This window comes from Ornithorhynchus anatinus, chromosome 1, assembly GCF_004115215.2.
Source record: "Ornithorhynchus anatinus isolate Pmale09 chromosome 1, mOrnAna1.pri.v4, whole genome shotgun sequence".
In the NCBI taxonomy this organism is placed as follows: Eukaryota; Metazoa; Chordata; class Mammalia; order Monotremata; family Ornithorhynchidae; genus Ornithorhynchus; species Ornithorhynchus anatinus.
This window is the reverse complement of record NC_041728.1, coordinates 153,621,924-153,766,102: the sequence shown is the minus strand read 5'-3', so window position 1 is coordinate 153,766,102 and position 144,179 is coordinate 153,621,924. Positions and strand designations below refer to the sequence as shown.

General features: G+C 47.5%; 3 protein-coding genes across 3 annotated transcripts; 2 read left to right on the top strand and 1 right to left on the bottom strand.

Moving 5' to 3' along the window:
- The first annotated feature begins 7,912 nt into the window (after nucleotides 1-7,912).
- On the top strand, nucleotides 7,913-52,902 carry RARRES1 (retinoic acid receptor responder 1). The gene is made up of 6 exons (XM_029075643.2): nucleotides 7,913-8,218; nucleotides 29,073-29,135; nucleotides 32,246-32,426; nucleotides 42,615-42,751; nucleotides 52,080-52,142; nucleotides 52,227-52,902. Exons 1-6 carry the CDS (start codon nucleotides 7,964-7,966, stop codon nucleotides 52,371-52,373), a joined length of 846 nt encoding a protein of 281 aa, XP_028931476.1. The 5' UTR covers nucleotides 7,913-7,963; the 3' UTR covers nucleotides 52,374-52,902.
- Nucleotides 52,903-59,951: 7,049 nt separating this feature from the next.
- GFM1 (G elongation factor mitochondrial 1) lies at nucleotides 59,952-143,816 on the bottom strand. Its single transcript, XM_029061859.1, has 18 exons — nucleotides 143,723-143,816; nucleotides 137,512-137,664; nucleotides 136,106-136,238; nucleotides 132,839-133,043; nucleotides 124,549-124,665; nucleotides 122,317-122,467; nucleotides 116,169-116,323; nucleotides 115,540-115,624; nucleotides 114,751-114,888; nucleotides 112,693-112,794; nucleotides 96,911-96,967; nucleotides 93,743-93,880; nucleotides 92,382-92,464; nucleotides 72,286-72,448; nucleotides 69,238-69,382; nucleotides 63,398-63,558; nucleotides 61,412-61,465; nucleotides 59,952-60,341 (listed from the first exon to the last, which is right to left on the bottom strand). The coding sequence occupies exons 1-18, from the start codon at nucleotides 143,774-143,776 to the stop codon at nucleotides 60,210-60,212; spliced, it is 2,226 nt and encodes a 741-aa protein (XP_028917692.1). The 5' UTR covers nucleotides 143,777-143,816; the 3' UTR covers nucleotides 59,952-60,209.
- LXN (latexin) lies at nucleotides 78,663-92,342 on the top strand. Its single transcript, XM_029061860.1, has 6 exons — nucleotides 78,663-78,811; nucleotides 80,400-80,462; nucleotides 83,723-83,900; nucleotides 84,472-84,608; nucleotides 91,664-91,726; nucleotides 92,083-92,342. Exons 1-6 carry the CDS (start codon nucleotides 78,683-78,685, stop codon nucleotides 92,179-92,181), a joined length of 669 nt encoding a protein of 222 aa, XP_028917693.1. The 5' UTR covers nucleotides 78,663-78,682; the 3' UTR covers nucleotides 92,182-92,342.
- Nucleotides 143,817-144,179: the final 363 nt, after the last annotated feature.

The window sequence follows — 144,179 nt, the reverse complement described above, 5'->3', positions numbered from 1 at the left end:
AGAGGGGGAGGAGCAGAGGGAGATGGGGGGAATAGAGGGTTAAGCTGCCGAGAGGTGAAGGGGGGGCGGTAGAGGGAGTAGAGGGAGAAGGGGAGCTCAGTCTGGGAAGGCCTCTTGGAGGGGGTGAGTTTTAAGTAGGGTTTTGAAGAGGGGAAGAGAATCAGTTTGGCGGAGGTGAGGAGGGAGGGCGTTCCGGGACCGCGGGAGGACGCGGCCCCGGGTTCGACGGCGGGATAGGCGAGACCGGGGGACGGTGAGGAGGTGGTATCCACCCCAGCGCTTAGTAGAGTGTCTGGCACTTTGTAAGCGCTTAATAAATACCAAAATTCTTATCATTATTAATGAGAACTAGAACGAGTCAGAAAGAGAGGAGAGAGATACACAAAGGCAGCGGTGGGGCTGTGTGTGGTGGGGGTGGTGGTGAATTCTACACGGCAATTTTAAATTGTAAGTGTATTTCACTTTACATTTTTCTATGGCAACTGAACCACACTTATGACTAATTGCTCAACAAAGATCTCATCCAATAATTTCTAGATGCCACATTATTACCTATGTAACAGATAGTGGACAGGAATAGTACACTTCTGATTTAGCATAGCAATAACCATTTTACAGTCCTGTGATTTTTAGATTTTTCAGCTTCACTGAAGCGTAAAACTGGGTTGTCATTTTTCCTCTCCTTCTCATCAGACAACGCAATAGTAATAACAGAGCAACTGGTATTTTGTCAAGATCATTTTAGTGATAATGATATAGCAGCGGTGGTTTTCCGCACCTGAAAGGCTATACTCAATGAATACGGATCTTAGCATCTACGTATAGCGATAATGTAGCTTCAGGGCTGTGGTCTATAACTCATAATTAAAGGTTGCGGAACGGAGTGCCCCCCGGAAACCCTATGCACAACCAGAAATTCATCCTGGGAAACCCAGATAGATAGAATTCTGCTACCCAGGCACTGAACAGACAAGGAATGAGAATACAGAATAAAGAAGACCCGCACGTCTTTCGAGAGACTGCCTGAGAGGGTGTGGTGTCAGCATAGTATCAGGCTTCAGACCAAACTAAAGGTGTAATGAAAATAATAATAATGGTACTCGTTGAGCACTTACTATGTAGCAAGGACTGTTGTAAGCGCTGGGGTAGATAGAAGTTAATCGGGTCGGACACAGTCCCCGTCCCATATGAGGCTCACACTCTTAATCCCCATTCTACAGATGAGGGAACTGAGGGCCAGAGAAGCCAAGTGTCTTGCCCAAGGTCACACAGCGGACAAAGGATGGAGCCGGGCCTAGAACCCATGACTTTCTGACTCCCAGGCCCGTGCTGCATCCTGAGACCTGGTCCAGACACAGACACCACATCCAGCTCCTTGAGGAGGTCGCATACTCAATACCAAAAAACCAGATAAATCTGTTATATTGTACTCTCCCAAGCGCTTTGTACAGTGCATTGCACACAGTAAGATCTCAATAGGCACAGTTGATTGATTGATACTCCCTCCTACTTGGACTGTGAACCCCATGTGGGACAGTGTCTGGGTCCAGCCTATCTGGTGTCCACCCCTGCTCTTAAAACAGCGCTTGATACCCCATAAGAGCTTAGCAAATACCCTACGTGCTATTATAATAATAATAATAATAATAATGGCATTTGTTAAGCGCTTACTATGTGCAAAGCACTGTTCTAAGTGCTGGGGAGGATACAAGGTCTTCAGTCTGTCCCACGTGGGGCTCACAGTCTTCATCCCCATTTTACAGTTGAGGGAACTGAGGCCCAGAGAAGTGAGTGACTTGCCCAAAGTCACACAGCTGACAAGCGGCGGAGCTGGGATTTGAACCCATGACCTCTGAGTCCCTAGACCGTGCTCTTTCCACTGAGCCATGCTGCTTCTCTTATTGCTCTCTAAATAATAATAGTAATAATATTATTCTCTTAGTACTATTATCATCCTCACCACAGTGGGGTAGGCCAACCCCCTTCAGCCCGGTAAGCTATAGGATTCCCTGAGACTTGGAAGGCTTAAAGTCTTCCAGGATTTTTACCCCCTGGGGACTTGGGTTGGATCAAGAACGGCCCCAGTGGGCCAGGGACATTTTGGGTATTTCTTCGCAACATCCAATTCAGAAACCGCAAGCCGGGGGGCTGATCCTCCCCTAGCCCAAGGGACTAGAGTCGGTCCAGAATCCAATTTAGGTTCCCCTCTCTCCCCAGCTCCATTTCAGACCTGATCGGCACCCCCGAGGTGACCCCAGAACTGGTCCACCTTCACCTCACCCCTTCTTCGCCACTCCTCCATAATAATGATAATGTTGGTATTTGTTAAGCGCTTACTATGTGCAGAGCGCTGTTCTAAGCGCTGGGGTAGACACAGGGTAATCAGGTTGCCCCACGTGAGGCTCACAGTCTTCATCTCCATTTTACAGGTGAGGGAACTGAGGCCCGGAGAAGTGAAGTGACTTGCCCACAGTCACACAGCTGACAGGTGGCAGAGAGGGGATTCGAACCCATGACATCTGGCTCCCAAGCCACTCCTTCCACTGAGCCACTCTGCCCGCCCCCCCCCCCCCCCACTGCTCCATCCTCAGAGCCAGCCCAATCTGGGGCTGACCCTCCAAGACAACCGTGGGCTGAGTTACCTTTTCCCAAAGATCCCGGGGTCCCCCGCAGCTTCCCGTTTTAGATCTCGAGTGGCTTCCTGCTCTGGACCGGCGGAAATGCAACAAACCAGTTTCGGGCTGGGGGTAAGAGGTTCGTCTCCAAAGCTGCCCCGATTTCAATGGGTGCCAGTTGTGGAGGGGTCCATCAGGGAGCCTAAAATATACATCTCCCACCCCTAGAGTCAAGAAAAAAGATGTTTCTAAACCCTGGGAGTGCCTATTTAAAAGCACATCTAGTTGTGGCCCTCATAATTACTTTATATGCCTACATGTAATCTTTTTTAATAGTATTTCTAAGTGCTTATTATATGTCAGGCACGGCTCTCGGATAATAATAATAATGTTGGTATTTGTTAAGCGCTTACTACGTGCCGAGCACTGTTCTAAGCGCCAGGGTAATCAGGTTGTCCCACGTGCGGCTCACAGTCTTCATTCCCATTTTACAGATGAGGGAACTGAGGCGCAGAGAAGTGACTTGCCCACATTCACACAGCTGACAAGTGGCAGAGTGGGGATTCGAACCCATGACCTCTGACTCCCAAGCCCGGGCCCTTTCCCCTGAGCCACGCTGCTTCCCTCTACGGCCCCGCCCCACGTGGGGCTCACGGTTTAAATCGGAGGGAGGAGGATTTGATCCCTACGGTACCGATGAGGTAACAGGTACGGAGAAGTTCAGCGACTTGCCCAAGGTCACGCGGCAGACGAACGGTGAAGCCGGGATCAGAAGGCTTGAGAAAACTGTAGTTTAAACTCCACGAGAGCAAGAATCCCAACTCTGCCACTTGTCAGCTGTGTGACTGTGGGCAAGTCACTTCACTTCTCTGTGCCTCAGTGACCTCATCTGTAAAATGGGGATTAAATGTGAGCCTCGTGTGGGACAACCTGATTACCCTGTATCTCCCCCAGCGCTTAGGACAGTGCTCTGCACATAGCGCTTAACAAATACCATAATTATTATTATGCCTGACACTTTTCTTGGTGGCATCGAATCTGAAACGTATTTTGTGCCGGCCTTTAAACGCCTCAACTGTGAAGGACTGGTATGAAAATAAAAGAAACAGTTAATCCGCCGCTTACTTTTTTAAGTGACTTGAAACGTACCCGTGTAGATATTGTTCTTTGCGTGGCCCCCTTTTCTAGCTAAGCTCCTTGCCGGCAGGGAATGCTCTCTGTGTCCACCACCTCTGCCTATGGTACTCTCCCAAGAGCTTAGTACAGCGCTCTGCACACAGTAAGTGCGCAGTAAATACCACTGATTGGGAGGCAGAGGTCTTGGGTTCTAAATCCGACTCTGCCACTTGTCAGTCGTGTGACTCTGGGCAAGACACTTAATAATAATAATAATGTTGGTATTTGTTAAGCGCTTACTATGGGCAGAGCACTGTTCTAAGCTCTGGGGTAGATACAGGGTAATCAGGTCGTCCCACGTGAGGCTCACAGTTAATCCCCATTTTCCAGATGAGGGAACTGAGGTACAGAGAAGTGAAGTGACTCGCCCACAGTCACACAGCTGACAAGCGGCAGATCCGGGAGTCGAACCCATGACCTCTGACTCCGAAGCCCGGGCTCTTTCCTCTGAGCCACGCTGCTTCGCTCCGTGCCTCATTTACCTCATCTGGAAAAGGGGGGTTAAGACTGTGAGCCCCACCTGAGACAACCTGATCACCTGGTATCTCCCCGCAGTGCTCGGCACATAATAGGCGCGTAACAAATACCATCATCATCATGATCTGTGGCGATAGTTTATTTTTCAAATATCCTTGTTTACAATTTCAAAGGAGGTTCTTAAAAACGAGCTTCTTTTGGTTCAGAAATGGACTCTAAGCTCGTTGTGGGCAGGGCCTATGTCTGTTTATTGTGCTAGTGTACTTTCCCAAGCGCTCAGCGCGGCGTCCCACACACAGTAAGCGCTCAAGAAATACGATCGATCGAATGAAAGGATGAGCGTGATCGGTTTTCCTCTCCATCCCGGTTTGGGGGGGCTTGAGTCCCGGGGGGTAGGGGGTGAGGGGTGGGAAGGCCGGTGCTGTCCCAACGGGGCGGCTGGAGTCAAATGCATCGATGCATTCATTCGATCGCATTTATTGAGCGCTTACAGTGTGCAGAGCAGTGTACTAGGCGCTTGGAAAGTCCAGTTTGGCAACAGATAGGGACAATCCCTACCCAACGACGGGCTCACGAGCGAGGCCGGGTTCCCCAAGGGGGCGGGAAGGTCTTGCTCCTTTACCGTGCCCCGCTCTCGTTCACTCGACTGCGTGCGGAGCCCTGTAGTAAGCGCTCGAAGAGTAGAGTACCACGACGCCCACACCGAGCCTGCGGGCCACGCTCCCGGACGGGCCGGTCTCTGGCCGCCGCATCTCTCTCCCGGTCGATCGATGGTCTTTACGGAGGGGTTCCGGCGTGCGGAGCGCTGTGGTAAGCGTTTGGGAGAGAGTCGGAGGGGGACAGAGAGGAGAGAGAGAGAAGAGAGAGAGAGAGGAGGGGCTCCAAAGGGCCGTGTCCCCGTGCCCCGTGGAGCGGGCAGTCACTGCTCCGCTCACTCAGGCTCCCTAGGTACACCGCCCTGACACATCAAGGTGGTCTCTCTCACTCTCACTCACACAGCCCAGCGTGATGCTGGCCCCCCAACACACAGACACGTACACAAACACACACACACTTTCTCTCACACACACACACACACACATACACAGAGCCCAGGGCTTTGCTGCCACACACATTTTCCTCTCTCTCTCTCTCACACACACACACCCAAGGCTTTGCTGCCACACAGACTTTGCTCCCTCTCACACACACACAGAGCCCAGGGCGATGCTGCCCTGCCCCCCCACCGGCACACACACACACACAAACGTACATACACATTTTCTTTCACACGCACTTTCCTCTGTCTCTCCTACATACATAGGCAGGCACACATACACACAGGGTCCAGCACAATGCAGTCACATACAGAGCCCAGAGCAATGCTCTCTCTCTCTCACACACACACACACACACACACACACACACAGAGTGCCCAGGGCAATGCTTTCTCTCCCTCTCTTTCTCCTTGACACACGCAGACACATCGAGAGAGAGAGAGAGAGAGAGAGAGAGAGAGAGAGAGAGAGAGAGAGAGAGAGAGAGACTGGCAAGATGGTCCCTTCCTCCCTATGATTCCTTCTCTGGGATTCCCCACCTCCCCCGTGATCCTGCCTGGTCATCTCTCTCTGTCTCTCACACACACATACACACTTCTCACATATATACACACACACACACACACACACACAGAGCCCGGTGAGATGCTGTCACTGTCACACATGCACACACAGAGACACACTCACAGCCCAGCACGATGGCCTGCCTCCCTCTGTCCTCCTCCTCCTCTCCTTCCCTCTATCCCCCTCCTTCTGTCCTTGATTCTTATTTATTGCCATTGTTCTTGTCCGTCCGTCTCCCCCGATTAGACTGGAAGCCCGTCAAAGGGCAGGGACTGTCTCTGTTACCGATTTGTCCATTCCAAGCGCTTAGTCCAGTGCTCTGCATATAGTAAGTGCTCAATAAATACTATTGAATGAACATACACATAGTCCAGGGTGATGCTGTCACACTCTCTCACACACACACACACAAAGTCGGCATAATGGGGTGTCTCACATGCAAACAGCTGAGTGCCATGGCTTGTGTCTTTCACACACACACACACACCTGCAACGCAGAGCAATGGGGGGCGTCTCACACACACACCCCCCGAGTCCTGGTCAATGCCCCGTCCCCCCCATAGAGAAGCAGCGTAGCTCAGTGGAAAGAGCCCGGGCTTGGCAATCAGAGGCCGTGGGTTCTAATCCCGGCTCTGCCACTTCTCAGCTGTGTGACTTTGGACCGGTCACTTATAATAATGTTATCTGTTAAGCGCTTACTACGTGCCCAGCACTGTTCTAAGCGCTGGGGAGGAGGTACAAGGTCATCAGGCGGTCCCCTGAGGGGCTCGCAGTCTTCCTCCCCATTTTCCGGGCGAGGGCAGTGAGACGCAGAGAAGTGAAGTGACTTGCCCAAAGTCACACAGCTGACAAGCTGACAAGATTAGAACCCACGACTTCTGGCTCTCTAGCCCGGGCTCTTGCCATTTGAGCCACCCGGCTCTGGGCCTCAGTTCCCTCAGCTGGAAAATGGGGATGCAGACCGTGAGCCTCGCCGTGGGACATCCCGACGACCTTGGATCTCCCCCCAGGGCTGAGGACGGTGCTTGGCACAGAGTAAGTGCTTACAAACACCATCATCACCACCCCCTCCCACCCCCCAACCCGGGTTCGGGGCGCCTGGGATGGGGCGGGGGGGAGGAGGAGGCCAGAGAGGGAGGACAGAGGGAAGAAGGAGGAGGACAGAGGGAGAGGGAGAAAGGGAGGAGGACAGAGGGAGGGATGGGGGAGGAAAGAGGGAAGGAGGAGGACGGGGGAGAGGGAGAAGGGGAGAGGGGAGGAAAGGAGGGGGAGAAGGAAAGGAGGGGAGAGGGAGGAGGACAGTGGGAGAGGGAAGAGGATAGAGGGAAGGAGAGGAGGAAGAGGACAGAGGGAGAGGGAGAAGGGGAGAGGGAAGGAGAGGAGGAAGAGGACAGAGGGAAGGAGAGGACAGAAGGAGGGAGAGGAGGCCAGAGGGAGGGAGAGGAGGATACAAGGAGGGAGTGGAGGCTGGAGGGAGAGAGAGGAGGATAGAGGGAAGGAGAGGAAGCCAGAGGAAGGGAGAGGACAGAAGGAGGGAGAGGAGGAGGAGGAGGACAGAGGGAAGGAGAGGAGGCCAGAGGGAGGGAGAGGAGGCCAGAGGGAGGGAGAGGAGCAGGAGGCCAGAGGGAGGGAGAGGACAGAAGGAGGGAGAGGAGGCCAGAGGGAGGGAGAGGAGGATAGAAGGAGGGAGAGGAGGCCGGAGGGAGAGAGAGGAGGATAGAGGGAAGGAGAGGAAGCCAGAGGAAGGGAGAGGACAGAAGGAGGGAGAGGAGGAGGAGGAGGACAGAGGGAAGGAGAGGAGGCCAGAGGGAGGGAGAGGAGGCCAGAGGGAGGGAGAGGAGGACAGAAGGAGGGAGAGGCCAGAGGGAGGAGGAGGAGGAGGGCAGAGGGAGCGGGAGTAGGCGAAGAGGGAGGGCGGTGTGTCTGTGGGCGGGGGCGCGGGGGCGGAGGGCCGGGCCGAGCCGGGGAGGGAAAGAGGAGGGGAGGAGGAGGGGAGGAGGAGGGGCGGGGAGGGGCGGCCCGTCCTGCCCCCTATTTCTGTGGGCTCTGCGGGGGCCCCGCTGGCAGCTCCGGCCCGACCCGCCAGCCGAGCCCATGGCGGCCCGCTCTCCGCCGGACCCCAACGCCGCCCTCCCCCTCCCCCTCCTCCCCTTCCTCCTCTTCCTGCTCCTGCTCCTGCTCCCGCTCCCGCCGCCCGTGCTCAGCCGCTCCACCTTCGCGGGGGGCGCGGGGGTCGGGGGCGCGCGCGGCCGGGAGGCGGCGCGCGCCGCGCTGCACTACTTCAACGCCCGCGCCCGCTCCCCCGCCGCCCTGCGGGCGCTCGGGGAACTGCACAAAGCCTCGCTCTGGGTGAGTGCGCCTGCGCCGCGGGGCCGGGGGGGAGGGGGGGGAGGACCCGGGCGGGGGCACTGCGCAGGCGCGGCGGGCGCGGCCTGCTGGTCTACCTGGCTCCTCGCCTCGCCCGGCCACGGGGGCCGCCGAGACCTTCGCCTACCTTAATGATAATGATGATGATGCCATTTGTTAAGCGCCTACTCCGTGCCAAGCACCGTTCTAAGCGCTGGGCGGGTAATAATAATGTCGATGTTGGTATTTGTTACTAAGAATCGTAAAATTGGTAGCTGTTAAGCCCTTACTGGGTGCCGAGCGCCGTTCTAGGAGATGCAGGGTCAGCAGGTGGTCCCCCGTGGGGCTCACACACTTTCAATCCCCATTTTACAGATGGGGGAACTGAGGCACGGAGAGGTTAAGTGACTTGCCCGGGCTCTTCCCGCTGAGCCACGCTCTTCTCCAGGGGCCGGGCGCCGTTCTAAGCGCCGGGGAAGCGTGGGGAATCAGGTGGTCCCACGTGGGGCTCACGGTCTTCATCCCCATTTCACAGACGAGGGAACTGAGGCCCAGAGAAGCGAAGTGCCTCGCCCACGGTCACACAGCTGACAAGTGGCAGAGCCGGGATTCGAACTCAGGACCTCTGACTCCCAAGCCCGGGCTCTTTCCACCGAGCCGAACGCTTACTATGCACAGTGCACTGTTCTAAGCGCTGGGGGAGATACAGGGTCATCAGGTCGTCCCACGTGAGGCTCACGGTCTTCATCCCCGTTTTCCAGATGAGGTCACTGAGGCCCAGAGAAATGAAGTGACTTGCCCACAGTCTCACGGCTGGCGAGTGCCGGAGGCTGGATTCGAACCCACGACCGCTGACTCCCAAGTCCGGGCCCTTGCCATTGAGCCTCGGTCATTCATTCAATTGAGCGCTTACTATGTGCAGAGCACTGGACTGAGCGCTTGGAACGGACAGTTGGGCAACAGAGAGAGACCCTCCCTACCCATTGAGGGCTCGCAGTCTATTCGGGGGAGACACGCGGACAAAAACAATAGCGATAAATAGAATCGAGGGGATGGACATCTCATTAACAAAATTAATAGGGTAATAAAGATATATACGAATGAGCAGAGGAGCCCGGTGCTGAGGGGAGGGGAAGGAGCAGAGGGAAAGGGGGGAAAAGGGGTTTAGCAGAGGGGAGGTGAAGGGGCTTGTCCCCCATGGGACTCACATTCTTAACCCTCATTTTATAGGTGAGGTCACTGAGGCCCAGTGACGAGACTTGCCCAAGGTCACCCAGCCGATAGGTGACGGCGGGGGGATTCGAACCCATGACCTCTGACTCCCGAGCCCAGGCTCTTGCCGTTGAGCCATGCTGCTTCTCTACCCGACACCCCGTTTTTCCTCCCGAAGGACAATAACGACGGCATCTGTTATGTGCTTACTTTGTGCCAAGCGCTGCTCTAAGCGCTGGGGGAGATCCAAGATCATCAGGTTGTCCCGCGTGGGGCTCACAGTCTTCATCCCCATTTTACAGATGAGGTCACTGAGGCACGGAGAAGCGAAGTGACTGGCCCAAAGTCACACGCCTGACAAGGGGCCGAGCCGGGATTTGAAGAGGGGAACCGGCCCAGCGCGCCGGGGACCCGGGGAAGCGGTTTCCAAAAGTGGGGAAACTGAGGAAGCCGGGGACACCGGCCGTCCCGGGACGAGCCGGGACAAGAGTTAGATGAGCTCTACCGTACGGGTTGTCTGTTGCTGGACTGTGAGCTCGTTGTGGGCGGGGAATGGCATTGTAGTGTTGCATTGTACTTTCCCAACCGCTTGATAATAATAATAGTGATAATGATTGTCTTCGTTAAGCACTTACTATGTGCTAAGCGCCTGGGGGGGGAGATACATAGACATCGGGTTGTCCCACGTGCAGCTCACAGTCTTCATCCCCATTTGACAGAAGAGGGAACTGAGGCACAGAGAAATGAAGCGACTCGCCTAAGGTCACACGGCGGGACAGGTGACGGAGCTGGGATTCGAACCCATGACCGGACTCCCAGGCCGGCGCTCCATCTCCTAGGTCGTGCTCTGCAAGCAGTAAGCGCTTAATACGGTGCTGTGCACACAGTAAGCGCTTCATATGATCCACCGAATGAAGGAAAGTCAGGCCGTTTGGGGGGCCGCTCACCCACCCAACACATCACTTGATCTTTTACCTGCACGAACGGGAGTCTGCGGCCAACACGGGAACCCTCGCGGGTTAAACGGGGGGAGTTCCGCACCCCCTTGACAACCTCCCAGCACGGCATAGTGGCTAGAATATTCATTCTTTCATTCAGTAGTATTTATCGAGCGCTTACTATGTGCAGAGCACCGTACTAAGCGCTTGGAATGGACAAATCGGTAACAGATAGAGACGGTCCCTGCCCTTTGACGGGCTTACGGTCTCATCGGGGGAGACGGACAGACAAGAACAATGGCAATAAATAGGATCAAGGGGAAGAACTTCTCATTAAAACAATAGCAAATAAATAGAATCAAAGTGATGTACATCTCATTAACAAAATAGGGTGATGAAGATATATAAAGTTGAGCGGACGAGTACAGTGCTGAGGAGATGGGACGGGAGAGGGGGAGGAGCAGAGGGAATGGGGGAAGAAGAGGGTTTAGCTGTGGAGAGGTGAAGGGGGGGGGGGTAGAGGGAGCAGAGGGGAGAAGGGGGGAGCTCAGTCTGGGAAGGCCTCTTGGAGGAGGTGAGTTTTAAGTAGGGTTTTGAAGAGGGGAAGAGAAGTAGTTTGGCGGAGGTGAAGAGGGAGGGCGTTCCAGGACCGCGGGAGGACGTGACCCGGGGGTCGACGGTGGGATGGGCGAGACCGAGGGACGGTGAGGAGGTGGGCAGCAGAGGAGCGGAGCGTGCGGGGTGGGCAGTGGAAAGAGAGAAGGGAGGAGAGGTAGGAGGGGGCAAGGGGATGGAGACCCTTGAAGCCTAGAGTGAGGAGTTTTTGTTTCGTGCGGAGGTCGATAGGCAACCGCTGGAGGTTTTTAAGAAGGGGAGTGACAGGCCCAGAGCGTTTCTGCAGGACGATGAGCCGGGCAGCGGAGTGAAGAATAGACCGGAGCGGGGCCAGAGAGGAGGAAGGGAGATCAGAGAGAAGGCTGACGCAGTAGTCCAGCTGGGATATAACGAGAGCCCGTAGTGGTAAGGTAGCCGTTTGGGTGGAGAGGAAAGGGCGGATCTTGTCGATATTGTAGAGGTGAGACCAGCAGGTCTCGGTGGCGGATTAGATGTGTGGGGTGAAGGAGAGAGCCGAGTCGAAGATGATACCGAGGTTGCGGGCCCGAGAGACGGGAAGGATGGTCGTAGCATCCACGGTGATAGGGAAGTCAGAGAGAGGACAGGGCTTGGGAGGGAAGATGAGGAGCTCAGTTTCGGATACAGGCCTGGGAGTCAGAAGGTCATGGGTTCTAATGCCGGCTCCGCCACTTGTCTGCTCCGTGACCTCGGGCAAGTCACTTCACTTCTCTGGGCCTCGGTTACCTAACCTGTGAAATGGGGATGGAGACTGTGAGCCCCCACTTGGGACGGGGGACTGTGTCCGACCCGATTTGCTCATATCCATCCCCGTGCTTAGTACAGAGCTTGGCGCACAGTAAGCGCTTAAGTTCCGTAATCATTATCATTATTACTATTATAAATGGTGGTATTTGTTAAGCGCTTACTATGTGCCAAGCACTGTTCTAAGAGCTGGGGGATACAAGGTGATCAGGTTGTCCCACGTGGGGCTCACAGTTTTAATCCCCATTTTACAGATGAGGTATCTGAAGCAGAGAGAAGTTAAGTGACTTACCCAAAGTCACACAGCTGGCAAGTGGCGGAGCCGGGATTCGAATCCATGAACTCTGACTCCCAAGCCCGGGCTCTTTCCACTCTACCACGCTGCTTCTCTACTATTTATCCCCGCAGGGACGGAGCCCTGTTTTCCTCTAGAACTTTAAGACTGGTTAGTGATAGGCAAAATAGTAGGGAAGATACATGGAACAATGTGTAATTTTTCTTCCTTTAATTCACTGACAGAGTAGAGGACAGGATGAGGAGAGAAGGTAAGGATACATCTGCGCTGACCTTGTAAATAACTTGAATTGGTTGTATGTCTGTTTCCGTTCCTCTGGTGAAATAAAATCAAGCTTGAAAGTGGACAGATGCAGAATAGGACAACAGAGGGGACGGAAAGCCATGGAGAATAAAATAGGTACACCACACCAAAACAGAAAGAAAAGATGGGATAAGACCACAAAATAAGTACAAGATGAAAGAATGCTGGAAGGGGAAGCGGGACTTACAAAAGTTCCCAGAAATTAATTACGCAGTAGGGACAATCATAAAAAAAAAAAAAAGGATACAGCCTGAAAGATTTGGCTTCGGAAGAAGTGTATCTCACACTGTTCCAGGCGCCCAGATATAACCGTAAAACCCAGCGACCATCTGGCTCGGTTTTAAATGCTCTTTCCTGATGTTTTCAGCCGTTAAGAAATTGGTAGCCAAGGGACCAAGTTCAAAATTCCAGAAGTGAATTATCGGCCCGAATCGACAGCTGGTGGTTAATAACAAGTGGTAGTTTGAAGAGGAGTTAACTCCTGCTTTGTGTGACTGTGGGCAAGTCACTTCACTTCTCTGTGCCTCAGTTACCTCATCTGTAAAATGGGGGTGAAGACTGTGAGCCTCACGTGGGACAACCCGATGACCCTGTATCTACCCCAGTGCTTAGAACAGTGCTTGGCACATAGTAAGCGCTTAACGAATACCAACATTATTATTATTATTATTATTATTATCATTAATCTTAAAAAAGGAGTAGGGAGAACTTAGGAAAGGAGCGGGAGTGAATATTTCAAAAAACAGGGAGCTCCAACTGTCCAAAGGTCCCCAGGCTTTTCATCAACACACTTCTTTCCAACGTAGGACGGAAACCCTTAGGGCATTCAAGAATACTTCAGTCTTAAAAATAAATAAAATCATTATGGTATCTGTTAAGCGCTTACTACATGCCAGGCACTGCACCAAGCACTGGGGTGGATAGAAGCAATCAGGTTGGGCACAGTCCCTGTCCCATATGGGACTCACAGTCTCCATTCCCATTTTACAGATGAAGTAACTGGGGCCCAGAAAAGTGAAGTAAGCCCTTGGGAGAGTTCATTCATTCATTCAATAGTATTTATTGAGCCCTTACTATGTGCAGAGCACCGTACTAAGCGCTTGGAATGTACAAATCAGCAACAGATAGAGACAGTCCCTGCCCTTTGACGGGCTTACGGTCTAATCGGGGGAGACGGACAGACAAGAACAATGGCAATAAATAGGATCAAGGGGAAGAACTTCTCATTAAAACAATGGCAAATAAATAGAATCAGGGTGATGTACATCTCATTAAACAAAATAAACAAAATAAATAGGGTGATGAAGATATATGCAGTCGAGCAGATGAGTACAGTGCTGAGGGGGTGGGATGGGAGAGGGGGAGGAGCAGAGGGAAAGGGGGGAGAAGAGGGTTTAGCTGCGGAAGGGTGAAGGGGGAGGGTAGAGGGAGCAGAGGGCAAAAAAGGGGGGGAGCTCAGTCTGGGAAGGCCTCTTGGAGGAGGTGAGCTTTAAGTAGGGATTTGAAGAGGGGAAGAGAATTAGATTGTCTGAGGTGAGGAGGGAGGGCGTTCCAGGACCGTGGGAGGACGCGGCCCAGGGGTCGACGGCGGGATAGGCGAGAACGAGGGACGGTGAGGAGGTGGGCGGCAGAGGAGAGGAGCGTGCGGGGTGGGCGGTAGAAGGAGAGAAGGGAGGAGAGGTAGGAGGGGGCAAGGTGATGGAGAGCCTTGAAGCCTAGAGTGAGGAGTTTTTGTTTGGAGCGGAGGTCGATAGGCAACCACTGGAGGTGTTTAAGAAGGGGAGTGACATGCCCAGAACATTTTTGCAGGAAGATGAGCCGGGCAGCGGAGTGAAGAATAGACTGGAGCGGGGCGAGAGAGGAGGAAGGGAGATCAGAGAGAAGGCTGACACAATAGTCTAGCCGGGATATTACGAGAGCCTGCAACAGTAAGATAGCCATTTGGGTGGAGAGGAAAGGGCGGATCTTGGCGATATTGTAAAGGTGAGACCGGCAGGTCTCTGTAACGGATCGGATGTGTGGGGTGAACGAGAGAGACGAGTCAAAGATGACACCGAGGTTGCGGGCCCGAGAGACGGGAGGGATGGTCGTACCATCCACGGTGATAGGGAAGTCTGGGAGAGGACCGGGCTTGGGAGGGAAGATGAGGAGCTCAATCTTGTTGATGTTGATGTTGTTCATTACACTGTACTGAGCGCTTGGGAGAGTACAATATAACAATAAGCAGACCCCACCGCCCCCGACCCGGCATTCCCGTGGCTACTGTCCCGATAGCCAAGAGAGAATGGGTAGACTCTGGGGAGCAGGGTCCCTGGGATTCAACTGAAAGCTGGTGATCGCATTGTTCTGCTCTCTTGCTGTAAGAACTTGGAAAATCAAAGTCTACACACAGAACTGTGTGTCCTTAGCACTAGAAACGAACAATCTTAATAGCCAGAGGAGCGTTTCCTTAGAAACTGAAGATCTCATTTGCCTCTGGCTTCACTCTGAGGAACAAAAATAAAATCAAGTGATCACAAGACAAGTAAAAACGCCAAGTTGAGCACGGAAGAATCGGGTAAGAAGGGGCGGTGTTTGAGAGGAGTGACCTTCAGATGATGAAGTGTGTAAAATCAGAAGGCTTAGCCACATCACGGTTTTGGTGTTTTGGAAGGTATTTTCTGAATGCCTTAGCTGCTCTGTCATTCAGGCGGGGCTCATTCCAGCACCCCTTCCGTCCTCTTTATGAGAGGGGAACGCGTCCGCTAATTCTTTGCACTGGACTCTCTCGACCACTCAGTTCGGTGCTGTGTAGAAGCAAGCGCTCAATAGATACGATTGATTGGCACTACGATCTTCCCTCCACGGCACCGTGAGTCACGAGATGCTGCCGTTTCATTTGGCTGCAATCACGCCGTTCTCCTTTTGTTCGGCAGGCAGAAGACCGTGTCCATCACAAGCGGGCGTCTGGTACATTCAGTTCAGACTAGCTGTTTTCTGTCGGCCCAACCCACTTGGTCCATAACCGGGCAGGGATACGGGCTCAGACTTTGAGCTCTCCCGCTAGTCTGTCGGCCGTCGCTACCCCTGAACGAATCCACCTCGATCTTTGTGGAAGCTTTTCTTTTTCTCTTCACGTTTCGTTACTGATGGGCTGACGACGGCGGCGAGGCGCTTTCCTCTGGAAGGCAGGCAGTCGCATCAGACCGTGCTCACACCTCTCGTCAGATTTGGAAAGTCTGATGCTTGTGATTATCTGGTTCTCGATCCGGTTGTGGTTCCAGGTCACGGAGAACCTCTCCCAAAGGGGATGTGATTCCACACGGCCCTTCATCGTGTGATCTCGTTTCACGGTTGTTGTTTTCTAATGTTATTTGTTAAGCATTTACTATACGTCAAGCAGCGTTCTGAGCGTGGCGTCGATACAGGTTAATCGGGCCGGACGTGGTCCTCGTCCCGCATGGGACTCACGGTCTAAGTAGGAGGGAGAACAGGTGTTGGACCCCCATTTTGCAGTTTGGGAAACTGAGGCACAGAGAAATGAAGTGACTTGACCAAGATCAACAGCGGACAAGTGGCAGAGCCGGGATTAGAACCCATGTCCTCTGTCTCCCAGGCCTGTGCTTTAAATATTAGGCCACGCTGCTGCCTATCGAAATGAAATTAGAATAATGAAATTAGATCATTAGATAATGCAGGCCACTTTTTTGGGTACCGGTACAGTGAAGACAAAAAAAAAAAGTTGGTATTTGTTAAGCCCTTACTATGTGCAGAGCACTGTTCTAAGCGTTGGGGTAGATACAGGGTAATCAGGTTGTCCCATGTGAGGCTCACAATCTTAACCCCCATTTTCCAGATGAGGTAACTGAGGCACAGAGAAGTGAAGTGACTTGCCCACAGTCACACAGCTGACAAGTGGCAGAGCTGGGATTCGCACTCATGACCTCTGACTCCCAAGCCCGGGCTTTTGCCACTGAGCCGCGCTGCTTCTCTGAGGCAAGACGTCCTTTGTCCTCAAGATGCTTATAGTCTACAATTTACAATCAAATTTCATTTCTTCCATCACCTCTCTACTTCTGCTGCTCCATATTATGTCCATAACCTTATACTCTGTTGCTTCCACTCTCCGGAATTGATTTTAATGCCCGTCTTCCAGCCTAGATTGTAAGCAGGAGGGAAGAAGTAGAGGTATAAATAATAAAAATGATTGTGGTATTTAAGCACTTACTGTGTGCCAAGCACTGCGCTATTAGCTGAGGTAAATATGATCAGATCAGTCTAATAATAATAATGATGGTATTGGTTAAGCACTATGTGCAAAGCACTGTTCTGAGTGCTAGGGGGATACAAGGTGATCAGGTTGTCCCAAGTGGGGCTCACAGTCTTCATCCCCATTTTACAGATGAGGCTCAGAGAAGTGAAGTGACTTGCCCAAAGTCACACAGCTGACAAGTGGTGGAGTCAGAATTAGAACCCATGACCTCTGACTCCCAAGCCCGTGCTCTTTCCACCGAGCCACACTGCTTCTCTAGTCTATCAATGGTAAGCTTGTGGGCAGAGAATGTGTCTGTTACAGTGTTAGGGCGTACTCTCCCTAGCGCTTAGTACAGTGTCCCGCACACGGTAAGCATTCGATAAATACACTTGACTGACTGGCTTACTTCAAGTGTGCGGAGCACTTGAAATACGTGCACGGGAGAGTACAAAACAATAAAGTTGGTAGACGCGATTCCGGACCGAAAGGAATTTACCACTAGAATAAAAATTTCAGTGAGGGGAAGGAGCGGAATAGCGGGATAGGTACGTAAGTGCTGAGGGGCTGAAAATGACAACAAAATACTTCGGAGGCACGAGACCCGAAGGCCTCGGCAACCCAGAAAGGAAGGGAGAACAAGGTTGGAGATGAGAGCAGATGAGACGCAGTCCCTGTCCCACCTTGGGGCTCAGGGTCTGCGCTGGAGAGAGAACAGGTTTGGGATCCCCATTTTACAGATGAGGGAGCGGAGGCACCGAGGAGTTAAGAGGCTTCCCCAGGATCCCACAGTGGACGAGTGGCAGAGCTGGGATTCGAACCCAGGTCTCCTGACTCCCAGCCCTGCGCTCTTTCCACTGGACCGTGAAGCTTCTCACTGAAAGTGGTAAAAACACACCCGAGGAAGCAGCGTGGCTTAGTTGGAAGGATACGGACCTCGGCGTCGGAGGGTCTGGGTTCTGATCCCTGCTCCGCCATTGGTCTGCTGTGTGACTTTGGGGAAGTCACTTCACTTCTCTGTGCCTCGCTTATCTCATCTGTAACATGGGGATTAAGACCGTGAGCCTCAGGTGGGACACGGATTGTGTCCAAACAGATTGGGTCGTGTCTACCCCGGCCCTTAGCACAGTGCCCGGCGCACAGGAACTGCTTAACAAATACCACAGAAAATTATATTAGACAATTAGTTTTTGATATTATATGCGTGACGCTACCCCTCATAGCGGTCAATTTAATTGGATGCTACTGAAAAATCTAGAAGATCGACATTATAAGCAATGTGATCCAGTGGCTTCTGATTATGATGTGTTGATTCAATAGTACAAAACCTCCCGATTTACACCTAATAAATTAGTAGGGCTTCGTTACCAGTTGATTCTATCAAACTGTATAATCACTGAATAATTTCCTTTATGCTTTGACTATTTTACACTTAGGAAGAACCTTGTGCTGGGAAATATTGGGGGAGAAAAAGGATCTGCCTCTGGCTAATGACAAACCCTGAGGATAATGAAACTTCAAAAAGGAAGGATGTTAAGTTTCCTAATCTGTTCTGCAGATGGGGAATTTGGGCTTATTGAGGAAAAATTAAAGTAATGCTGTATCTGTGAGTTATTAAATGAAGGAATGCTCTGGATTCTTTGCCAAACACTCTTTCAAGGAAGCCAGTACCCCACTTGGATTTAACATTTCTTTAGATTGTCGAAAATGTTATTCTTTTGATTTCATGGATTCAAATGTAATGGTTTTAGATTTGCCCTAAAGCACTCTGACTGACTGCCGTCGTGTTGCAAGTCACAGAAGCATTCAGTTCTGTATCATTTAATCATAATGATAATAATAATCACGGTACTTGTTAAGCACGAACTATGTGCCAAGCACTTTTCTAAACACAGGGAGAGATACAAGTTAATCAGGTTGGACACAGTTCCTGTCCCACATGGGGCTCACACTCTTAATCCCCCTTTTACAGATGAGATAACTGAGGCCCGGAGAAGTAAAATGACATGCCCCGGGTCACACAGCAGACTTGCGGGGGAGCCGGGATTAGAACCCAGGTCCTTCTGACTCCCAGGCCTGATCTCTATCCACTAATCCACCCTGCTTTTCTAGCGGGTGTACTTCTCTCTACCGGCTACCAGCTCCTGGGCGGCTTGAGCTGAGACTGGAGTCATTCACACTACGACAAGGAAGAAAACGTTCTTGGAAATGGGGTGGTGAGAGGATAGCAGAGAGGAGAATCCCTGATTGGAATTAATTTGGGCCATCCCAAAAGGGTAACGATGGTCGTTATACAACTGGTGGTTGAGAGCCATACGATTTCTCTCTGCCTTCCTTACTGTAGGAAGGTAATTGGCCCTCTCCTGATCAGTAAATCTGTAATCAAGCAAGTCTGTCTCGTCTTGAATCTGTATAATTTTTAAATCAAAAGCTCTCAGCTCCGCGGGGGTAATGTACTATACTTTCCAGCCTTTTCTGCCCACAGCACTTATGGACATATCCGTAATTTATTTATCTATTTTAATGCCCGTCTCCCCCTCTAGATAAGTTCCCTGGGGTCAGAGTACGTGTCACCCAACTCTGTTACACGGTACTCTCCTAATAATAATAATAATAATAATGTTGGTATTTGTTAAGCACTTACTAGGTGCCGAGCACTGTTCTAAGCGCTGGGGTAGATACAGGGGAATCAGGTCCCACGCGGGGCTCACAGTCTTAATCCCCATTTTCCAGATGGGGTAACTGAGGCATAGAGAAGTTAAGTGACTTGCCCAAAGTCACACAGCTGACAAGCGGTGGATCCGGGATTCGAGCCCATGACCTCTGACTCCTAAGCCCGGGCTCTTTCCACTGAGCCACGCTGCTTCTCTAAGCACTTAGTACAGTCCTCTGCACACAGTAAGTGCTCAATAAATACAATCGATTGATTGGTTGGTTGGAAAGGCAGACGATGAAGAAAAGAAATTAGATCAAGGACTTAGTACAGTTCAATAAAGGGCAGCGTGGCCTGAGAAGGTACTCCGAGAAGCAGCGAAGCCTAGTGAACAGAGCATGCGCTTGGGAGTCACAGGGTCCCGGTTTCTAATCCTCGCTCTGCCACTTGTCTGCTGTGTGACCTTGGGCACGTCACTTTAAGTTCTCTGTGCCTCTTTTACCTGATCTGTAAAATGGGGATGAAGCCTGCGAGGTCCTTGTGGGCCACGGACTGTTTCCAACCTGATTAGCTTGTACCTACACAAGTACTTAGTACTTGCCTGGCACATAGCAAATGCTGAACAGATACCATAAAATCAAGAAATACCAATGCCACTCCTGGGAATTCAGTAAGTGGCAGAGCAGCTGTAGGGGGAAAAGGCAAGAGAAAACAGTGGTGACTTTCGTTCCCCGTATTATAGTCACCGCCGTGGCTGCCGGCTCTATTATCACCGCCTCCCGTCGCTACTGCTCTGGCACGCCGAGGTTATCAGATGAGTGTTCACGCAACTCGATGAGGTATATGTATTTCCTGTTCACTGGCCTCTGCCATAGTTTCTTAAACCCATTCAGTTCGCATATGGTGCCCATCTGTCTTGACAACCCAGAAGTTTTGGGCTTTTCTGTAGTCCAGTTTCAGTGGGTCAAAAACATGTTTTTAAAAAGTGATTGTGTGTGCTTTCGACAAGTAGTTTTAATCCCTACCTTAAAACAATGTGGTGTAGTGGATAGAGCACGGGCCCGGGAGTCAGGAGGTTGTGGGTTCTAATCCCGGCTCCACCACTGGGTTGCTGTGTGAGCTTGGGCAAGTCACTTCACTTCTCTGTGCCTCAGTTATCTCATCTGAAAAATGGGGATCAAGACTATGAGCCCTACGTGGGACAGGGACTGTGTCCAACCCGATTTGTTTGTATCCACCCCAGAACTTAGTACAGTGCCTGGCACATAGTAAGCACCTAACAAAAACCTTAATAATTATTATTATCATACTTATTGTTATTAAAGCTGATGGACTCTGAGAATTATTTATCAAAATCTTTAATTTTTGAAACACTACTCTGTGAGAGAAGTTTTTTTAAAAAAAGCCGTGGTAAAGGCGTGATCCTAAAAGAATATTTTGGTCATGTTGACTCTGAAACCCATAAACTTAAAAAAGCACAAATTGTTATCTGCAGAACCCTGTGATTGAAAATCCTTATCTAAGAGAACTTTACAAACTCATAATGACCTGTGACCCATAAGACAAGAAAGGGGCCTTTGGGAAATATGGGGGCAGCTTGTTTTCATAAACTAAAACAAAAAAGAACAAAATAATAAGCATATTTTTGATCAACACAACTCAGCTTGAAGTATGTGTAATTTACAAAGGGGCATAAAATAAACCCATGAATTGGAACTGTTACGGAGGATACCTTCCAAATATGACAGACTGTGGCAGAGTTCTAATCTCTCGTTTATGCTCCAGTAATTGTGGGGAACCATTCCTCTCTCACTGGGTTCATTTTAACTTGATCGAGAGGACCAAGACTTACTAGTTTCTGTCCCTCTTAGCCCTTAAAAAACAGGGAAATAAGTTTGAAATTCCTAATAAGTTTGAAATTCCTTTCCTCTTACTACAAAGAGATCCGAATCGAAACTAAAGATCTATTTTTAATGTAGTTGGTTTCTTTCCCCTAGCTACTTTCCAAGTCCCCTTTTTAAGTGGGGACAAATGGAACAGAAATGGAGACTTTCAGATGGTTTCAGATCCTTCAGTTGTAGGGATCTGGGTACTGAATAAATGAATATGCTACAGTTTCCAAGGGTGTTGGTATTTATTAAGCGCTTACTATGTGCCGAGCACTGTTCTAAGCGCTGGGGTAGATACAGGGTAATCAGGTTGTCCCACGTGGGGCTCATAGTCTTGATCCCCATTTGACAGATGAGGTAACTGAGGCACAGAGAAGTGAAGTGACTTGCCCACAGTCACACAGCTGACAGGTGGCAGAGCGGGGATTCGAACTCATGACCTCTGACTCCCAAGCCCAGGCTCTTTCCACTGAGCCACGCCGCTTCTTTCAAGGGTGTGTTATCATAAAGAAATCGAACGAAATTCTCCCGGAACATGAAAGTGCTGTCTACTCTTGCATCGAGGACTGTAGTCGAGCTTATTCAAAACAAGATTTCGGTAGGATCCCCAGTCGAAGCTTTTGGGCTGAGGCCATAAGCCCTACCCTCCTACCAACGGAGACCTAACTCGACGCTTCATATTTTACTCTAAAGCTTCTAGGCTCCTGTTCTTCATCCCCTTTCCATGCTGGATACCACTGTTTCCCTTTATAAATAGTAGTAACAGTGTGAAGAGAAGCAGCGTGGCTTAGCGAAAAGACCCTGGGAGCCAGAGGTCCTGCTTTCTAATCCAGGCTCTGCCTTTTGTCGGCTGCGAAAGCTTGGGCAAGTCACTTCACATCTCGCTTGTTTCCTCATCTGTAAAATGGGGATCCAATACCCGTTCTCCCTCCTATTTAGACTCTGAGCCCCAGGGTGGCCGGGGATTGTCTATGATCGGACTCTTCTCTATCAATCCTAGTGCTTAGTACAGAGCATAGGACATAGTCAGTGCTTAATACATACGACAGTTGTTATTATTGCTATTAGTAGAAGTAATGATATTTATAACTTGTTGTGGTCAAAGAATGTGTCTGTTACACTGTGTTGTACTCTCCCAAGAGCTTAGTACAGTGCTCTGCACACAGTAAGTGCTCAATAAATACGATTGATTATCGAGCAGCCACTGCCCTATTTAAGTGCTTAGGAAAGTATAAACACGAGATATGTCCCCTGCCTACAAGAAGCTAACAGTCTAATAATAATAATGATATTGTTGGTATTTGTTGAGCGCTTACTATGTGCAGAGCACTGTTCTAAGCGCTGGGGTAGACACAGTGTCATCAGGTTGTCCCACGTGGGGCTCACAGTCTTAATCCCCATTTTACAGATCAGGCAACTGAGGCACAGAGAAGTTAAGTGACTTGCCCACAGTCACACAGCTGCCAAGTGGCAGAGCTGGGATTCGAACTCATGACCCCTGACTCCAAAGCCCGTGCTCTTTCCACTGAGCCACGGAGGAGAAGCATAGAGGAGTCAGAATCAATCCATCAGACATATTTACTGAGTGCTTACTACGTGTGGAGCACTGTTCTAAGCGCTTGAGAGAATACAACTAAATCGAGACCCATTCCCTGCCCACAATGAGCTTACAGTCTAGAGAGGGAAAGGGAGACAGACCTCAATGTGAATAAATAATAATAATGTTGGTATTAAGCGCTTACTGTGTGCAGAGCACTGTTCTAAGTGCTGGGGTAGATACAAGGTAATCAGATTGTCCCATGTGAGGCTCACAGTCTTAATCCCCATTTTACAGATGAGGGAACTGAGGCGCCGAGAAGTTAAGTGACTTGCCCATAGTCACACAGCTGACAAGTGGCAGAGCAGGGATAAATAAGTGTTTTATAATATGTAATTTAAAGACGTATACATAAGCGATGCCGAATTGTACATTCCAAGCGCTTAGTTCAGTGCTCTGCACATAGTAAACGCTCAATAAATACCAGTGAATGAATGAATGAGTGCTGTGGGATTGTGGGTGGGGCAAATATCAAACATCCAAAGGGCGCAGATGACCCGGGCGGGAGGGCGGCGAGCCAGGGAAAAGAGGACTTAACTGGGGAAGGCCTCTTGGAGGAGATGTGCCCTTAGTCATATTGTGAAGGTGGAGAGAGCGGTGGTCTGGTGTACAGGGAGGGGGAGGAAGTTCCAGGCTAGGGAGAGGATGCGGGAAAGGGGTCGGCAGCGAGATAGACGAGATCGGGGCCCAGTGAGTGAGCCGGCGCCAGAGGAGCGGAGTGTGTGGGCTGGACCGTAATAGGAGGTCACTGAGGTGAAGTAAGATAGGGATAGCTGATGGAGTGCTTTCAAGCCAATGGGGAAGAGTTTCTGTCTGAGGCGGAGGTGGATGGACACCACTGGAGGTTCTTGAGGACTGGGGAGACATGGACTAAAATTTTGCTCTTGATAATTCATAGCGCAGCGGCCGTTTCCCCCTCCTGTCCCCGGTCTGCCCCGTCTCCCTTCCCGTGCCGGGCCGGAGAAGAGGAGGTGGGGCTACAAGTGGGAACAGAGGAGTGGGGAGGGGGGGTTTAATTCCGTTACCGATCTGTACATTCCAAGCGCTTAGTACAGTGCTCTGCACATAGTAAGTGCTCAGTAAATACTATTGAATGAATGAACGAGGGACGCCGCCACACACGGTGGGATCCCAGGGAGATGGAACTTCTCGGCCTCGGTTACCTCATCTGTAAATTGGGAATTAAGACTGTGAGCCCCCTGTGGGATCTGGACTGTGTCCAATCTGATTATCTTGTATCTACCTCAGTACGTAGTTCATTCATTCATCCGATAGTATTTATTGAGCGCTTACTATGTGCAGAGCACTGTACTAAGCTCTTGGAGTATACAATTCGGCAACAGATAGAGACAATCCCTAGCCCAATAACGGGCTCACGGTCTAAACGGGGGAGACAGCAAAGCAAAACAAAACAAGCAGTCTTGCACAGACATCATCAAGATAAATAAAATCGTAGAGATATACACATCATTAACAAAATAAATAGGGTAATAAATAATATATACAAATATGCACAGTGCTGAAGGGAGGGGAAGGGGAAGAGTAGAGGGCGGGACGGGGGGAACGGGGAGGGGAGGAGGAGCAGAGGGAAATGGGGGCTCAGTCTGGGAAGGCCTCCCGGAGGAGGTGAGCTCTCAGTAGGGCTTTGAAGAGGGGAAGAGAGTTAGTTTGGCGGAGGTGAGGAGGGAGGGCGTTCCGGGACAGCGGGAGGACGTGGGCCGGGGGTCGACGGCGGGACAGGCGTGAACTGGGGGCTGTGAGGAGGTGAGCGGCCGAGGAGCGGAGTGTATGGGGTGGGCAGTAGAAAGAGAGTGCCTGGTACATATTAAGCACTTAACAAATGCCATTTAAAAAAAAAAAATCAAAGCTATCCCTGTCTCTGCTAGGAATGCCCTCTCAGAGCATCTACTTGTTGCAATGCACTGCAGCAAAAATAAAATGACCCATTTCCTGCCCACAAAAAATTTACCCTCTCATGGGGGAGACAAATATAAACATATTTACAACTCAAGTGGTCAAAATAAATAACTGGGTACATATATGTATACACAGGGAAGCAGCGTGACCTAGTGGAAAGAGCACAAGCCTGGGAATCGAGGGAGCTGGCTTCTATTTCCTGCTCCGCCACGTGTTGGCTGTGTGAACTGGGACAAGCCACCTAACTTCTCTGGGCCTCCCTTCCCTCATCTGTGAAATGGGGATTAAATCCTATTCCTTCCTACTTAGACAGCGAACCCCATGTGGGACAGGCACTGCGCTCAAATTGATTAGCTTCTATCCCGGTGTTTAGAACAGGGCTTGGCACATAGAAGTGCTTAACAAGTACCATAATTATATATGCATATATATATATACATATATATGTAATTGAGTGTAAAATATGTATTGTGTGGGTATATTCATATTTATATCTATGTAGATATAGATAGATATATGTACCTAAGTTCTGAGGAGAGTGTAAATAAGCTCAAAAGTCCTAAGGGAAAGCTTTCTAGCTGTACTTTCAGGTGGCATTTGGAGGGGCTGGGGACTAAAGCAACAGCTGGCCGTGGTTTGCGTGCGAGCAGAAGTGCCACGTGTGAGCGATAGTGTCATGTGTGACCAATACTGCCCTATACGTGTCGCCGCTGTCGCTCGCCAAGGCTTGAGCTCGTGGTGGGCAGGAACGTGTCTGTTTCTTGTTATATTGTATTCTCCCAAACGTTTAGTCCACTGGATGCTCACTGGATGCGATTGAATGAATGAATGAAAGGCTTCCCCGTGGCAAATGGACAGAAGGCTAGGGGTGGGGCCAATGGATCCGGGCCCACGGTGCACCTCCGCGTTTTACAAATCGTGGGTGCTCAAACCTGCAGGGTGCCTTTCGTTGAATGGAGAATCGATGGTGCCCGTGTACAGAGTTCTGAAGAAGGGGAAGATAAATACATCAGTGGTAGAGGTGGCTGTTGAGTTGTGACTCGGCGGGTTGGGAAGGTTTTGAACATGAGGAGAGGCGGCGTCTATCGGATTGAGTTACAGGGAGCAAAGTTCCAGGCCAGGGGAAATTAGTGGAAATACCCAGTCTCAGTAGAGGTGCCCTTTACCCCTCTACCTCTTTCCCTATAATTCTCTCCCTTACTCATTTTCCCAAACCGCTCTCTTTCCTTATAATAATAATAATAATGTTGGTATTTGCTTAGCGCTTACTATGTGCCGAGCACTGTTCTAAGCACTGGGGTAGATACAGGGTAATCAGGTTGTCCCACGTAGGGCTCACGGTCTTCATCCCCATTTTTACAGACGAGGGAACTGTGGCACAGAGTAGTTAAGTGACTTGCCCAAGGTCACGCAGCTGACAAGCGGTGGAGCCGGAATTAGAAGCCATGACCTCTGAGTCCCAAGCCCCGGCTCTTTCCACTAAGCCACACTCCTTATCGTCTCCCTTGTCTCTCTCTCTCTGCCCCAGTACCCTGACCCCCCATTTCTCTAGGTCTTTCTTACGCACCCCTGGTGACTCCTTCTCTGCCACTTGTTTTTCCTCTTTTCAATTACCTCTTATTCTTTGTTCCTCACTTTTGCTTGCGGTATTGTGTTACAGATTCTCCCGCCGTTCTTTTCTCATCTCTCTCCGTGTCATCCCGCCTCCGCCATGTCAGTCCCTCCTTTCCGCTTGGTTTTCTCTGCTTCTGCTGCTAGCCAGGCCGCTCTTGCTTCCAGAGTCCCACGGGCCTCTCTCTCAGGGGACAAGTGGCCATAGGTTGGTGGGTAGAAGTGAGGGGGGCCAAGACAATCATGGCTCCCTGACCTTCCATCCCCACCCCCAACCAAGGATAAGTAGACAAGGGTGAAAGACAATTATTCTCTTCACGGTCCGTCACCGGTGGAAGAGGCAGCGACGGCTAGAACAGAGGGGGCCGCGGGAAGGAGAGAGAGGGAACCAAGTCAACGATGACTTGTTGATCTTAGGGCTTAAGGAGGGAGCCCGAGGTCATTCATTCATTAATTCATTCAATAGTATTTATTGAGCACTTACTATGTGCAGAGCACTGTACTAAGCACTTGGAATGTACAAATCGGTAACAGATAGAGACAGTCCCTGCCTTTTGACGGGCTTACAGTCTAATCGGGGGAGACCGACAGACAAGAACAATGGCAATAAATAGAATCGAGGGGAAGAACATCTCATTAAAACAATAGCAAATAAATAGAATCAGGGTGATGTTCATCTCATTAACAAAATAAATAGGTCAGAGATGAATGCCGGGGAAGGAGCTTGGGAGGGGGACAAGGAGTCAGCCTGGCCCCAAGAAGGGATCTGGAGAAGTGAGGCACATTTTTTATGGTATTTTTTAAGTTCTTACTATGTGCCAGGAGCTGTACTAAGCTCTGGGGTAGATACAAGCTAACCAGGTTGGGCACAGCCCACGCCCCATATGAATGTCACAGTCTCAATTCCCATTTTACAGATGAGATAACTGAGGCACAGAGAAGTCAAATAACTCGCCCGAGGCAGACAAGTGGTGGTGGTGCTGGGGTGAGAGCCTAGGTCCTTTAACTCCTAGGCTCGTGCTCTTTCTGCTAAGACCACGCTGCTTCACATTAGAGAAGCAGCGTGGCTCAGTGGAAAGAACCTGGGCTTGGGAGTCAGAGGTCATGGGTTCGAATCCCGGCTCTGCCACTTAATAATGTTGGTATTTGTTAAGCGCTTACTATGTGCAGAGCACTGTTCTAAGCACTGGGGTAGATATAGGATCATCAGGTTATCCCACGTGAGGCTCACAATCTTAATGCCCATTTTACAGATGAGGTAACTGAGGCAGCTGTGTGACTATGGGCCAGTCACTTAACTTCTCTGTGCCTCAGTTATCTCATCTGTAAAATGAGGATTGACTGTGAGCCTCACGTGGGACAACCTGGTTAGCCTGTATCTACCCCAGCGCTTAGAACGGTGCTCTGCACATAGTAAGCGCTTAACAAGTGCCAACATTATTATTATCCTATCTGTTCCCGGGAGGAAGAATGAAGATGTCAAAAGGCTCAAATCAGGTGTGCCCGGTTTAGGCCGGCGGGGTGGAGGAAGAAAGAGAGCGGCACCATTTGGGTAGGAGCCATCTAGAACTCCCTCTCTGCCCCATCCCCTGCCTCAAAACCACTTGGGTTGGAGAAGGAGGCGTGTCGAAGGCAAAATAATTTTTCCCCAGGACAAGTGTCCTACAACTTTTTCGGTTCCAGCCTATTCTGGTTTAATAATAAAAATAATGATTGTGGTATTTTTTTAAGTGCTTACTATGTGCCGAGCACTGTACCAACCACCGGAGTAGATTACCAAAAAATCAGGTCCATGTCAGTTCTTGTCCCAGACGGGGCTCACAGAGTCCAAGTGGGAGAGAGCACGGGTATTGAATCACCATTTTGCAGATGAGAAAACTGAGGTCCTGAAAAATTAAATGACTTACCCAAGATCATTCATTCATTCAATTGTATTCACTGAGCGCTTATAGTGTGCAGAGCACTGTACTAAGCGCTTGGAAAGTACAATTCGGCAACAGATAGAGACAGTGCCTACCCAACAATGGGCTCACAGTCTAAAAGAAGAGTTTTAGAAGTCTTTGAGAAGCAGCGTGGCTCAGTGGAAAGAGCCTGGGCTTCGGAGTCAGGGGTCATGGGTTCGACTCCCGGCTCTGCCACTTAGCTGTGTGACTGTGGGCAAGTCACTTCACTTCTCTGTGCCTCAGTTACCTCATCTGTAAAATGGGGATTAACTGTGAGCCTCACGTAGGACAACCTGATTACCCTGTGTCTCCCCCAGTGCTTAGAACAGTGCTCTGCACATAGTAAGCGCTTAACAAATGTGAACATTATTATTATTATTATTATTATTATTAAAAGTGGGGAAGCAGGCAAGCAGCATAGCTGGGATTAGATCCCCTGGCTTATGGGTTCATTCCAAAAATTGAGATCTTTTATAGAGTAGAGCATGTTTTTATAAGTAAATAAATGAGAAGGACCATGGTCTAGTGGGTAGAGCACGGGCCTGGGAGTCAGAAGAACCTGAGTTCTAATCCCGCCTATGCCCCTTGTCTGCTGTGTGACCTTGGGCAAGTCACTTAACTTCTCTGTGCCTCAGTGACCTCATCTGTAAAATGAGGATTCAGACCGTGAGCCCCATGTGGGACGTAGGCTGGGTCTAATCTGATTAGCTTGTATCTACCCCAGTACTTAGTAGAGTGCCTGGCACATAGTAAGCACTTAACAAATACAAAAAAAGTTCCCTTCGTGAATATGAACTTTGATCAATAACATGAGAAGGTCAAACTAGAAAAGCAAGCATGGTCTCCGGGGTGGCAATTTCCACTGTACTAAAACCTCATTTCTAATTTCAGGTTAATCCAGAAAAGGGACAGAGGATTGATGTAGTGTTTACCACAAGTAAATATGCCTCAGAGGTAAGTTACATTCTCTAATCATCTATGTCATTTTCTATCAAGAGCATTATTTTCTTTTTAGAAAATCCTACATGAAGTCCCCAAATAAGGTACTGATTTTAACAACAGCGTCCACAGATGCACAGACCTACTCATTTACACTCAAGTGCTCTGTTAAAAAAAAAAAAAAAAGGATTTCATGGAATCATCGTCTTGTAAGAAAACAAGAGATCGCTTGTCTCTTCGCTCTCTTTTAGAATTTCCGAGCCGGAGATCTTTTCAGTCAAGAACTGATGACTGATTTATGTAACCCTTTCTAAGCCACAAAATTTCTGTTGGGCTAGCTGATAATCATGCCGCAGTATAGCAGAGATTAATGAGGCTTCAACATCGGTGGCACCGACCAGAGAAGGGCCCGACTTTCCAACTGGGGCAACTTTGTGGACCCAGCCAAGTGCAGGGCAGATAAGACAGAGAAAGCACACGCAGGAAGAAGAGGTGGAAAGCACTTCTGACTTTGCCTGCAGCCAGAGCTGTAGGTGGAAGTAAGGGAAGATAAATCAGGAATTGTTTGCGCTAATCAAGCAATCGAAGGTATTTATTGAGCACTTACGGTGTGCAGAGCGCTTGGGAGAGTACTAATTCTGTTGTATCGTAATCTCCCAAGCGGTTAGTACAGTGCTCTGCACATAGTAAACGCTCAATAATTAGCATCGATTGATTACAATCCAACAGAATTAGCAGACACATCCCCTGCTCATAACGAGCTAAGGCAGTCCCGTGTGCAGCATTATGTCACACGGATGATTCTGTGACTCTCCACAGTATTTTCGGTGGCAAAGCTCTGCACTTATGAAAGACTCAATATGACTCAATTAACCTTTCGGTAAAGTGCACACGGGTCCCGGGAAGCAAGTCCACACACGAGAACCTCTTCTTGCACATTCATGTGAACGGGAATTCTGCATGTTCTCAGGGTTGAGGAAAATAGAGGGGTTTTGTGGCTGTGCATGCTCAATGCCCCAGGTAAAGACTAGATAAAGGGGAAAATTTCATTCAGGTGAAAGGTATTAACGGAACGTTTATTTCCTCTGAATCACTCCTAAAGTTGTCCTAGACACGGCACTTCACTGCAGTCAAGCCGGGAAGGAACAGAAGTCAGAGAGAGTGGGAAAGATAGGGAAGGAAGGAAGCAAAATGGAAGAGGTGTGGGTCTCCTTTTTTCCCTTTAGCATTAATTTATTTTTTTAGTGTGTGCCAGGCACCATTCTAAGCTCTGGGGTGGATACAAGCTAATCAAGTTGGCCGCAGTTCATGTCCCACATGGGACTCACAGTCTTCATCCCCATTTTGCAGATGAGGTAACTGAGATACAGAAGTTAAGGGACTTGTCCAAGGTCACACAACAGACAAGTGGAGGAGCCGGCATCAGAACCCAGGTCCTACTGCCTCCCAGGCCCATCCTCTATCCACTGGGCCCTGCTGCTTCTCACTAGCAGTTTTTCCTTTTAGTTACTAGCCAGACTGACTCACACAGAGGTCAGATGTGGAAGTCATATGCCATAGTTGCAAGTCAGAGGGCTTGTGATTTGTTTTTTAAACTGGGATAATTCTCAATTGCTGAAAAAGGCCAAAACAGAGACTTCAAGCTCCTTGTGGGCAAGGAACACGTCTACCAACTCTACCATAGGGGACTCTCCCCAGCAGTCAGTACAGTGCTCTGCACGCAGCGAAGTGCTTAATAAATACCATTAACTGATTGATTGAAAGGATAAAAATGACTCATTTAATGGGTAGGATTAATCCAACCCTGTTTGATAGCCAGCACTGCATCCCTTTTAATTGAGATGTATTCAAGATGGGCCCGTCATTCAATTCAGGATTCCTGAAGCTGCTGGAGTTTAAGGAATTTATTGTTCCTTACCAAGTATGATAATTCCCAGACATGGGTCTGCTGTGCCAAATCAGTTGTCCCCTGGTTGGTTAGTTGGCTGTGGTATTTATTAAGCATTTACTTTGGGCCAACCGCTGAGCTAAGTCGTAGCGGGATATAAGAAAATCAAAGCGGACGCAGGTCGTAATTTTAGAAACTTCCAGATACTATAAATGAAGAGTCTTCAGACAATTCATATTCTGGAGAGTTTACACCGCCTTATAGATAAAATTGGAAAAATACAGTTTGTTTCCTTAGTAAAGACTTGGCTCAAGAATAATAATAATTATGGTATTTATTAAGCGCTTATTATGTGCCAAGCACTCTACTAAGCACTGGGGTGGATACAAGCAAATTGGATTGGACACAGTCCCTGTCCCACGTGGGGCTCAGTCTCAATCCCCATTTTACAGATGAGATAACTGAGGGACAGAGAAGTGAGGTGACTTGCCCAAGGTCACACAGCAGATATGTGACTAAACCGATGCAATAAAAGACAGGAGGGTAGAAGTGGAAAAATAATCATAATTGTTTTACTTAAATGCTTACTTTGTGCCAAGTAATAATAATAATAATAGTGGCATTTGTTAAGCACTTACTGTGTGAAAAGCACTCTTCTAAGCGCTGGGGGTAATCCAGTTGGACACAGTCCCTGTTCCACATGGGGCTCACGGTCTTCATCCCCATTTTACAATTGAGGGAACTGAGGCTCAGCGAAGTGAACTGACTTGCCCAAGGTCACGCAGCAGACATGTAGCAGAGGCAGGATCAGAACCAGTGCTCTGCTCGTAGTAAGCGCTCAATAAATACTATTGAATGAATGAATGACTCCCAAGCCCATGCTCTTTCCACTAGGCCACGAAGTACTGTGCTAAGAGCTGGGGCAGAAACTTGGGGCCCCACGTGGAGCTTGCAGTCAACGGGGCAGAGAGAACAGATGTTCGATCTCCGTTTTACCTATAAGGGAGCAGAGGCACAGAAAGGTTAAATGACTTGTCCAAGGTCACACAGCAGGCAGACTGTCCCAAAACCTGACCAGCTGAGACTATGGCATTGACATACACGGTGCAGCCACCTTGGACTGAAGAGGAATGCACTCGCACAGTGAAAGGGGAGTAAGAGAGTTGAAATATGCCCATCATATTTCTAGGGAAAGTGTCTTAGGTCTACGACTTTGATCACAATTCTTTGTTCGTAGGAAAATGAATACGCGGGGACCTGTTTCGCTACAGTAGTCTTCAGCAATAACAAACCCAGACCTTCTGTCAACATCACTTGCACGCACGTCACAGGAGAGGATGAGAGAGACCTGGAGGCTGTCCAGATCTACAAGCAACTGAAGCAACTGGCCAAACCTACCAAGGGAACCAAAATACCTGGTATGCGCAAGTCGACGGTAAACTATCTCTCTCTCTCTTAAATCTGAAAAAAGGATAACATTCTTCGGTAAGAGAGATGATAATTTTGGAGGAAGAAAATTGGCTCAAAGTCCACGCTCAAAACTGAACTCTTTATCTTCCCAACCTTACCCTGTCCTCACCCTACTTTTGCATCACTTTTGCATCAGAGAAGCAGCGTGGCTCAGTGGAAAGAGCCCGGGCTTGGGAGTCAGAGGTCATGGGTTTGAATTCCGGCTCTGCCACTTGTCAGCTGTGTGACTGTGGGCAAGTCCCTTCACTTCTCTGTGCCTCAGTTCCCTCATCTGTCTAATGGGGATGAAGACTGTGAGCCTCACGTGGGACAACCTGATTACCCTGAATCTCCCCCAGCGCTTAGAACAGTGCTCTGCACATAGTAAGCGCTTAACAAATACCATCATCATTATTATAATTATGTGGTGGAGCCAGGATTAGAACCCAGATCCTTCTGGCTCCCAGGCCCGTGCTGTATCCCCAGATCCTGTGCCATACTGCTTAGCTTCCCCAGGTGGGGTCTGATTGGTGAGAAAACCTGCCTGTTGAATCCCCTAAGTCAAGTGATGCAATCTCCTCAGATTCTGAATGTGGAAAGGAGAGTACAGTGAGTACTCGTGGCTCAGTGGAAAGAGCATGGGCTTGGGAGCCAGAGGTCATGGGTTCGAATCCAGGCTCTGCCACTTGCCAGCTGTGTGACTGTGGGCAAGTCACTTAACTTCTCTGGGTCTCAGTTCTCTCATCTGTAAAATGGGGATTAACTGTGAGCCTCACGTGGGACAACCTGATGACCCCGTATCTCCCCCAGCCCTTAGAACAGTGCTCTGCACATAGTAAGTGCTTAACAAATACCAACATTATTCTTTCGCTTGTCAGCAGATGCTCTGTCTCCCAGGTCTCCTGACTACCAGTCCCGTTCTCGCTCCTTAGCAAGAGCAAAAACTCTGGGAAAAGGAATATAATAATAATAATAATATTAACTGTGGTATTTGTTAAGCTCTTACTGTGTGCCAGGCACTGTACTAAGCACTGGGGTGGATACAAGCAAATCGGGTTGGACACAGTCCCTGTCCCATGTGGGGCTCCCGGTCTCAATCCCCATTTTACAGATGGGGGAACTGAGGCCCAGAGAAGCGAAGTAACTCACCCAAGGTCACCCAGCAGACGAGCGGTGGATGTGAGATTGGAACCCGTGACCTTTTGATGCCCAGGGCCCTGCTCTATTCACTCAGTCATAAATAATAATTAATACTAGATGTGCTATTTGTTAAAGCACTTACTATCTGCCCAGTCAGATTGGACACAGTCCTAGTTCTTTCACATGGGGCTTAAAGTCTCAGAGAGAGGGAAAATAGGCATTTAGTCCTCCATTTGGATTTGCACCCTTATTCACCCCTCCCTCAGCCGTACAGCACTTCTGCATATAGCTCTAATTTATTTATTGTATGTCCGTCTCCTTCCCTAAACTGTAATCTACCTGTGGGCAGGGAACGTGGACTCTCCTAAGTGCTGAGTTCAACACTCTGCACACAGTCAGCTCTCAATAAACACTACTGATTGGTTAAGCCCCATTTTTGTAAATGAGGAAACTAAGACATAGAGAAGTTAGGTGGCTTGCCCAAGGTCACGTAGCAGGGATTAGAACCCCCCCCCCCAGGCCCATCCTTTTCCCACTAGGCCATGCTCTTTCCCAGTATGCTCCTCACAACATTCCTGTAAGTTAGGGGGAAACATGTGATATTCCATTTTATAGATAAGGAAGCAGGACCTAGTGGGAAGGTTATAGCCCTGGAAGCCAAAAGACCTGAGTTCTAGTCCCAACTGAGCTCTTGGCCTTGTGTGAGACCTTGGGTACGTGATAACCTCGCTGTGCCTATTTATCCATCTGTAAAATGGGGATGATGCTGGTTCTCCCTATCAATCAATGGCATTTATTGAGTGCTGACTGTGTGCAGAGCACTGTACTAAGGTCTTGAGAGAGTACAGTGCAACAGAGAAGCAGCGTGGCCAAGTGGACAGAGCGAAAGACCTGGGCTCCGGTCCCATTTCTGCCACTTATCTGCTGTGTGACCTTGGGTAAGTCACTTCACTTCTCTGTGCCTCATCTCTAGAATGGGGATTCAGACTGTGAGTTCCATGTAGAACATGGCCTGGGTTCAACCTGATTAACTTGTAGCTACCCCAGCGCTTAGAACAACCCCTGGCACATAGTAAGCACTTTACAAACACCGTAGAGAAGCAGCAGGGCCTAGTGGCTAGAGCATAGGCCCGGGAGTCAGAAGGTCATGGATTCTAATTCCGGCTCAGCCACGTGTCGCTATGTGAGCTTAGGCAAGTCACAACTTCGCTGCGGCTCAGTTCCCTCATCTGCGAAATGGGGAATAAGACTGTGAGCCCCATGTGGGACAGGGACTTTGTCCAACCTGATGACCTTGTATCTACCCCGGTGCTTCGAACGGTGCCTGGCACAGAGTAAGCGCTTAACAAATGCCATAATAATAATAATATATTTTTTAAAAAAAGCAAAAACAAAACCCGGGGGTTCTAATCCCCACCGCGTGACCTTGGGTAAGTCACCTAACTTCTCCGTGCCTTAATTTCCTCACCTACAAAATGGGGTTTAATCAATCCCATTTATTGAGAGCTTAATGTAAGCAGAGCACTGTACTCAGCATTTGGGAGAGTCCAATATAGCAAATTTGGTAGACACGTTCCCTGCCCACAAGTACCTTACAGGGGTGGTACAATCCCTGCCCAGAAGGAGTTTACAGTCTATAGAGGGAGACAGGCATGAAAATCGATTAGGAATAAGGGAAATAGTAGAGAATGAGATTATCTTGTGGGCGGGGAACGCATCTGTTATAATGTGTGCTACTCTCCCAAGCACTTAGTACAGTGCCTTGCACACAGCAAGCGCTCAGTAAATACAACTGATTGATTCACATAAGTACTGTGGAGCTGGATGAGTATCAGAGTGCTTAAGGGGTAGATACCCAGGTTCATAGTTGATGGGGAGGGTGGTTAGAGAAAATACAGGCTTTAGCCTGGGAAGGTCTCTCGAATCTGTGATTTTAGGAGGGTACTGAAGGTGGAGAGTGTGGTGGAAGAAAGTGAGGGGGAGGGAGATGGGGGGAAAAGTGACGCGGGAAGTCGATAAAGTCTTGGGGGAGAACGTGGGCAAGGGGTCGGTGGTGGGATAGTCAAGACCGATTTACAGAAAATAGATCGAATGTGTAGGCTGAGTGGTTGTAGGAAATCAGCAAATTTATGGAAGGGAGAGCTGATCGAGTGCCTTAAAGCTGAGTCTCTGATCGATGTGGCGGTGGACGGGCAACCTTCGGAAGGTTTTGAGGAGGGGGGGTGATATGGTCCGAGTGGTTTTTTAGAAAAATGATCCGGGCAGCAGAGTGTAGTACGAATTGGAGAAGGGAGAGAAAGGAGGCAGGGAGTTCGGCGAGGAGACTGCTGCAATAGTCAAAACAGGAAATGATGAGTGCTTGGATCAGAGTGCTAGCAGTTTGGATGGAGAGGGGAGGGGAAATTCTAGAGCTGGAGTGAAGGTAGAACTGAGGATTTGCGGACAGATCGAATGTGAGGGTTGAACGAGAGAGATGAGTCGATGATAATGCTAAGGTTATGGGCTTGTGAGACGGGGAGGATGGCGGTCCTATCTACAGAAATAGGAAAAGATATGCGGAGACAAGGTTCGGATGAGAAGATGAGTCCTGTTTTGGACGTTTTAAGGTTGAGCTGTGGGCAGGACATCCCAATAGAGAGGTTCTGAAGGCAGGAGGGAGGGTATGTGGGACTGCAGAGAAGGAGAGAGATGTCAGGGCTGGAGAGGTCAATTTGGGAATCATCTGCAATGAAATAGCAGTTGGAACCTTGAGAGAGAGGGAGTGGGTGTAACTGGAGAATAGAAGGGGACCTAGAACTGAGCCTTGAGGGACACCCAGATTTAGAGGATGATGGGAGGCAGAGGAGGAGCCGCGAGAAGGAACAATCAGAGAGATAGGAGGAGAATCAGGAGAGGAGAGTGTCAGCAAAAGTAAGGTTAGATAACCTTTCTGAGAGTTTATACATAGATACATACATATATATGCATACACAATAATAATAGTGATGTTTGTTAAGCGCTTACTATGTGCTAGGCACTGTACTAAATGTTGGGGTGAATTAGGTTGGACACATGCCCTGTCACACATGGGGCTCACAGTCTTAAATCCCATTTTCCAGATGAGGTAACTGAGGCACTAGGATGTGAAGTGACTTGCCCAAGGTCACACAGCAGACAGGTGGCAGGGCTGGGATTAGAATCCAGATCCTTCTGACTCGCAGGCTCTTGCTCTATCCACTATCCCATGCTGTTTCTCATTCATTCATACATACACACATAAATTTCCACTATATATTTATGTGTATGTGTGTTTGTGTACACACATACACGGAGCCTTCCCTACCCACTGAAGACTTCAAAGCACTGTTAACATAATGTCTATTTGTAATGCAATGGCTTTTTTTGATTCTCTTCAGCCTATCCTGCCTTTAGCAGTATATTGAATACTGCTAAAGCAAAGATCTAATCCATTTACAATACTGATGAGCACTTTTTATGTCCAAAAGCTGCAGTAGGGCATCATCATTATGATCGCTTAACATTTATTGCATCCCTAAAGGATGCATTAGATACTAATTTAGCGTGACAATCCAGTTTTTTTTAATTTTCAAAAATCATATTAAAATTATTCATAGAAGGGGCAATTTCCAAACACACAAATTTTTGAGTTCTGCTTCCAGGGCAGATGAAATAGATCTTTCACGGTCTTGTTATGGTTTTCAGAATCTCTTCTTTCAACCACAACAAGTAGAAATTAAGGATAAAAGAGGATAGCAAAACCCACATTCTTCTCCTAAGCCAAGTCTTTATTCTAAACATTGACTTTATACTACTCCTTTGACTGAGACATTCATCTTGATACATAAATCTATTTACCCATGAAGGATTCATAATATTCAGTTCTGCCAGAAGACATGTTTTCACTCGATTGGGTCTCATTCCCAGGAAATTCTGGGAAACAATACCTCTAAGAATAATAGTTCTTGGGGAGCAGCCGCTGGAAGGAGGAGCTATTTCTCTTCAAGTGTCCCTCGACGTCCATTCTGCCTCCCCTGGGGGCCTGAATGTTTCCACCACCGGGCTTGCTTTACTAAACGAATTTGAAATATGAAGGTAGCACAATAGGACCTGAAGCTAGCTCTCCCTCAACATAAAAGCCTCCCCGCTTCCCAACACCCCAACCTACTTTACCTTCCAAACTGTGTACCCTCTAATTCTTGGGTAAAGTTTTCTCTTCAATCATCAGTACTTGAAAAAAGGAGAGAATATTCTCTGATGGCCTGTGTTTTGCTTGCTTACATGAAGACTATTGAGAATAGTGAGTTATGTTCAGTCTTTAATCAGCCCATTGTTACCCATCAGATTATCTTCAGCATTACTAATTTCCCCTCCAGGGCCTTGAAGCTTACTCTTATTTATATGTGACCACAGCAGCAGTACAAAACAAAGGAGATGAAGGTTGGTTTGCTGGAAAAGTGTAGTGAATGAAAGAAGAGAGAGAAAATAAATGATGAGAAAGTTGCAGGAAACAAACGTTAGGGTTTTTTCCCCTTAATGTATGCACGTTAGGATGTTGCTGAAAATGTCGTTTGCTTTACATATTCTCAGACCCTACCTCCTAAGCTTTCCTGGCATATCAGTGAACATGTGATAAATTTAGTTTTAAACCATTTGATTAATACCCTGTTGGGAAGATGCGTGACTCTGAAATATACTTTCTCTGGGCATCTGTCTTTGTATTGGTGATCATGACTTTGCAGTTATTATTTACCTAATGCATATGGGAAAAAAATCCTTAGAATTTTAGCCCCTCACCCTTTCCTCAAATGTGGAGATTATTCTGAGTAGATTTAGACATAATTGCATGAGCCTCAGTTTAAAAATATGGCTATTTGTCTAAAGGAAGATACATATGAAGGACCATGGAAAATCAGCTAATAATGACCGAATCAACCAATCAATCATTCATTCAGATTTATGGAGCACTTACTGTGTGCCGAGCACTACGCTAAGCCTTGGGCGAGTACAACAGAGTTGGTAGACATGTCCCCTGTCCACAAAGAATTTACAGGCTAGAGGGGAGGAACTATTAAAACAATAATGTTGGTATTTGTTAAGCGCTTACTATGTGCAGAGCACTGTTCTAAGCGCTGGGGTAGATACAGGGTAATCAGGTTGCCCCACACGAGGCTCACAGTCTTAATCCCCATTTTACAGATGAGGTAACTGAGGCACAGAGTAGTGAAGTGACTTGCCCACAGTCACACAGTTATGAATACTTTGTCTTTCTGAGAACTTTTTCAGGAAAAACTCACCTGAAGTAATTTCATCATGTCACGGCAGTTGTGAACAGCTGTTGGTCCAGTGGAAAGAGCTTGGCTCTGGGTACCAGGAAACCTAGGATCCAGTCCTGGCTCGGCCTGTTGGGGCTAAGCCACGGGGAGTGAAGGTTTCTGACTTTTATTCAATTCAGTTTCAATTCAGTCACACTTATTGAGTGCTCACTGTGTGCAGAGCACTATACAACAAAAAACAGACACATTCCCTGCCCAAAAGGAGCTTACGGTCTGTCTCCCTCCCACTAGACATGAATACAAATAAATAAAATGACAGATACGTACATAAGTGCAGTGGGGGTGGGAGGGGGGGAAGAACAAAGGGAGCGGGTTAGGGTGACGCAGAAGGGAGTGGGAGATGAGGAGAGGTGAGGTTGAGTCTGGGAAAGGCCTCTTGGAGGAGAACTTAGAACAAACTAGAGCCTCTTGATGGGTGAACAGCCCAGCGGGAATCAAAAACGATTAGACTGTAAGCCCGTCAAACGGCAGGGACTGTCTCTATCTGTTGCCGACTTGTTCATCCCAAGCGCTTAGTACAGTGCTCTGCACATAGTAAGCGCTCAATAAATACTATTGAAATACTATTGAATGAATAACCTGGGCAGCAGAGACCGCGGTGGCTACCAAGGCAATTAGCCTGCTGGGCTATAGCGTTACGGCCGGAGCATCGGCCCTGTGCCGAGATCACGGCAGCAGTGACTAGGTCCTGCGGATAAGAAACCTTTGCCAACGCTTGGCAGTGGGTGGCATCTCTGCTCGCCTTCTCCTTCCCTCAGGAAAGGTTCTCCATCCCCAAATCTCAGCACGGAGGCTCAGCCATCATTCCCCGGGAGATTATCATCCCTGTTTGAAACCTGAAAACTCAAAATCCTATTTTAAAAAGTGTACTTTTTATGCTACTGATGAATTTATGAAAATGAACCAATTTTTATGTGATTTGCCCCTTATCACTCAAGCAGCTCCCCCCATCCTATGCCGATCTTGGGAGTCAGAAGGTCATGGGTTCTAATCCCAGCTCCGCCACTTGTCTGCTGTGTGGTCTCGGGCAAGTCACTTTACTTCTCAGTGCCTCAGTTACCTCACCTGTAAAATGGGGATTCAGACTCTGAGCCCCATGTGGGTCAGGGACTGTGTCCATCCTGATTTGCTTGTATTCCCTCCAGCGCTTAGAACTGTGCCTGGGACATAATAAGTGCTTAAATACAATTATTATTATTAGAGTTTTTTAATAAACATTGCTCCTCTGTTGCCAAGCTACTCACTTTATTTCGATCTCGTCCGCCTCGCTGCCGACCTCTGGCCTACGTCTTCCCTCTGGCCTGAAACTCCCTCCTCCTTCATTTCTGACAGACCTCCACTCTCCCCACCTTCAAAGCCCTCCTAAAATCAGATGTCCTCCAAGAAGAAATTTTTTATGGCATTTGTTAAGCGCTTATTATGTATCAACCGCTGTTCTAAGCACTGGTTAGCTCTGAGGAAATTAGGTTGGACAGTTCCTAAGTAGGTAGGAGAACGGGATAACTGAGGCACAGAGAAGTTAAGTGACTTGTCCAAGGTCACACAACAAGCTGTTGGCAGATCCGGGATTAGAACCCAGATCCTCTAACTCCCAGGCCTGTACCCTTTCCACGAGGCCATGCTGCTCCTTGACTAACCCATTTCTCCCCCTACCCCTTCTCCCTTCTGCATCACCTTTGCACAAATACCCCTGAAGTACTTTGATGTCACCCCACCCTCAGAATATAAACAGAATATAAATAGCAGGGATCCTGTCTACCAACTCTATTATGTTGTATTTTCCCAAACACTTAGTAGAGCACTCTCTCTGTAATAATAATAATGTTGGTATTTGTTAAGCGCTTACTACGTGCAGAGCACTGTTCTAAGCGCTGGGGTAGACACAGGGGAATCAGGTGGTCCCACGTGGGGCTCACAGTCTTAATCCCCATTTGACAGATGAGGTAACTGAGGCACAGAGAAGTGAAGTGACTTGCCCACAGTCACACAGCTGACAAGTGGCAGAGCGGGGATTCGAACCCATGACCCCTGACTCCCAAGCCCGGGCTCTTTCCACTGAGCCACGTTTGCGCTCCGTGACTACCGGTAATTGATTGCTACGATTGGAAAGAACTGTCGTCAATCGTAGGTGTAGTTTGTTACTTTTGGGACTTCAGCATTGTGAACAGAAGGAAAAAGTGAAGACTAGACTGTAAGTTCGTTGGGGGCAAGAAACGTTTCTGCCAACTCGGTGTATTGTACTCTCCCAAGCACTCAGTACAGTGCTCTGCACATAGTAAGCGGTCAATAAGTAGGATTGAAAAATGGACACTCAACTATATTCATCTAAAGTTTCCACGTCTTAAATTTACTCGACGCTAAGATGGTAATTTAGGTATTATTTAGCTAATGGTTTTTATTATTTAGTTTAGGGAAGCAGCGTGGCTCAGTGGAAAGAGGTGCTTGGGCTTGGGAGTCAGAGGTGATGGGTTCGAATCCTGGATCTGTCACTTGTCAGCTGTGTGACTGTGGGCAAGTCACTTCACTTCTCTGTGCCTCAGTTCCCTCATCTGTAAAATGGGGATTAAGACTGTGAGCCCCACGTGGGACAACCTGATTATCTTGTATCTCCCCCAGTGCTTAGGATAACAATAATAATAATAATGTTGGTATTTGTTAAGCTCTTACTATGTGCAGAGCACTGTTCTAAGCGCTGGGGTAGATACAGGGTCATCAGATAGTCCCATGCGGGTTCACAGTCTTAATCCCCATTTTACAGATGAGGTCACTGAGGCACAGAGAAGTTCAGTGACTTGCCCTCAGTCACACAGCTGAGCAGTGGCAGAGCTGGGATTCGAACCCGTGACCTCTGATTCCCAAGACCAGGCTCTTTCCACTGAGCCACGCTGCTAGCGCTCTGCACATAGTAAGTGCTTAGCAAATACCAAATACCAACATTATTATTTTCACTTGGAATATACAAAGCACCGTAACTTTGTAAATTGCTTGAAGTGATTTTGTTCTACACAGCTAAGTGAAGGTAGCCAGTTTTACTCTTGATGTGGAAATACAGACCCAGGAGACCTTGTGTTTGGTCCCATGGTGAAGGATAACAGTTGCCTGCAGCGTAACCTTGGGCAACTCACTTTTTTTTTCCAAAATGGTATTTGTTAAGCAATTACTATGTGCCAGGCACCGTACTAAGTCCTGAGGTAGCTATGAGATAAGCAGATTGGCCACAGTTCACGTCCCATCTGGGGCAGATGATCTTAATCCCCATTTTCCAGATGAGGTGACTGAGGCACAGAGAAGTTAAGTGACTAGCCCAAGGTCATAGAGCAGAGAAGCGGTGGAGCCGGGATTAGAATCCAGGTCCTTCTGACTCCCGGGCCCGTGCTCTAGCCACTAGGCCACGCTGCTCCTCACAGCTTCTCGGTGCCTGTTTCCTCATCTGGAAAATGGGGATTTTCTGTTCTGTTTTCCATCCTGCCTGTTTTCTCTCCTACTTAGACTATGAACCCCACGTGGTAGAGGGGCTGTGTCCAATCTGATTATCTTGTTTTTTCCCCCCAGCCCTTAGGACGATGCTTGGCCCATAGTTAAGTCCTTAATAAACACCACAATTATTATCAAGTCCCAAGTGTATCCTGAACGCTTGCGGTCTCTCAGTTGCAGTATCATAATTTTGCTTTTCTCTCCTCTTAGATAACTATGGATTTATGGAACCTTCTCTGAAGCCCATGTGGTACTTGGCAGTTCTTGGTGGCTCTTATGTGATGTGGCATAAGACATCGCTGTCCCTATATTATTATATGTTGCAGCTCACAGACGTGACGCAGTGGGTAAGAGAAACCAAACACTAATCTCTTTTAAGGTAAAATGTATAAAATGTGGATGGATGAAAAGGTTGGATGTATGAGCAAATGGCAGTTAACCGATCAGTGGAATGTATTGATAATCCACTTAATAATAACAGTAATAACAAGTAATAAGAATAATGTTGGTATTTGTTAGTGCTTACTATGTGCACAGCACTGTTCTAAACGCTGGGGGAGATACAAGATAATAAGGTTGTCCCATGTGAGGCTCACAGTCTTCATCCTCATTTTACAGATGAGGTAATTGAGGCCCAGAGAAGCGAAGTGACTTGCCCACAGTCACACAGCTGACAAGTGGCAGAGCCTAGATTCGAACTCATGACCTCTGACTCCCAAGCCCGTGCTCTTTCCTCTCAGCCACGCTGCTTCTATGGTATTTAAGTGCTTACTATGTGTCAAGCACTGTTCTAAGCACTGGGGTAGATACAAGGTCGTCCCACGTGGGACTCACAGTCTTAATCCCCGTTTTACAGATGGAGTAATAATAATAATGATAACGATGCTATTTGTAAAGCGCTTACTATGTGCCAAGCATCGTTCTAAGCGCTGGGATAGATACAGGGTGATCAGGTTGTCCCTCGTGGGGTTCACAGTTTTAATCCCCATTTTACAGATGAAGTAACTGAGGCACAGAGAAGTGAAGTGACTTGCCCGAGGTCCCATAGCGGACAAGTGGCGGAGGCGGGATTAGAACCCACGGCCTCTGACTCCCAAGCCCCTGCTCTTGCCACTAGGTCATGCTGCTTCCCTTTGTGCTGGGCACTGTACTAAGCACTTGGAAGAATATAATACAAACAACATATTGGTTCTCTGCCCTCAAGGAGTATAAAACTGAACAGGGGAGAACGACCGTGGCTCAGTGGGAAGAGCCCGGGCTTGGGAGTCAGAGGTCGTGGGTTCTAATCCCGTTTCCGCCACTTGTCTGCTGCGGGACCTTGGGCAAGTCACCTAACTTCTCTGTTACCTCATCTGCAAAAATTGGGGATTAAAAAATGTGAGCCCCACGTGGGACAATCTGATTATCCTGTATTTACCCCAGCGCTTAGAACGGTGCTCTGCACAAAGTAAGCGCTTAAATGCCATAATTTATTATTTACAGCTAATGAAGGAAAACCAATGAAAGGACAAGTATTTACTAAAGAGGGGTAAAAACAGTCTTGGGGAAGCAGCATGGCTTAATGGGAAGAAAACGAACCTAGGAGTCAGAGGACCTGGGATCTAATCTAATCTAGGGCAGGGGGTGAGCTGGGAGCTGCCAGGGGCAGCCAGGACCCACCCTTGGACTTCGCCCTCCCCTCACCACACGTGTGACTGTGAGCCCCTTATTGGGCAGGGATCGTCTCTATCTGTTGCCGAATTGTAATAATAATGATAATAATAATAACGTTGGTATTTGTTAAGCGCTTACTATATGCAGAGCACTGTTCTAAGTGCTGGGGGAGATACAGGCTCATCACGTTGTCCCCCGTGGGGCTCACAGTCTTCATCCCCATTTGACAGATGAGGTAACTGAGGCACAGAGACGTTAAGTGACTTGCCCACAGTCACCCAGCTGACGAGTGGCAGAGCCGGGATTCGAACCCATGACCTCTGACTCCCAAGCCCGGGTTCTTTCCACTGAGCCCCGCCAAGCGCTCAGTACAGTGCCGTGCACATAGTAAGCACTCAAAATGCTTACTGAATGAATGAATGAATGTGACATTTTGTGATGGGCGGGGAATGTGTCTTCCTTTCTGTTGTACTCTCCCAGTACAATGCGCTGCACACGATAAGCACGCAATAAATATGGCCGAATCACTGAATAATCCTGGCTCTGCCGCTTGTCCGCTGTGTGACCTCGAGCTAGTCACTTCATTTCTCTGTGCCTCGTTACCTCATCTGGAAAATGGGGATTAAGACTGTGGGCCCCAAGTGGGGCATGGTCCGTGTCCAATCTGATTAGCTCGTGTCTTACCCCAACGCTTAGCACAGTACCTGACGCACAGGTACTTAACAAATACCATTTTTTTAAAAAAGCAACACACGTTACCCCAGGACAAAACACCTAGACAAATAATTAAATTGTACTTGTAAATACAACAAATATATAAAAACATCAAAACGTGTGCAGACCTTCTCTATAATCGCTGGCTAGCTAGAATCTCACGAATTTCAGCTATTGAAATCCAACTAACAGCTCATTTGGGGACAATAAAATAGAACTCACTGTGCGGCTTAAAAGAAACAACGTGATCTAGTTGAAAGAGCCTGGACCTTGGAGTCAGAGATCCTGGATTCTGATTTGAGTTCTGCCACCCGTCTGCTGTGTGACCTTGGGCAAGTCACTTAACTTTTCTGTGCCTCAGTCACCTCTTCGGGAAAATGGGGATTCCCTCTTAATAATCGCGGTATTTTTTAAGCACTTACCACGGACCAGGCACTGTACTAAAGCGTAGCGGCGTGGCTCAGTGGAAAGAGCCCCGGCTTGGGAGTCAGAGGTCATGGGTTCGAATCCCCCGCTCTGCCACTTGTCAGCTGGGTGACTGTGGGCAAGTCACTTCACTTCTCTGTGCCTCAGTTCCCTCATCTGTAAAATGGGGATGAAGACTGTGAGCCTCACGTGGGACAACCTGATGACCGTGTATCTACCCCGGCGCTTAGAACGGTGCTCTGCACATAGTAAGGGCTTAACAAATACTAATATTATTATTATTACTAAGCGCTGGGGTGGGGTGGGGTGGGGTGAGAAGCAGCGTGGCTCAGTGGAAAGAGCACGGGCTTTGGAGTCAGGGCTCATGAGTTCGAATCCCAGCTCTGCCACTTGTCGGCTGTGTGACTGTGGGCAAGTCACTTAACTTCTCTGTGCCTCAGTTCCCTCATCTGTAAAATGGGGATTAAGACTGTGAGCCCCACGTGGGACAATCTGATTCCCCTATGTCTACCCCAGCGCTTAGAACAGTGCTCGGCACATAGTAAGCGCTTAACAAATACCAACATTGTTATTATTATACAAAGCAAATCGGGTTGGACACAGTCCCTGTCCTACGTGGGACTCACAGTCTCAATCCCTATTTTACAGATGAGGTGACTGAGGCACAGAGAAGTAAGGTGACTTGTCCAAATTTACCCAGCAGACACGTAACGTAGTAGGGATTAGAACCCATGACCTTCTGACTCCCAGGCCCGGGCTCTATCCACTAGACCATGCTTTATTCTCTTAGACCGCGAGCCCCACGCGGGCTGATCATCTACGCCAGTTCTTAGTTCAGTGCTTGCTTAATTGAATGAAATGAAAAACAAAAGGTCAGTGAAAGGCACACATTTCTCAACACGGGGGGCCCCTCTCTCCTGTGCTTGGGCGTGTTCTCCTTCATCATTAAATATTCTTTAAATGCTTGTGCACAGCTGTCAGGTTTCACGCTATGCCATAAGACCAGCGGGCAGCTGAGCCTCCCAAAGGTCTCTTGCCAAAGAGCCGGAGCAACGTGGCACAACAGAGTGGTTTTCCATCTGCCCTACATGGCTTATCGGATAAAGCCCGGGCCTGGGAGTCAGAAGGTCATGGGTTCTAATCCTGGCTCCGCCACTTGTCTGCTGGGTGACCTTATGCAAATCACTTCACTTCTCTGGGCCTCAGTTCCCTCACCTGGAAAACGGGGATTAAGACTGTGAGTCCTGTGTGGGACAGGCACTGTGCCCAACCCAATTATCTTGTATTCATTCATTCAATAGTATTTATTGAGCGCTTACTATGTGCAGAGCACTGGACTAAGCGCTTGGAATGGACAAATCGGTAACAGAGACAGTCCCTGCCCTTTGTTACAGTCTCATCGGGGGAGACAGACAGACAAAAACAGTAGCAATAAATAACTACCCCAGCACTTAGAACAGTGCCTGGCACAAAGTAAGCGCTTAACAAATGCCATTGTTATTATTATTATATGCTATTCTCAAGTTACTTATATGAATTCTTGCCCAAGAAAACAAGATGTTTGTTGATAATGATAACTTTACTATCTGTTAAGCACTTAGTACGTGCTAAGCACTGTACTAAGTGCTGGGGTAGATACAAGATAATTGAGCCCACGTCTAAGTAGGAGGGCGAAAAGGTATTAAATCCCCAATTTGCAGATGAGAGAACTGAGGCTCAGAGAGGTTTAAGTGACTTGCCTAAAGTCACACAGCAAGTAAGTGGCGGAGCAAGAATTAAAACCCAGGTCCTTTGTCCCCCGAGTCCCATGATCCTTTTTTTTAAGCACTTACTATGTGCCAGGCACTGTAGTAAGCGCTGGGGTAGATGCAAGATAATTGGGTTGGACAAAGTCCGTGTCCCGCATGATGCTCACGGTATTAATCATTAATCCCCATTTTACGAGTGAAGTAACTGAGGCACAGAAAGGTAAGGTGACTTGCCCGGGGTCGCACAGCAGACAAGTGGTGGAGCTGGGCTTGAAACCCAGGTCGTTCTGACTTGCAGGCGCGGGCTCAGTCCATCGGGCCACACTGCTATCTTTCCACGAGGATACGCTGCTTCACAGCCACCTCCGAACAGAGGGGCTGGTGTTCAGCAGATATGATCCCCAAATAAATGTTCTGTGGTTGCTACCGGTAATAACACATTGAGGAGAGGTACAGTGCAGAAGAAGCAGCGTGGCTCAGTGGAAAGAGCCCGGGCTTGGGAGTCAGAGGTCATGGGTTCTAATCCCGATCCGGCACTTGTCAGCTGGGTGACCGTGGGCAAGTCACTTAACTTCTCCGTGCCCCAGTTCCCTCATCTGTAAAATGGGGATGAAGACTGTGAGCCCTACGTGGGACAACCTGATTATCTTGTATCTATCCCAGAGCTTAGAACAGTGCTTGGCACATAGCGCTTAACAAATACCAACATTTATTTTTTATTTAAGGAAGCTTACCAAATATAGTTAAAAACAATTATTTTCATGTCAATCCCTTAAAATAATCGGTTATCCAAGCAGGGGTTAGTTTGTCTGACTCTACCCACCCTCCTCCTTTACAATGAAGATAGCTGTACTCTCCACCATTCCCACCTCTGCATTTCTGACTGGTTTTGAAGACTTTCCAACCTTCCTACTCTCATTCCCTTCTACTCTGATCCTCTGAGATTTCAATCTCTACATTAATAATCCTTTCAAACCTCCCAGTACCTAGCGCGTGGAAACCCATCATCAGTGCTTATGCTTCCACTTTCATTTAACGATGAGGGCTCGGAAGAATTCTACTGGCATTGATCGACCAGTGGTATTTTTTGAGCTCTTACCCTGGGCCGAGCACTGTACTAAGCACTTGGGAGAGTACAGCCGAGTTGTTCCCCGTCCGCAAGGTGCTTACGGTCTAGAGAGGGACGTTACAGTCCAGAGGGGCTTCCGCTAATCCCAAAATAGGGTCGGGGCAGTCCGATCTGGGATGACTCAAAACGGTCCGCTGTCCAACCTCTCTCAGTTATATGAGTTTGGGATTCGTTTTGAATATTAATTTGGGTGGCTAAGCTATAATTAAAATAAAAACACTTTTAAATTCCTGCCTTTCGAGGGTTCTCCGAGTGGGAAGGGACCCAGATTGGCAGGTTCTGAGTGGGAAGGAACACCGCTGATTTGAACGGTGAGGAAGCTTCACACAGGGAGATGGGGAAATGATTGAAGTTAGAAAAGTTGAGTAAGGCTAAAGTTGAGTAACTTAGAAAAGTAAGGCTATCTTGGTGGGAGCAAAGAGTATAAACTGGGGTGCACCAGAGGAAAGGTTATAAAGGTCAGCGTGGAGAAGCTTGAAGCTAGAGGTCTAGGATTTGTTGACTGTGGAAATGGGAGCCGTTGGAGCTGTCGACCTCTGGCCCACGTCCTCCCGCTGTCCCGGAACGCCCTCCCTCCTCACCTCCGCCAAACTAACTCTCTTCCCCTCTTCAAAGCCCTACTGAGAGCTCACCTCCTCCGGGAGGCCTTCCCAGACTGAGCTTCCCCTTTTCCCTCTACTCCCTCTCTGCTCCCCCTCCATTCCCTCCCTCTTCACCTCCCCTCAGCTAAGCCCCCTTTCCCTCTGCTCCTCCTCCCTCCCTTCCCCTCCCCTCAGCACTGTGCTCATTTGGATAGATTTTTTTATTACCCCATTTATTTTGTTAATGAGGTGTACATCCCCTTGATTCTATTGATCGTGATTATGTTGTCTTGTTTTTGTCCGTCTCCCCCGATTAGACTGTAAGCCCGTCACTGGGCAGGGATGGTCTCTGTCTGTTGCCGTATTGTACATTCCAAGTGCTTAGTACAGTGCTCTGCACATAGTAAGCGCTCAATATATACTATTGAATGAATGAATGAATGAGGTTCTTCAGGTCCAAGTTCTTGAATGTAAGATAGAATGAAGAGAGGAAAGGAGAGGCGAGGAGGCCAGTGTAGTGATCCATCTGGCAGGTGAAGAGGCCACGGACTAAATGCCACCCCACTAGACTGTAAGCTCCCCCACAAGGCAGGCAACACAGAGTGAGTGCTCAATCAATACAATCGACTGAGAAAGGGGAGAATCCTGGAACTATAACGAAGGAAAAAAAAAACCACTGTGTCTTGCCCAAGGCCACTCAGCTGGCAGGTGGTAGAGCCAGGATTAGAACGCAGGTCCTCTGACTCCCCGGCCCACGCTCTGAATTTTGATTTAAAAATTTTATGATGAGATCTATACCTGACCTCCCTCCTACTTAAACTGAGCTCCACGTGGGACACCAGTGCTTTGAACAGTGCTGGACACATTAGTCAGCGCTTAAAACAAATACCATAATTATTATCATTATACCAGGCCTTAGTGTTCTCAGGACCTCCACCAACGATTAAGCTGGTGGGGCGCTACAGATTAGTATGAACACTCTACCTGTTGCTCTGAGTCTCACTGCTCTGTTTTGAAGTTCCCAAGTTCCCAAATTTCCAAATTTCAGTTCTCAAACTCTGGTGGGTTAATACAAGAACACTGAGATGAGAGGTAATGGATGGTCGATTTTTAATAATAATGATAATAATAATGCTTATGGTATTTAAGTGTTTACGATATGTTTAGCACCGTTCTAAGCGCAGGGGTAGATACAGGGTAATCAGATTGTCCCACATGGGGCTCACATTTTTTAATCCCCATTTTTACAGATGAGATTACTGAGGCACAGAGGAGTTGCCCAAGGTCACACAGCAGACAAGGGGCAGAGCCGGGATTAGAACCCACGACCTCTGACCCCCAAGCCCGGGCTCTTTCCACTGAGCCACGCTGCTTCTCTACACGTTGCTTATGTAGGGTCTAATGGACCCTACGTTCGACTATATGGTGTATAGTGCCTGGCACACAGTAAACGCTTAACAAATGCCATAAAAAAAACAAGAGAGCAATGTTTAGGAACAATGAATGTATTTTCTAGGAAGTCTGATGGGAAGAGCACACATCTTCCACAGTCTTCACTGGGAACTCGCAAGAGAAAAAACCTGGAAGCCAGGTCTTGCTAGGAAAAAAACAGTCCATGTTGGATGGTCTTTATAATGAATCCATGATAGCTCAGTTTCCATCATCGGAACGAATGAATGCTATGCCATTTCTGCTAGGGATCATCTCCTCTTCCTAGTGATGGGGGAGGAAAAAGAAGAAACTAAAATCTATTCTGCCTCGGGGTGTCCACAAAATGATTCGATCCCGCAGTTGCTGATCAGGGTGAGAGAAGGCAGCGAGGGGCCGAGAAGTCTCCAGAAAAGGGTGACAGCGGGACAAGGAAGAGGGCCCGGGATGAGGGAATTGACTCCCGCGACAGAAAATAGAAATGTTGCTGCGATCAGGTGTGTGGGTGCCAAGGTGAATCGCCGTGGCTCAGTGGAAAGAGCCCGGGCTTGGGAGTCGGAGGTCATGGGTTTGAATCCCCCCTCTGCCACTTCTCAGCTGTGTGACTGTGGGCGAGTCACTTCACTGGGCCTCAGTTCCCTCATCTGTAAAATGGGGATTAATATTGTGAGCCCCATGTGGGACAACCTGATGACCCTGTATCTCCCCCAGCGCTTAGAACAGTGCTCTGCACATAGTAAGCGCTTAACAAATACCAACATTATTATTATTAGTATTACAAATAGCCCGGGCTCGAAGCCCATGCAGAAAAACCTGGACCAAATGGGATGTACGTCAGGTTTAGGGAAAGGTTTTGGAATGCAGAAGTACCTTCCCTGCAGATCCTAAAATTCTTTGCCTCACCATCACCCAACCTGCCACGCTAGGGGAGAGCGAGTTTGGTTGGGAGAGGGAAGAGATGGCACCAAAGCCCACGGTCTTGGGTTAACAGGCTGAGGGAAAGAAGGGAATATTCAGCTGGATGTGTACCTGGGACCTTGGGGGTGGAGAAAAATGGGAGAGGCAGGACTGTGGCTGCTGACAACCAAAGAGACAGCAGAGAATAACAACGGTAATAACTGTGATATTTGTTAAGCTCTTACTCTGTGCCAGGTACCGTTCTAAGCGCTGGTTGGATTCAAGCAAATCGGGTCGGACACAGTCCCTGTCCCACACGGGGCTCACAATCTTAATCCCCATTTTACAGATGAGGTAACTGAGGCACAGAGAAGTGAAATGACTTGCCCAAGGTCACACAGCAGGCACGTGGCGGAGCCGAGAGTAGAACCCAGATCCTTCTGAATCCCAGGCCCGTGCTCCATCCGCTAGACCATCCTGTCAGGGCCCAGAAAACACAAAATACAATCAATCAGTGGTATTCATTGAGCACTTACTGCATGCGGTAAGTTACACTAACTGCTGGGGAGAGTACAGTGCTTTTGATAGACACAGTCCCTGCCCTCCAAGACTTCACAACCTAGAATGTTTATTGTTTGTGATTCGTCACAGTGGGGGAAACAGCCAAATCTACGGCATTCAATCTCTCTGAAGGGAACTTTCCCGAGGAAGGAGCGACACCAAAGCCAAGAATACTAACTCCAACGCTGATTTCCTAGGTTGACGATTACCCAAGTTCCTTCTCTTTCCCGAGTCTTGCCTTTTGGACATTTCAGTGGTCACTTGAAAGTCCAAGCGACCCGAGTTTCAAATGACTGACTGAACTTAGGTGATTGGGTTGTCCAGAGATTTCAATTATCCATGTATTTTCATTCCCATCGATAATAGTAAACCATACCTCCACCGACACCTTTCAAATCAATGCCTGAAACAAATGTCTCATCCTAGGTGTAAACACGAGCACCCTCACGAACCATAATAGTTATCGAATTAATTGAAGCTGAAGAGGAAATTAAGTCACTCACGAACCAAATTACTAATTCCTTTTTCCTCCTGCCAGATAACCAACGATGATGCGATTCAGTTCGGCTACACCGCCTTATTTCATGAATTCTCAACACAGGTGAGAGACGGGCATTACTTCAATCTTTTCACCAGAAGTCACTGTAAATAGAAGAATGACTTTACACATCTCTCTCTTTTCTAGGAAATTATCCCCTGTCAGATAAATCTGATCTGGTACCCTGGCAAAATCCTAAAAGTGAAATACCACTGTCAACACGAAACCCAGCTAGAGTCGTCCGGAAACGAAGGGTCGGCGATGGGAACCGACGAAGTCTTTAGCAATTTCTGAAAAGACAAATACCGGTCTTCATTTCTTTCGAATTCCAGATATAGCGACTCTTCTTAATAGCTTACATCGGTATCACGATAATTCAGCTAGACTTAATCAAGACCTAGCGATTCGAGGGTGGGAAGCTGGCAACTCACCGACTGAGGAGACGCTCGGAAAGAGAAAAACCATTTGCTACCTGTAGTCGCGGGGGCCCGATTCCAGGAAGTCACTGGTGTACTGACCACTGGAACCGCGTGGCCACCTGTAAATTCGGGCTGCTGGGTTAGAGTCCTAAAATGCTAAGCACAAAGTCGAAGCAGATCAGCTGCATATCTTGTTCTATATTTGTATCCAGCGCTTTCAAGTTAGAGCTATTTTATCTCACTAGATTGCTTTTACCCGAGGTTTCCTCATTTGTGAATAAAGCTAATATATTTGGATAAAAGAAAATCTATAGAGACGTTACAAAGGTTTTTTTTCACTTTGAATACCGGCTGTCGTTTTTAACCTGATAAATGCAGTAAAATATGATTATATTTCTGATCCATGTTGAGGGTTTGTTTCGAATTTTGCGAACGTATGCAAAATTTGGTGACATCTGTGTTTGGTGATGGCATATCACATTCCAACTATTGGGTACACATTAAAACTCACCATTTAAAGACATTTGCGGGACGGTTTATGGACTGAAATACTACCAGCTGGCAAGACTTCTCAATTATCTATTTTCCAGTTAAATTTAATGTTGGTATTTGTTAAGCGCTTACTATGTGCAGAGCACTGTTCTAAGCGCTGGGGGATACAAGGTGATCAGGTTGGATACAAGGTGATCAGGTTGTCCCACGGGGGGCTCACAGTTTTCATCCCCATTTTACAGATGAGGTCACTGAGGCACAGAGAAGTTAAGTGACTCGCCCAAAGTCACACAGCCGGCAAGCGGCGGAGCCGGGATTCGAACCCATGAACTCTCGATAGTACTGAGCACTTACCCTATGCAGAACGCTTTACTAAGTGTTTAGGCGAGGACAACAGAAATAGAAAACATGATCCTTGCCCTCCAGAAGCTTACAGTCTAGTGGGGAGACAAACACTAAAATATATTTCGGATAGGAGGAAGCAGCAGAGTTTAAAGATATATATGTAAATCCTGCATTAGGGAGACAGGAGAGAGAAGCAGCGTGGCTCAGTGGAAAGCGCACGGGTTTGGGAGTCAGAGGTCATGGGTTCTAACTCCCCCGATTAGACCGTAAGCCCGTCAAACGGCAGGGACTGTCTCTATCTGTTGCCGACTTGTTCATCCCAAGCGCTTAGTACAGTGCTCTGCACATAGTAAGCGCTCAATAAATACTATTGAATAAATACTATTGAATAATCCCGACTCCTCCACTTAGCTGTGTGACTTTGGCCAAGTCACTTAACTTCTCTGGGCCTCAGTTACCTCATCTGGAAAATGGGGGTTAAGACTGTGAGCCCCAGGTGGGACAACCTGATGACCTTTGTATCTACCCAGTGCTTAGAACAGTGATTGGCACATAGTAAGCGCTTAACAAATACCAAAATTATCAGTTATGTGCTTAAAGGGTGAGGACTCAAATGTATAGGTGATAAAGGAGAAGGGGAGAAGGGGAAATAGGGTGGAGAGATGAGAGATTAGCAGGCGCCCCTGAGTTTTAATCCCTGCTCCGCCACTTGTCTGCTGAGTGACCTTGGGCAAGTCACTTAACTTCTGTGCCCCAGCTACCTCATCTGTGAAGTGAGGATTAGTCCTGTGAGCCCCATGCGGGACACTGTCCCTGTCCATAAGCAGCCGAGTAAAAGGATACGTCCTTAAGTATCGTGGAGAAGGGGTGAGTATCAAAGTGCTTCCCGGAATGGGCACATGCGTAGAAACAGACGGGAAACCCGAGACGTGAGAACAGCTTGATCTAGCGGAGAGAGCACAGGCCCGGGAGTCAGAAGGACCTGGGTTCTAAGCCCGGCTCCGCCGTCTGTGTGTTGTGACCTTGGGCAAGTCGCTTCCCTTCTCTGTACCTCGGCTGTCTCATCTGTACAATGGGGATTAAAACCGTGAGCCCCAAGTAGGACCCGGACTGGTTTCAGTCCGGTAAACTCGTATCTCCCCCGGTGCTTAGTACGGTTCCCGGCACGTAGTGAGCACTTAACAAAGATCATAAAAAATACCACGCTTCCTGGAGGTGATGCGATTTCAGAAGAGCTTTAAAGACGGGGGCGAGCAGAGGTCTGCCGGATGTGAAGGGTGAAGAGGGAGGGTGCGAGCACGAGGTCACTGGCCATTAAGCATTAGGAAAATCCATTTCTGGGGAACAGCACTCACAGGACACTTACAGGAAAGGGTCACACGGCTTCAGAAGCAAAGGAAACGAGGCACGGAAATGAAGCGCCGCAGAGAACACCCCAACTCTCCTCCCAGAAGGGGCACCGTCTGAGGAAAATATCCACTTCCGCCAAGTATCCACTACATTACCTCAGCCAGGAGCTATTAGGGTTCATCAGTCTAAAGTAACAAGCCAACAAAAACACTTTTGTGTTTAGCTGCCGATGAAAAAAACTCAGCAACTGGGATAAAGCGTGTGGAAAATTCTCAAGACATGGCTTCTTCCATCAACTGTGTAATAAAAATGCTCAAGATTTAAAATATGAATGTTGGCATCTGTAAAGCGCTTACTATGTGCAGAGCACTGTTCTGAGCGCTGGGGGAGATACTGGGTAATCGGGTTGTCCCACGTGAGGCTCGCAATCTTCATCCCCATTTTCCAGATGAGGGAACTGAGGCCCAGAGAAGTTAAGTGACTTGACCGCAGTCACACAGCTGACAAGTGGCAGAGCAGGGATTCGAACCTGTGACCTCCGACTCCCAAGCCCGGGCTCATTCCACTGAGCCACGCTGCTTCTCTGTAAAGTGCTTCTCTTCTTAAATGCGCAAAGCCCTCTCAAATATTTAGTTTCAGATTTTTATGTGTTTCTTTGCACGCTCGCACAATTAGCGATTCCATTCTCTCAAACTCGAACTATATATAGTCACTGTTTCATTTTCAATCATTTCCTTCATTTGGACTACTCTTGTCTATGCCCTGCTATTTTCAAGATTACCACAAAATATGAGCCTGCCATTACGTAATTTTTTTAAAAACCCACAAAAAACAGAAGTTTCATTGTTCCTTAAATCCCTTTGTGACCTATTTTTTCTCCCTTTCCTCTTCCTGGGGATTTTTGATACCCTTTCTTTTCCTCAGTCTCATCGATTATCCTTTATTGAAACCGTCTTCCTGAAATACACCCTGATACGGTTGCCTCGAATCACAGTCCGATGGCATTAACATAATGGCATTAGCTTAATGATAATAGTATTTGTTAAGTGCTTACTAGGTGCCAAGCACTGTTCTAAGCGCTGGGGTAGATACAAGGTAATGAGGTTGTCCCATGTGGAGCTCCCAGTCTTTATCCCCATTTTACAGATGAGGTAACTGAGGCACAGAAGTGAAGCGGCTTGCCCAAGGTCACGCAGCAGACGAGTGGCGGAGCTGGGGTTAGAACCCACGTCCTCTGACTGCCAAGCCCGGGCTCTTTCCACTGAGCCACGCTGCTTCGACGCTTCGAACTCCATATATCCCACCCGTACATCATCTTACCTACCTGGCCAACTCCACTGCAGAGCTGAAGGCCTCTCTGCTCTGCACATCAACCTTGTCTCGCCTTACGCTGTCGCGTCGTCTCCGACCCGGAGCGACGGCACGGACGCATCTCCCCGAGAACGCCCCGCCTCCATCTGCCATCCTTCCGGTAGTGGATCCGGAGACTTTTCTTGGTAAAAATCCCCAAGTGGTTTACCGTTGCCTCCTTCCGCGCAGTCAACTTGAGTCTCCGCGGCACATCCATCAGTCGTATTCATTCAGCACTTACTATAATAATAATAATAATGTTGGTATTTGTTAAGCGCTTACTATGTGCAGAGCACTGTTCTAAGCGCTGGGGTAGATATAGGGTCATCAGGTCGTCCCACGTGAGGCTCACAGTTAATCCCCATTTTACAGATGAGGTAACTGAGGCACAGAGAAGTGAAGTGACTTGCCCACAGTCACACAGCTGACAAGTGGCAGAGCCGGGAGTCGAACCCATGACCTCTGACTCCGAAGCCCAGGCTCTTTCCACTGAGCCACGCTGCTTCTCTGTGTGCCCAGCAGTTTACTAAGTTCTTGGGAGATTATGATACAGCCGAGCAGGTAGCCACGTTCCCTGCCCACAAGGAGCAAAAATTCACAGACCCGTGATCGTGTCACTGTAGGAGAAGGGATTTGAGATTCCTGTGACCGGGTCTGAGTTTATTCATTCTCGGTGTCAAGTTATAGGAAGCAAAGAGGATCAGGTTACAGATGAATAGATGGAAACACTTTCCTGCTGACTGATCAACACGTAACCCTACGGAGATTTTTTTTTTTTTTTTGGCTGTACGGTGTGTGAACCCACCGGGATGAAGGATGCCAGGTAACTTTTGAAAAATTCAGTTTTTATTCATTCAAGGAAGAAGATGGGTTCCAAACACACAAAAGATTGGGAATTAATTTGAAATCAATTAACAAAAGTCAAAGCGAAAGGGTGGCACAATAAGGATGGGTGGAAATGAATACAATAAACTTCCTCAATCGAATTAAAAACTAAAATTAATTGATCAACACGTAACCCTACGGAGATTTTTTTGGGGGGGTTGTATGGTGTGTGAACCCACCGGGATGAAGGATGCCAGGTAACTTCTGAAAAATTCAGTTTTATTTAAAAGATTATCCAAGGAAGAAGATGGGTTCCAAACACAAAAAACATTGGGAATTAATTTGAAATCAATTTTAAAAAGTCAAAACAAAAGGGTGGCACAATAAGGAAGGGTGGAAATGAATACAATAAACTTCCTCAATCGAATTAAAAACTAAAATTAATTGATCAACACGTAACCCTACGGAGATTTTTTTGGGGGGTTGTATGGTGTGTGAACCCACCGGGATGAAGGATGCCAGGTAACTTCTGAAAAATTCAGTTTTTATTCATTCAAGGAAGAAGATGGGTTCCAAACACACAAAACATTGGGAATTAATTTGAAATCGATTAACCAAAGTCAAAACGAAAGGGTGGCGCAATAAGGATGGGTGGAAAGGAATACACTAAACCTCCTCAATCGAATTAAAAACTAAAATTACCTTTTATTGAACATTCATGCCCAAGAGTGTGGCTCAGATTTCACTAAACAAGCAGCCTTTAAATGATTTTGTATATCTCATTGTCTTTTAAAGAGGGAGGCCCTTTAAGAGTCTCCTCCGGGCTTCTGTTCACTCTGAACAGTTGTCTCGGCCTCCTACGCTAGGTGAATGCTTACAATTATTATTTAAAACAATAATAGCCTTCTTTCCGAGCTGGAGTTACCCTAAAGACTCAGCCAGGTTTTTTTAGTATTTCAAAATCTGCAGACCAAGGAAAAACCACTGGATGGAGTGGGAAATAGCAGCTTCCCCTAAAATAGCTCCCATTCTAGCAATATATTATTCAGAATCACAATAAATTAAGAAATACTCTGCCTATAATAGTTGAACTCTTTCTGCACTGACGCTCTTCTTAGATGTGTCCAACTTTCAGGACGTTGCTCAAAACTTAAGCCTTGGTTATTGAGATAGCCAGTACGAATGGCAATAAAGATCTTTCTTGGCCAAGAGTCAGTCGAAAGTCTGACGTCGTGACGACCTGTGGAATTCTAAACAAACGCGGGATGATTTACCTAATGAGGATTTTATTCAACACAGCAAAAGACAGCTCGCGGCCTAAGTGAGGGGAAATGTTTCTGGTTCTGGACAAAGGGTCGGCAGCACTATAAGCCTCTGACAGCCTTAAAGCACGTTGAGGTTCACCCCACCTGTTTCCTGTAACCTCAAAACTCTCCCGTTCAACTGTTTCTTCAGATGGTTGAAACCTTGCCTATTTTGACAGTTCCTCCCTACAAGAGGAAGTCAAAAATAAAGGATTTCCCGGTAGTGGACACATCACGTTGAGGAGAAATCCTACCGAAACTCAAAATTAGATTTTGCCGAACTGACACTACGGCAAGATCACGCCCGCAAGTAAGATCGACGATAGTCCCTTTCCAGACCCACAAGAATAAATGGGTTTTGGTTTTTGTTTTGTTTTTTATAAAATCTGCTAACTTCCTTCCCTCTTCTGTTCCCTACTCCCCAAGTAAGTCTGAAGCAATATGTAGGAATCCAGCTACAAGAAAATTCTGTTTCTGAAGCGAATTCTTTGAAGAATTCTCTCAAACATTTAGCCAAGAGGTTACTCAGAACTCCGAAAACACAAATTGACGTGAGACTAGGGAGATGATATGCCAGCTGGTAGTTGACTTACTTTTAATAAATGAAAAGGGAAATCAAGTTCTCTCCTACATTCGCTGCAATCCAGGACAATATGCCAGAATTGTGTCGGCGACAATAGATTTGCTTCAAAAGTGAATCCCTTCATCTTTGCTTTCCCAACGGCCTTACATAAAATACTCTGCCAAAGTAACAGTCACGGTGGGACAAGAGTGGAAAAATAAGCCCTCAGTTTTTTATCTTTCTCTCTCTCATACACAGACACATACACATTCAAAACTGCTTTAAAGGATTCATCTATAATTGAGTTATCTTAGCTAGGGTTTTATCCCTTCTGAATGATGTGGTGGCTGCCTGCCAAATTTGGAATTTAAAATGTTTGGGCAAGACACCAGGCACCCGTTTCGTCCTCTACAAAGGCCCAACCTAATTGCTCATTTCCAATCCTAGAAGCACACTGTTACTAGTGAACTGCGGGAGCCACAAATTAAAAATTATTTCCTTCAAAATCAAGAGGAATTTAGCAAGTGGAGAAAGCAGCATGGCCCAGTGGAAAGAGCTTGGGCCTGGAAGTCAGAGGACCGGGGATCTACTTAATCCCCGGCTTTGCCGCTTGCCTGCTGTGTGGCTTTGGGCAAATTATTGAACTTCTCTGTGACTCGGTTTCCTCACCTGGAAATGGGGATTAATCCCCATCCTGCCTCCTATGGGACTGTGTCTGACTTGATTATAATAATGTTGGTATTTGTTAAGCGCTTACTATGTGCAGAGCACTGTTCTAAGCGCTGGGATAGATACACGGTAATCAGGTTGTCCCACGTGAGGCTCACAGTTAATTCCCATTTTACAGATGAGGGAACTGAGGCCCAGACAAGTTAAGTGACTTGCCCACAGTCACACAGCTGACAAGCGGCAGAGCCGAGATTCGAACTCATGACCTCTGACTCCCAAGCCCGGGCTCTTTCCACTGAGCCACGCTGCTTCTTCTATCTACCCTGGGTGCTTAGTTTGGTGCTTAGCACATAGTAAGCGCCTAGTAAATACCACAATTGTAACTCATTCTCTGCCTCGATGCCACTAATTAGCAATTGGAGAATTTAAAAAATATGTATTTGCTGGGTGAAACCAAAGAGGCATGACATGATTCCTTTCCCCTAGGGGATTTACACACAAATAACACATCTCAAGCACCAGGATCCTTAAGATTCAATAATAGCATTTTCTCCTCTTTACACTGCAAATACAAAACAGCACTATCTCGTTTTAATAGACATTTGGAAATAAACATCAAAAACCAAACAGGCATTTCTCTACTCTTGGTACTTTCCTGAATATAAAGGCCACATATCTTTAAACAACATCAACAACAAAAAACAAAACAAAAAAAACCCTAAATGGTCTGAGTTCATCACACTGGAATCCATCAAGGCATCTGAATTTGGAAAGGATCGTGAAGAGGTCAGTGCTTAGTTCAAGATGAGGAAAATCAGTTCTTGGCTTTTCCCTTTTTTGCTGGAAGTTGACCAGTGGCTTCTAGGTATTTATTGATTAGGTCTTCTTGTGTGGCAGGTAAACACTGCTGATATCTACTGTATTCCATTGTATATTCGCCCTTTCCCTAATGGGGAGAGGAGAAAAGTATCAGCGTGTGTTACAATGAGCGGACTGAGTATTGCAAAGACAAAATGTCTTTCATTAACTCTTAATTAAAAAAAAAAAAGCAAGCCACACATGATCGGCATCCCTGGGTTTCACCGGTGATGAACGGCAGGATTTCTGAGCATCTGCTGTGTGCAGCCTCTGTAGAATTTACAAATCACGTAGACAAAATGGTACCGACTTTGAGGAAGAAGGGAGAAATACAAAAGCATAAACACATGCAACCAGACTTTTTTTTTTTTAAAGGAAGGCAGTGACAAAGAATTGCCGTCACAAGTGTCCACTCCATGTGGACGATGGGAATGATTTCCCCCAGTTCTTTCGAGCAGGACTCTTGATCTCCGCTCATTCTACATCTCGTCCAAGACCTGGGAGTTTCCGATCAGAGCCGAAAACAACTCGAATGGGACCTTCTGGACTATAAGCTCTTTGAAGCCCGTCCCCCCTGCCCCTGATCCAAGGTCCTATTTTCCCGCTAAAACACCTGTTTGCACTCTCACTCACAATGAAAACTTGGCTCCTCTGATTCCTGTGTCTTTAGAAAAGGTAAGGTGGAGGGAGGAAGCTTTTTAAAGATTTGCCATGGCTCCCACCAAAACCAAACAGCTACTCGAGGCCCCGAGGTTCATGCCTTCAGGATCAGCCGGGAGGAATGTCTCCCCGCAACCTCAGCCTCACAAGCAGTCTTGAACCTGCAGACTGACAGTTTTCACCACCAACTCCAAAATGAGACTCACGAGTGTTCAGTGGGAAGAGGGAACAAAGGAGGTGAGTTGGAAGTTGGTGGGGTAAAATGGGTGACCAAAATCAAGTGAAATTAGTCTGGAGAGACATCTTGGAGGTGAGCTTACCTGAGTCATTTTGTGGGGGGGTGGGGGGAGACATGTTTTTCCCTTTTTGGGGGAAGGGATAATGGAACGACGCTTCACAATTACTCAGATACTGGGAAAGAAAAGATAGAAGCACTCTTGGGCTGCAGCAGAAAGCAGAAAGCAAAATATAGTGAGGGCAAGTTAACAGGAAGCTCACCTCTGTGCACGATCTAAGTTCAGTAGAATATCCAAACATGTCGTTCAGTGGAACCTGAAAAATCCAAGTAGAATACACATCTCAGTCACTTCAGGTCCCTTTGGAGGGGAAGGATTTCTGCTTTTAAGAGTTGAAACGGACTGAGGCCAAAAAAGCATCATAGTAATAACAGGAAGTGATATCAGTTAAGCAAGTACTATTCGCCAAGCGGTGAACGAGGCATTGCAGTAGATAGATAAAAGATAATCTGGTCCCACAAGGGACTCACCATCTAAGGACGAGGGAAGACAGGTCCTCACCTCCGCCAAACTAACTCTCTTCCCCTCTTCAAAGCCCTACTGAGAGCTCATCTCCTCCAAGAGGTCTTCCCAGACTGAGTTACTCCTTTCCCCTCTGCTCCCCCTCTGCCCTCTGCTCCTCCCCCTCCCCCTTTCACCTCCCCTCAGCACTGTGCTCATTTGGATATATTTTTATTACACTTTTTATTTTATTAATGAGGTGAACATCTCCTTGATTCTATTTATCAAGATTATGTTGTCTTGTTTTTGTCCGTCTGTCTCCCCCGACTAGACTGTGAGCCCGTCACTGGGCAGGGACTGTCTCTATCTGTTGCCAAATTGTACATTCCAAGCGCTCGGTCCAGTGCTCTGCACTTAGTAAGCGCTCAATAAATACTATTGAATGAATAAATGAATTGAATCTACACTTTGCAGATGAGGTAACTGAAGCATAGAGAAGTTAAGTGACTTGTCCAAGGTCACACAGCAGACAAGTGGTGGAGGCCAGGATTAGAGCCCAGGTCCTCGGACTCCTAGGCCCGTGCTCTTTTCACTAGACTATGCTGCATCCTAAAATTTTCGAGTCTTCCCCCTACAGACATTTAGTTTCGAGTGACCTACTCAATGGTAAACCACGCGGCTCTCAGTTCTCCAGTGCCCCGACCGGTCGTGCCTCATTGTTGTGCCTGGCTCTCAAGTGGTTTCCAATTCACAAAAAGCAGAAAAGAGATCAGCCTAGTTTGAAATCCTCAAACAACTACTGATGGCATCTGCCTTCTGGGAGATTGAGTCTTCCCGCTCCTCATGAGAGAAGTGTCGCCTCCCCGAGAGGTTTGAACATGAGAGGTACGAGCGAGAGAAAGACGCGCAATGAAAAAAGTGAGAGAACATTTTCTTCCCTCAATACTGAATCAACTGACAAGGTGAAAACCGCAGTGGCGAAACTGGCGGTTGATGCAGCCAGAATTTAAGGAAGCTTGGATGGAATTTCACTCCTCTGGTCCCTCTGCTTTGGATGGCTGAGAAGGGCCAAGTACTTTCCCCTGTACGACAGCCAGCCTATTTTTACCCATCCCCTACCCCTATAACCTCTTTTTTTTTTTAAGAGAAGCAGCGTGGCTCAGTGGAATAATAATGTTGGTATTTGTTAAGTGCTTACTATGTGCAGAGCACTGTTCTAAGCGCTGGGGTAGACACAGAGGAATCAGGTTGTCCCACGTGGGGCTCACAGTCTTAATCCCCATTTTACAGATGAGGGAACTGAGGCACAGAGAAGTGAAGTGACTTGCCCACAGTCACACAGCTGACAAGTGGCAGAGCTGGGATTCGAACTCATGAGCCCTGACTCCAAAGCCCGTGCTCTTTCCACTGCGCCACGCTGCTTCTCCAAAGCAGAAAGAGGAAAGAGGAAAGTGGAAAGAGCCCGGGCTTGGAAGTCAGAGGTCGTGGGTTCTAATCCCAGCTCCGCCGCTTGCCAGCTGTGGGACTTTGGGCAAGGCAGTTACCTCATCTGTAAAATGGGGATTAAAACCGTGAGTCCCACGTGAGATCACCTTGTATCCCCCCAGCGCTTAGATCAGTGCTTTGCACATAGTAAGCGCTTGACAAATACCACCGATATATATAATAACCAAATCGATTAAATAGCTGGGAAATGTCGCTCTTCTCCAGTGATTAAGAAAATCTTCCGAATCGTCAATGCACTTACATCCGCATACAGTGTAAAATAGTCGTCAGCTCCATCTTGTCCTGTGATTACTCCGTGGCGACGGTTGATTCCAGCAATCACTGCTCCTTGAAATTCAATCGGGGCCACGATTTCCACGGACATGACAGGCTCCAGGATACAGAGTGACGTACTTGCCAAAGCTAGGGAGATATGAAACCAAGCTGAGGTATTTACCAAAACCATACCTGTTGTGGATCCTGCCCAAACACCAGAATATCATGAAGGATACAACGGCTGGGTCCGGGTCGATTAAGTAAAACGGAAGGTCGAACGCCCTTTCCTCTCCACCCAGGCGGCTACCTTACTGTTACAGGCTCTTGTTATATCCTGGCTAGACTACTGTGTCAGCCTTCTCTCTGACCTCCCTTCCTCCTCTCTCTCCCCGCTCCAGTCTATTCTTCACTCCGCTGCCCGGCTCATCTTCCTGCAGAAAAGATCTGGGCCTGTCACTCCCCTTCTTAAACAACTCCAGTGGTTGCCTATCGACCTCCGCTCCAAACAAAAACTCCTCACTCTAGGCTTCGAGGCTGTCCATCACCTCGCCGCTTCCTACCTCTCCTCCCTTCTCTCTTTCTACCGACCACCCCACACGCTCCGCTCCTCCGCCGCCCACCTCCTCGCCGTCCCTCGGTCTCGCCCATCCCGCCGTCGACCCCCGGGCCACGTCCTCCCGCGGTCCCGGAACGCCCTCCCTCCTCACCTCCGCCAAACTGATTCTCTTTCCCTCTTCAAAACCCTACTTAAAACTCACCTCCTCCAAGAGGCCTTCCCAGATTGAGCTCCCCTTCTCCCTCTACTCCCTCTACCGCCCCCCCTTCACCTCTCCGCAGCTAAACCCTCTTTTTCCCCTTTTCCCTCTGCTCCTCCACCTCTCCCTTCCCATCCCCACAGCACTGTACTCGTCCGCTCGACTGTATATATTTTCGTTACCCTATTTATTTTGTTAATGAATTGTACATCACCTCGATTCTATTTAGTTGCCATTGTTTTTACGAGATGTTCTTCCCCTCGACTCTATTTATTGCCATTGTTCTCGTCTGTCCGTCTCCCCCGATTACACCGTAAGCCCGTCAAACGGCAGGGACTGTCTCTATCTGTTGCCGACTTGTTCATCTCAAGCGCTTAGTACAGTGCTCTGCACATAGTAAGCGCTCAATAAATACTATTGAATGAATGAATTAATTAATAATCATCTAGTTGATTTGCTCCGGGTAGACAATTTAATTGGGTGCTGATTTGACTGCCAAACGTCCCGTTCCCCCACCCGCTCGCAAAAAAAACCAACCCCAAAACATACAAAATAAATTTAAATGAAAATGTGGAAAGAGGCCTTGCTGGGAACAGGGCACCTTATCAACAAAGCAAACTAAAAATCTGTCCAGCTGAATTCTTCTGGGGGCATATGTTTTAGTCAAAACTGACGCCGTCTCATTCCCATTTCTTTTTCATTTAAGCACATTCAGTCCTCATATAATGTGGGAGTTAGGGAAGACACAGGTGGTAGTGCTCACCATGTTTGATGTCGTAGGTTAGCACGCGACTGTTTCTTTCAACGTGCTGTATACGAAAAATAGACTCGTGTCATTGGAAGAACGTTAACCTAATTCTTTAACAGCCTTCTAGCCAAAGCCCATGAGGAAAACACGCACTGTGAATCGAGTGCATGTGTTGCATCTAGCATATCTGGCAAATAATTATTGAGGGAAATTTTCAAAATTCTAAGTATTAGGCTCCTGAGAGATCCCTTGTGTAGTCATCACACAGATATCTGTCTACCCCTCTGGGCTGTGAGCTCACTGTGGGCAGGAATATGTCTTTTGCTATACTGTCCTCTCCCAAGCGCTTAAGTACAGTGTTTTGCACACAGTAAGCACCCAATAAACACGACCGAATGAATGAATGCAGCTGGGGAAGTGACATGACATTACATTACATGACATGTTCATTACAGCAGAGCGTTACCACATCGGGATGACTTGTCTAGGACTAAAACCATCCTGCTTTGTCGATATGATCCTCTGTTGTTTCAAGGAAAGTGAGAGCCCTGTCTTTTCATCAAAGTTTGGTTAGAGTTCTTCAAATCATCTTTCCTTTAAATGACTACTCGATTTTCTATTTTTCACTGAATTGAATCTCGAAGAGAAAAGCCTGAGCTCAAAACCACTTTTCAGGGGTAATGAGACAGGATAGCCCATTTAATCCATGACCCAAAGTATCTGAAGTTGTTTGTTTCGAATGGGCTCGCTTAGAATGAGAGGGCCCTGTCTTCTAGTTTTGATAAAAATAGAAACATATTGAAAAGTGGCATAATTGAAACATAACTGAACTGAGGGATCTAAAACTCTTTAAGGGGTTAGCGGGGGGAAAAAAGGATACTGAGTAAGGCTCTCCATTAAGTGGCAAGATTTTTTTTTTACCTCAAACCACGTCTTTCAGAAATTGAGGGGGAAAAGCAAGCCAAGCAGACTACTAAACCTTGCCTCAACTTCCTGCTTCCAAGGAACAAGCAAAGACTTGCAGAGTCACTCGTTTACAACTCGGAGCTCCTTTTTCAGAACCAATTATGATCCCGCTCAACCCCGAGTATCTAAATAATTAAGAATCCTTATTCGATTCCAAGGTATTTTGGTGGGGGCATTTAAGGACCTGACTTGGAACTGGAAACTAGCCAGAAATCCAAAGTCTGGCCTAATACCTACCCCACCCAGGACCAGGCTATCAACCAATCGGTGGTACGTATTGAGTGCTTAGTGTGTGTAGAGCACTGTACTAAGTACTCGGGAGAGAACGCTATCTTGGTAGCCCCGTTCCCTGCCCTTAATAGCCTGCAGGACTAGTTGGAATGGTTAACACCTCACTTTTCTTTTCGATGACGTTACTTACGAGGTGTAGCCCAACTGCAGCTGGCCGGGAGAAGCTAAGGTACCACAGGCTAGATATATATTTCTACACTGAAAGCTCTTTCTAGCTTATGAGCTTGTTGAGGGCAGGGAACGTGTCTACCAACTCTATTCTAGTTTAGTCTCTCAAGCGCTCGGTACAGTGCTCCGTACACAGTAAGCATTCGATGAATACGACCGATAGGTCGATTGGCCGCCACCGTAGGCCAGGATGACACTGTCTCTGCTTTCAAGGGCCCAAGGAGAAGAGCGGTGTGCTACATGTGCTTAGTAGAGTGATCTGCGCACAGTAAGCGTTCAATAAATACGACTGTGATTGATTGTCCCTGCCTTCACGGGCCCACGGAGAAGAGCGGGTTGGTGCCTGGCCCGACTTCCTGTCCCGGATACCTCACCGCCGACACTCGCCATTCCAGTCAAAGGAATTTTTCTTTTCACATGCAGCTCTCGGCTACATTTTGTTTGGGGCTTGTAGCTCTTAGGTCCATGTGGCTTGGGCACCCTTTTTTTTTTTTTGGATGGTATTTTTTAAGCGCTTACTATGTGCCAAGCACTGTTCTAAGCACTGGGGGGGGGGGATAAGAGGTAATGAGATTGTTCCACGTGGGGCTCACAGTCTTACTTCCCATTTTACCGATGAGGGAACTGAGGCCCAGAGCAGTGAAGTGACTTGCCCAAAGTCACACAGCTGACAAGTGGTGGAGCCTGGATTAGAACCCATGACCTCTGACTCCCAAGCCCGGGCTCTTTCCACTGAGCAACGCTGCTTCTTAAATACTATTGTACTGGGCCTGAGAATCTAAGCGGGAGGAGCTGGAGGCCTCATAGTAGCACAGGGCCAACTCTGGACCGCGAGAGACAGAGGCCGTTGCTCCAGAGCAGGCCATCCAGGAGGCAGCTCAAGTTTGAAAGCGCTCAACCTCTCTCCACCCGAGGGGGAAGCGGCCCCTGGGTTAACCGGGACCCGAGAAGGGGACGTGTTGGCTCTGGAGCAGAGGTGTCGGGGGGAAGAAGGCTGACACGGACTCCTCTATGACAACAGAGCATCCCCCGCTGCGTGCCCAGCATGAAGAAATGGCGCCGTGCAGAGCGGGAAGGGGTGGCCAATTCTTCCCTGCACCGGGTTGGCCAAATGCCTGAAACCAGCTACGGGTCGGGAGAAGTTCCAGGGGGACTATGGCAGTTTCTCACCAAAGCTCACTCTGCCTGGAACCGCGAAAACACTGACTCCTCCAGGCAGTGTTCAGTTTCCACATTTTACCACGGTTTTTATTTCATTTTCTTATTTATGCATTTTACTTTAAATTGTTGATTGGGTTACCTACTCAGTGTACCACGTGTTTGCCTTCCTCATTTCAGGCGTGAGGCCCTTCGGAACCAGGAACCATCAACATCATCACCCCCAATTGTTTATTTGTTGACTGTTTATTTATTAATACTAAGCACTTGAGATCAAGTCATTGTATTTTTCAATCAAATCGATCCTATTTTTTGAGTGCTTACGGTGTGCAGAGCACTTTATTAAGTGCTTAGGAGAGAACGATACAACTGAGTGGGTAGACACCATCCTTGCCCAACACGTGCTCACAGTCCAGAGAAGCGTAAAATAGAACAACGGGTAGACATATTCCCTGCCCACAGCCAGTTTACAGAGGGGGAGATGGACATTAATGCAAATAATTTATAAATCGCGTCTTGATTTGGTTTGCGTGAAAGCATCCCACCCCTTGGCAGAGTACTTCATACACTGTGGGCATTTAATAAATGCAATAAAAAGCAATTGGAATAATCGAGATGTGGGGTGATAGCATCTGTGACTGGAGTGTTTAACTAGGATATAAGTGGTTAGAAAACAGAGGGAGTCAGTAGGGAAAGGGAGGAGGTGTCACCTTGCCCATCAATAATCTCCGCATAGGCTTAAAACCAGAGAAAACCGAAGCCAACGGTAAGAAGGGTATGAGTTTAAGGGGAAAGGGAGAGAAGAAAAGCCAAGACGCAGCAGAAGTTTCATATGAAGAGAATGGGTCGTTGGACTGGCCGAGATCGACGTCACTTCGATCTCCAGAATGGGATGGTTCCTAGATTAGGTAGGAGGTGAGTTCCATTAGGAATGTGGGAAGAGTGACGGTTTGGCCTTCTGAAAGGGAGGATGAGATGGCTCCATTTCTCAGACCAGAAAATGAGCTGCAAGAAGAGATGCTGGTCCAAAAATCTCCCGAACCCCAGCACGCTGCACTTTCCACTAGATTCAGTATCGACACCTCAAGGCCGAAGAGTCAGCCCGAATGACCATCCCCTGGGCCGCATATAGAGGCCCGTGGTGCCTCCAGCTGACCACGGCAAAGGTTGAATACCTCCCATCTTCCTGACGAGCCTCTGCCATCCTGCTCGCTACAGGGGTTGTGCCAATATCAGGAGCCAATGAAGGTGAACCCGGGGACCCTTCTTTTCATTCCCGAGTCCCACTCTTCTTTAGAGTGAAAATTTCCAGACGTTTCACGTGCTAAAGAGATCCCAAGCTCTGCAGCAGATGCAGCTGCCTACTCTGCTTGGGGCTTCCTGCTTCCTTTCAAAAGGAAATGTGGCAGCATCCTGGAGTCCTAAACACTACGAGTTTTGTAACAATACGGTCCAGGGCAGAAGGAAACAGAGGAGCCCGTGAACATCCCCAGTGTCACATAGTCACGAAGGAACTCAGTGAACAATTGTGGACTTTCGGCCATTTAAATAAGGCTCTCCCGAGTAGCCAGGGTTGGGCCAAAGTCTGTTTTCCTTAAAAAAGCTTGAGGAAATTCTCGATTCTTGGTATCGGGCCCTTGATACTCACTGTGTGGGTGGTGGATTACCTATGATTTGGAAAAATGAGTTAAAAAAAAGAGCATCAGATAACTTCGAGACCAGTAAAGCTGAATGGTTTACCTTGTTTAACTGCTCCTTCCCCCGCTCTGATGAAAGAGATTTCATTGGAATCCACCATGTGATGGGCTCCATCTTGCAGGACGAATCGAACGCCAGATATCTTATGACCCGAGAGAGGACCCTTCTCACACGCACCCAGAAAACCCTGAAAAAAAAATGGAAGCCCCCCAAGTTAGGACTTCGCAAACGCTCGGGTTAGAAACGCGAGCTTAATTTCTTACAGAGTTCAACCGTCAACTTCTTGAACCTTGATGTCGCTGCCTGTGTTTTACAAAATGATGAAACCGAGGCAGAGAGCAATCAAAGGACTTACTGAAAGCCAAAGTAGAAATCTCTCGCCCAAGAAGCGTTGGAATTAAGAAGTTCCCGAATGAGTGATCTGTTCCCCAAGGGTTAACCACATCTTTGTAACTACACACGCAGTTAAGCACAAGCTTCCAGCATGTTTAAATGTTAACCCGATGGTTCTGTGTGGCGATTAGTCTTCTCTTGTAGAGTTTAAAATTCAAGTGGCAAATAATTCACAAAGGAAGAAAACTTTCTTATAATCAAGAAAAACTGGTACGTGGCAGAGGAGATTGATATATATATGGCAGTGGAAATTGATATTGATATATATACATGTATAAATATAGATATCTGTATATGCCTATATATATATACATGCACACACATACACATATAATAATAATAATAATAATAATGTTGGTATTTGTTAAGAGCTTACAATGTGCTGAGCACTGTTCTAAGTGCTGGGAGACATACAGGGTAATCAGATTGTCCCACTTGAGGCTCACAGTCTTAATCCCCATTTTACAGATGAGGGAACTGAGGCATAGAGAAGGGACTTTCCCAAAGTTACACAGCTGACAGGTTCATTCATTCATTCAATAGTATTTATTGAGCGCTTACTATATGCAGAGCACTGTACTAAGCGCTTGGAATGTACAAGTCGGCAACATATAGAGACAGTCCCTGCCCTTTGACGGGCTTACAGTCTAATTGGGGGAGACGGGCAGACAAGAAAAATGGCAATAAATAGAGTCAAGGGGAAGAACATCTCATAAAAACAATGGCAAATAAATAGAATCAGGGTAATGTACACCTCATTAAACAAAATTAACAAAATAAATAGCGTGATGAAGATATACAGAGTTGAGCAGACGAGTACAGTGCTGAGGAGGTGGGGCGGGAGGGGGGAGGAGGAGAGGGAAAGGGGGGAGAAGAGGGCTTAGCTGCGGAGAGGTGAAGGGGGGCGTAGAGAGAACATAGGGAAAAAGGGGGGGAGCTCAGTCTGGGTGGCAAAGCCGGGATTAGAACCCATGACCTCTGACTCCTAAACCCGTGGTCTTTCCACTGAGCCACACTGTGCCCCCTCTTAATTTTGGACCACATGTAAATCCACCAACTCTCTTATCCAAACTTCTTCATTTCAGTCCAGTCAAAGAACATACCTCAGATTCCTGAAGAAGTACTTTTAAACAGGCCCTACTATTCATTCATTCGATCATATTTATTGAGCGCTTACTGTGCACACAGCACTGAACTAAGCGCTTGGAAAGTACGGTTTGGCAACAGATAAGACAATCCCTACCCAACAACAGGCTCACAGTCTAGAAGGGGGACACAGACAACAAAACAAGTAGACAGGCATCAAAACCATCAAAACAGATAAACAGAATTATAGATATTAGAGATTAGAGAAGCAGCGTGGCTCAGTGGAAAGAGCACGGGCTGGGGATTCAGAGGCCATGGATTCAAATCCCGCCTCCGCCGCTTATCAGCTGGGTGACTTTGGGCAAGTCACTTAACTTCTCTGTGCCTCAGTTACCTCATCTTGAAAATGAGCATTAAGACTGTGAGCCCCACGTGGGACAACCTGATCACCTTGTATCCTCCCCAGGGCTTAGAACAGTGCTTTGCATATAGTAAGCATTAACAAATGCCATTATTATTATTATTATTATTATTATTATACATACATATCATTAATAAAAAAGAGTCATAAATATGTACAAATATACACATGTGCTGTGGTGAGGGGAAGGGGGTAGAGCAGAGGGAGGGAGTCGGGGTTGATGGGGAGGGGAGGAGGAGCAGAGGAAAAGGGGGAGCTCAGTCTGGGAAGGCCTGCTGAAGGAGGTGAGCTCTCGGTAGGGCTTTGAAGAGGGGAAGAGAGTTAGTCTGGCGGAGGTGAGGGGGGAGGGCATTTCAGGACAGCGGGAGGACGTGGCCCGGGGTCGACGGCGGGACAGGCGGGAACGAGGGACGGTGAGGAGGTGGGCGGCGGAGGAGCGGAGGAGCGGAGCGTACGGGGTGGGCGGTAGAAAGAGAGAAGGGAGGAGAGGTAGGAGGGGGCAAGGGGATGGAGAGCCTTGAAGCCAAGCGCGAGAAGTCTTTGCTTGATGCGAAGGTTGATAGGCAACCCCTGGAGATTTTTGAGGAGGGGAGTAACACGCCCAGAGCATTTCTGTAGAAACACCATGCACAAACACTGTACTACACTGTACTACTCCATGCACATCTATCAAACTCTACAGCGTGTAGGTAAAACTAGATTCTTACTGAGGTAAGAATAAATGCCTCACATTATCCACTTGTAGATTAGTGGCTGAATGCACAGGCATCACTTCTCTATGACTGTATTAAAACTACCTGAACTAGCTCGGGGTCTAAATATTAGAAACCGCATAACTAGAAGCTACTTATGACCATGAAATACCACGAGTCACGTCGATTAGACTGTGAGCCCACCATTGGGCAGGGATGTCTCTATCTGTTGCCGAACCGTACATTCCAAGCGCTGAGCAGTGTTCCGCACATAGTAAGCGCTCAATAAATACTACTGAATGAATGAATGAACGCCACGCTAACGTAAAAAGTGTTTACCCTTTTCAAAACCTAAGCGAACTTTCAAAATCGGATTGAAGTCCTTAAATGACCCGAGAAAATGTCACAGAGAGAATTAAGCGATCTTTCGGTGACGGTAAAGGAAGAGGACAACTGCTCAACTGTTGTAATAAAGCAAAATTCAAGTAAATACTTCACCTTTTCTATTGCAGGCACAAACTGCTTTGGAATATTTGTCCCAAAAGTCTTGTCCACAAACTCCAGCTGAGTGTAGTTCTCAGGTTCCAGAGGTTCTAACATCCCTATTACTTTCCCAAACTGGCCAGCGCCACCAGATTGTCTCTTATGTGTAAAATCAAACCTAGGCAGAGTTTAGGGGAAGAAAAAGGGAAAGAATAAACATCAAAGAATTAGCACGTCACCAAATTAAACTGCAATTTGAGACACACAATTTGGCTTGTTCCGCCCAAGAGATTTAAGTCATGGGTTCGAATCCCGACTCTGCCACGTGTCAGCTGTGTGACTGTGGGCAAGTCACTTAACCTCTCAGTGCCTCAGTTACCTCATCTGTAAAATGGGGATTAAGACTGTGAGCCTCACGTGGGACAATCTGATTACCCTGTATCTACCCCAGTGCTTAGAACAGTGTTCTGCACATAGTAAGCGCTTAACAAATACCAACATTACTATTATTATTATTATTTAAGAAGCAGCAGCAGCGTGGCTTAGTGGAAAGAGCCCGGGCTTGGGAGTCGTTGGTCATGGGTTCTAATCCCGCAGCTATGTGACCTGGGGCAAGTCACTTAATTTCCCCGTGCCTCAGTGAGCTCATCTGTAAAACGGGGATGAAGACGTCGAGCCCCACGCGGGACAACCCTGATGATCCCGTATCTACCCCAGCGCTTAGAACAGTGCTTGGCACCCCGTAAGCACTTAACAAATACCAACATTATTATTTAATTGCTTTATATCATTAGTTCAGAAAACTAATCACAGTAATAATAATCGTGGAATTTGTTTAAGCGCTTACTCTGTGCCAGGCACTGCATTAGGGGTGGGGGTGGTTACACGCAAACTGGGTTGGACACAGTCCCTGTCCCACATGGGGCTCGTAGCCTCAAACCCCATTTTCCAGAGGAAGGAACTGAGGCACAGAAGTGAAGCGACCTGCCCAAGGCCGCACCGCAGACAAGAGACGGAGCAGGGATTAGAACCCATGACCTTCTGACTCCCCGGCTCCACCCACCGGGCCACGCAGCTTCCATATCACCGAGTGCAACGTACACAGTAGGTGCTTAATAAACACCATTGATTGATTCCTTTTCTTTTCTTCTCCGACAAAAACAGAAGTTCTAGTTGTTAAATTTCAATCTGGTCTGGCGTCTTGTTTACCTACCTGAGGTTCCAAACCCCAAAGTAATTTTATTATATTGCTAACTCTACTCTTCAAGCCCAAGCAGGAATGGGAGCTTTAAGCAGAAAATCTTAACCACCGTGAAAAGGCGGGGCCTCCTTCCCTTCCCCACCCAAAAATTACCGCACACGTAGGGGAGGAAAACGCTGAGTTGTCAATTACTCTACAGCCGCCACTGAGAAAAAGTGTGATCAAATTTTCCCGAAAGCCTAGTCTAAGGTAAAATGCGAATATTTCCCAATTCTCCTCGTCACTACTGACATTCCAACACCTCTGCATCATTTAAGGACTAAGCACTTGGGTACACAACTCCACGGACATTAGGTTCCCCCACCTCTAATTTATTTTACAGTCTGCCCCCTTTATCCCCCCCAAGATTGTGCAGGGATCTTGTCTACTAACTCTCTTCTACTCTCCCACCCACTTACTACGTCTGCATGAAGTAAGTGCTCGATAGATGCTATTAAGTGTGGAAATATTGTGGCCTAGTGGAAAGAGCACAGGCCTGGGAGTCAGGGGAACTGGGTTATAATCCTGGTTCTCTTACTGTTTTTTTTAACGGTGTCTGTTAAGTGCTTATTATGTGCCAGCATTGTACTAAGCATTCATTCATTCATTCAATAGTATTTATTGCGCGCTTACTATGTGCACAGCACTGTACTAAGCGCTTGGGATGAACAAGTCGGCAACAGATAGAGACAGTCCCTGCCGTTTGACGGGCTTACGGTCTAATCGGGGGAGAGCACTGGGGTAGATATAAGCTAATCATGTTGGACCCGCTCCATGTCTCGTATGGGCTCACAGTCTTAACCCCCATTGTATAGAGGGAGTAACCGAGGCACAGAGAAGTCAAGTGGCTTACTCAAGGTCACGTAGCAGACACGGTATTTGTGAAGCACTTGTTCATTAATTCAGTTGTATTTATTGAGCGCTTACTGTGGGCAGAGCCCTGTTAAGCGCTTGGAAAGTACAATAGATGCAATAAGGAGAGAGAATCCTGTCCTCAATGGGCTCACAATCTAGAGGGGAGGGAGACAGACATCAAAACAAGTAAATAGGTATCAATATAAACAAATAGAATTATATATATATATTTAAAATATAACAAATAGAATTATATATATATAATTATATATATATATGTGTTGTGGGGTGGGGGGATGGGGGAAGAGCAAAGGGAGCAAGTGGTGATGCCTCGGAAGGGACGGGAAGCCGAGGAAAAGCAGAGCTTACTATGTGCCAAGCACTGTTTTAAGCACTGGGGAAGATATGGGTTAGTGAGGTTGGCCACGGTGCCTGTCCCATATAGGGCTCACAGTCTTAATCCCCACTTTTACAGATGAGGTAACTGAGGCCCAAAGAAGTGAAGTGACTTGCCTGAGGTCACACAGCAGACATGTGGCAGAACTGGTATTAGAACCCAGGTCCTCTGACTCCCAGGCCCAGGCTCTGTCCGCTGGCCCACGCTGCTTCCCACTTGCCCGATGTGTGACCTTGGGCAGGTCACCTAACTTCTCTACGCTTCAGTTTGCTCAAATTTATTGATCACTTACTATGTGTAGAAAACTGTTCTAAGCACATGGGAGAGTACAATATAACAGAGTTGGTAAACATGTCCCTGCCCACAACACGCTTAGAGTCTAGAGGGGGAATTTTGCCATCACCTGCAAAAGAGGGATTCAATATCTCCTCTCCCTACTATTTAAACTGTACATTCCAAGCGCTTAGTACAGTGCTCTGCACATACTAAGCGCTCAATAAATACTACTGAATGAACGAATAAATTCGTGAGCCCATCTGGGACCTAATTATCTTGTATCTTCCACCCTGGTGCTTAGTACAGTTCTTGGCACAGAGTAAGAACTTAACAAATACGACGATTATTAATTAAAATCTCAAGTCAAAAATCGTAAACGTGAGTCCTCCCCAAAGGATGTCTTTTGCCCCCTCTTCTCACGAACGAACGGCAACAAGAATCGACGCGACGCTAGTTTTAAATAAATCCGAGACTTTTCATAATCCAAAATCCTACTCGATCCATTCTCACGGAAAACCTTTAACTCATCTCGGAAAGACGCCCTATCAACGAAACATATGTTCTGATATATTCACTACTCCGTTTGGTTCCACTTCAAGGGGTGTTAACTAGGATTCATTGAAGATTCATTCTTTATTCTCGGCAAAATGCCCGGATTCCCCACTCATCGGGATTTGTGGTGCCTCTCCCTTACTTAGACACTGTACAAAAGAATAGGAATTCAAACTTCACTCCCACGTTAAATTGGCTTGACATTCGTGCAAGTCACTCAACGGTTAACCCAACATCAGGGAATTAAAACTCAAGCAAGAGAGCTGCAAAAAAACCCCTGAAGAGTGAGTTTCGATGCATTCCCGGAGAACGAACGCTCCTTGTGCGCAGGGATCACGACTCCCGACTGTGAACTGAGGCCCCGAGAAATGAAGTGACTTGCCCTGCAGACAAGTGCGGAGCCGGCATTAGCACCCAGGTCCTTTTGACTCCCAGGCCCGTGCTCTATCCACTAGGCCACGCTGCTTCTCCTGTTGCAATCTGGATTCTCACCCCAGATCTGCCGCTTTGACTTTAGGCAAGTTGCTCAACTACCCCGTGCCTCAGTTTCTTCGCCTATAAAATGGGGACTTGATGCCTGTTCGGCCTCCTTAGATGAAGTGCTTCATATGGGACAGAGACTGTATCCACATGAATAATTTGGATCTCCCCCAGTGCTTAGGATGCTGCTTGACACAGTAAGCGCTCAGCAAAGACAATAACAATTGTAAATTGAAAAATCCAAGCCAGACCCTAATACCCTCATGAAGAGTCATCAGCTGCCCCATCTAGTGTAGAATGAAGCTCGAAAGACTAAATAATAATAGTAATAATTAATAATGATGGAATTTGTTAAGCGCTTACTACGTGCCAAGCACCGTTCTAAGCACTGGGGTAAATGCAAGGACATCAGGTTTTCACGGGTGGGGCTCACAGTCTTAATCCTCATTTTACAGATGATGTAATTGAGGTACAGAGAAGGGAAGTGACTGACTTGCCCAAGGTCACACAGCAGACAGGTGGCGGAGGCAGGATTAGAACCCACGACCTCTGACTGCCAAGCCCGGGCTCTTGCCACTAGGCCCCGCTGACTAAAACTTGAAATACTTTTGAGGTCATCTTCAGGTCTGATCTGGAAGGGACCTGAGCGAAGGGGAAATCAACGCTCGCTTCCAGCAGGAGATTTTACGCTCCTTTTGAGAGCGGCTTCAAAAACAAACCCAGCTCACTCTCTTCCCCTCTTCAAAGCCCTACTGAGAGCTCCCCTCCTCCAGGAGGCCTTCCCAGACTGAGCCCTCCCTTTCTCTCTGCTCCTCCTCCCCTCCCCATTGATCTGAGGCCCTCCCTCTGCTCTACCTCCTTTCCCTTGGGGGATAATGCACATCATCATCTATCTATACAAGAGCTATCTATACAAGAGGTAAGTGCACATCATTAATAAAATAGAGTAACAAATATGTACAGATATATATGTATGGTTCCATTTATCTATTTTGATGCTATTGATGCCTGTCTACTTGTTTTGTTGTCTGTCTCCGTCTTCTAGACTGTGAGCCCGCTGTTGGGCAGGGATCGTCTCTATCTGTTGCCAGATTGTACTTTCCTAGAGCTCGGTCCAGTGCTCTGCACGCAGTGAGCGTTCAATAAATACGACCGAATGAACGAACCCCAAACGAAACCCTGAACCAAAGGCGAGGAAAGGCGGTGTGTCAACGAGGGGCACCGGGTGCCCTTTCCCCGGGGTCCGCAGGAGGTGCGGAGGAGGTCCACGGGGCCACGGGTCCGTCGGCTCCCCTCGGGGGTCTGGGCTGTGACCGGCGAGGACTGGACAGGACGGGACAGGAGAGGGTCCGGAGGCGGCTGGGCGTCGCGGCTCCAGACCCGGCCCAAGCTCGCGCCGTCGTCCCCCCCCCCCCAGATCAGGGCAGGCCAGGCAGGGCAGACGGGGCAGGGCTGAGTGGGGCACTGCCCCCCGCCCCCCATTGAAAAGGAAAGCGAGGGAGGAAGGAAGGAAGGAAGGAAGGAAGGAAGGAAGGAAGGAAGGAAGGAAGGAAGGAAGGAAGGAAGGAAGGAAGGAAGGAAGGAAGGAAGGAAGGAAGGAAGGAAGGGAATGTACAAAGCAAAGCAACCCCCCACCACACCCCCGAGCCCGCTGGCAAGGAGGGCCGGAGACACGGGCCGGGAACGGAGGGGGGACGGGGAGTAGAGACAGACACAGAGGGAGAAGGAGGGGGGGAGAGAAGAGAGGGAGGAGAGAGAGAAGAGGGGGAGAGAGAAGGACGGGGGGAGGGGGAGAGCTAGGGAGAGAAGAGAGGGAGAGACAGGGAGAGAGGACAAGAGTGGGAGAAGAGAGAGGGAGAAGAAAGAGGAAGAGAGGGAGCGAAGAGAAGGAGAGAGGGACAGAGAAAGGGAGAGAAAGAAGAGGGAGGAGGACAGGGAGTGGGAGAGGCGAGACGAGGGGGAGAGGGAGAGAGAGACAGTGAGAGAGAGGGAGAGAGAAGAGAGAGGGAGAGAAGAGGGGTGAGAGACAGGGAGAAGGAAGAGAAGAGGGGGAGGGAGGGAGAGAGGAAGAAAAGAGAGGGAGGGAGAGAGAGGGAGAGGGGAGGGACGGAGAGAAGAGAGGGAAGGAGAGAGGGAAAAAAGAGAAGGAGGGAGGGAGAGAAAGAAGAGAGGGAGGGAGAGAGGAAGAGAAGGGAGGGAGGGAGAAAAGAGAGGGAGGGAGGGAGGGAGAGAGGGAGGAAGAGGAGAAAGGGAGGGAGGGAGGAGAGAGAGACAGAGAGGGAGGGAGGGAGCAGAGGGAGGGAGCAGAGGGAGGGAGCAGAGGGAGGGAGCAGAGGGAGGGAGCGGGGGGGGGGCGCGGGGGCGGGGCGGGGCGTGTGTGGATGTTGCGGGGCGGCCCCGCCCGGTTCGGGGCGCAGAGTGGCGGGGCCGGGGCAGGGGCGGGGTCCGGCGGGGCGGCTGCAGACACTGGGCCTTGGGGCTGCGGCAGCTTCCCCGACGGGAGCAGGGAGCAGGGAGCCGCCCCCTCCGCCTCCTTTCCCGCAGCGGCCACCGCCCGGCCCCGGCCCCACGCTGCCCGCCCGCCCGCCCGCCCGTCCGCCCGCCCGGCGACCATGGACATCCCCCCGACCCACTTCCCCGCTTCCAGGGCGGCCTCGGTGGCGGAGAACTGCATCAACTATCAGCAGGGCACCCCCCACAAGCTGTTCGCCCTGCGGGCCGTCACCAGGGCCGCCATGGAGGTGAGTCGAGTGGGCGCCCGCCCCGCCCTGCCTCCCCCTCTCCCGGCCCTCCGCATTCCCGCCCGTTTACCCACCTCTCTCTCACTGGGCGCGAAACGCCGGGGCAGGGCCAGCCGCCCACCGGGACCATCCCACCCAGCGCTCCGAACAGTGCCCCGCACACACTGAGCGCTTAACAGATACCACCGTGATCATCATCATCATCCCCGGCCCCTCGTGGGCCCAGGGGATGGCACGGATCCGGTCCGGGAATTTCCAAAGGCATTTCCAGAACCTTGGGGCAGAACACACGAAAGAAAACAACAAAACCCTTGTGCGAAACACACGGAGGAAAAAAAAACCTCAGGACAAAACCCAGAGGATTTTTTCTCTCTCCCCCTAAAAGCGGAGCGGAGGGCTCACGTCGGTTCATTTGGACGACCGATTTCCTTCGTGCGGTAGTATCTATTGAGCCCTTACTGTGTGCAGAGCACTGGACTAAGCCGACATCTCCACCTAAAGGCTGGGGGGATTGAGACGGCGTAGGCTCCCGACCTCTCCCCTACGTCGAAAAGGTGGGAGCCGTTCGAAAGATCCGCCCCGCATCCACCGGGCCCAGATTTCCGGGCCGAGAAAGGGTCCGCCGGTCGGACGGTTTCCACGGCCGGAACGGGTCTTCCCACCCAAAGCCCTTTCGTTTTCAAAGTGCTCACGGTCGGTTGGCCCCGGTGAACCTTTGGACTCCTCCCCGGGGCGCCGCGCGAGGCCCAGAAGGTAGAACCGGACCGGGGGGAAAGGGGATGGAGGCGGAGGATTCTCCAATGGGGGGGAAGAGACATTCCTTGAAAATGTTCGCCGGCCTGACGACCACCATCCTGAGGTTTAAAGAGCGCCTTGCGGGGACTCCAGATGCGAGCTACGGGCTCTAATTCCAATTGGGAACAACTCATATCAAGGGTGAAGGGACCTTTTGGTAAATACTGCCCCTCGACTTGGAAGGGTCCCTTATTTACTCTCTGACGTGGTTGTAACGCAGATGCCAAGAACAGGTTTGAGTCGCCAAGGACCCCGGGCTGGCAAGAAGTAGATATTCTTTTCAAAACTGGCCCGTGTTATGCAATATCAGTTTATCGGGGGAGTGCTTGGGACCATCTGTCACAACTGCAAGGACTCTGTCAGAAAAAATAAACAGACGTAACAAAAATGTTCGGTTAAAAAAAAATCCTCAGGCGGCTCCGCTCCCTAGAGTATACATACCACGGCCCGCTCTCCTCTGGAGCGAGGACTCGGTCTGCCGGCGATCTGTACCGCGGTGGAGTGGAATCCGTTTTTTCCCCCGATCGCTCGGTTCGGCCTCCGTAACGTACTCGAAAGATTCGGGGTCACAAAAACGTCGCTCTCGTAACGAAACCAAGAGTTACCCAGACGGGGGCCTGGTTCCGAGATTCTGTATCTTACCGCTTTGATCCACTCTGCCGGAGTAGCGCTGGCTAACACGGTAGTCGCTCTGAACCATTACGAGCGCCCCAGATGTAACTTAAAGATGCATCCGATGTACATTGTTCTAAGAATATTCTCCCCCTCCCCCCCCATTGTTTGTATACTTTAGGACATTCCAGGAACTGGACATAAATATCATCTTAAATTTTCTGTGGAAGAAATCATCCAGAAAGTAAGTGCCACTTGTTTATTCATGCGAAGGAGCTTTTATTTCGGGGACATGCGATCTTGCCTGATCATTACAGTATCGGAGGAGATTTTTAAAAACCAACATGGTTTTCTGTCCCCACAACTAAAGACTTGCCCTGTGGGAGAAGCTCAAAATAACTACTTCTCCTTTGTCTGTTCAAAGGCCTGTCTACTGAATGGCTCGGGAGACCAAACTTCAGTTCAAATTGCAACTGAAAGAAAATTTCCTTTATAAGGCCAATGTGTCATATGCCCAGGGATACCCCAGACTTGTAACAAATCAACTGACCACACTTACTCTACTGAAGGCACTTTCTGAAGCGATTTGTTACTTCATTAGAACCACAGTACCTTTTCAAGCCTCCCTTTCTATGCTGCCTGATGACGTCAATAATCAAGACGTCAAGAGGGTCATCCCTCACTCGGACCGAAATACCCATCACATACATCCTGAAGTTAAGATCAGTGGACTCTTAAGAGTTTTCAAATTCGGATAGCGTGCCTTCGGCGAAATGTACTTTTTCAAGATAGAAGTGACAGGTTGTGCTAAGGATCAACAGTCTATTAGAATTAAGGAGTTAGGCCTTTAACCTGAGACGCCTGTTGCCGCCGATGGAATACGCTCTCTTACTCGTCTTCGTCAGAAAATTGTAAATAGACAAGGGAACCTTTCTCTCTTACTTTTTAAAAGACAGGGAAACGGAGAGGTTACCACCAATGCAGAGAAGTTGGCTTACCGTTATTATATTGGCACTGGTTATGCACCGTGTGCCAAGCACTGTTCTAAGAGCTGGGGTAGGTTCAAGTAAACCGGGCCGGACAGTCCCTGTTGCACATGGGGCTCACGGTCTAATCAGGTGGGAGAACAGGTACCGAACCCCCATTTTACGATAGAGGAAACCGGCACAGAGGAGGTAAGTGAGTTGCCCACGGTCGCACAGCAGACGAGCGGCAGAGCCGAGATCGGGACCGAGAATCTCTGGCTCCCAGGCCTGTGTTCTTTCCGCTAGGCCACACTGCCTCCCTACCACCAAAGCCACCTAAGGACACTGAATGAGCTCGCTCCTTCCTCACTGTCCGCTCTCTTCCGCTCTAACCCGGTTCGCGCTATTTATGCTTTTCAAGCAAACTGTGCGCCTCATTCGCCTCTCCTACCATTGACCACTAGCTCATGCAATTCCCTTTGCCTAGGACATCAGTCCACTTTGTGCCTGACCGATCACACCTCTCCCCATCTTCAGAGCCCTTCGGAAATCACATCTTCACCAGGAGGCCTTTCCAGACGAATCTCCCATCGTGTCACTTGACTTCCCACTGCCGCATCGGCCCTTCCAGGCCATCTGAGCAGTTAAAAAGTATTCACAGGTCCTTCGTGACACTTAGGTACATACTGGGTACTCTCCTGTGTACTCCTCCTCTTTCTGACTTATTTTGGTGCGTCTCCCCGACTAGATGGTGAACTCCTTGAGGTCAGGGATCAAGTCTGCTAAGTCTGTCACGCTACGAGAAAAACAGCAAAGGGCTTCTAAAACACACAGATACTCCGGTTTGGTATTCCCGTCCAACACCTCTCGGCTGCGTTCGACACTGTCGACCGCCCCCTTTCACCTGGAAAACCTTGGCTTCACTGACACTGTCCTCTCCCGGCTCTCCTCTATCACTCGGACCGCTCCTTCTCAGTCTCTTTCACAGGTTTCTCTTCTGCCTCCCACCCTCTAACTAGTGGGAGTCCCTCGAGGCTCATTTCTGGGTCCCCTTCTATTCTCCATTCATTCAATAGTATTTATTGAGCGCTTACTCTGTGCAGAGCACTGTACTAAGCGCTTGGAATGTACAATTTGCCAACAGATAGAGACAATCCCTGCCCAATGATGGGCTTACAGTCTCCATTATTATTATAATTTTGGTATTTGTTAAGCACTTACTATGTGCGGAGCACTGTTCTAAGCGCTGGGGTGGATACAGAGTAATCAGATTGTCCCACGTGAGGCTCACAGTCTTAATCCCCATTTTACAGATGAGGTAACTGAGACATAGAGAAGCGACTTGCCCACAATCACACAACTGACAAGTGGCAGATCTGGGATTCGAACCCATGACCTCTGACTCCCAAGCCCGGGCTCTTTCCACTGAGCCATGCTGCTTCCCTACTTACCCTATCCCACCTTGACTATTGAGGTCTCTGCATTACCACCCTGCCTCCTGTCTCTGTTGCCCAGATCACCTTTCTAAAAAATAAAAACGTTCAGTCCATATCTCCCCACTCAAGAACGTCCAAAAGCTGCTCAGGAACCCCAGCATCAAACAAAAACTCTTTTACCTTTAGCTTTAAAGCACTGAATCAGCTCCGCCCCTTCCTATCTTACCTCTCAGATCTTCTACATCCCAGCCCGCACGCTTCTCTCCCCCAACACCATCCTACTCACTGTGCCTCGGTTCCTTCTCTTCCGCCGCCAACATCTTCCCTCTGGCTTGGAACTCCCTTTCCCCTTTCATGTACGACACCCACCACGCCCCGCACCTCCGAAACCTTATTAAAAATCACATCTCCTCCAAGAGGCCTTCCCTGACTAAGCCCGCATTTCCTCTTCTCTCTAACCTTTCCCCGCACACTTGGATCTGTACCTTTAAACTATTTAGTATTTCACCCCAGGCTCAGCCTCACAGCGCTTAGGTACGGAGCCATAATTTATTTTCATGTCTGCCTCCGTCTGCCTCCCTCTCTAGACTATAAATTCTCGGTGGGCTGGGAACATGTCTGCCAATTCTGCTGTATTGTACTCTCCTAAGCATTCGATACAGGGCTGCACACAAGGTGAGCACTCAATAAATACCACTGATTGATCCGTCGATTCATTGATTTATTCATTCAATAGTATTTATTGAGCGCTTACTATCTGCACAGCACTGTACTAAGCGCTTGGAATGTACAATTCGGCAACAGAGAAAATCCCTGCCCTTTGACGGGCTTACAGCCGATTGATTGTGGAATTCAGAAATCTGAATTCTAAACCCACCTCAGCCACTGACCTGCTGCGAGACCTCAGGCAATCACTTAATCTCTCCGGGGTGGGATCCTCTCCATCTCCAAATACCAACCGTCTCTCCCTACTTCACAGAGTTGTTGCTAAAGTAACTACACTATACAAATTCCAGCCTTTTTTACCTTTTACCAAAAATGACATAAAGAAAGTATTCTACGTACTTCAATTTTTTAAGCAATCCTTCTCCTGTTTGAAACAGCAAATTACCGTGAACTGCACAGCTGAGGTACTGTACCCTCCCAAAGGGCAGAACACTGCACCAGAGGTTGATTTCACATTTGAAGGAGAAATTGGGAAGAACCCAGATGAAGCAGATAACAAATTTTATGAAAAACTTAAGACTATGAAGGAACCACTGGAAGCGCAAAATATTCCAGGTAAAAAAAAAAAAATGTGGGCAAGTGTGAAATTATGAAAACTGTTCCCCAACCTTTAAATGTTAATCACAAAATTGTCATTATTTCAATTTATAAGACATGGTTTCCCTGTAGGAAAAAAACCGTAGCTTTTTTACAAGTGTTTGAAAGGTAAAAAGGAATGTAATTTCTGTATTTCTATTAATGTCCGTCTCCCCCTCTAGACTGTAAGCTTATCGTGGGCAGGGAATGTGTCTGTTTATTGTTAAACTGTACTGTCCCAAGCGCTCAATACAGTGCTCTGCACAGAGTAGGTGCTCAATAAATACGAATGAATGAATAAACGAATGATTGTAGGATGGGTACCACAGACTTTTGATTAGAGGCCATACCTTCTATTGAATTTTTTTTTCCTGTATGGGAAACTATGTCTCACAGAACAGGGCACTGAGATTCTACGGGTAACAGCATCATGTTTTAAAAGATTTTGGAAAACGTGGCTTTTAATTTAGACTTTGATATTTGATGTAGCAATCAAGTGAAATGGCAACAAATGTGTTTTTTTCCTTTTTCCCTCATCCAACTCCACCAGACAAGTTTGGCAATGTATCTCCAGAAATGGAACCAGTTCGACACCTCGCCTGGGTTGCCTGTGGTTACATAATATGGCAGAATTCGACCGAGGACACATGGTACAAATTGACGGGCATTCAAAGTGTCAAGCAGGTGGTAAGTAGCATGCGAATGCAAAATGCTGTGATGTGCAAGATAACTAATTGGAGGATTTTGTCTAATAATGAGGAATCAACCGTGCCAGTGAAGGCTGGGGAATCTGCAGCAGATTTAGAGAGGCCCACGGTAAGAGAGGGGAGGCTACACGGTAGTCCAAGAAAAAAAACGAGGGCAAGCTTGGCCACGAGGCTCCTGCTCCCCAGAACCCAAATCTTTTTCAACTTTCCTATCACTGCTTCTTTAATTACCCCAGGCTGACACTCTTCCAAGCCCTCCTGCAAGGTTTGGTCCTCAACCTGCTCCTGCTTCCTCCCCAAGCTTCTCTAAGCCAGCTCTCTCCCAATTTGCATGACAATTTTTCTTCAGAAGCAACCTGATGCATTTTGCAAGAAGTTATTGTAGCCAGCGAGTGCCGAATCGAAATGGTAAACGTAGACTTCAGATACGTTCTGAGAGCTCATAAAATGGTGGTCCACAATGCCATTTCACCATTCCGATTGTTGTTGTGATATAAAAGCTCCCACATCCTCAACAGGATCGGGCAAACGTTCAGAGTTATTTTACCCAGAAGCATTTTAGACTCTAGATGGGAATAGGAGTGGTTCTGGACTTCTACTCAAGGCGCAATTTAAGAATTTAACATACTCAAGCAGCCTGGCCTAGTGGATGGAGCATTGGCCTGGGAGTCAAAAGGATCTGGGTTCTAATTCCAGGTCTGCCACTTATCTGGTATGTGACTTGGGCAAGTCACTTCAACTGTCTGTGCCTCTGTTATCTCATCGGTAAAATGGGGCTTAAGAGGGACAGGGACTGTATCCAACCTGATTAGCATGTACAACCTAGCGGTTAATACATATAATAAGCACTTAACAAATGCTATTAAAATATACATATATATATATATACACACACACACATATATATATTTGCACATGTGTGTGTGTGTATATCTGACCCACATTGGAAGTCTAAAGAAACTTGTTTAAAGTTCAAGCAAAATTTTGAGGCAAGCAGAAGTTCATGTAAAATTAACATTGCCCTTTATTTAAATTTTTCCTCAATCTGTTCTTTGGCTTTTTCATCCTCATTTCAACAGCCCTTGAAGTCTTCCTTTAAATCCTAGGATGACGGGGCTAGAAGGGATCTTTAATGGTGATCTGGTCCAGCCCCTGCCACGAGATCTAAACAACTGTTGGCTATCTGCCACGTCTCTCACAGAAGCCTGTTTCAATATTAGCACCCGAACAGTTAAGAATTTTATTTCCAACTCAACTTGTTATTGCTGCAATTAAAAACTCATTTCCTCTGGTTTGATCATCTGTGGACAGGGGAACAACTGGTCATTATTTTCTCCATAAAAACCCTTCATCTACTTGAAGACTGTGACTAAGTCAACCATAAGAATAATATTCTTAACTGAGCGCCTCTGAGAGCACAGCCCTTTTTAGGCACTTGGGATAGATAACTGGAGGAGTCTAAGACTCAATGCCTGCCCTTGAGGAGCTTACAGTTTAATAGCCAGCTTTATTCTCTAATGGACCTTTTCCCCCCCGGGCTCGATACCCCAACTCCTTTCACCTTTCAACAGAGGATTTCGTTTACCATCCCTTCAAACAATCCATCACATTTACTGAATGCTTATCGTGTGCGGCACACTGTAGCGGGCGCTTATGAGAGTACAGTATAACTGGGTTGGTAGACATGTTCCCTGACCGCGAGGAGCTTACGGTCTAGAGGGGGAGGCAGACATGAAAATAAATTAGGGATCTGTACACAATTGCTAAGAAGCTCAGGGTGGGGTGAATCAAGGGTACAGATCTAAGTACAAGAGTGAGGCAGCTCTTCTCTGAGCCATCCTTTTTCTAAAATAATTTTTTAGAGTGTGATAACCAAAACTGACCACAGTACTCAAGGGTCTGACCAAAGTGGGGTACAGAGGAAGGACTGCTTCCTAGCTCTTGCATCTCTTGTTCTTGTACACGTTTCAGTAATATGCTGGGTGGGTTGTTTTTTTCCAGGAACCACTCTTATTTATTGGTTGATTCAGTTTCTGAACCATTCTTATTTATTGGTTGATGTAGTTTCTGGTTATTACTACCTCCAGGTTTTTTCTTTGGGCTTAACCGGACCTCCCGTGTGCTGCGCGTCTTCCTTCATTTCATCCCATTTATTTCTAGTTTAACACGATCACTTTGGCCTTTATTCTTGTCAGTGTTAAAAACTGCCCGGGAGAACAGTATTTACTGAGTGCAACGTGCTGTAAACTAAACCCTGATTTTTAGCATCTACAAATCTGAAAAGCATCTTTTTGATTCTTTCCTCAATAAGGACAGCAAATAGTATCAATCAGTGGTATTTATTGAGCACTTACTGTGCGCAGATCACTGTACTAAGTGCTTGGGAGAATACAGTATTTCCTCTTCTCTCACTCCCTTCTGCATCATGTGTGTACTTAGATTTGCATCATTTATTCAACCTTCCCTCAGGCCCACGGCACTTTAATGTCTGTCTCCCCTTTTAGATTGTAAGCACGCTTTGGGCAGGGAATGTGTCTAACAACTCAGGTGAATTGTGTATTGATAGGTCTTATTTACAGAAGTGTGCACGTGATGACATTTTCATTTATTTCAATCTAGGTTGTACTCCCAACAGTAATAATAATAATGATGGCATCTGTTAAGCGCTGACTATGTGTGAAGCACTGCTGTCTCAGAGACGCCTTGGCACTGAAGTAATAATAATCATGGTATTTGTTAAGTGCTTACTACGTGCAGAGCACTGTTCTAAGCGCTGGGGTGGATACAGGGTAATCAGATTGTCCCACGTGGGGCTCACAGTTTTTAATTCCCATTTTTACAAATGAGGGAACTGAGGCACAGAGAAGTTAAGTGACTTGCCCAAGGTCACACAGCAGACAAGTGGCGGGGCCAGGATTAGAACCCATGACCTCTGACTCCCAAGACCATACTCTTTCCACTGAGCCATGTAGCCACTGGCGTTGAATTCTAAATCGAACTTAGTTTTTAAGGTGTTTGCAGGTGTATTTATTGTGTATAAATGGGTAGGAAATATTGAAGCAAGTACTCAAGTAGGCAATTGCAAGGAAGTTTTAAAGACCTCAGGAATCTCAGAGCTGTGGTAGCTGAATGTGGCTGTCAGCAACCAGGTCTCACAACCCTCCTCTCTTCAGAGCCATTCTCCATTTTTTATTCAATGGTATTAAGCATTTACTATGTTCCAGGCACCGTACTAAGCGCTGGGATAGATCGATATAAGCCAATCAGGTTGGACACAAGCCGTGTTCCACAGGGGGCTCACAGTCTTAATCCCCATTCTACAGATGAGGTAACTGAGGCACAGACAAGTTAAGTGGCTTGCCCCAGGTTACACAGTGGACAAATGGCAGACCCGGGATTAGGATCCTGGGCCCACGTTCTATCCACTAGGCCATCCTGCTTCTCTCCAAACATATACCCCATTATACACCTTGCTACCCTAATTCCACCTTGCTACCCTAATTCCTTGTCTTTTGCTCACTTGGTCCATTCCTCTCACCTTACCTGTCTTACCTTCCATACCTTCTAAAATACACCGAGCAAAAAAAGAAAAAAAAAAAACCCACTCTATTCTTCCGCAGAGTCCAGCCCTATCTGAAATAGTCAAGAAAAGGACATTTTGCTCTCAACTGGGAAATCCTGCCACGGGGATTCACTGTTGCAGGATATAAATCCCTTGCTGTTTTGCGTTCCTCCGTAAACTCAAACATATCTGGGTCAGAACTGAGCGTATACCATGTCCACATTCTTAACTGCGCCATCACACAGTTTACAGAACGTGAAAGGCGAAGAGCAAGTAAGCTAGATTTGCCCAAACATCACCCCCACTGAATTCAATAAATGTAAGCTTATAAATGGACAATGATGAACTTCATACCCAGATTCCATAAAGAAACAATGAACCGTTCTAGAAACGCTCCACAGACCAGCAGGGTACCTATGTGTAGCATGCCCCGGGTGGCTACTTATTTTGGGTCGCTTCTTGCGGGCAGGGCAAGTGCCTGCCAGCTCCGTTACTCTCTCAAGCGCTTAGTACACAGTAAGCGCTCAGTAAATACCACTGATTGATTAATTACCTCCAGGTGGTCTGAACATCCCTGGGTAAAAACTGGACCTAGAGTTCCCCCACAGTATGGGTGGCCCCGATCTATTTCAGGAGGCCAGAGTGTGAATGCTTGGTTAGTCAAACATCTGGTGGGCTTTTTTGGTTCCAGTTTTTTTCCAGACCACACCCACACTGATGGATAAAATCTAATTGTTGGGCGCATCTTGCTTCAATATTTCTTACCCATCTGTACGTAATAAATACATCTGCAAACACTTTAAAAACTAAGCTCCATTTAGAATTCAAAAAACGTCACCAATTAGGAAAAGATGGTAAAAGAATGGGCCTGGTACAAGGACGGATCTTTTTTCAAAGGAACTTTCATTTGAATTACAATATTTTTTACGGGTATTTGTTAAGCCCTTACTGTTTTCCAGGCACTGTAGATAATAATAATAATAATAATGTTGGTATTTGGTAAGCGCTTACTATGTGCAGAGCACCGTTCTAAGCGCTGAGGGAGATCCAGGGTAATCAGGTTGTCCCACGTGAGGTTCACAGTCTCCATCCCCATTTTATAGATGAGGTCACGGAGGCACAGAGAAGTGAAATGACTTGCCCACAGTCACACAGCTGACAAGTGGCAGAGCCGGAATTAAACCCAGGTCCCCTGACTCCCAAAATCTATACTGAAATAACTGTGTCAAAAGCCTACTCTTTATGATCTTAAAAATATCAACTACCCATTGATAAAAAATAATGATGCTCCATTATATCTGTGAAGCAAGTCAATGGAGTGTAAAAGAAATGGAAGGAGAGCCCCATTTCTAGTCTCTAAATAATGACGGTATTTGTTAAGCGCTTAATATGTGCCAAGCACTGTTCTAAGCGCTACGGTAAATACAAGGTAATCAGGTTGTCCCACGTGGGGCTCAGTCTTAATCCCCATGATATTAGATAACTTTTGCAATGCAGCAGGTGACCGCCAATTAATTACAAGATTCCCTTTTTCTCCAGGGTCAAGAGATTTACAAATATTGTTAGATATGAAAGTGACAACTTGCCATGCTGGACTGGATGCACCTGGTGGGCAGGGATTATGGCTACCATCTCTGTTGTATTGTACTCTCCCAAGCGCTTACTACAGTGTGCTCTGTACACAGTAAGTAAGCGTTCAACAGATACCACTGATAGATATCAATTATTATTAGAGAAGCAGCATGGCTTAGTGGAAAGAGCACGGGCTTGGGAGTCAGAGGTCATGGGTTCTAATCCCAGCTCTGCCACTTGACAGCTGAGTGACTTTGGGCAAGTCACTTAACTTTTCTGTGTCTCAGTTACCTCATCTGTAAAATGGGGATTAAGACTTGTGAGCCCCACTTGGGACAACCTGATAATCCTGTATCCATCCCAATGCTTGACACATACTAAGCACTTAAATACCATCGTTATTATTATTATGAGGCCTACAAAAGTTAAGGATTATGACACCCCCCCACACTTCAAATTACCCCCTATTTTTCCCCTCTTCCTGTATATCCATCTTTTCCCTTCCTTTCTATCTGTTGGCATTTTCCATCTCTGCTAAGCTTGTTTCTTTTTTATCCTTTGATTTCATCTCGGGTTTTCTTAGTCCTCTCTCCGGCTGAACTGTTCTTATCATAACGGCTGTTTTACTAACGGCATTTCATTCATTCAGTCATATTTACTGAGTGCTGACTGTGTGCAAAACACTGTACTAAGTGCTTGAGAGTACAATATATTGTATCCGTGGCCTTTGTTTCTTTCCTGGTTTGTCCTTTCCTCTTCTAATCAATCAATCGATGGTATTTAGTAAGTCCTTACTCCTGCTTTCCAGCCTGAAAATGCTGCTTTTCTGAGCATGTCGCTTTTAAAAGCATAAGGCGTTATATAATGTCCCTGTTTCTAAGGAAGTTGCAGGCATTTCCTCCTTGTTCTCATCCTCTCGAAGTGTTACCCCCATAAACTTATGTGGAAAATGAGTCAGAGACAGTCTCCCATGTAGAGGACACAGTAAAACAAAGACCTAGCTGGGATTCGGCCCATTTTCTACAGGACTCTTTTCACTAGCTGTACTCTGATCATTAGGCAATCAGTGGTGTTTATTAAGCACTTAAGTAGGTACAGAGCACTGTACTAAACACCTGCGAGAGTACGACAGTAGTTAGTAAACACATTCCCTGCCCACACAGGGTTTACAGACTAGAGGGAGAGGCAGAGTCTTAGGGGTATGTAAGTGCCGAGGGGCTCAGGGTGGGGTGATTATTGAGTGTTTAAAGTGCTCATGATCTTTTCAGATCTCTATCTAAAACTTTTTTTAGCCAAGTTAGGCAACTTAGATAAAGGAAAGGCCTCACTGACACGCGTTTCCCTGAGACAGCGTTAGCACAATATATCCTAAATTGGAACCAATAAGTTCCACAAGGATTAAATACAACACAGATTAGGGTCTAATAATGCCTTTCCTTAATGACAACGCCCAGAATAGGTCTGCTAAAAACAAAGTGCCTGTAATGCATTGAATTTATGCAATTTCTAGATTTAATGTTGCCACCGTAAAATCTGTTTCGGTGAACTGTGGCTTGCTCGATTTGAAACGCTTTGTTAAATATTAAATATTCCCTAAGGATTTCAAAGTATATGAGTCACAACGACATAAAACAGAAGAAACAAATGAACAAAATAAAGCAAACAGTTTCTATAGTGATTAAAAAAAAAAATGATTTGGAGCTTAAGAACCAGGGTGGTTTGAAAACAAATTAAATCTATTAGGCTGATGATGCCTGTCATGTTAATAGCTTGTAATTTTCCTCAGAGGTTAAATGAAACACACATTATCAAGATCTTACTAAGTCACGTTATTTTATTGCAACCTACAGTTGTTCTTCTTTAAAAAGTTACTGACTAATATAAGTTTTATTCTCTTATAGACAAGAAACGATGATTTTATCGAATTAGACTACACCATTCTACTTCATGATATTGCATCTCAGGTAAAATGGCCCTTGAAACCCAAAGCAAATTTTTTTTCCCCAAAAATCGTTATGTGCAGCTCGCTAGTCCTGTTTTGCTTCCCAAATAAAACGGTACACGGTTATATAATTTGAAACTATGGTTTCCTAGTGCTAAATGGCCTGAAGACTCTTAATGGTCTCAAATTCAGAGTCACCCTTATTTTGAGAAAGTTGTGAATGAGGAATTTTGGAGGAATTAGGTTTCATTAACAATGGTGCAACAAAAAAGTATAATCTTTCATGGTATGCATTTTCTTTTTCTTTAAGTATTAAAATGGCACTGTTGACATTTTCCAGATAATGTCTTCTGTTTCCTCCCTTTCGAATTTCCGTAGGAAATTATTCCCTGGCAAATGCAAGTTCTCTGGCATCCACAGTATGGCGTTAAAGTAAAGCACAACAGCCGCCAACCCAAGAAAGGACAACTGGAATAATACTTTAGTATCGGGCAACCAGTCTGCTTGCTTATTCGGTGTTCACCTTATCTTCACCTATATTTAGCTTAAGGACCAAACTAATCCCGAGATGGTAAGATATGAATGTCTTGACTGCATTGTAACATTGTGTTGACTCCAAAATAAAACCTCAAAATGTCTGCCTGAGTTGTCAGTTGTGCTGTATAAGGGGTACTTACGATACGGGTGCAATAATACTTTCTCTGAAGGCAACTTTGGGCTTTCCTGTGACACAAGGGCAGCCGTATTCTCTTTCCATCCGCTTGAAAAAGGCAAAGGAAGGAAAAGGAGAAACCAGTTACTCCTAGAACGACGATGCTTACTTCAGAAAAGGTCAGTGGTAAATGGGGCATTTTGTGGACCGTTGAAAATGAAAACCATTTTAGTCCTGGTGACTTCCTACTTAATTGGTGAATCCCTTGATTTTAAAATAACGCACTGCACAATGTGAGACTAGATGCATCTTCACAACTCCGTTGAAATCCGCCCTTTCCTCTCCATCCGCGTTAATCCAAGCATTTATCCTATCCTGCCTTGATTACTGCCTCAGCCTCCTTGTCCACGTTCCTGCCTCCTGTCACTCTCCCCTCCAGCCCATACTTCACTCTGCCGCCCAGATCATTTTCCTACAAAACCGTTCAGTCCAGGTTTCCCCACTCCTCAAGAACCTTCAGTGGCTGCCCATCCACCTCCACATCAAACAGAAACTCCTTACCATCGTTGGCTTTAAGGACCTCAATCACCGTGCCTGCTCCTGGCAATTTTCCCGATTTCCTACTACAACCCAGCCCACATGCTTCACTCCTCTAATGCCAACCTGCTCATCGTACCTCCATATAATCCAAATCCACACCCTACAACACCCTCCCCACTCACAGCAATCACCCTCACCACTTTCAAAGCCTCACTGAAGGTCCGTCTCCTCTAAGAGGCCTTCCCTAAGCTCTCGTTTCATCTTCTCCAACTCCCTTCTAGACTCTGAGCCCGTTGTTGGGTTAGGAAATGTCTCTATCTGTTGCCGAATTGTACTTTCCAAGCGCTTAGTAGAGTGCTCTGCACACAGTAAGCGCTCAATAAATTTGAATTTGCACCCTTTATTCACCCCTCCCTCAACCTCACAGCATTTGAGTTCATATCCATAACTGATTTACTTTAATGTCTGTCCCCCCTCTAGGCTGTAAGGTTGTTGTGGACAGGGAGTGTGTCTACCAACTCTCTACTATTATATCTCCCAAACGCTTAGGAGAGTGCTCTGCACACAGTAAGCGCTTAATATATACAATTGATTGATTCTACTGCGCTCTCCATATTTACATACCATTCACTGGAGTCCTACAGAGAATTATGGAACACCTGTGTTCAAGATCTTTTCTACACTTCTCAAAAGGCTAGCCTCACTTCCTTAGAAATGAGAAACGCCCGGCAAAACCTCCAAGCCGTTAAGAAATGGTAACCACTCAACTAGCAATCGAACCACAGTGTGACGAAGGGCCTTGTATTCCATTAGTTTAGTTTCATTAACTGTTAAGTTATTCATTACCTGAGCATAAATCTCCAAGTGTAACTCTCCCATTCCAGAGACGATCGTCTCCCGACTTTCCGCATCATAATGGACTCTAAATGTGGGGTCTTCTCTCGCAAACCGGTTAATGGCTTTTGAAAACTTGTCCATGTCATTCTATTCAAAACAAACGATAAGATTTTTCAGGAGTGAGGATTCTAGCAGAAAAAAATCAAATTACTGTAGGTGTGTAGCCTGCACGGTTTTTGCTCTTCCAAAGGAGAAAGCATAGAACAAGCTAACGAGCGGGAAACAGCTAATTGGGCTCGGGCAGAATCCAGAAATAAATTTGAGCCTCTGGGTGAGTGGCTCAACGGAAAAGTGTTCATAGTAATAGTAGTAATAATAATAATGAGTTAAGCACTCAGGCCAAGCATTATACTAAACACTGAGTAGACACAGGATAATCAGATCGGACCAATCCCTATCCCACAGGGGGCTCAAGAGGGAGGATTTAATCCCCGCTTTACAGATGAGGGAACTGAGGTCCAGAGACGTTAACTGACTTGCCCAAGGTCACAAAGCACTCTAGTGGCAGAGCTGAAATTAGAACCCAGTGCTCTTTCTACTAGGCCATGATGCAACCCACTATAAGCAGACCTGGGTGTGCTAGAATTTACTACAGAGAGGATTTTCCGTATTACTCTTTAAAACCTGTTCCAGCGATGACACCTGATCAGATCTAGGACAAAGCAATTCAAAGGATGAAATCTCCAAAGAATGGGAGCCTTGTTGAGTGATTAGAAGGAGCCTCTACGTGAAAGGAGAAGGACTCATTAAAAAGCCTGGCTACTGCCTTTAAAAGACCATTCAGCCAATTAAGCCCACCTCACCTAGATAATTTAGAAGTTTAGGGATTAAAATGGAATCGGGTATGGTGTAACATGAAGAAGGAAAAGTGAAAGACAGGAGGCAGGGAACATGTCTAATAATTCTGTTGTACTCTCCCAAGCATTTAATACCACTTCTCAGCTGTGTGACTGTGGGCAAGTCACTTCACTTCTCTGGGCCTCAGTTCCCTCATCTGGAAAATGGGGATGAAGACTGTGAGCCTCACGTGGGACAACCTGATTACCCTGTATCTCCCCCAGCGCTTAGAACAGTAATAATAATGTTGGTATTGTTAAGTGCTTACTATGTGCAGAGCACTGTTCTAAGCGCTGGGGCAGATACAGGGTAATCAGGTTGTCCCAGGTGAGGCTCACAGTCTTCATCCCCATTGTTACAGATGAGGGAACTGAGACACAGAGAAGTGAAGTGACTTGCCCACAGACACACAGCTGCCAAATGGCAGAGCCTGGATTCGAACCCATGACCTCTGACTCCCAAGCCCGGGCTCTTTCCAATGAGCCACGCTGCTTCTCTGCACATAGTAAGCACTTAAACATCAACATTATTATTATTAATACAGTGGGAAGCAGCATGGCCTTATGGAAAGAGCGTGGGTCTGGGAGTCAGGGGAGCTGGATTTTAATTCTGGGCCCGCCACTTGTCTGCTGTGTGACCTTGGGCAGACCACTTCCCTTCGCTGGGCCTCCATTCTCTCATCAGCAAAAGAGGGATTCAATGCCTGTCCTCCCTCCTTCTTAGACTGTTAGCCCCACCTGGGACCTGATTATCTTGCATCTAGCCCAGCACTTAGTACAGTGCTTGGCACATAGTAAGCACAGAAATATCACAATTAGGACAGGGCTCTGTAAAAATTCTAAGTAGACAAATACCATTCATCGATTGATTTTCAAGAACAGAAGCTTTGTAGGCAGAAGATGGAAGGGTTGGGTGGGGCGGGGGGGAGAGTGAGAACGGTGACGGGGAGGAAAAAAGAGATCGGGATGGGGGGAGGAAGAGAAAAGGAGAGAAAGAAGAGAGGAGAAGAAAGAGAGGTGAGACTTGTAACTGGAGCATTCAACTCTGATGCTTTCATGTTTCTTTGTACACCCAGTTGTGCCCCAAACATGAAACAATGAGGGACATTAACCTCTTTTGCCAACTCGGAGGTTGGAAATGCTTCCGGTGCAAAGGAAAACCTATCAGGACACGACTGTAGGCACAGAGAACGAGATGTTCATAGGATACAATGTAACATCACTAGCGTACCGCTACGAAGAAAGGGCTGGGAGTTTTCACAAAAGCTTCACAAGGAACGATACAAGGAAGCAAGGAAAAAACAGCACTTAGTCCTGCAAACAATAAACATAATAGAGCATGGGCTACAACTGTGGGGCCCACATTGACCTTTTTGGCCACACACACTCTCTCACAGGTGAATTTCAAAGACATTACTCATGGTGAAATTTATATGTGTGTATATATATGTATATATATAAATAAAAACCCAGTACCCATACTATTCACAGTTGAAGCAGCGTGGTTTAGTGGAAATAGCATGGGTTTGGAAGTCAGAGGTCGTGGGTTCTAATCCCAGCTCTGCCATTTATCAGCTGTGACTTTGGGCAAGCCACTTAACTTCTCTGTGCCTCAGTTACCTCATCTGTAAAATGGGGATTAAGACTGTGAGCCCCACGTGGACAATCTGATAACCCTGTATCTATCCCACTGCCTGGAAGAGTGCTTGGCACATAGTATGCGCTTAACAAATACAATCATCATCATTATTATAGTTCAATACTTCAATCCCCTTATCCTTTCGGTGCTTCAACATTTACCACTTATCCACATGAAAATATAGGTTAAGGGCATGTTTAAAATTTCAAGCAGGGCATGGTGCAAAACTGAACAGTCAACACGAATGCTTTTAGCACACTCCTTTTAATACACCAGGGAGGAATGAATCACGTCTACCAACTACTGTACATTCCCAAGCACTTAGTAGAGCGCTCTGTACACAGTACGTGCTCAACAAATTCCAATGATCGACAGACTGATCAACGACTTCATAAGTGCGAGTGCCTTGTCATTTCCCAATAACGGGTTCTCAAACTTCACACAGTAGTAGGCCGTAAGCGGGGCTTTAAAGTACACGGAATAAGCCTACGACGCTTCTCCCGGGAACGTGGACGTGAGCTACCCTGTGGGTGGGGAGAGGCAGCCTGAGCATATGGGTGTCAGATGGGCGGGGGACGGCCATAGCATCGGGTCCCACCTGTGTCCACCGGAAAGCTCCCGAGATTTGCCCCAAACTCCTACCTTATTGGAGGGCTTCATTGCTATTGAAATGACGGGATCAGGAACGTGAATTGATTCCTGGAATATTTTAAAAGCAAAAGTTAGTGAAAAATTAAGGTACGACAGCTTCGTTCTGCAGACTAAAATAATTTCTCAGTGTATGTCTTGTCCCCATATTTTCTTGGTACATCCCCTGCATCCTAAGTGAAAAACCAGAACATATACTATTGCTTCAGGACACAAAGCAATACTGTCCGTTCCCATTTTCCCATAGGATGCAGGTTTGCTTACTGTCAGGAACCAGATGTTGAGATGAAAATCTCAGAGTGAGTGTTTAGCACAATATCAGTCAGAATTTTGCTGATACTGTCGGTTCCAGATATAATCGCTGCAGCAAGTTCAACTATTAAAACACAGAATCATAAACACGAAGGCAGAATGACTTGCTTTTGCAGATTTACACAAAGATCCTTTATGCACTTTTCCTTAAATGGCAGAAATGTAGTTTCCAAGACCACAGAGAGCCTATCCCACTGTCGACCCCTGGGCCACGTCCTCCCGTGGTCCTGGAACGCCCTCCCTCCTCACCTCCGCCAAACTGATTCTCTTCCCCTCTTCAAAACCCTACTTAAAACTCACCTCCTCCAAGAGGCCTTCCCAGACTGAGCTCCTCTTCTCCCTCTATACTCCCTCTGCCACCCCCACCTTACCTCTCCGCAGCTAAACCCTCTTTTCCCCCTTTCCCTCTGCTCCTCCACCTCTCCCTTCCCCTCCCCACAGCACTGTACTCGTCCGCTCAACTGTATATATTTCCATTACCCTATTTATTTTGTTAATGAATTGTACATCGCCTTGATTCTATTTAGTTGCCATTGTTTTTACGAGATGTTCTTCCCCTCGACTCTATTTATTGCCATCGTTCTTGTCTGTCCGTCTCCCCCGATTAGACCGTAAGCCCGTCAAACGGCAGGGACTGTCTCTATCTGTTGCCGACCTGTTCATCCCAAGCGCTTAGTACAGTGCTCTGCACATAGTAAGCGCTCAACAAATACTATTGAATTGAATGAATGAATGAACAGAATGGCTTAGTGGCAAGAGCCCAGGTTTGGGAGTCAGAAGTCATGGGTTCTAATCCCTGTTCCACCGCTTATCAGCTGAGTGACTGTGGGCAAGTCACTTCACTTCTCTGCGCCTCAGTTACCTCATCTGTAAAATGGGGATGAAGACTGTGACCCCCACGTGGGACAACCTCATTACCTTGTATCTATCCCAGCGCTCAGAACAGTGCTTGGCACATAGTAAGCGCTTAACATATACCATCATCATTATTATTATATAGGCATGCTTTCAAAATTAGTGGCAAAACTACTTCAGTTCCTACTGGTTGTAATGAACCAATTCTAGTCACTTGCTACCCCGCTTGGGTAATTTTATTTTTATCATCTCCCCGACTAGTCTGTCGGTTCCTTGAGGTCAGGAAACGGGTCTATCAACTCTGTTGTCCTGTATTCATTCATTCAGTCATATTAAGCGCTTATTGTGTGCAGAGTACTGCACTAAGCGCTCGGGAAAGTATAGTACATCAAGGAACAGTGACAATTCCCGCCCACAATAAGCTCACAGTCTGGGGTTGGGGGGAGACAGACATCAATACAATAACACCTTCCCGGGTCCTCGGTACAGTGCTCTGCACGCAGTAACCACTCAGTAAACACCGCTGATCGAATGGGAAAGTGCAACCAAATCAAGAGACACATTATCTGCATCCTACAGGATGCAGAGAAGCAGCGTGGCCTAGTAGATGAAGCACCGGCCTGGAAGTCAGAAGGATCTGGGTTCTAATCCCGGCTCCGCCACGTGTCTGCTGTGTGACCTTGGGCGAGACACTTAATTTCTCTGGGCCTCAATGACCTCCCCTGTAAAATAGGGATTAAGACCGTGAGCCCCATGCGGGACAGGGATTGTGTCCAGCCCAAGTCGTCTGTCTCCTCCCCAGAGTTTAGAACAGCGCTCGGCACACAGTAAGTGCTTAACGAATACCACAATTATTATTATTTCCTACCTAAAGGAACTTACGCGCTAGATCGGACCACAGAGCGGTGTGCTGTAAAACCCTGCGGACATATATCCGGTTGAAAGTGGCAAGAGAACTGCCGAGAAGGATGGAGGGAGGCCTCTCTATGACCCAAAGCTCAGAGGGGTTGATTTCGTTCGGTTGGATCGTATTTATTGAGCGCTAGCATACGCTTCTCGGAAGCCATGCCATTCCTGGAGGAGGATAGGTGGAGAGCCCCATCCAGCCCCACAGCTGGGCATGGCTTAGTTTTCCTCAGGGATTGAGGAGAAGGGAGACTCGGTTTTCAATGCTGCTTTGGCCCCGACTAATAGCTGCTTGCCAGCTCTCTCTCTCTTTCTATCTCTGTCTGCTGGTTGCCTGAAGAGTCCTCAGCATCCCTGCTGCTTTGGAAAATGTGTGCCACTCCCTTCTCCTGCAAAGGCTATTTATCTAACCTTGGTTTTCTGGTGCTCCTCCTAGCTCTCTGGCTGACCCTTTCCCCGGCTCTCCCTCCGCCTCCCGCACGAAGCTCCGTTTCTTGATCCCCTTCTATCCTCTCTCCACACTCGCTCCCTCGGGAGCTCATCCACTCCCACGGCTTCAACTACCAGCACATGCAGATGACTCATTTGTTCACCCCGCTAGCCCTCTCATTTGCAATCGCACACTTCCTCCTCCTTCCAGGACCTAACGTGGTTATTCATTCATTCGGTCGTATTTACTGTGTGCAGAGCCCTGTACTTGGAAATGACAATTCGGCAACAGGTAGAGACTAATCCCTACCCGACAACAGGCTTACGTTCTGGGGGACCAACAGTGCTCTGCATAGAGTAAGGGCTTAATAAGTACAATAATAATAAAAATAAAGCCAACTTCCACAACAGAGTTGAAATCACCACCATCCTCAACACCTCTGAAAACCTTAACCTTGGATTTACCCTTGATTCCTTCTGCTCTCACCACCACATTCAGTCTCAAGCCAAATCTCGGTGGTTGTTCCTTCCCCAAACCGCGTCTTTCCTTCCCATCCTAACAGCCCACTCGGTCGATCCAAGCACTTGTTATATCCCACCTTGACGACTACCATCAGCCACTCTGCTGACTTCCCTGCCTCCAGCTTCTCTGGTTGATATTTCCTTACGCCGACTGGATACTTTTTCTAAAACCTTCGAAACACTGCCTCCCTACCAGTCGATCGATGGTACTGATTGAGCACTTACTGTGTGCAGAGCACCGTACTAAGCATTTGAGAGAGTCCCACGCAATGGAGTTGGCTTGCACTCTCCCAAGCACTTAGTACACTGCTCTGCAAGTAGTACGCACTCAATCAATACCACTGATTGACTGACTGATAGGCACAATCCCCGCCCACAGGAGTTTACATGAAAATCAATTACATGAGAGACATGAAAATCAATTACAGATCTGTACATAAGTGTTGTGGGGCTGAGGGCGGAGCGAATATCGAGAGCCTCACGGGTACGTGAGAAGCAGCGTGGCCCAGTGGATAGAGCGCGGGTCAGAAGAACCTGGATTCTATCTAATCCCTGCTCGGCCACTTGTCTGCTGTGGGACTCTGGGCAAGTCACTTAACTTCTCTGGGCCTCAGTTACCTTAACTGTAAAATGGGGATTAATAATAATAATAATAATAATGATAGTAAAGGCATTTGTTAAGTGCTTTACTATGTGCCAAGCACCGTTCTAAGCGCCGGGATAGATACAAGGTTATCAGGTTGTCTCAGGTGGGGCTCACGATCTTAATCCCCATTTTACAGATGAGGTAACTGAGGCACAGAGAAGTAATGATGATAATAATAACGATGGCATTTGTTAAGCACTTACTACGTGCAAAGCACTGTTCTAAGTATCGGGGGGGATACCAGCTGATCAGGTTGTCCCACGTGGGGCTCGCAGACTTAATCCCCATTTTACAGATGAGGGAACGGACGCACAGAGAAGTGAAGTGACTTGCCCCAAGTCACAGAGCTGACAAATGGCGGGGCCGGGATTAGAACTCACGACCTCTGACTCCCAAGCCCGGGCTCCTTCCGTTCCGTCACGCTGCTTCTCTAAGACTGTGAGCCTCATATGGGAGAGTGACTGTGTCCCTTCTGTCCGATCTGTCCGATCTGGTTGTATCCACCCCAGCACTTAGTACAATGCCTGGCACATGGGAAGCGCTTAACAGTGTTTATCACAGATCTAAGTGCCTCGGCCACTCAGGAGGGAGAGGGGTTTGGAGAAATGACGGCTTAGATGGAGATGCTCTCTTGGAGGAGGTGTAACGTTAATATGGCTTTGAATGTGGGGCGAGCGGTAGCTGTCACGTATGAAGGTGGAGGGAGTTCCGGGCCCTACGGAGGACACGGACAAGGGGATGTATGTCCGTAAACTATATGGGATTGAGGTACACTAAGTAGGCTGGCGTTAGAGGAGTGAAGCGTGTGGACTGCGCTGTAGTAGGAAATCAGCAAGGTCAGGTAGGAGGGGGAGAGCTGATTTGAGTGCTTTACAGCTAATGGTGAGGAGTTTCCGTTTGAAACTCCAGGGCAATCACTGGAGGTTCTTGAGGAATGGGGAGGATCAACTGAGGGGTTTTGTTTTTTTAAGAAAAAATGAACCGGCAACAAACTGAAGTGTAGAGAAGCAGCGTGGCTCAGGGGAAAGGGCACGGGCTTTGGAGTCGGAGGTCATGGGTTCGAATCCCAGCTCAGCCACTCGTCAGCTGTGTGACTTTGGGCAAGTCACTTCACTTCTCGGTGCCTCAGTTACCTCACCTGTAAAATGGGGATTAAGACTGGGAGCCCCACGTGGGACAACCTGATTCCCCTGTGTCTACCCCAGCGCTTAGAACTGTGCTCGGCACATAGTAAGCGCTTAACAAATACCAACATTATTATTATTATTATTAGACTGGAATGGGGAGAGGCGAGAGGCAGGGAGGTCAGACAGGAGAATGAATGCAGAGAGGAAAGCGTGGATTTTTACAGACGTTGTGAAGACAGAGCCAACGGGATTTGGCCACAGATGGAATATGTGGGTTGAATGAGAGGGGTGAGTCGAGCATAATGCCAGGGTTATTGGCCCGTGAGCCAGCGAGGATAGTAGTGCTGTCTACAGTGATATGAACGACATGTTTTGGACATGTTAAGTCTGAGGTGTCGGCGGGACATTCAAGTAGGTGTCCTAAAAGGCAGGAGGAAATGTAATACTCCAGCAATGAAGAGAGGTCAGCGCTGAAGAGGCGAATTTCAGAATCATCCATTCAGAGATGGTAGTTGAAGCCATGGGAGCAGAGGAGTTCTCCAAAGGCAGTTCTTGTAAATGGAGAATAGAAGGCAACCCACAACAGGGCGCGAGGCAGAGGAGGAGCCGGTGAAAGAGACTGAGAGGGAGCGGCCAAAGAGATAGGAGGAGAACAAGGAGAGGAAAGTGTCAGGGAAGCCAAGGTTGGGTAATGTTTCAAGGAGACGGGGACTGAAGGGTCAAGGAGGATTAGGAGGAGGAGTGACCATTGGATTTGGCAAGAAAGAGATCACTGGTGATCTTTGAGAGGGTGGTTTATGCGGAATGAAGGAGGCGGAAGCCGGATTGGACGGGATCAAGGAGAGAACTGGAGGAGAGATTAGTAGAGGCAGCTGGTGTAGGCAACTCACCCGTGGAGTTTGGAAAACAAATGGTAGAAGGGAGATGGGGAGATAACTGGAGGAGCCATAGGGTCACGGGAGAGTTTTTTTAGGATAGGGGAGACATGAGCACGTTTGAAAACAGTGGGGGGAAAGCCAATGGAGAGTGAACAGTTGAAGACGGCAGTCAGACAGGAAAGAAGGGAAGGGAAAAGTGTTTTGAAAAGGTGTGAAGGGATGGGGTTGGAGGTAAAGATGGAAGGGATAAATTTTCATTCATTCAATAGTATTTATTGAGCGCTTACTATGTGCAGAGCACTGTACTAAGCGCTTGGAATGGACAAATCGGTAACAGATAGAGACAGTCCCTGCCCTTTGACGGGCTTATGGTCTAATCAGGGGAGACGGACAGACAAGAACAATGGCAATAAATAGAATCAAGGGGAAGAACGTCTCATTAAAACAATAGCAAATAATAGAATCAAGGTAATGTACATCTCATTAACAAAAGAAATAGGGTGATGAAGATATATACAGTTGAGCAGACGAGTACAGTGCTGAGGGGATGGGATGGGAGAGGGGGAGGAGCAGAGGGAAAGGGGGGAGAAGGGGGTTTAGCTGCAGAGAGGTGAAAGGGGGGGTAGAAGGAGGAGAGGGAAAGGGGAGCTCAGTCTGGGAAGGCCTCTTAATAATAATGTTGGTATTTGTTAAGCGCTTACTATGTGCCGAGCACTGTTCTAAGCACTGGGGTAGACACAGGGGAATCAGGTTGTCCCACGTGGGGCTCACAGTCTTAATCCCCATTTTACAGATGAGGTAACTGAGGCACCGAGAAGTTAAGTGACTTGCCCAAAGTCACACAGCTGACAAGTGGTAGAGCCGGGGTTCGAACCCATGACCTCTGACTCCAAAGCCCGTGCTCTTTCCAGTGAGCCACGCTGCTTCTCTTGGAGGAGGTGAGCTTTAAGTAGGGTTTTGAAGAGGGGAAGAGAAGTAGTTTGGCGGAGGTGAGGAGGGAGGGCGTTCCAGGACCGCGGGAGGACGTGGCCCAGGGGTCGATGGCGGGACGGGCGAGACCGAGGGACGGTGAGGAGGTGGGCGGCAGAGGAGTGGAGTGTGCGGGGTGGGCAGTGGAAAGAGAGAAGGGAGGAGAGGTAGGAGGGGGCAAGGGGATGGAGACCCCTGAAGCCTAGAGTGAGAAGTTTTTGTTTCGTGCGAAGGTCGATAGGCAACCACTGGAGGTGTTTAAGAAGGGGAGTGACATGCCCAGAGCGTTTCTGCAGGAAGATGAGCCGGGCAGCGGAGTGAAGAATAGACTGGAGCGGGGTGAGAGAGGAGGAAGGGAGATCAGAGAGAAGGCTGACAAAGTAGTCTAGCCGGGAAATAACGAGAGTCTGTAGCAGTAAGGTAGCCATTTGGGTGGAGAGGAAAGGGCGGATCTTGGCGATATTATAAAGGTGAGACTGGCAGGTTTTGGTAACAGATTGGATGTGTGGGTGAGAGGAGGTGGGAGATTTCTTGAGATACTGCAGGAAGAGATGGAAAAGTCGAGAGCGAAGGACTGGAGAGGAGCGGGGGGGGTGGTTTCCAGAGATCATGCCTGATGGTTTCCATTTTATCAAAAAAAATGGCCAGATAGTAGTAATAATGTGTGTGTGTGTGTGTGGTGGGGTGGGGGCAAGGCGAAATGGAGGTACAGAGGGCTTGAGGAGGGAGTTTAAAAGTCTGAAACAACTGGCATGGGCAACGGGAGTCCATAAGGATGGAAAAATAATGCCGTGAGGCAGAGGAGAGGGGAATTAAAGCAGGAAAGGATGAATTTTAGATGAAAGCCTGGTGTCTGGATTTGTGCCAGGTGTGTTCCGCAGCACAAGCAAAGGAATGGAAGAAGTGAATTGTGGAAGTGATCTGAGGCTGGTGTTTGGTGCTCTGGGTTAGGGGAGAGGCAGGAGAGTGAGGGAGTTGAATTTACTAGAGAGGGCCATGTTTAGGACACGGATCTGTGAACATCATTGCCCACTCCTCTCTGCATGAAACCCAAACTCTGGCCATCGGCTTTTAGGCAATCAGCTCGCTTTCCACTATTTATCTTCCCTCATCTCTAACTTCACTTCAGCTCCCATCCTTTGCTCTGCTCAAGCCAACCTACTCACCATGTTCTCATTTTTCTCGCCACCAACTTCTTGCTCACAGCCCTTCCTCCATTCCACTCCACATCAAGTAGACTACTGCTCTATCTTGAAAATTCATTTGAAATCACAACTCCAAGAGACTATCTCTAATTAACCTCTCTTCTTCTTACCTTAGGTCCCTCACAATTGCCAGTTTAACACTTCCAGGTCCCCTAAGAATCCAGGTACTCATCCACCATAGCATATATGTACACCTCTTAACCCCCACATCTCATATGGACAATTCTTTAGGCTTTATCGCTTCTTCTTACCTATAATTTATTTTAGTATCTGTTTCCTCTGCTATATTGTAAGCTCCTTGAGGGCCCAGATCATGTCTAGTCATTCTGTTGCACTCTCCTAAGTGCTCTGTAGGCAAGAGCTGCTCAATAAGTATAACTGACTGATAAGAGGAGGTATTTTAGTTCATCCAACTCCTGCGGGAAAAGAGGGCTAAAATGATATAATCTGGAGTTACTTCAATTTATACTTTTTCAACCCCCACCCCAAGCAAAAGCCTGCAGATCAGGGTACCCATGTGTCTTAATAGAGGGCAGGTGGCTCGGGCAATCAGGCAATCAAGCTTGGCATTTTCGGCTTTAAACCTCTATGCAGTTTTGAGAATCATTTTGTTCGAATCCCAGCTCTGCCACTTGTCAGCTGTGTGACTGTGGGCAAGTCACTTAACTTCTCTGTGCCTCAGTTCCCTCATCTGTAAAATGGGGATTAAGACTGTGAGCCCCACGAGGAACAACCTGATTCCCCTGTGTCTACCCCAGCGCTTAGAACAGTGCTCTGCACATAGTAAGCGCTTAACAAATACCAACATTATTATTATTACTTTAGGTTTCGACTCTCTCTGTCGGTGGTCTTTCCGATTTGTAATATTAACTGATTCTTGACTTTGGCTATTATTCTGCTTGGAAATCTGATTCAGTCAAGATTACTAAGGCCTTTACATATATAGTAAACTCTTGCCCCATTCTTGAGAGTGCGCTGAATAGCTTCATTACTCTTTTTTGAAAAATTCTGCCTAAATAACATTTGCACATATACTTCAAAACCATGTGTCCAGATTATATCTAAAAAATTCTGAAATGCCTCAGTATGAAGCCACAGGCACACTACATTCAGCACAACTGCTGTTCCGACAGCTGTAAGCTCCCTGTGGGCAGGTATTGTATGGTCCCAAGTGCTTAGTACAGTGTTATGCACCCAGAAAATATTCAAAAAATACCAAAACTGATTGATTGATAAGTACCTCTAAGTCCCCTGGCCAGCCCTTCACATCCTCTACAGTAGGAGAAGCAGTGTGGCTTAATGGAATGAGCACGGGCTTGGGAGTCAGAGGTCATAGGTTCTAATCCCAGCTCCACCACTTATTAGCTGTGTGATTCTGGGCAAGTCATTTTGCTTCTCTGTGCCTCAGTCACCTCATCTGTAAAATGGGGATTGAGGCCATGAGCCCCACGTGGGACAATCTGCCCCAGCGCTTACAGTAGCGCTCGGCACATAGTAAGCGCTTAAATGCCATCGTTATTATTTTTTATTATTATAGACCATAGATTGCCCCATCTTCACAGCCCTCCTGAAATCACATCTCCTCCAAGAGGCCATCCCTCATAAATTCCTACTCTCCCTTGGCTATATTCCTACAACTGTGACCTCAATGCTTCTGCACCAGATGAGCACTTGGGAACTCAATCTGTTTGCCCTTATGTAAATAATAATGGCAATATAAAGAAATAATAATAATGGTATTTGTTAAGTGCTTACTATATGCCAGGCACTGTTCTAAGCAAGAGGGTACATAATAATAATAATAATAATGTTGGTATTTGTTAAGCGCTATGTGCAGAGCACTGTTCTTAGCGCTGGGGGGGATAGAGGGTAATCAGGTTGTCCCACGTGAGGCTCACAGTCTTCATCCCCCTTTTACAGATGAGGGAACTGAGGCACAGAGAAGTGAAGTGACTTGCCCACAGTCACACAGCTGATAAGTGGCAGAGCCAGGATTCGAACCCATGAGCTCTAACTCCCAAGTCCGGGCTCTTCCCACGGAGCCACTCTGCTTCTCTACGTACAAGGTTATCAGGTGGGTGCACAGTCCATGTCCCACATGGGGCTCACAGTCTTAATCCCCACATTACAGATGAGGAAACTGAGACCCAAAGAAGCTAAGTGATCACAAGATCACAGCAGACAAGTGGCGGTGCCCGGATTAGAACCCAGGTCCTCTGACTCTCGGGCCATGCTCTTTCCATTAGGTCATACTACATAACCTACAAGACTAATTATTTAAGCACTAACTTATAAACATATCTGTTTTTTCTCTTTCCTTTTATCTGTGTTTTTGAGTATCTTTCCCACTAGAATACAAGCTTCTTGAAGGAGGGGGCTGTGTTTAGGAAAGCTACTCAATAATAAGTCACCCAGGATTTATTACAGTGCTTGGCACAAGGTGTTTGATAAATATTATTGACTCACTGGCTGACAATCCACTGTTATTACCAGAGTAGCTAGAATTTTGCCTCAAAGTAACCTCTGTCAGATTCCCATTTCATTTGGCATCAACCAGAGGCTACCTACAACCCCATTTCAAGGCTTTCTCTACTCTTCCCATCCTATATATTGGCTCTCTTGACCCTGACCTCAAAGAGATTACAATTCATTCATTCAGTCCATCGTATTTACTGAGTGCTTACTGTGTGCAGGGCACTGTACTAAGCGCTTGGAAAGTACAAAACTGCAATAACGACAATCCCCGTCCACGGCGGGCTTGGGGGAAGCAGTCACTAAAAGAGTTAAAAGGAGGGAGGGAGCGATAAAGTACAACGTGTTCCGGAATAAGACCTTTTCATTATCCTGGGGGAAGGAAGGGAGATGAGTTCCCAAATGCGAAAGTGCTGAAGTGGCAGTAGCGAAGGGGAGTAAACTGCAGAAATAAGCAATTAATCAGGGAAGGCCAATGGAGATGAGAAAGAGCCTTGGTTTACCAGATGCAAAGGGGAAGGGCGTTAGTTTCAAGCAGGAGGGAGGATGTGAGCAAGAGGTCAGCAGCGAGACAGAGAAATGAATGGGTCGAAGTGACTGCTTCAGAGGAACACCGCGTTCGAGTGTAGTGGGAGAGAAGGAGGGATAAAGAGGAGGGAAGAGAGGTGACGGAGTGCCTTAGAGCCAATAGTCAGGAGTCTCTGCTTAATGTAGAGACGAATGGACGGCCACTGGAGGTTTTGGAGGGGTGAGGAGATGGGGGCAAAACAATGTTGTAAAAAGGATGATCCGGGCACGTTTTAAAACGATGAACTGGAGAAGGGCAAGACTAGGGCAGACTAATCTACAAGGAGGCTGATGTAGAAGTTTAGTTACGACTGAGCTTCCCCTTTTCCCTCTGCTCCCCCTCTACCCCCGCCTCACCTCCCCTCAGCTAAGCCCTCTTTTCCCCCCTTTCCCTCTACTCCTCCCCCTTCCCTTCCCTTCAGCACTGTGCTCGACCGCTCAATTGTATATAATTTCATTACCCTATTTGTTAATGAGATGTACATCACCTTTACTGTATTGATTGCTATTGTTTTAATGAGATGTTCATCCCCTTGATTCTATTTATTGCTATTGTTTTTGTCTGTCTCCCCCGATTAGACTGTAAGCCCGTCACTGGGCAGGTCTGGTCTCTATCTGTTGCCGATTTGTCCATTCCAAGCGCTTAGTAAGCGCTCAATAAATACTATTGAATGAATGAATGATATGACAGATGCCTGGATTAGAGTGGCGGCGGTCTGGCTGGAAAGGAAGGGGCAGAATCTGGAGACGTTATGAGGAAGAGCCGACAAAGGAGCCGCTGACAATCCGAATGAAGGGGTTGAAAAAGGAGGAGGAGCCAGGGATAATGCATTTGAGAAGCAGGAGGAGGGTGTGTCATCAAAAACGATGGGAAAGGTAGGGAGAGAAGGGGATTTGGAGAGGGACATGCGGAGTTCACTTTTGGACTCATTAAATTTGAGATGTCTTGGGATATCCATGTAGCCATGTCCCAGAGGCACGAAAAGACGCAACACCGAAGAGAAGGAGCACGGCTAGTGAGGTAGATTTGGGAGTGTGTGCACAGAGGGAGTAGTTGCAACTGTGAGAGTGGATGAGGGAGTGAACATAAAAGGGGGCCCGGAACTGAATGTTAAGAGACACTGTACGGTGCTCTGCACGCAGTAAGCGCTCAATAAATACAACTGAATGAATGAATGAATGAATCTACAGCGAGGGAGTGGGAGGCAGAGGAAGAGGTGGAGAAAGAGACGGCTAGAAGTGGTGGGGCGAGAACCAGACGACTGTATTAGAGAAACCGAGGTTAGATAATGCTTCCACGGGAACGGGGTGGTCAATGGTATCAAAAACAGCCTGGAGATCAGTAATCATGAGGGAGTACGCTCCATTAGATTTGACAAAGAGGAGCGCGTAGGACAGGGCTTTGCACAAAGTAAGCACTCAATAAATACGACTGAATGAATGAATGAGGTATGGGCCCAATCGCAGGAGGGAGGAGGAAGAGGAGGGATCTTGGAAGAGTTGCAGTGAGGGAAAATTACTTGGATCCGGTACTAAAGCCTTCCTTTGGGCTGTAGCTCGTTGTGGGGAGGGACGGTAAGCTACTGTAACATTGTACCCTCCCAAGAGTTTAGTACAGTGCTCTTCACAGTAAGCGGTCAATAGAGACCACTGATTTTAGGGTAGCCTTGGTACCCAGTCATGAAAGATTTGGAAACAAAGTGAGGCCAGGTAGTTGAGAAAGAACCCCACGGAAGTTTTAGGAGAGATGGTCCAGGCCGCAACGTTGGAAGTACCCAGGGCACAGAACGGCACCGGAGATGTGATCCCACAGGATCAAAATTCCCAGAAGGTTGAGAGGTCCTGAGGTTAGGCCTCCAGAATGGCGAAGTTCCCACCTCTGTGGGGTAGAAACGGCAGCGAGCTACTCTGGCATCCAAAGACCCTGAGAGAAGGTACACTGGGAGAGGCTGAATCTTCCTCTCCTCCAATTCTTTTCTTGAGCCCGGCAATCTGGCTTCTGCCCTCTTCACGCCACAGAAACCAAGCTCTCTGAGATCATTTATGACCTCCTTGCTAAATCCAATGGCCTCTACTCACTCCTAATCCTCGACACCTCGGATGCTTGTGACACTGCGGACCACTAGAGAAGCAGCGTGGCTCAGTGGAAAGATCACGGGCTTGGGAGTCCGAGGTCATGGGTACGAATCCCGGCTCTGCCACTTGGCTGCTGTGTGACTGTGGGCAAGTCACTTCACTTCTCTGTGCCTCAGTGACCTCACCTGTAAAATGGGGATTAAGACTGTGCACCTCACGTGGGACAACCTGATGACCCTTTATCTACCCCAGCGCTTAGAACAGTGCTCTGCACATAGTAAGCGCTTAACAAATACCAACATTAGTATTATTATTCTCCTGGAAACACTTATCTAACTTCAGCTTCACCGACACTGTCCTCTCCTGGTTCCCTACTATTTCTCTCACCGCTTCTTCTCTGTCTCTTTTACAGGCTCCTCTTCTGCCTCCCACCCTTTAACTGTGGGAGTCCCTCAAGGTTCAGTTCTGGGTCCCCTTCTCTTCTCCATTAAGTCCCACTCCCTAGGAGAATTAATTTGCAACCATGGATTCTACTACCAGCTCTACGTGGATGAGCTCTACTTCTCCAGCCCTAATCTCTCTACCTTCTCTGGAGTACTGCCTTTCCTCCTTCCTTTAGTACATGTCTTCTTGGATGTCCCACCGACCCCTCAACTTCACACGTCCAAAACAGAACACCCCATCTTCCCCCACAAACCCTGTCCCTCTCCGTGACACACCTACCACCAGAGACACCGCCATCCTGTCTCACGAGCCTGTAACCTTGGCATTATTTCCGTTCAACTCATCTCTCTCATTTAACCCATACGTTCACTCCGTCACCACTGTATATTTGATTTGTATCTATTATTTATTACCCTATTTATTTTGTTAATGAGGTGTACATCCCCTTGATTCTATTTATTTTGATGATGTTGTCTTGTTTTTGTTCTGTTTTGCTTTGCTGTCTGCCCCCAGCCCCCCGTTTAGACTGTGAGCCCGTCACTTGGCAGGGATTGTCTCTAACTGTTGCCGAATTGTACATTCCAAGAGCTTAGTACAGTGGTCTGTACATAGTAAGCATTCAGTAAATACTACTGAATGAATGAATGAAATGCTGTCAGTTCTACCTTCCCAACCTCCCTAGAATCCAGCCCTTCCTCCCCATCCGTATTGATCCAAGCACATGGCTTAGTGGAAAGAGCCCGGGCTTCAGAGTCAGAGGTCATGGGTTCGACTCCCGGCTCTGCCACTTGTCAGCTGTGTGACTGTGGGCAAGTCACTTAACTTCTCTGTGCCTCAGTTACCTCATCTGTAAAATGGGGATTAACTGAGCCTCACGTGGGACGACCTGATTACCCTGTATCTCCCCCAGCGCTTAGAACAGTGCTCGGCACATAGTAAGCGCTTAAAAAATACCAACATTATTATTATTATTACATCCCGCCATGACCAAGAGGCCGTCCCCCAAGAAGCCTTCCCCGATCAGGCCTTCTTTCCTTTCTGTGTCTTCTATGCTCTTGGATCTGTCTCCTTGGGAAGTTGATATTCATCCCAACCTCAGCCCCACAGCACTTACGTACATATTCGTATCCTATTTGTATTGTCTGTCTCCCCCTCTAAATTGTAAGCTCGCTGTGGGCAAGGAATGCGAATACCAACTCCGTTGCCAAGTGCTTAATGCAGTGCTCTGCACACACGAAGCGCTCAATAAATACATTGATTAATTGATAGATTGACTGACTACTGCATCAGCCTTCTCACGAAACTCCCTGCCCGCCGTCCCTTACCACTCCAGTACACACTTCACACTGCTGCTCGGATCATTTTTTCTGAAAAACCATACAATCTTCATCTCTCACTTGTCAAAAACCTCCAGCGGCTGCCCATCCGCCTCTTCATCAAACAGAAGCTCCTTATCATCAGCTTTAAGGCACTTAAGGAGCTCTGTCCCTCTGACCTCTCCTCGTTGATTTCCTACCACAAGCCAGTGGACAACATCCGCAACATCACTGCGAACCTACTCTCTGAATCTCACCGTCGTTTATCTCACCACCGTCCCCTTGTCCTTGTCCTCCCAGAGGCCTGGAACTCCTTCCGGCCTCGTACCTGACACTTCTCCATTCTGACCACCTCCACAACCTTCCTAATATCACACCACCTCCAAGAAAACTTCCCTAGGCTATCGTTTCCCTAGTCGCCGTTACTTCAGAGGCACCTATGCAGCTGGTTCTATAACCCAAAAGTACTTGATAGTCATCCTACCCCCAACCTCAGAGAACTCAGGTACAAATCTTTATACTCTACTATTTCCCCTAGCCATAATTTATTTCAGTCGTATTTATTGAGCGCTGTGTGCAGCATTATTTGAAGGCCTGTCTTCCCGCGTAGACCCTAGCTCCTTGTGGGCAAGAATCGCATATACCAACTCTGTCGTACTGTGCTTTCGCAAGCGCTTAGGACAGTACTCTGCACATAGTAAGTGCTCAATAAGTATCACCGACTGACTGGAAAATGAAGATGACTCCATATTCTTTCCCTGCCTGGTCCAAGGTCGGGTAAGGTGTGTTTATGGGCCAGACCGGCAACCTCTCCCCTGACCAGACTCCACCTTTACTTGGCCAGAAATGAAATGAAAAGGAAGGAGAGGGCTGCGATTAACCGTGTTATTCAGAGGGCCGTAGGCATCCGTGCAATTTCAAGGACCAACGTTAATCAATATGCTCACACTCTTTGGGCAATTTAAGTAGAACGCATACAGAATCGGAAAGTTAAAAACCTCAAACGGATGACATCAAAGGAAAACCTCAGAAGTAATGGAGATAGAACTTACCATTGAAAGTTCACTGCTGTCTTTCTCTGTGAACGTATCCCCACTAGCACAGTCGATTCCAAACAATGCACAGATATCGCCGGCGTACACTTCATCAACATCCTGAAAAGAGAAAGAGTTCATTTGGGGAATTTCAAGTGGTGCAGACGGAGAGCTGAAATCTCGACATCTGATGCGTAAGAAACAATCACTAAATGAGCAGGGAGATGAAAAGATCTCTCACTGTTAATTACGCGGAAAATTTTGGGGTGGGGTGGGCCAACGAAACTTCAGCAAACAGAACGGGCTTTCTGAAGCAGGCCCCTTTAAAAGCCTCACTTCGCTCACTGGGAACCTATTTGAAACGGACCTCCAAGGACTATATAATAATTCCTTAGCGAATCTGAACAATTTGATGAAAGTCTCTTCGTTCTTTGGAGCTACTAAATGCCCAGATAATGGGAGACGGGATAATTAAATACAAGGCATAACTTCAAAGGACGCTCCAGGTGCATAGGCTGAAAAATGCAGTTCATTGTACTTAAAATAACTCTAATTTCCAACAGATGTACCTGGCCAACAAAACACAGGAAATTCGAGGGCAAAAGGTCAGTGTTTTCAGAGCTTCCTGGCTTTTGTCCACTTGTACTGAAAAGTCTTTGGTTATGTGGCTAAATGAAATGAACACTTAGGCCGCCGAGAGCTTGGATTCCAGACTATAAAGAGGTCGGCTTCGCCCAAGGTTTTGAAGTTGCGTGTTGCGCTGATTTGGGGAGTCATTGTCATTCGCAACGTGGAAGCCTCCTGCTGCTTAACTCCCAGAATAGCAACACCTTCAATATCTAAGAGGCCGCTCCATTCAACTTGCTGAATAAACGGGGCAACAGCCCACTGCCCTGGGCCTGCGTGGCAAATGACTCCCACTTCTCCTGGCCAAGGCCAGTCCGGTGCCATTCAGCCTCGGGTGCGCAGGTCCGGATCAAGGAGGGCGGGGCGGGGGCTCATCCCAGGTTGGAGGCGGCAAAGGCAATCTACCCAACTTCTGGTCATCTCTGGTCAGGAGACCTCGGGAAACTGGAGCGGGAGGAGCACGGGGACAGGCTTGGGCAAGATGATCCGAGGGACCTGGGATCAAAACCAAAGTCTGGGCCCCTGTCCACGTGGACCTAAGCCTCCAGAACATCCTCAGGACCCCAAAGGCCTCCAGACCACCACTCCAGCCTAATGTGGTTTGGTCTGAAAGGGCTATAGTGAAAAAGGCAGCATTCCCCAAGGCCATTTACTCCTGTATGAAACTTTCAGTAGAGTAGGAATAGCCAGGCTTCTCACTACTGAAAGCCAAACACCATTTAATAATAATTGTGGTATTTGTTAAGTACCTTGTGCCTAGCACTGTTCTAAGCACCAGGATAGATACAAAATAATCAGGTTGGACACAGTCCCCCCGTCCCACATGGGGCTCACAGTCTTCATCCCCATTTTACAAATGAGGTAACTGAGGCACAGAGAAGATAAGTGTGCCAAGCACTGGTCTAAGCACCAGGATGGATACAAAATAATCAGGTAGGACACAGTCCCTGTCCCACAAGGGCGTCACAGTCTTCATCCCCATTTTACACGAGGTAACTGAGGCACGGCGAAGTTAAGTGACTTGCTCAACATCATAAAGCAGACAGGTGGCAGAGCCAGAATTAGAACCCAAGACCCCTGACTCCCAGGCCCGTGCTCTTTCCACTAGGCCACACTGCTTCCTGATGTCATGATGTCAGGGGCAACACCCCAGCTGGGAGATCTTCCTGAAATGCACATCTGCTCCCCCCAGGGGATTTCTCCCGGCCCACAGCAGGAGCTGCTGCTGACCTGCCTCCAACTTACACAGACCTCTCCCAAGCTACATGTGGCTTGCAACACCTAGCATAAAGGGTTGTCACAACATTTTCCTCTTTGAGAAAGGTACCCAGGAACAACAGTGAGAGAGAAGTTTTAAAAAAAAAACAAAAAAACTAAGACACTCGTCCCGAGTGACTTCCACGTGTGGAGAAGGCCAAAATTAGTTCAGCCCCCAATCGCCTTCCATACCTCCATCATATCCGAATGCATGCGGACCAGACGTTGCACGCGGACCTTTTTCCCTGTCCGTGTGTTGTAAATGGTGTCGCCCTTCTTTAACTCGCCTTGGTAGTTTCGCAAATAGGTTAACTGCCCAAATCGCCCAGCCTGCAAATTAGATAAGAAAGGAACGATCAAATAGATCTATAATATGTACCGAACACTTACCATCTCCGGGGCAGCGCACTAAACACTTGAGAGAATGCGAGTGAGGTAGAAGACGGGACTCCTCCCCGCAAGGAGTTTACAATCTGAATGGCCAGACGGACATAAAATGTTTACAGACGGAAAGGAGAAGTGCTCTAATAGGAGAGATTGAAATCAACTTGACATTCAAGAAGGAAAACTGGGAGATAAAGTAGACGCCGTTTCCTTCTAACCACCCCCCATGCTATTAGTACTTGATCGTTGCACGTGTTCGGTTTTATTGCAATGAGATTCCCATGGAGTAGGGCATTTATTTCAGAAAAGACAGAGGAGCTCTCTAGGAATCGTTACGGCATCATATTCCAAACGGGTCTTTATTCGAAACATAAGCTAAGAAAATGATTCTCAGAGCTATTTAGAGGTTTATCCATCGGTTCAACTCTAAAGAACTATGTACTTCACTAGAGTTAACTGACAAGATGAGTTAGTGATCCCCAACAAATCCACTTCCCCCTGTTCAGCCCTCCCTCAAGTGACCTGGGGCTTTGTTCATTCCGGCTTTAACCAAAACTGTGATTAGACCAAGTTAAAAGGAATAAAATCACCACCTACCTCCAGTTTAAAAGCCAGGCCTACAAAGGGTTGCGAATTGTCTCTTTCAGCACTCATCAGAATTTTGTTTCTTTCTTTTGAGCCCCTTAAAGCAAAGGAAAGAAAAGTCTGTTTACAGAACACAGGATTGGGTAACTTCAGTTCAGTTGTCAAAACTAGATGCAGAACAGTCAACTGAGTGAAACTCCTGGGTTTTGAAAAGTTTTTCATCTGAAACGTATCTGACGAAAACTCATTTCCCTGGTACTGAAATCAAAGTTCTCAGAACTGTCTCAGCACATAATTAAAAGAAAGTGGGTAAAACACCACTATTATTATCTAAAGATTATTACCGAAGGCCATTCGAAAGAAAAATAGAGATTCAGTTGTTGTCCGAAATAGAATAATTTTTCCTCACCACTTTTTACAATCGCTAAATTACCCATCTCAGCAGAGATTTGAAAGGTAAAGGCAACTTGTGACAGAAAACAATAAATCACCCCGTTCGTTTTTTGCAAAATAATGGCTCTTGCACTTACTGGCCTTTTTCATCTGGAAAAGTGAACATAAAGTTCCATTCACGGTGAATAGATGATAGTTGGTTTGTATAAAGCCAGCATGAAGAATATATCCTAATTTACTGCACTTACTCTTGATTGGCAATAGCATAGTTCTGGACTTCAGCTGGATTAGGGAGATATTCTAAAACAGCATCCAAAAGAGGTTGCACCCCTTTGTTTCTCAAAGCACTTCCCACAAGTACAGGAGTAAAGGACCTCGTCAGCGTCGCTCTTCTGATTGCTTGCTAAAAAAAAAATTAAAAATTAGTCTCAAACTTTTAAAATGACACAGTGATTGAAGACTACTAAGGCCAGAAATATAGCTTAATATAATATATGGTCTGTGTGAGTATACATTCAGAGATTAGAGTTACCAATAAAAAGAAAACAACATTTAATTCCTTTTTTGAGGACCAGAGATGAACATCATTCTTAAATTCATTCAGTCGCTTTTATTGAGCAGTTACTGTGGGCTGAGCACTTTAGTAAGTGCTTGGAAAGTACAATATGGCAATAAAGACAGACAATCCCCACCCACAACAGGTATACACTCTAGAAGGGGGAGGTAGACATCAAAACAAGTAAAGAGGCATCAGTATAAATCAGTAGAATTACAGATATAAGCATATATACATAAGTGCTGTAGGGAAGGGGGGAGAAGAGAGCAAAGGGAGCCAGTCAAGATGACATGGAAGGGAGGGGGAGCAGGAGGTTTAAATATTACACTTGCAGGAATACTGTTCTCTCCAATTAGTAGGTTTTGTTCATTTCTGGTGCTTTCTTGAGACAGCCGTGACAGGGCTCCATCTTAGAACGTATGGCAAAGGGACCTGGCTGTCCTGACAGTGAGAAATGGCTAGGGAGACACCCACGAAAAGCACTTCTTCGCCAACCACTTCCATAAACAACAAATCTCCATTGATTCTCACATGACCATGGGAAGGCGAGCTGTATTTTATATGAGAGTATCTCTTCTCCCCTTTTCCCCATGCCTTTTATAGCAAATTAGAGCACCCTTTCAGATAGTCTTTCATAATGAAGGTTCCTATTTGCAAATACTTTTCCCCAGCCCTATTACCCGTTTTTTTTTTTAAAGGTATTTAAGTTTTTACTATATGCCAAGCACTTGTACTAAGCACTGAAGTAGATACAAGCTAATCAGGTTGGACACAGTCCATGTCCCATATAAGGCTAACAGACAATCCCCATTTTACAGATGTGGGAACTGAGGCCCAGAGAAGTGAAGTGGCTTGCTCAAGGTCACCCAGCAGACGAACGGCAGAGCCGGGAATAGAACCCAGGTCCTTCTGACTCCCAGGCCCGTGCTCTATCCATTAGGCCATGCTGCTTCTTGATATCACCTCCACTTAATTCATATGTAGCCTCTAGGATGTATCCCCCCAGCTCAGGGACTCTTGGGGATGCAGTCTGAATCAAAGATGATCTGGGAATTCCTTCAGGTCCAGAGTTATCCCAAGGAATCCATTCCAAACTCTAGGTCAAGAGTCCCTCATAAAATCCAATATGCTCCAGGACAACACAACTAGACCAGGGTTCTAAATTTCTCTTTCCTAACATGTCATGTCCTTTTGCAGCCTGTCTTGGAGCTTGGCGTTCAAATTATTTTAAAAAGCAAGTAAGCACTTAAAAAAAAATCAAATCGGAAAAATATTTCTTTTTAGCAAGGATTGTGTGCTATCCAAATCTGCCATAACCTTGGCATTTTACCCCAGAAGGTAAGCACAAAGCTTTCCATAATATTCCCAAATCCCACATTGGGTATTTTTTACAAGACAATCATGATCACATAAAAGATGCTGAACAAATGCCTTATAATCACAATCTGGCAAATAAAAGCCCTTGCATGGTGACCTTTCAGTAGGTGGCTATTTGAATCAATTCACTCGGGAGTACCATATTCTTTTCTGCATATCTCCATTAGCATATCCAAAGTAAATTTAGTCACACTGGGAGTAACCATTCTATCATTTACAAGGAACAGGTTCCAAATCTACTCATTTTCCAAATAAGTAATCTTTCAGACAGGCCGAGAAATGTAATTATTTCTTTCACCTTGCGTATCTCGGCAGAAATATTTTGGTGGCAAGAAACTAGCTACTGGTCACCATACTTCATTTTTAATAAACATCTCCCCTCTCTAGCCACGACTTTCAGGAGCGAGTTAAATTTCCAAGGAAATTATTTCAAACGAGAACTTGGCTGCCATCCAGCTAAAGGAAATTCATCTTCGGTAACAAATTAATACAAATAAACCTGCCTCCGCACTGCCGCAACTATTAGGAGCAACAAAATGAATTGGCTCCTGGGGGGAAGATAGCGAAGCGAGAGCAAATGGACGAAATGACTGATGAGCTGGGTGCCCTTTCCACCACAAAACACTACTTCCAGAAACAACAAATCTGCACTGAAGCTCACGTGACCATGGGAACCCAACCTTTATTTTAGGCGAGAGCATCTCTTCTCCCCTTTTCCTCCATGCCTGGTCCACCACTGAATTTCTCCAGTTTGGCTAACAGAGCGTTCTCGTCTTTCCCGGAGCTAGCGGAGGAAATTCTTTTCTCTGTTAGTCATAATTTAGAGAGCTTAGAAACCTTCTGTGCCTAGGCTCTGTAGGTCTAAGTCCACTGTAATTAATAATAATAATAATGTTGGTATTTGTTAAGCGCTTACTATGTGCAGAGCACTATTCTAAGCGCCGGGGTAGATAAAGGGTAATCAGGTTGTCCCACGTGAGGCTCACAGTTAATCCCCATTTTATAAATGAGGTAACTGAGGCACAGAGAAGTGACTTGCCCACAGTCACACAGCTGACAAGGGGCAGCGCCAGGATTCGAAAACATGACCTCGGACTCCCACCCCGGGCTCTTTCCCCCGAGCCACGCTGCTTCTCTCCATTCACACAATTCACATTCTATTTGGCTCAATCCAATGACTTCTCAAAATCAGTGCTCACACTGAGCTACAGTACTTCCATTTTAACAGGCTGACAACCTCTATGGCAATGTCAACGCAACAATCTAATGAATGTTTGTCTGTCTCCCCTTCTAACCTGTAAGCTCGTTATGGGCAGGGAACGTGACTGCTACTTCAGTTGCACTGTATTCTCCCAATTGCTTAGTACAGTGCTCTGCACATAGTAAGTGCTCAAGAAATACAAACGATTAACTACGGCACTACTTAAAGGGTAACTCTTACTAAAATTAAAACTGTCTGAAATACAATATTGTCATTTCCCATGTACTCTTTCCTTGTACAATACCAAAAGCCTCGAAACTAGCCACCCCTTCAAATCAAATCCGTCATACAAACAAGTTTTCTGAGAGTACCCCCCGTCTAGAAAATGGCAACGCCAAACTCAGGGAAAGTAAATTTCTTTAACTCATTTAACAGTTGGGACGGCCTCAGATAACAGCGTCCACCTTCCAATATTCAAGAGTTATTACCTAACCTAGCTTTTCCAAACAGTTGTAAACGGTCACATCAGAGACGCTGCCTAGATGCATCCAAAATTCCCATCATTCTTGGATCAAACTGGCATTCCTTGCTATACTACCGCTGCGTTCAGAGAGATCGACGGCCTGTGTTAAAACTCAAAACTATCCAGGACCTTGCTAATTAACAAAGACGCTTTATACGCAATAAATTACAAGGTCAAGACAATAGCTTAGGGAGAGACTCTGACAAGGGCACAAAGGTATTTTTTATGGTATTTGTTAAGCTCTTATTATGTGCCAGGCGCTGTACTGAGCTCAGGGGTGGAAACAGACTGTTAGGATGGACACAGTCCATAACCCATAAGAGGCTCACAGCCGATCCCTATCTTACAAACGAGGTGATGAAGCGCACAAGTGAAGTGATTTGCCCAAGGTCACACAACAGACAAGTAGCAGAACCAAATTAGAACTCAGATCCCTCTGACTCCCAGGCCCGCGCTCTATCCACTAGGCTGTGCTTTTTCCCTGAAGTCATGTTTCAAGCTAATAGCGCCTGAATTTTACAAACAATAAATGAGCAAAGCATTTAGTACGGCTACGCCTGCCTACATTTAGATATTCAGTCGAATTTATCGAGCGCTTACTGTGTGCAGACTACTGTACTAAGCGCTTGGAAAGTACAATTTGGCAACAGATAGAGACAATCCCTGCCCACATCGGGCTCGCGGTCTAGACAGAATATCACCACAGATTGAGAATATATATGCACAACATAAGGTGGAATTCGGATTTGATAAAAATCCAGTTCATTTGCCATAGACACCCAAACTGGATAGTTACTGTGGTAAAAGCTTACTCTGTGTCCAGCACTGTTTTTAAGTGCTGGGACAGATACAAGTTAATCAGATCACGCCCAGCCTCTGTCCTATATGGGGCTTGCAGTCTTAGTAGGAGGGAGAATAGGAATTAATTCATGTCTTTATCCAACCCCTGGGTTTTTCCTGAGGTTTATTTATTTGCTTAATAGACTGCAATAATGCTTTTCTTTCAAACGGTAAATATGCTGCAGAAATACATTTTACAATGTTTCTCAAGGACACAGCCCTCACTGATAAGGAGTAGAGCGCTGAAGAGCAAAGAGGAGGGGTGGAGGTGATAAAAGGCAAAGAGAGCAAACAAATACCTTAACAGGCAGAAAAAACGCCCAGAATCTGCCAACATCACAGAGGTACTAATCTCATGTGCTTCCTTAGCCAGCTAAAATCAGGGAGCTTTGAAACTGGTGTTTTTGGAGAAGCTCAATGGAAAGAGCCCAGGCTTGGGAGTCAGAGGTCATGGGTTTGAATCCCCCCTATGCCACTTCTCAGCTGTGTGATTGTGAGCAAGTCACCTAACTTCTCTGTGCCTCAGTTACCTCATCTGTGAAATATGGGAATTAACTGTGAGCTTCACGTGGGACAACCTGATGACCCTGTATCTACCCAGCGCTTATAACAGTGCTCTGATCATAGTAAGCGCTTAACAGATACCAACATTACTATTATTATTAATTCATAGAAGAGCTTTGTCCATCCTGTATCTTGTATCTTCTATTATCCTGTATCTTGCATCTTCTGGCGCTTAGTACAGTGGCTGGCGCACAGAAAGCGCTTAACAAATACCATGAAAAAACAGTGATTCCTGATTTAGTAAAGTGTATTAATGTCCTCACTAAAACCCTGGCCTTTCCAGGCTATTTTCATCCAGAGACTTCTGTACATTGCTCAGCATCTTGGTGCCTTTTCCCAGCCACCTGTGCCAAATGTAGCATGGACAACACCATTTTTTTTTAATCCGATCATCTTTCCAGCACTCACGACCGACGAATCAGGTAGCTAAAAAACTTCCCAAAGATTGGAATCCTCCTGCATCTCTTTTTAAGATAAAGAGCAAAGATGAACTACTCTCAAATGTCTCAGCTGGCGGCAAGACCTCATTTCCATACAATTAGCCAATATATTTAAAACATCACTTCTCTTTAGTACTGCATAATCCTTCTTCCCTTTCAATCCCAAAGTATTAAGCAATTGAACATCTTATAACTTCCATTTATATATTTGCACCTTTGATTCACCCCTCCCTCAGCCCCACAGCCCTTAGGAACATATCTGTAATTTATTTATATTCATGTCAGTCTTTCCCTCTAGACTGTAAACTCACTGTGGGTGGGGAGCGTGTATACAGGCTCTGCTATACCGTACTCCCCCAAGCGCTTAGTACGGAGCTCTGCACACAGTAAGCACTCAACAAATACCACTAAAATGACAAAATGATCTGTTGAGAAAAAATTTCCCCAAGACACTTATTAACATTTTGACCTGACTTCCTCAAATTGCAGCTGAGTAGAGTCCGTCAATCAACAGTATTTATTGAGCCTCTGCTGCCGCGTGACTACGACAGAATTAGTCAATCCGCTTCCTCCTCTCAAAAAGCTTACAATCCGGCAGAAGAGATGGGTACTAAAATAAATCACGGGTAGGGTAGGGGAGAGCAATAAAGTCTAACGATATGTATATAAGTGCTACTTGGAGGGAGGGATGTACCATATTATCTAAAATCAATCAGTGGTATTTATATTGTGAGCAGAACACTGTACTAAGCTCTCGGGAAAGTACTACAGAGCGGATAAGACACATTCCCTGCCCATGAGCTTACAGTCTAGAGGAGGAGACAGACGTTAATATAAACTACAGATTTACATAAGAGCCAAAAATACTTTCCAAGACTATGATGAGTTTACTTGCCTTCAAATCAGACACCGAGGGGACCTTTTCTTCCAGGAACAGTTCACCCAGTTGCTCATCCGAATTAGCCACACATTCGATCAGTTCCTGGCGATGGTCTGTAGCCGCTGCTCTAAACTCAGCAGGGATCTCGTCATAGCGAATGATCTGGCTGGAAGAGGAGAGGGGGGCTCTTCATTTTCATTTGTGAGAATAGGCGATTGAAGACGCCACCGAGTTAAGAAGTTAGGTGACGATCGATTCCCTCCATCTGAAATTAATCTACTCCCCTTTAAATTAAGAAAAATATCCCTGGACACACTCCATAACCCGGAGAGTCTACTGTTAATTGATTCCTCTGAAATTCCCCGAGAGAGAAAAGCAATCTCTCTAACAAACAGCAATCAAAAAAGAAGAGAGTAATTCCTAAGGGAATGGTAATCAGAATAAAAAGGGAGAAAAAGAACCAGCAACGACACAAACGGGTTAATATCTCCAAATACACATTAGAATTAAGTTTTCCGTATTTCTGAGTAAACACCGTTATTCAGTTTCCCTACATTACCGAGTTGAGTCAAAGTCGGTAATACGGACTTAACGTGAGGAAGTGTCAATGCAGAACTTATCTTTACCAAATAACAAATCCAGAGACACATTAAGAATACCAGAAGATATCAAACTGTATTCCACCACAAAGGAGAGAAAGCCAGGGTAAGGAATCTTCAATTAATAACACAGCTTAAAAGAACGCAATATCCTTAGTGCGCATTCTTTAGAGTACTCCGTTTTTCCAGGACCCGATGGCGAGCCGACTTGTTCATTCCAAGCGCTTAGTACCGTGCTCTGCACATAGTAAGCGCTCAGTAAATACTATTGAATGAATGAATGAGCCAGCGCATGAACACATGATGGTTTAATTAGGTCTAGATCTGGTTTGAGACGCCCACAAACTTTATTAAAAAATACTTCTCCAAAACTGAACCTTCTGAGAGCAGAAACCAAGGTGAAGAGCTTGTCAGATTTGCTTCTGCACTCAGAACACTGGAAGCTCGCTATGGGCAGGGAGCCAATCTACCTACTCTCCCAAGTACTTGGTAGGGTCCTATGCACACAGAAATGATTGATTGAGGAGACAGCAAGGAGCCATTAGTTCAGGCTGCAGAACTGAATTCCAAAAACTGAAGGGGAATAAAAATAACCACCTCTACACGTCTGCTGTGTGACCTTGGACAAGTCACTTCACTTCTCTGAGCCTCAGTCCCCTCATCTGTAAAATGTGGATTAAGAGTGTGAACCCGTAGGACAAGGACTGTGTCCAACCTGATTACTTTTATCTACCCCAGTGCTTAGAACAGTGCTTGGCACATCGTAAGCGCTGAACAAGTACCGTTATTATTATTACAGTCACTGCTGTGGAGATAGAAAAGGTCTTCCAGCATTCTGGAGGGGCTGTGCGGCAAACAGACCTCATTATTTGTTACTCAGGGACAATGTCAGAAGTAATAATAATGTCAGTATTTGTTAAGCGCTTACCATGTGCAGAGCACTGTTCTAAGCACTGGGGTAGATACAGGGTAATCAGGTTGTGCCAGGTGGGGCTCACAGTCTTCATCCTCATTTGACAGATGAGGTGACTGAGGCACAGAGAAGTAAAGTGACTTGCCCACAGTCACACAGCTGACAAGTGGCGGAGCTGGGATTCGAACCCATGACCTCTGACTCCCAAGTCCGGGCTCTTTCCACTGAGCCATGCTGCTTCTCACAGAAGTGAGCCTGATTCAGGTGAATGTCCCAAAGTCAAATCCCAGTTGTGCCGAATCTCCAAGGAGAATGTGGGATGGGGAGAGGGAAGAAGGAAATCCCAGAAACTTCTCTGACTCTCCCTTGCTCTCCGAGTTAGAGGCCACATCAACAAGTCCCAAATGCCATTCACCTGCCATCGAAAGCAGAACCCCAACTTGAGACCATAGGCTAAAAATCAGGGAGATCTTTTTCCAGAAGAGTATTTTTTCCAGAAGTGAGATGGGCCACAGTAGCATAAAGTCAAATTTTGAAGAAATTATTTTTGCCTAACTCGACAGATATTGACCTTTTTTTGGCAAAAGGAGTTTCCACCTTTCATCCCTTTTGTATTCCTGTTGCCCCATGTATAGCTCTACATAATATATGGGTGCATTAGTTATCTTGAAGAAAACGCCACTGATGGTGATATCCGCCTCCTTGTCTCTAGACTCACAGAAGTTTCTTACTTACCCAAAATCTCCATCAAAAAATATGGCCCTCTCCTCAATAAGATCGATAACACCTCTGAAATCACCTTCCAAGCCGATGGGAATTTGAAGAAAAGCTGCATTGTGACTTAATTTGGACCTGAAATGGGAAACAGCTTTCAGATTGACAAGGAAAATATTACTGTTCTGTACATAGGAAAAATGAATTCCCATAAGCCAATACTCCCAAAACCTTACCACCCACTTGACGGGTTAAACACAGCTTCTACTGACTATTTAGAAATGTGAAAGTTTTCAAAGAAAACCAGTGGTAATCATAATAATCACTGTGGTATTTGTTAAGAGCTTACGAGGGGCCAAACACTGAAACTAAGCACTGGGGTGGGTACAATACAGGCCGAACGGACACAGTCCCTGCCCGACACGGGACTCACGGTCTAAGTAGGATGGAGAACAGGTATTTTATCCCCATTTTACAGATGAGGAAACTGAAGCACAGAGAAGTTGAACGACTTGCTCAAGGTGACACAGCAGGCGAGTGGTGGATCCGGAATTAAAACGCAGGTCCTCCGACTCCCAGGCCCCTGCTCTTTCCACTGAGCCACCCTGTTTCTTTAAGCATTAAGCAGGCTTTGTATCTTTTAAATCGAAACACATATTTCACAACAACATTCTACGTATCCCGTGCATGTTGGCAACGAGATAAATCATAGCCGTTAATAAGCACGTGCTACTCCTCAACAGTACTTTCAAATTTCTTCTCTCCTAACCTTGGAGAACCATCATCAAACATTATACTACGCAGCAGATAAGTGGTACTGGCAAAACCTGTCCTCCCTCCTTAAACTGTCAGGCCCATGTGGGACAGGGACTGTGTCCAACCTGATTAACTTGAGTCTACCCCGTGCTTGACACTCAGTAAGAAGTTAATAGCGTAATTATGATGATGATGATGATGGTTAACAGTAGTACCAGTACTTACTGGGCATCAACTCGGTGTCATGAACTGTGCTAAGGGCTTTAGAAAGTACAACAGAAACACGCCACACTTCTTGCCCGCAAGGAGCTTACCCTCTAAAGAAACACAAAAAAATTTACTAGGTAATAAAAGTTGAATTATCCAAATGCCAAGGGTAAGTATAAATAAGTAAATATGCCAGGCTGAGAAGTGAATGTCGGGTTGATAAAACTCATGTGTTAAGAATTAATTTAAGTTCCTTGAAGGCTCGGAGCATGCCTACCTAAACCACCGTACTCTCTGAAATGTTTCGGTAAACTGCTCGGCCAACAGTAAGTGCTCAATAAATACCACTGCTTGATTGGAAGTAGGACCTAAAAGTCGATCCCCACCTATAACTCCATCCACTAGGCACCTCACTCTCAGACCTCCCCTCCCCTCCAGCAATCATACAATGCAGTCGATTTTCATCGGTCCTGATTTTACAGCTCTTGTCACTGGTCGGTTTTTAAAATCCATTGGCTCTGCAATGCACGAGCCCGTCTGTGCCGTAACTACAGAGTAGGAGTCTCATTAGATATGAAAGACAACAGTGAAGCCTCTCAGAAAAAGCAAGATGAAAGCAAGTCTCAAGGAGAACAATCTCCTTTCTGCCATCACGCGCGATTTCACGACAAGTTTTGAATAGAACACAGTGACACAAGTCTGTTCCGGTGTCGAAAGGATGAGGCAGCGGGCGGCCTTGGACAAGAGGCAGCTGAAATGCAAGTTGTCCTTAACTTGTAGTTGCCAAGAATGCAGTGCAGTATAGAGAACTAGCTGCTGCACAGCCAAACCAAGCCTACAGTGAGCCTCTAGTCTAGTGATAATAGTAATAATGTTGGCATTTGTTAAGCGCTCACTCTGTGCCGAGCACTGTCCTAAGCCCTGGGGTAGATGCAGGGTAACCAGCTTGTCCCACATGAGGATCACGGTCTTAATCCCCATTGATTAGGCAACCGAGGCAACGAGAAGTTAAGTGACTTGCCCCAAATCACACAGCTGACAGGTGGCAAAGCCAGGATTCAAACCCATGACCCCGGTTGCTATTGTTTTAATGAGATGTTCATCCCCTTGATTCTATTTATTGCTACTGTTTTTGTCTGTCTCCCCCGATTAGACTGAAAGCCTGTGAAAGGGCAGGGACCGTCTCTGTTACCGATTTGTTCATTCCAAGCGCTTAGTACAGTGCTCTGTACATAGTAAGCGCTCAATAAATACTACTGAATGAATGAATGAAGCCCGTGCTCTTTCCACCGAGCCACGCGGCTTCTTCGATGGAGTACAGTGACTCTTCCTTTCTTTCCCTCATCTGCCATCCCCCTTCTCACTCTTCCTCATCCTCTTTTCCTTTCGAGGTCTCCCACGGTGCCACGTGCCTTGTCGGTTTTTCCCACTCCATCTCCCAGATCCACCCCTTCCTCTCCATCCATCCCCACGGCCACCACTCCGCTCCGGCGTTCATCATATCCCGGCTTCACTCCCACATCCATCTCTTCCTGATTCTCCCTGTCTCCAGTTTCCTTCATCTCCAGGCGACACTTCACCCTGCTGCTCCGATCGTCTTTCTGCACACCTCTCTTCGCTTAAACTGTCGATGGCTGCAGCGTGGCTCAGTGGAAAGAGCCCGGGCTTGGGAGTCAGAGGTCATGGGTTCGAATCCTGGCTCTGCCACTTGTCAGCTGTGTGACTGTGGGCAAGTCACTTCACTTTTCTGTGCCAGTTCCCCCATCTGTAAAATGGGGATTGAGACTGTGAGCCTCATGTGAGACAACCTGATTACCCTGTATACCCCAGCGCTTAAAAACGTGCTCCGCACATAATAGGCACTTAACAAATACCAACATTATTATTATCATCTTTCATCTCCTGATCACTGGGTTTGAACTATATCAACTCTCTCACTGTATTCTCTTCTCCTACTGCATCCCAGCTCTCACTCTTTGCTCCTCCTAAACCCGCCTTTTCACTGTGCCTCACTCTCAACATTCCCACCCTTGCCTGTGCCCTTCCTCGGGACTGGATCTCCTTCTTCATCCCATTCCACCAAACCCCCGCTCTCCACACATCTCCAAGCCCTTCTGTAATCTCACTTCCCTTGTGACGTTTTCCAATTATTTTTTTCTTTTAGCTCATCCCTTCCTTACGAGTGCTTTAGTACCTGTGGCTCTACTCAATGAATAGTATCGATTGAGCACTTATTACGTGCAGAGCACTGGCCTAAGCTATTGGGAGAGTCCTCCACGCCATTCCTAACTCCAACCTCTCACTGCACTTGGAAATATTCATTCATTCATTCATTCAACAGTATTTATTGAGCGCTTACTATGTGCAGAGCACTGTACTAAGCGCTTGGAGTGTACAAATCGGTAGCAGATAGAGACAGTCCCTGCCCTTTGACGGGCTGAAGTCTAATCGGGGGAGACGGACAGACAAGAATAGCAATAAATAGAGTCAAGGGGAAGAGCATCTCATTAAAACAATAGCAAATAAACAGAACCATAGAAATATTACTCAACCTACTCCACTATTTAGGCGTTTTCTCCTAATTCCAAATAACTTTGCTTCTGTCTCCTCCATTAGACTGTAAACACTTTGTAGACAGGGTCACTTGTCTTCGACCACTACCGTACACTCTCAAGTACACTGTACACTGCCCGGCACGTAGTGGATATGCTTTATACTACTGAGGTATGCATTTTTTATTTGAAGCTGTCGGGGCGCCAGGCTGTCACCACAGAGGCGATGCCAAACGAAAGAAAAAAGCCCGGGAGATTATGTAGGTGTCAGAGAAAGTCCGAGAAAAGAGAAAATGAGGAAAGAGAGGAGGAGGAAGAAGACTAGAGGCCTGAGACAGAGGATAGCCATGGGAGGGAAGCCGTGTGGGTAAAACACAGGCCTGAGGGTCAGAAGGACCTGGGTTCTAATCCCGGCTCCACCACGAGTCTGCCGTGTGGCCTCGGGCAAGTCGCTTGACTTTTCTGGGTCTCGGTTACCTCCTCTGTAAAATGGGGATTAAGGCTGGAAGCCCTAGGTGGGATAGGGACCGTGTCCAGCCTGATTAACTTGTATGGACTCGTTAGGGTATCTGGCACAGACTAAGCACTGGACAAATGGCATTTAAAAAAGGGGGGGGGGAGTGAGAGGGAGACTGAGTCAAGCATGCCTCTCCCACTCTGCGGTGCCCCCCTCGTGGAGAGAATTCAGGCCTGGGAGTCGGAAGGTCCGGGGTTCTAATCCCGGCTTCGTCACTTGTCTGCTGCGTGACGCTGAGCAACCACTTCACTTCTCTGGGCCGCAGTTCCCTCAACTGTAAAATGGGGATTGAGACCGTGAGCCCTAGATGGGACAGGGACTGTGTCCAACTCAATTATCTTGTATCTACCCCAGCGCTTAGAACAGTGCCTGGCACATAGTGAGCGCTTAACAAATACCATAGTTACTATTACTGAAGCTGCGTGGCTTAGTGTGAAGAGCCCGGGCTTGGGAGTCAGAGGTCGTGGTTTCTAATTCCGTCTCCACTTAATAATGTTGGTATTTGTTAAGCGCTTACTATGTGCCGAGCACCGTTCTAAGCGCTGGGGTAGACATAGGGGAATCAGGTTGTCCCACGTGGGGCTCACAGTCTTAATCCCCATTTTACAGATGAGGGAACTGAGGCACAGAGAAGTTAAGTGACTTGCCCACAGTCACACAGCCGACAAGTGGCAGCGCTGGGATTCGAACTCATGAGCCCTGACTCCAAAGCCCATGCTCTTTCCACTGAGCCATTCTCCACTTGTCTGCTGCGTGACCTCGGGCAAGTCACTTAACTTCTCTGTGCCTCAGTTACCTCGTCTGTAAAAATGGGGATTAAAAAAAAAAAAGTGAGCCCCACGTGGGACAATCTGATTACCCTGTATCTGCCCCAGCACTCCGAACGATGCTCAGCACAAAGTAAGTACTTAACAAATACCATCATTATTATTATTATTGCTTTGACTGAAGGGGTTTACTGCAGCTGCTCTTTCGGGGGCTACTCTTCAACAATCACACTTCCACCCTCCTCAAAGCCCTGCTGAAGACTCACCTCCTCCAGGAGGCCTTCCCAGACTAAGCCCCGCTTTTCCTCAGCTCCCTCTCCCATCACCCCAACTCCCTCCCTTTGCTCTCCCCACTCACCCCACAGCACCTGTGAATATACATAACACCTATAATTCTATTTATTTATATCAATGCCTGTTTACTTGTTTTGATGTGTGTGTATAAATATATTTCTATTTATTTCTATTGACGCTGTTGATGCCTGTTTTCTAGGTTTTGATGTGTCTCACCCGTTCTAGACTGTGAGCCTGTTGTGGGCAGGGACTGTCTCTCTATGCTGCTGAATCGTACTTTCCAAGCGCTTAGTCCAGTGCTCTGCATATAGTAAGCACTCAATAAATACGATTGAATGAATGAATGAATGAATGAAGAGAGCTGGCCAACATCCCCTGGCCTGGAACCCAGAGAGCAGATCCTCCAGCCGGGAGAGAAAAGCCACAGCCACAGGATCTGCCGGCACAGGAGGAGAGAAGCGGGTTTAGCGGGGCTCTCTCCTGCTGAGATGATTGCTTCTCCGGGGAGAAACCCAGACTGAACCATCAATCGCTGATATTTATCGAGCGCTTACTGGGTGTAGAGACCGGTATCGAGTGTTTAGGAGAGTACAGTACAATAGCGTTGGCAGATATGACCCCTGCCCACAAGGAATTTACGGTCTACAGGCGGAGCGAGACATGAAAATGGATTAGCGAGAGGGAAAATAGTGGAGTATAAGAATATGTACCTAAGTGCTGTGGGAATGGGGCGAATCAAAGTGCTTAAGGAGCACACAGCTAAATTCACAGTTGATGCAGAGGGGAGGGTGGCTAAGGAAAGACCGATCGTGGGTCCCACAGTGGGACAGGGAGCTACCCCGGCATTTATAAGTGTTTGGCACATAGCAAGCACCTATTATAACAACATTATATTATAATATATAATTATTATATATTATATAATCATTAGATTATTGTAATTGTATTTTATATAATATAGGATAGCATATTATTCTAATTATTATATAGTATAATTATAATAATTATATAATGGTGATCATAATGATGATGGTGATGATGATAATGATAATAATAATGGGGGGAGCAGCGTGGCGCAGTGGAAAGAGCCCGGGCTTCGGAGTCAGAGGTCACGGGTTCAACTCCCGGCTCTGCCACTTGTCAGCTGTGTGACTGCGGGAAAGTCACTTAACTTCTCTGTGCCTCAGTTACCTCGTCTGTAAAATGGGGATTAACTGTGAGCCTCACGTGGGACAACCTGATTACCCTACATCTATCCCAGGGCTTAGAACTAGTGCTCTGCACATAGTAAGCGCTTAACAAATACCAACGTTATTACCCACATTATTATAATAATAATGGCTCAGTCTCAAAGGCCTCTTGGAGATGTGATTTTAGGAGGCTCCTGAGGGTGGGGAAAGGTGGATCATCAGATAGGAAGGGAGTGGGTGTTCCAGGACTGAGGAAGATGGGCCAGGGATCGGTGATGGGGTAGATGAGATGGAGGGCCAGGAAGCGAGGTGGTGTTAGAAGAGTAGAGTGCATGGACTGGGTTGCAGTAGGAGGTCAGCGGGGCGAGTGGGAGAGTCACCCTACGTAGGCAGGTAGGTCACGTACCAGAATCACCAACACTCGGCTGATAATAATAATAATGCTGGTATTCCCTAAGCGCTTACTATGTGCAGAGCATTGTTCTAAGCGCTGGGAGACATACAAGGTCATCAGGTTGGCCCACATGAGGCTCAAAGTCTTCACCCCCATTTTACAGATGAGGCACAGAGAATAATAATAATAATGTTGGCATCTGTTAAGCGCTTACTATGTGCAGAGCACTGTTCTAAGCACTGGGGTAGATAGAGGGTAGTCAGGTTGTCCCATGTGAGGCTCACAGTTTTTATCCCCATTTTACAGATGAGGTAACTGAGGCACAGAGAAGTGAAGTGACTTGCCCACAGTCACACAGCTGACGAGTGGCAGAGCCGGGAATCGAACGCATGACCTCTGACTCCCAAGCCCGGGCTCTTTCCACTGAGCCACACTGCGTATGAGAGAGTCCGGCGTCTGCCTGGCTCTGGATTCATCTGACTCTTGCCTTCTTCCCGGTCTCATTCATTCATTCATTCATTCAATAGTATTTATTGAGCGCTTACTATGTGCAGAGCACCGTACTAAGCGCTTGGAATGTACAAATCGGTAACAGATAGAGACAGTCCCTGCCCTTTGACGGGCTTACGGTCTGTTTCTCCCCTTAGAGAAACCCTATCCTTTAAAGCCGTGTCTGCAACAACAGAGAAGCAGCGTGGCTCAGTGGACAGAGCCTGGGCTTGGGAGTCAGAGGTCATGAGTTCGAATCCCGACTCTGCCACTTGTCAGCTGTGTGACCGTGGGCAAGTCACTTCACTTCTCTGTGCCTCAGTTACCTCATCTGTAAAACGGGGATTAAGACTGTGAGCCCACATGGGACAACCTGACTTCCCTGTATCTACCCCAGCGCTTAGAACAGTGCTCGGCACATACCAACATTATTATTAGATCTATTCTCCAACTTCCTTTTGCTCTAAACAGAAAAAAACGGACACTCGGTTCTCCTGGAATATCGGGATTACCTACCTACTGAACCCTGCATTACACAGAATGCATTTCATCCTTTTGTCCAACACCGTTCTACTCAGAAACAGGCGTGTGTTGCCAAATATTGTTTCCTAATTCGCTACCAGCATTCTACCCAAACTGTGTAATGAGAACACACTGGGTATATTACGCGCTAGTACCTTCGCGTAATATCACCATATAACAATAATAATAATAGCGGTATTTGTTAAGCATTTACTGTGTGCCGGACACTGTACTAAGCGCTGGGCAGATACAAACCAATCAGGTTGGGCACAGTCCCTGCCCCATGCAGGGCTCACAGTCTCAATCCCCATTTTACAGATGAGGGAACTGAGACAGAGAGAAGCGAAATGACTTGCCCAAAGTTACACGGCAGACGCGCGGCCGAGCCGGGAGATATTTTCAGTGCGCCCAGTAGAGATTTATAGCCACACACCCTGCTTTTACCTAGGAACGAGTTTGTCCTAGAGCTCCCTAATTTGACAAATAAGCTCTCAGTCGCTACAGCCTCATAAGCGGGGCCCGGCAAAAGGAGGGCGAAGCCCCCGTGAGCCGTGTACGACGATCGTCTCGGCGACACGGGAGACGGAGGTAAGCCCTTCTCCCTATTTACCAATCGTCGGTACCTCATTTGCTGTAAGGCTCTGAACGGGTTAGACCCCATCCGGTCCAGTTTGTTGATGAATGTTAAAAACGGGACGTTGTAACGCTTCATCTGTCGGTTTACAGTCATGGTTTGGCACTGAACTCCCCCGACGGCACAGAGGACGAGGATCGCGCCGTCCAACACTCTCAGGGCTCGTTCCACTTCGATGGTGAAGTCCACGTGCCCTGAGTGAGGCGAGAATCACAAAGGAGAGACAGCCGACACAAGGAGGGTGACTCTTAGGCACCGATTCATTAACTGGCCTCCCCTGGGGCAAATTCTCCAATTACACCCTGGGAAGTCAGTGGTGATGCCGGCTTCCCTAGTGGGACTTCTAGGAGGAACAGTCAGAATGAAAAGCCGTTCGAACAGCTCTCTGCTGAGATTATCCTCCATCAGCCTCCTCGCTGACATCCCTGCCTTCTGTCTCTCCCCATTCCAGCTCTTACTGTACTTTGCCGCCCAGATCATTCTTCTTAAAAAACGTTCAGTCCACGTTTGTCCATTCAGGTCAATCGTAGTTATTAGTAATAATAATGAGCGCTTACTGTGTGCCAAACGCCGTCCTAAGCACTGGGGTAGATACGAGGTGATCAGCTCACAGTCTTCATCCCCATTTTACAGATGAGGTAACTGAAGCTCAAAGTGACTTGCCCACAGTCACACAGCTGACTCATGGCAGAGCCGGGATTAGAACCCACGACCACCGCCTCCCAAGACCGGGCTCTTTCCACTAAGCCACGCTGCTTCTCACTGAAGTGCTCATTTATGGAGCACTTACCGTGCCCAGAGCATTCTTACAAAGTGCTTTGGGAGAGTGGGATAGAACGACAGACAGACACATTCCTGGCCACAACGAGCTCACACAGTCTAGAGGGGGAGGCGGACAATAATATAAATAAATTACAAGAATCTCCAATGGCCGTCCATTCATATCCTCCGTATCCAAAAGGAACGCCTCACCATCGGCTTGAAATCGCTTAATCATCTTGCCCTCTCCTATCTTACCTCAGTAACTCTCTAGTAACTATTTCTCATCTGGAAAAATGGAGATTTAAAAAAAAAAAAATGTGAGCCCCAAGTGGGACAATCTGATTACCCTCTATCTACCCCAGCGCCTAAACAGCACTCAGCACATAGTAAGCACTTAACAAATACCCTAATTATTATTATTATTACAACCCAGCCAGCACACTTTCCTCTTCTAATGCCAACCTATTCACTGTACCAGGATCCCATCTATCTCTCCGCCGCCCCCTCACCCACATCTTCCCTCTGGCCTGGGACTCCCTCTCGCTTCATATCCGACAGACCATCACTCTCTCCACCTTATTCAAATCACAGGTATATATCCGCAATTGATTTCTTTATATTAACGTCTGTCTCCCCCTCTACCTTGCTGTGGGCGGGGAACGTGTCTTAGCAGCTCTGTTATAAAGTACTCTCCCAAGTGCTTGGCACAGTGCTCTGCAAGCAGTAAGCGCTCAATAAATATCACTGAGGGTGCTAAGGGTGCCAAGATTTCTATGCCCTTGGGCTGCTGCTGGCAACTCATTCCAGGTAAGCATCCTGACTGAAGGCAGAAAATTCCTCTTCATCATAACTGTACTGGGTTGTTTTAGAGCAAATGACAAAAGGATTCTTGATTCTATTTACTGCTATTGTCTGTCTCCCCCGATTAGACTGTAAGCCCATCAAAGGGCAGGGACTGTATCTGTTGCCGATTTGTACATTCCAAGCACTTAGTACAGTGCTCTGCACATAGTAAGCGCTCAATAAATACTATTGACTGAAAAGGATGAAGGGCCCAGTGCCTTAATGCAGTCAATTCGGCTACGAACCGAATGAACTCCATATCCCATTCTTCTAATACCCTGTAAATAATAATAATGTTGGTATCTGTTAAGCGCTTACTATGTGCAGAGCACTGTTCTAAGCGCTGGGGTAGATACCGGGTAATCAGGTTGTCCCACGTGGGGCTCGCGGTCTTAATCCCCATTTTACAGATGAGGGAACTGAGGTACAGAGAAGTGAAATGACTGTCCCAAGGTCACAGAGCGGACAAGCGGCAGGGCCGGGATTAGAACCCATGACCTCTGCCATCCCCCCTCCCCTTTCTGCAAAGCCCCAGAGGGCAGGAAGTAATGCAACCATCCAACCATATACAGTGTTCCCAGAAAGGTCTGTGTAGGGGACCGGGATTTAATTCCCGGAGACTTCCTTTCAGGGGAGGGCCACACACAGAAACATTCTGATCATCCTTGGGGCCAGGGATCGTGTCTGCTGACTCCGCTGTGTTGTATTCGCCCAAGCAGTGTGGCCTAGCGGGGAGAGCGCGGGCCTGGGAGTCAGCAGGACCTGGGTCCTGATTCCGGCTCCACCACCTGTCTGCCGTGTGCCCTCGGGCAAGTCGCTTCACTTCTCGGGGCCTCAGCTCCCTCATCTGAAAAATGGGGAGGGAGACGGTGAGTGCCACCTGAGACGTGGCCCGGATCGAGCCCGGCAGAGCGCCTGGCACGTAGGAAGTGCTTTACCAATAGCAAATTTTCTTTTTTTTTTTTTTTAAAGATCTTAGTGCTGTGCTCTGCATACAGTAAGCATTAAACAAATGCCAGGGACTGATTGATCAAACAAAACCCCCTCTCGGTCAGTTTTGAGATCTCCACCAAATAGCCCCAGTGCACCCTTCTTGGTCTCTTTACCCCTGCTGTTTTCCAATCCACCGCCCTCATTCCTCCCCAGCCTGCTAACTGAACCTCGCCCTCAGCTCCCCCGCCTCCATCCCCTTGTCGTCCCCTCAGCTTGGCACGCCCCCATCTCCGAATGGGAATCTCCGGGGGAATCTCCGAACAGACCACAGCTCTTGCTACATACAGAGCCCTGTGAGTAGGGGACACGTCTCCGAACTCTACCGTACTGTATTCTCCCAAGGGCTTACTGCGGTGGTCGACTCACAGAAAGCGCTCAATAGATACCACAGATTGACCGAACGACCTAGACTCTAGTCCGTAAGCTCGCTGTGGGCAGGGTATGTCTCTCTTCGCTGCTGTACTGCATTCGCCCGAGTGCTCGGTACGGTCTTCCGCACCCAGGGAGCGCTCAATAAAGACGAATGAAGGGATGAACGATTAACTGATTGGTGCTTCTGTGCTTCACAGCTTAGAAATGACTCCTAAAGGTCACAGGTAACTATATAAAGCCCACTCTAGTTAAGGAAGCTGCAAGATCCCCTCAGAGGTCAACTCACCTGGTGTATCTATAATGTTGATGTTGACATCTTTCCACATGGTATAGGTGGCTGCGGACTGAATAGTGATGCCTCTCTGTCGTTCTAGTTCCATGGAATCCATGACAGCGCCAACTCCATCTTTGCCTCTCACCTAAATACAAAAAGCGATGCGTTTTTCTCCGATCCTAAAGTCTGCCTATGTCCCTCGAGGATCTTAATATAACGAAAGGGCAACGAAAGCCCAGAAAGAACAGTTGCTGGTCCAGCGGCCAGAAGAACGTTTACCCTCCTCACTGAGTCTCCCAATTTAACACGGTCTTAACCACTGAACTAGGTGGAGAAAAGTTTCAAGAGCGTATTCGCTCACTGGGTACATTCTAACAATCGGCCTGGGTCAGGCAAGTTTCCAACCTAACCGGCCAATGAAGAGTTTAATTTAATCAAAACTCAGGAAGGCTTCCTCTGTAGTCTGTCGTCTCCTCCTCTAGTCTGCAGATTCCTGGTGGGGAGGGAACCGATCGATCAACTCTGTGGTACTTTACTCTCCCAAGCGCTTAGTACAGTCCTCTCTGCACAGAGTGAGAGCTCGATAAATACCGCTGAATGATGGTTCTACACTTGAGGTCCCCTGTATTTCTCCAGGAAATTCTCTTTTTCGCCCAGTTGACTGAACTGTGATAAGAAATGGATCAATCAAAGCCCTACTGAGAGCTCACCTCCTCCGAGAGGCCTTCCCAGACTGAGTTACCCCTTTTCCCTCTGCTCCCTCTCTGCTCCCCCTCTGCTCCTCCCCCTCCCCTCAGCACTGTGCTCATTTGTATATATTATTTATTACCCTATTTATTTTGTTAATGAGGTGTCCATCCCCTTGATTCTATTTATCGCAATTATGTGGTCTTGTTTTTGTCCGTCTCTCTCCCCCGATTAGACTGTGAGCCCGTCATTGGACAGGGATTGTCTCTATCTGTTGCCGAACTGCACATTCCAAGCGCTTAGGCCAGTGCTCTGCACATAGTAAGCGCTCAATAAACACTACTGAATGAATGAATGAATGAATGAATGAATCAATCAATCAATCAAAACCAGCTCGCAAGCAGATCCTCCAGGCATGAAAACGAGTTGATCGGAACGAGAAGCAGCGTGGCTCAGTGGAAAGAGCACGGGCTTTGGAGTCAGGGCTCATGAGTTCGAATCCCAGCTCTGCCACTTGTCGGCTGTGTGACTGTGGGCAAGTCACTTAACTTCTCTGCGCCTCAGTTCCCTCATCTGTAAAATGGGGATGAAAACTGTGAGCCCCACGTGGGACAACCTGATTCCCCTATGTCTACCCCAGCGCTTAGAACAGTGCTCGGCACATAGTAAGCGCTTAACAAATACCAACATTATTATTATTATTAACTTGAAGTCAACTGTGCTTCACCTACCTCATGCATCTTCGCTATTCTACCAGTGTAGAAGAGCACTCGTTCTGTTAACGTTGTTTTCCCAGAATCGATGTGAGCCGAAATTCCAATATTTCGAATTTTCTCATTAGGGACAATCTTCGAAGAACTCCATCGGAAACCTTTCCAGATAACCTGAAAAACAAGGAATTCAGGAGTGTGGACGAGTTGACAAACAGCTACTGAGGGCACTCAACCTCCGGCGGCCTCTTCATTACTCTAGTTCCACAGGATTCCCCATGGATGAACCAGCTTTAGTTCACCTCAGCTCAAAAATTAAAATCAAAGAATCGGATCTAATTCTCATCTGCGTATTTTCCCCTGCACTTAAGACAGCACTTTGCACATGGTAGCCACTCCACACTCCTATTACGAATTTAGTTTCCCATATACCTCTACTACTTTGGTGAGCAAATATTGGTAATTTACTTCACCTGAAAATTTGAAGGCTTGAAATCGGAACTGAAAAGGTGACGACAACTATTTCTTTCATAAAACGTCAACTCTCAACAAGCGACAAGACTGTGTCTTACTGCTGCCATTAAGCCTTTGTTTCAAAAATATGATGAAGGTCTGTTACAAATTTATTCCTACCCTGAAGTAAGACCTGGTAAAAAGAATAAAATTCATGTGGTATCTACAAAGCACCTAAAAATCCTACATCCGCTGTACTACTACTACTAGTAATATAATGTTATAAATAACAATAATTTGGTATTTGTTAAGCGCTTACTCTGTGCCAAGTACTGTTCTAAGCGCTGGGTAGATACAAGGTGATCACGTTGTCCCACACGGGGCTCACAGTTTTAATCCCCATTTTCCCGTTGAGGTAACTGAGGCCCAGAGAAGTGACTTGCCCAAGGTCACACCGTTGGCAAGTGGCAGAGTCGGGATTAGAACTCACGACCTCTGACTCCCAAGGCCGGGCTCTTTCCACTGAGCCACGCTGCTTCTCTTTTCCTTTCACTGCTGCAAGCACACAGTAATAATAATAATGGAATTTAAGCACTTACTATGTGCCAGGCGCAAGCACTGCAGTGGACACAGACAGGGACGGGGAGCCATCCCAAGGTAGGCTGTCAACCAGAAGGCCGGGAGCAGTGCTGCTCAGTGGAAAGAGCCCGGGCTCACCAGTCAGAGGTCGTGGATTCTAATCCCGGCTCCGCCGCTGATCGGCTGTGTGACTGTGGGCAAGTCACTCCACTACTCGGTGCCTCAGTTACCTCATCTGTAAAATGGGGCTTAAGACCGGGAGCCCCGCCTGGGACAACCTGATTACCTTATATCTATCCCAGTGTTTAGAACAGTGCTTGGCACATAGTAAGCGCTTAACAAAGTACCATCATTATGATTATTATTGTTCCATCTTCTTACGCCTGGGTCCTAACCCCCTAACTGGCATTAAACTATTTAACGAATTTGAAGAATCACTTTAAACAGTGTGTTTTTTAATGCCTAATCTAATTAAAATAACCCAATCTAGTATTTTAAAAGGAAACTCGTATTTGAGCAGGTCCGGTGTCATCTGTTCATTCAATAGTATTTATTGAGCGCTTACTATGTGCAGAGCACCGTACTAAGCGCCTGGAATGGACAAATCGGCAACAGATAGAGACAGTACGGGCCATAGAGAATATCAGACGGGAAGCAAGGACCACAGACAATAACAGCTGTGGTATTCATTAAGTACTTACCATGTGCCAAGCACTGCACTCAGCAGAGTAGGTAGAAGATAATTAGGTAGGACGCAGTCCCTATCCGAAAGACTTGGGGACGGGGACGGGGGGGAGAGAAGAACAGGTTCTTCATCCCCATTTTACAAATGAGGAAACTGCGGCCCAAAGAAGGCAAGTGACTTGCCCGGGGTCACCCCGCAGGCAAGCGGCAGAGCCGGGATTAGAACCCAGGTCCCCTGACTTCCAGGTCCAAGGTCTTTCCACAAGTCCACGCTCTTCACTCCTCAATACAGCTACGGTGGGAGAGCCACGTGAGGAGAATGATGACCCGCACAGGATCCCCAAATACCTTCCGAATGAAGAGTTGCAACTGGGAAACCCAAAGCGAGGATGGCGCAGAAAGCAATAAAGATACTAAACAGTCTCAGGCTACTATCCCAGACGAAAACGGGGTCGACTGAGGAGGCCAGACCATCGTGACCGACCACTATGAGGAAAGGAACGGCTCTAGGCCGATACGGAATGAGAAACACGGGGGCAAAAGGGCAAACAGCGCCAGGTAGACAAAACATTAAACTTAACACAGCAAGGAACAGCCTTTTTGTGCGCACAGGTGGCTGGGACTGTGGGCCCCGTATTGTCCTTTTCAGCCACAGGTGCCCTCGTCGGTGAAATGCTGTCGGTGTTTTCTTCAACTACAATAATAATAATAATAATGCTGGTATTTGTTAAGCGCTTACCACGTGCAGAGCCCTGTTCTAAGCGCTGGGGTAGATACAGGGTAATCAGGTAGTCCCACGTGAGGCTCACAGTCTTCATCCCCATTTTACAGATGAGGGAACAGAGGCACAGAGAAGTGAAGTGACTTGCCCGTAGTCACCCAGCTGACAAGTGGCAGAGCGGGGGATTCGAACCCATGACCTCTGACTCCCAAGCCCGGGCTCTTTCCACTGAGCCAACTACAAAGCACAAGTACGTTTAGGAATCGTGCTCCTGTGTGTGATGAGCAACCCCAAACACCCAGGGGGGTACCGCCCAATCTGCAACTACAAGAGTGGAAGGGACTTTTCCGCTAAGGATCCCGATGGGTCCAAGTAAAACGTGTCTTTGCCAGCTGTCACGGGTGCAGGGCCTTACACACGGACTGGGAAAAACAGAATTCCTTAAGTCCTATTAAAATGCCTCTCAACGGTCAATTCCCAGGACCCGTACTACAACGTCGACCAACTGGCTTTCTCGCCTCCAAATCGCGCTTGGCGTAAATCTGCGGAGTAACTAACTACCCAGGCTCCCTCCACGGGCCCAAGGCACCCCAAGATGATTCACGCTCTTGTGACCCGCAGGTAAACGCACATTTTTCTTTCTTCTAAAGGAATCTCCCTCTCAGGGAGGCCCCTTAACCATCGGCTCCTAAGGGACCGCACAAGAGGCGCGCGTGTAAAAAGAATTGGGCAAAAATGCCTCACCGTTGGCGTCGGGGCACTCCGTCACCTTGACCCTTCCTACCTCCCCTCGCTTCTCTCCTTCTACAAGGCAGCCCGCCCTCTCGGCTCCTCGGGCGCTAACCTTCTCACCGTGCCACCACCTCGCCTGTCTCGCCGCCGACCCCCGGCCCACGTCCCGCCAATTACTCTTATTGCCGGCGCACCTCCTCCAAGAGGCCCTCCCAGACCGAGCCCCCCTTCTCCTCATCTCCCACTCCCTTCCGCGTCACCCTGACTTGCTCCCTTTGCTCTCTCCCACCTTCGCAGGCCCGCAGCACTCAGGTCCGTATCTGTCATTTTATTTATTTGTATTGATGTCCGCCTCCCGCAGCTGGGAGCTCGTTGCGGGCAGGGACTGTCGCTCTTTATTGTCGTATTGCGCTTTCCCAAGCGCTCAGGACAGTGTTCCGCAAACAGTAAGAGCTTAATGATGAATGAATGGAAGCTCGGATCTCCCTGGCACCCGGTCCGCATTGCAGCCACCCGCGAGGAGGAGGGAGAGGGGAAGGCAATGCGGCAAACGGTGTTGGAGAGGCAGGATGGGGCCGGCTGGAAGCCCCCGCAGCCCAATTTACACCCGGTTGGGGGAGGGGGACGTTACAGGAGACTGCCTTCCATCTTTTCAAAACTGTGACAGGCGGCAGCCCCGGGAAAGGGGGGTCTGACCTGGACCAACAAGAAGACCCAACCTCGCTCTCTTCCCCCCTTCAAAGCCCTACTGAGAGCTCACCTCCTCCAGGAGGCCTTCCCTTCCCCTCTGCTCCCCGCCCACCCCGGCTCTTCCCCCTTCCCCTCCGCACTGTGCTCATTTGTATATATCATTTATTACCCTATTTATTTTGTTAATGAGGTGTCTAGCTCCTTGATTCTATTTAGTTCGAATCCCGGCTTTGCTCCCGGTCGGCTGGGTGACTGTGGGCAAGTCACTGCACTTCTCTGTGCTTCAGTTCCCTCATCTGTAAAATGGGGATTATCTGTGAGCCTCAGGTGGGACAGACAACCTGATGTCCCTGTATCTACCCCAGCGCTTAGAACGGTGCTCTGCACAGAGTAAGCGCTTAACAAATATCAATATCATTATTACTTATCGTGATACTGTTGTCTTGTTTTTGTTTTGTTCTGTTTTGCTTTGCTGTCTCCCCCGATGAGACTGTGAGCCCGTCGTTGGGCAGGGATGGTCTCTATCTGCTGCCCAATTGTCCATTGCAAGCGCTCAGTCCAGTGCTCTGCACATAGTAGGAGCTCAATAAATACTATTGAATGAATGAAAGCCCGGGCCGTTGCCACGAAGCCAAGGTGGGAGCTTCCCCGTGAGACCGGGGGGTCTGTGGCCGTCTCCCGGTTCTCCAGCGCAGAGTACAGGGCCTGTCCCGCCGCGGACGGCTTGACCGATTCGTTCTTCCATTCATTCGTTCAATACTTTTTAATGTTGGCATTTGTTACGCGCTTACTACGTGCAAAGCCCTGTTCTAAGCGCTGGGGGAGATACAGGGTCATCAGGTGGTCCCACGTGAGGCTCACGGTCTTCATTCCCATTTTACGGATGAGGGAACTGAGGCCCAGAGAAGTGAAGGGACTTGCCCGCAGTCACCCAGCTGGCAAGTGGCAGAGCCGGAATTCGAACCCATGACCTCTGGCTCCCAAGCCCGGGATCTTTCCCCTGAGCCACGCTTCTACTATTTATTGAGCGCTTACTAATCACAGTGGTATTTGTTAAGCGCTTACTACGTGCAGAGAGCTGTTCTAAGCGCTGGGGGAGATACAGGGTCATCAGGTTGCCCCACGTGAGGCTCACAGTTAATCCCCATTTTCCAGATGAGGGAACTGAGGCCCAGAGAAGTGAAGGGACTTGCCCACGGTCACCCAGCTGACAAGTGGCAGAGCCTGGATTCGAACCCATGACCTCTGACTCTCAAGCCCGGGCTCTTGCCACTGAGCCACGTTTAGGAGCTGGGGGTCGTGGGTTCTAATCTCATCTCTGCCTCCTGCCAGCGTCAGTTACCTCATCTGTAAAAAGGGGGACAATTATTATTATTACGATGATGATGATGTTTGATGTTGGTATCTGTTAAGCGCTTCCTCTGTGCAGAGCACTGTTCTAAGCGCTGGGGGAGAGACAGGGTCGTCAGGTTGTCCCACGTGAGGCTCACAGTTAATCCCCATTTTGCAGATGAGGTCACTGAGGCCCAGAGAGGTGCAGTGACTTGCCCACAGTCACCCAACTGACAGGGAGCGAAGCGGGGATTCGAACCCATGCCTTCCGACTCCCCAGCCCGGGCTCTTTCCGCTGAGCCACGCTTAGGAGTTGGGGGTCGTGGGTTCTAATCTCATCTCTGCCTCCTGCCAGCTTCAGTTACTTGATCCGTAAAAAGGGGGACAATTATGGTGATGGTGGTGATGTTGGTATTTGTTAAGCGCTTCCTCTGTGCAGGGCACTGTTCTAAGCGCTGGGGTAGACACGGGGTCATCAGGTGGTCCCACGTGAGGCTCCCAGTCTTCATCCCCATTTTCCAGGTGAGGGACCTGAGGCCCAGAGAGGTGCAGTGACTTGCCCACGGTCACCCAGCTGACAGGGAGCGAAGCGGGGATTCGAACCCATGCCTTCCGACTCCCCAGCCCGGGCTCTTTCCGCTGAGCCACGCTTAGGAGTCGGGGGGGGGTGGGTTCGAATCCCGCCTCCGCCACCTTCAGCTACCTCGCCCGTAAAAAAAAGGGGGAGGAGGAGGAGGAGGAGGGGATGTGCTAAGCGCTTACAACGTGCCGAGCGCCGCTCTAAGCGCTGGGGAGGACCCAAGGTCACCCGGGTGTCCCAGCCTTCATCCCCACTTTGCAGAAGAGGGAGCTGAGGCCCAGAGAAGTGACCGGCCCCAAGGTCCCACGGCCGACGGGGGGGGGGGGGGGGGGCGGGGATTCGAACCCAGGACCCAACAGCAAGGGGACGACGAGGAGGGCGTCCCCAAGGGCCCAGCGCCTCGAGGAGTGCGGGAGCCGGAGCGGGCCGGGCCGGGCCCCCCGGGGTTCCCCCTTCCCTACCTGTCGTCGGGACGGAGCGCTTCGCACAGCGCGGGCGACCCGCAGCCTCCACATGGCGCCGGGCCCGGCCGACAGGCGGCAGGCGCGCGCGCGCGCACGGCGGGCCGGGCCTCCACTTCCGCTTCCGGCCGGGCGCCGCCCGCCACTTCCGGGGCAAAGGGCAGCCCGCCCTGACGTCACCCGGGGGCGGTGACGTCACCCGGGGGCGGGGCCCTTCCGCGCCGCTCATTCACTCATCCAGTCGTTGGTTCGCTCGAGGTCGTATTTAGTCATTCGTTCGTTCGTTCGTTCGTTCGTTCGTTCGATGGTCTCTATCGGTTCATTCCTTCGGGGTCGTATTCAGCCATTCGTTCATTCCTCCATGGAGGATCATTCATTCATTCGTTCCATCGTCTTTATCGGTTCATTCATTCATTCAGGGTCGCATTTAGCCATTCATTCCTCCATGGAGGATCAT

Bases quoted from the DNA above. Each gene is read 5' to 3' on its own strand.
- GFM1 (XM_029061859.1), bottom strand. From the start codon at position 143,776: ATGTGGAGGCTGCGGGTCGCCCGCGCTGTGCGAAGCGCTCCGTCCCGA. The intron at 122,468-124,548 runs GTAAGTAAGAAA...CTCCTCTTCCAG, and splicing joins TTTTTTGATGGAGATTTTGG to CCAGATCATTCGCTATGACG. The intron at 115,625-116,168 runs GTAAGTGCAGTA...CTTTGCTTTAAG, and splicing joins TATGCTATTGCCAATCAAGA to GGGCTCAAAAGAAAGAAACA.
- RARRES1 (XM_029075643.2), top strand. From the start codon at position 7,964: ATGGCGGCCCGCTCTCCGCCGGACCCCAACGCCGCCCTCCCCCTCCCC. The intron at 32,427-42,614 runs GTATGCGCAAGT...CTCTCCTCTTAG, and splicing joins CAAGGGAACCAAAATACCTG to ATAACTATGGATTTATGGAA. The intron at 52,143-52,226 runs GTGAGAGACGGG...TCTCTTTTCTAG, and splicing joins TTCATGAATTCTCAACACAG to GAAATTATCCCCTGTCAGAT.
- LXN (XM_029061860.1), top strand. From the start codon at position 78,683: ATGGACATCCCCCCGACCCACTTCCCCGCTTCCAGGGCGGCCTCGGTG. The intron at 83,901-84,471 runs GTAAAAAAAAAA...CAACTCCACCAG, and splicing joins GGAAGCGCAAAATATTCCAG to ACAAGTTTGGCAATGTATCT. The intron at 91,727-92,082 runs GTAAAATGGCCC...GAATTTCCGTAG, and splicing joins TTCATGATATTGCATCTCAG to GAAATTATTCCCTGGCAAAT.